This window comes from Chenopodium album, chromosome 8 (assembly GCF_948465745.1).
Source record: "Chenopodium album chromosome 8, dcCheAlbu1.1, whole genome shotgun sequence".
Taxonomy (NCBI): Eukaryota; Viridiplantae; Streptophyta; class Magnoliopsida; order Caryophyllales; family Amaranthaceae; genus Chenopodium; species Chenopodium album.
Window position 1 is genome coordinate 8,270,855 of NC_137841.1, and position 142,843 is coordinate 8,413,697.

Genomic DNA, 142,843 nt, shown 5'->3' on the forward strand with positions numbered 1-142,843 from the left:
GGTGGTATCAGCTCAGCGTCCCAACAAACAAAGTATATATCACCATCCAAATCACTTCCAGAGCATTCATTTGGATGAGGCCTGAAATTTACATTAATGTGTAAGGAAAGCATAATTGAGAACAAATTTCAAAGTCGCAGGCCAAGCCATGTGGCATCCATTCTTTGCAATAACTTGTGTTGATCAAAATAGTGTTTACTTTGATTGCACTATATACTTATTAACAAATCATGCATGGAATTGTGAAGATAATATAAATGAGATAAATACGCTAAGTATAGCTGCAAAGTCACATGAGAAACTGTTCTTGAGCAAGAAAAAAGGACGATTAGTTCATAGATAAGGAAATCATGACAGCTGATAAATAATTACACTATTGAGCAGCAGTAAGATCCCCAGCATTGTAGCACACTAACAACATACATGCTTCAATTCAGAATCAGTTAAAGACAACCACAAATCTGCTAGAACTGAACTGATGTGTTGACAACAAAGTTTGAGATAGTTGAGAAATGAGAATCAAGTAATTCATATACCTCTTTCCTTTCTGTGGAAACACGACACAGTCAACCATGTGACGCAAAGCAGGTACATCTACTGCCATCAGAACACGGACATCACCAGGATGTAAACAAGGGTTCTTTGCAACCACTACTTTTCCCTTCACAACGTAGTTACTGGGTTCATATTCATAGTCAGTGCAAGTAAGGAGTTCATTACCAACATTCCTAAATCTTGCACCTGAAACTTGCACAAACACCTGACCATATTCCAAGGTTTTAGTTTCATCCAGACATCCCATCATCGCTCTACCACGTGGGACAAATATCCTTGATTTATTCCTCAATTCCTGCAACTTTGCAGCCCGAAAAGTTTGCAACATCATTGAAAGGAATGGTTCAGCATCAGGCTTGTAGCCACATGTGAGCATTTCTTTGAGAATGCTTGTAATCTCCCCAGGACACATAAGCTCCAACGCTTCTTGTGCCTTCAGCGGATCTTTTAGGATCGCATCTAGTTGATTTAATGCTTCTCTTTGCTTCTTCTCAAATACACGATCGTGCACACCAAGAGTGGACAAGAGAGTAATCAATTGACGATTCATATAACACGGTTGATATTTACTATGTGCCAGGACATCCAGTTTATCGTTATCTGATTTATACTTAAGCATGCTTCTCCGCAATGATAACTTATTAGATGACAGGGGATCAACAGCAACAACACCCTTAAATCCACCATATCTAATCTGGAAGGCAGATGGGGTGGAGCTGAAACCACATTTTTTTGCCACTTTACAAGCAAAATCATCAGATATTTTCCCGATACCATCTGAAAAGATGTACGTATTTCTCCCAGAAATTACTTTCACATCAGGTATCATCTCAACTTCTGCTTTAGGAACAGTTAAAGTCTCCGTGGATGAGCCGAAAGATTGACCAAGTCTGGCAGCATATTTTGCAACATTTCTTATTTCTCTAAAATCACCCATCCAATTTCTGATGTCTGCAGCAGACAATCCAGACCTAGAAGCAAACATCCATGCAGAGTTTTCCCTCAATTGGCTAGATGAAAAGGCCAGGAACTCAAACTTCTTATCACCAATATGTACACCATTTCTAAGAACGGAACGAATCCTTCTATCAATCTCAGTTCGCTTTTCAGGACCAGATAAGACACGTGGAGATAAATCTGTCGAGTATAATTTTTCCAGATTTTCATCAAGAAAAGAAATGCGAATGAAGTTGTCAATGTCATCAGGATAATTTCGCAGTACCCGATTGGAAACATTCACCTCTGGGCCACAAAAGTACACTCTACATGGGGTTACTTGAATTCTGCGTACATAAACTAACCCTGCATCCAACGAAAGGGTTGGCTTCTCAGGGCTTCTCTTAGATGTAAGGTATTTGGTGTACTGTTGACCTAGCCACCCAACTGGATTGTAGCAGCACTCCTTCAGAAAATACAGTTTTTCAAGTGCATATTCAATACAAGCCATATCGATTCTCCTCGGATCAACCATCTGATAGAAACTGCGGTCAAGGTTAGGGCCAGGAAGACATCCAGATTGAACCAAATTATTTACCTTAAACAAGATGTTAAAAGGTAAATCAACTCCTCTTGGAAGAGCCACTATCGGAACAAGTCCCATGTTGTGGGAGAAGGTAGTTCCACTTTCTACAGTAAATTGGCCATCATCCTCCTTATAATATGCAAAGTTAGCTCTGAAGTCTGGTAGTTGGCAGTTATATGGAAGCTCCAAACATAAAACTGATGACTGCCCTATAAAGCTTAAGGAGGTGAAATCTGTCGTCCTGTTCCATTGATCATCTTGTTGATCCTTGAAATATTCCAAGATCAGTCCAAGAGAGCATGTATCCTTCTCAAAAATCCGAGGAGCCCAAAACAGCTGAAAAGTTCAAAGTTTCAGATTTCAGAGTATCAGAAATTTCCTTAATCCAAGATAACCTGCTGGCTACAAGTAATCAAGGAAAAACAGATGCAACCAAAACCTAAGTAAAGATGTAGGTCATATTCTCCATTAAATAAGCAATCAAAATAGCCTAAAGATTCTTGAAGTCAACTGTTTGTTAGAATGATGTCGTGATCAATTCTTGGGATATGAATCAAGACAAGAACCCAAAAGGAGCAAATTTTTTAGGACAAAGAGAGCTCTCACTTGGCCCCATCAAGGAGCAGAGAGCCATTTGTATCTCAATTATGCCAAGAAACTGGGGGGGGGGGGGTGGGGGGGGAATCCACTGTCATTATTTACTATTTAGCTAATTTGCCATCAAAAGAAATTGCTTTGTATAATATTACAGAAATATATGACTAACTAATGGGAGCACATGCTAATAATGCACCTCAGAGAGAGCCTCAGATCTATTATATTTTTTTTTTTTTTTTTTTTATTGAACCATATATGCCGAACATGTACCAAAATAATGTCAAAAGAACACTTTCTTCAGCTATCAAAGTTATAATAATTTGTTAAAAGATAACCAGGATTAAAACAAAACCTGAATTAGAAGATACTTCAAATGATAACCATGTGGATGTCGTAGCTCAATCTGCCAAATACTCTCATAAGAAAGTTCAAGTTTATATTCCTTAGAATTATAATTTAAGGAGAAGTATAACTTCCTCAATCCTGAGCCAAACGATAGAGAAACATCCTGAGCTCTCCAAAATGCTCTGAACTTGTCATTTGAAGTCTGACATCCAACATGAAGCGTTATGTCGTCCATTTTATGTTGATAAATTCTTGGCTTGGGCACAATATCATTATCTAACTCTCGTACCTTCAAGTAATTGGAGCCATACCAAAGTTTATTTGGAGGCTGAGAGAGACTGAGGATAAGATTTGCCATCCTAACAGAAGTGAATTGCACAATAGCATAACACCTTGACCCACCGGATTTAAACTGCCTTAATTTCAGAGCATAAACAGTTTCTTTACCAGTTTTATCCTCCAGATATGCAGAGACATTTTCAACTGTAACAGTGGAAGGAAAACCAGACACCTGAAGTGTCTTACCCATGACGATGAGCTAAATTTATCAATGTTACTGCAAATCTGCAATATGCCAAGTCAGAGATTACAATTATACTCAGCACCAATTTTCACGCATGCAACAACAAAGAAATGGAATACAAATTTTTCCAAAACAACAAAGATCTCAGTATATTATATATCATCTACTACATCAACATTTGGAGTCAAAGTTATTGACTCAATTGAAATAAATGCAAGTACTTTGCATTAGTACAGGGCAGTCAGCTAGATTAATTAACATGATTACCAGCAAAGTGGCAAATTGAACTCCAAAGACAAGATAACTGAGGAAAAAGGGTAGTCAATTATGCAGCTAAGAGTTCAAAAAGGCAGTTTAATGTCTAACACAATCTCACTCTTAAGAGCATGGATTGAGAAACATACATCTAAAAATGAACATACCACTTAAGCTTATAGATCTTCCGTTATGATGATAAAGCTTCCATCACTGAACAAGATAGTTACATACAACTTTTTACTGAATAACTCAAAATTTTCTTAAAGATTGAGAAGGGGAACAAAATAACTCACGAAAAATCTAAAGAATGTTATATCCTAGTCCTAGTGTACACGATATGAGAGTGGATCCATCTTCCAATTATACCAGCATCAAGGTACCCAAAACACTTCCAATCACTGCTTTAAAAAGTAACCCATTTACTGGACATCTTTTAATGCAACGAAAACTCTGCCTATTTGAGTTATTTGCTTGCATAAGCAACATAATTAAGGAAAAAAAGACTTCTAATTTTCTTACAGAAAGGAAGACATTTTTCTTTGTAGGAAAGAAACAATTCCACAGGCAGAACACAAATGAATCCCCTGTTCAGAAACATCTGAATTACATAGTTCAACCAATGATTCAAGTGAAATTAAAGAGCTATCTCAAACTATAAATCATCTAAACTACTTAGAACATGTGAATTTATTTTGATAATAATCACCACTGCTAACAATAAACATATAGAGATCATCACATTGATATACAATGATTTTTAGTGACATATTGCTATTCAAACATTGAAACGGCCCCAACATATAATATATTTTATTGTAAACAGGAAATTGAAGCATGTAAGGGTTAACCCTTGATCCTTATATATCAATTTTTTCTTCTAATACACTCTGATTAAATCAGATATCTTATTGTTCAGAAAAAAATATTTTTCGAAAAGGTAAGGAAAAAGCGCCATTAGGAGACCCTCCTTGGTCCTCACGAGGGAAACGCCTAACGCATCTACGAGTCTTGCAAATCTTGTTCTATTTTTCCATATTCTAAGTTACTTTATCCGGGTAATTCCGGATTTCAAGTAACTAATGGTACTCCCTCCGTCTCATATTAATTAGTACTCCTATATTTTGACTAGGCACACTTATACCTCACAACCCTCAAAAGAAAAAAAAAAAAGTGCAAAGTATAATTGCAACAAAACCAACTTAAGATCATAGGTTTTCGAATATGCTAAATACTATAAAAAGGTAAAATAAATATACAACAATCATGATTCATGAATCAATGAATTTCAACCTTACTAAATCAAGTTAATTCATCTTATATTCCTTACCCAAAACTAAGTTACAGGGTTTATAACTTTATACCAGTAATTCAGTCAACATCAATAAGAATCAAAACCTAAAAACATATTCCATTAAAATTGCTGTAAATAGTAAAAAAAAAAAAAAAAAAAAAAAAAAAAAAAAAAAACGTAAAATTGAAAAATAAAACCCCAATAATCTTGCATTAAACCCCATTAAAACGAGAAAACCCAGAATTAAAAAGATGAAAATGAAAGAATAATTACCTTAATCAAGAATCAGAAAAACTGCAACGATCATTTGGAGGAGAGAGAAAGATGGAATTATGGGAGCGAAGCGGGAAGAAGAGAGTGAGGAGTGTTATGATCTTTGGTCTCCAATATAGTTGTCATTCGTCAACGTCAAGGTCAATTTTATTTTTTAAAATTTTTAAAGATTGAAGAATAATTCTTTTCTTCTTTCTTTTACTTTAGTGATGTGTAAAAATGAACCTAATTATTTGATTTAGTACGTACATTGTTTTCCTCGTCTTTTCGTTTCATTGGTGGTGTTTTTTGGTTGTTTGGTACCGATATTTTTAAACCTTGGTGACTTTGGGTATTACCGGGTAAATTTTAAACTATAGTCGACATTAATTAATTAAGGCCTTCCGTCCCGAAAGAACGATCCATTTGAGTTGATTTCGCGGGTATTAAGAAAGTTAAATATTTCCTCTGTTACATATTATTTGCAACGATTTGACATAAAGAAGAGAGGAAAAATGTCTAATCGTTGCAAATAATATATAACGGAGGTAATAAAAAAAAGTAAAAGTATATTGGAAAGATAAATTTACATGGGGTTTGTGAAAAAGTAGAGAGATAAAGTAATAAAAGTACATAGAAAAACAAAATTTTATATAGGAAAGCTAATTTTGTACAAATATTAATGCAAATTGGTGGGGATTTTAATGCAAATAGGTCATTCTTTTTGGGACTAAAATTAGGTCAAATGGATCGTTCTTTCGGGGACGGAGGTAGTAATTAATTTTAAATTTTTAGAAGTTCTTTAAGTTTTTGGGACTTTACAAATGGCATGAGAGGATTTGTAGTATTGTTATTACCATTAAGCATAAAGCATAATGCATGTATCACTAAGACGCTAAATTTAATGTGGCAAAGCATAAGGTTCACAAATTGTACGAGCTTTGATTCTGGATCAGATATCTAATTTCTTATTTCAAATCAAATTAAAAAAAAAATATTCAGATTAAGGGCCTGTTTTCTTCCGTTGAAATTCAATTCAGTTCAGTTCAGTTCAACTCAGTTCAGTTCAGTTCAGTTCAGTTCAGTTCTTAATTTACGTCTAATGATATTGCTAATGATATAAAGCCAAATTTCATTCTTTTAAGCTCTTATTACAACGACGACGACGACGACAACAACAACAACAACAACAACAACAACAACAACAACAACAATAATAATAATAATCAATAAATAATAATAATAATCATCAATAAATAATAATAATAATCATCAATAAATAATAATAACAATAACAATAATAATAATAATAATAATAATAATAATAATGATAATAATACTAAAAATAATCAATAAATAATAATAATCAAAATTAATAATAATAATAATAATATTATTATTATTATTATTATTATTATTATTATTAATATGTACATTTGTATATACACATATGTATAGTAATAAATAATCAATAAATAATCAAAGATCACTAATCCGTAGTTAGAAATCACTAATTAATAAGTTCAGTTCAGTTCAGTTCAGTTCAGCTGAGTTCAGTCAATCGGAACAGGCCCTAAACTTCATCAAATAATAACTGCCACAACACCATTGAAACAGGCGCGAGATATACACAAAATTATTGAAAGAAAACATAAAGGTGACACAACACGACACGAAACTAATTTGAACAAACCCGTTAATCAAATTAGTCAAGTATTTCAATTACTAGCATGTCATATTTAATACTCCGTATAATTTATTTAGATTTTGTGAACACTACAAAATAAACACGAGTTGAAACACGAACACCACATGACTCAACTTTTTGACAGCTTTACTTTATCGTTTTAATATGTATGTACAATTTTTTATCACTAAATATCTTTAATTTTGTAATTAAAAAAATTACAAAAATTGCATTTTGTAAACATACATTCATACAAATCTAATAATACCTCAATTGATGTATATTTTCTTTAAGGGTTAGCATACATTAAAAAAAATCAACTTTAGTCAAATTAGGAAATTAGATTATATCACCAAAAAAAAAAAAATAGTTCAATAAATTTTAATCACATCTAATCAAATCAGCAAAAATAGTTCCTAAAACAAAAGCAATAATCAGGTAAATTAAGGGTCTGTTCATATTTACTGAACTGAACTGATTGGAGCTGAACTGAACTGAACTGAACTGATTGGAACTGAACTGAACTGAACTAAGCTGAAATGAATATTTTATGAGAGAGGGAAATTAAGAGCTGAACTGATTGGAACTGAACTGAACTGAACTGATTGGAGTTGAACTGAACTGAACTGAACTGAAAATAAGTAAATATGAACAGACCCTTAAACAATAACATAGACATTCTTTCTCAAAAAAAAAATAAATAAATAAATAAAATAAAATAATAGCACAGACACATAGTTTTATTCTCTTTGGGTTTTTTCTACAGTGAACTAAGGAAATTTGTCTAGATTTTGTTTTTAAAAGGACATTTTTATGAGAAACTACCCGAATTTTTTATTAATTTTGTAAACAAGTACCTGTCATATACAAAAACTTCCCTTTAACAAATTTCGTCTGCATTTATAGTTTGTGGGCCCACATTTTTGTTTCCTTACCAATTTACTTCACTTCACCTACTTGACTCTTTCTTCTGTTCCTTATTTTATTTGTCTCTATTTTCTTTCACCTTTTTGTTTAGGGTGAAAATATTCTAGACACTAGTTTTTTCCCCGTGCAATGTACAAATTTATATTAATAAGATTTGTAAATACTATATAGTTATTTAAAATAAAGTTAATTTAACTTAAATTACTTTTAGAATTTTTTATAATTTGAATTTAATTTAGGTCTTCCCTTAAAAACTCGTGTTACTATAAATTTATTCATTAACTATTTTATCAATTTATTTTTTAAGGAAATAAAAGAAAAAAAACAAACAAATTTGGTAGGAAAATTTTTGTGTGACGCGTGTACTTTAAAGATAACTCTGGTGATTACTATAGTATATAGTATAGATAGATATATGTGAACCAGTACGTAATTCAATGACACGTGTTCCCTAGGCCAGCGCTCAAAGAGCAAACCAGAGCATGACATGTGACACCAGTCAGCATTAGAGTAAATTAGCCTTCAAGTAAATTAGCCTTCAAGCTCAATTTCTGAGAAGTCGTACTGCGATGTAGCCAACTATTTAGGTTAAAATGACCTAAATGGCACACATTCCCAAACATTATAAATACTGGTCATAAATGAACCATGGGGAGCATATATTTTCAAAACACAATTATCACATTCACACAAAAACAAAGGAAATTACTCTGATATCGTTCCTTTCAATTATTACAACTTTCATTCTGGTACTAACTTTACCATCGGAGGCAAAACTCCAATTCACCGGAGCTTTCGTTGTTTTGTAGGTGTAGTGCATTGGGTGGGATATATTCAATGTTGTAACTCTCTAGTAGAACATCCAAAAAAAACCCCAGAACGCCTTTAACCAACTTCCTCTAACCAAAGCAAAACTTACTGCTCAAATTTTTTTTTCTTTTTTAGTATTTTAACAACTCAATCATCCTTTTTACCCCTCAGTTGAATCCCTAATTATGATAATTGAATATAAACCCCTAATTCAATAACCTTTGAATTAAAACACTAAATTAAAACACAAAATCTCTAATTTTATTGAAATCCTAAACTCTATGAAACCCTAATTATGACAGTTTAAGATGATTAAAAATCCTAAATCCACTACATTGCTTTGAACTACATGAATCACTTGATGAGTTATTGTCTTCCATAGCTTCAAATTCCAGGTTATTGAGCAAAGAAGTGAGGTAATTAAGGAAAAATGAAAATATGGGCCCATGACATATGGCAAGTGGACATAATCCTATAAAGGTAGGTAGTAGTAGACAAATTTTTGCATTTTTAAGGTAGTTGTTTAAAATTAAAAAAATAAAAAATAAAAATTGAAAAAAAAATGGCTAGTTGTTCATATAATAACCTTTTATACAGTAATTTTGAAAAAAAAAAAAACAGTGAACTATACATATTCTTTTTGATAATTTTATAGAGGTTGGTTGAAATATGACTATTATAATGTTTTAATGATTATGAATTTCTTAATTGATTTCACATAAATTAAGAAAAAATTGAGATAGCAATGTTTATTTATATTTCCTCCATCCCATAATATAGTTCTTATTGTTGTTTTTTCACGGTATTTAAGAAATAAGAGAAGAAAGTGAATAAAGTATTTTAATAAAAGTGAAAAGTACAATCATAAACAAAAGTTAGAGAGAGAAAGTAGAAAAAAGTGCATTGACATGTGCAAAATTCAAGGGTAAATTATGAAGTACAATGAATAAAGTTTAAAAAAGTGAGGGTATAATAGTCTTTACATACTATTCAAAAATAGAAACAAGAACATTATTGTATTTTGATTTTCCAAAATAGAAAAACAGAAACTATATTATGGGATGGAGGGAGTACGTATTATACGGAAAATGTATTAATAATTTATGTATATTAAATCGTATGTTCCTTTAGGTCCTTTACGCTCAAGTAGAGGGGTTATTTGTTTGTTCTTTCAAGTATTAATAAGTATAGAGTACTTATTTGTCGTGTTTATTAAGTGGTGCAACTAGTACGCATTCATAACAATAGTTTGCGTAAAGAGAGTAAGAATTTCCAAAGCACTTTACTTCCTTAATCTCCAAGCTACAGAGTAGGATCTTGAGAGCAATGAACTTTAATTATCTATCATTACCCTTTTTCTTTTTCTACAGGGAAAAAAGGTTTCATTCATGGATTCTGTACGGATCCAATAAGTATAAAGATATGATAGAAAAGATGCAAGCTCTTTATATTATACTCCCTCCATTTTTAAATACTTGCTCTATTTCTTCATGCACGGAGTTTTAAGAGAAATTGAAGAAAGTAATAAAATATGGAGGTAGTGCCGTAGTGGGGTTGGTGGAACAATAAAAAAATTGTAAAAAGAAAAAGTAGTAGAGAGAATTGGAGGAGAGAAAACATGAAATCAATTCTGCTCTGCTTTGTTCTGCTTTGCTGAGCCCTACTCTGCTCAAATCAAATCTGCTCTGCTCTATTTTCAAATAATAATTAATAATAACAATAATAATAATTAAATATTTGTTATGAAATATTATTGTATGGATATCCATTATCCTCCTTTATCATTTCGGAATATTCTAGAACTAGGGTTTATTGTTATCTAAGCAAACCCTAGTTATATATGATATATATATATATATATATATATATATATATATATATATATATATATATATATATATATATATATATATATATATATATATATATATATATATATATATATATATATATATATATAATGGAATAAATGTGACTGATCTATTCTCTATCAATCTCTCTTATATTTCTCCCTATTTTATAACACGTTATCAGCACCAAAGCTCTAATTTAATCACGATTTAAATTAAAATTCAATCATACAATCAAAGCTTAATGATAATCAAATATTAGTGTTAAAATAAAGCCAACATAACCCGATTAAAATCCCCGAATTTCCCCTGCTCCATTGCCCAACACCGCGGCACTGCCGCCTTCCCAGCCTTTACGACCACTCTGCAACCCCCCTCTTCTCCGCCTCAGTGCCTTTTATTTCGCCACACTTTACAAGCGGCGCTATTTGAAAATTTATAGGTGGTATCAAAAGCTCGTGCGATATTGATCCTATGATCCATGCAGTTATCGTGAACCCGTTAGCAGGAAAGTTTCCTCACAATTTCATTTATTTCATTATATAAAGCTTTAAGTTTACATAATATAATTATTTTATGCCCCTTTTATACGTGTATGATGTAGGAAATGTGTCCTCGACTCTCGTGCAATTACTAATATAATATGGATCGTATTATGGAGATAATAAATTCGTTTAGTTGGGTCGTCTTTACGTCTTGCTAGAGACCAATATTGATCATTGGGCTAAACCAATGCCAACTAAATGGATCCTATGAGGTCACACGTTACAGTGTTAGGTCGAACATGAATACCGAGTCCAAAAGTTGGGCTTAGTGAATGACTGACCATAAGGAGTAAGATAGGAATAAGTCTTGCCCTAATTAGATAATATGATTATATATAATAAAGGGATTTGGGAAAAATAGAACAGACGTTCATCTCTCAAAAAGAAACAACGTAATATTTTTCCCTTCCTCTCTCTCTACAACTGGTTAGAAGTTCTCCATAGAAGAGGAGATTAATTCTCTCCCGTCCAACTAGCATTGGTGGAGGTTCGATCTACGCTTGTGGACCAATATTAGAGGAGCAACAACTGGGGCTCTAATCTCCGCAAGAAGGTAGAAGAAAGCTTGAGAATTCACGCATCAAAGGTTAATTCTAAACTATTATGTGATCCTTTATTTGTATATGCATGAGATCCTGTTTAGGTGCGTATGAATGAGATTCATGAAATTTCGCTAAGAGTTCCTAAAACCCTACAGTGGTATCAGTTAGCCCCTTGCATATAATTTATTGGTCACAATAATATGATTATTTTGATGTATTTTATGATTAATTTTAATTTGATTAAGGGGAGGAATTGAATTATGGATCGAATAACCCAATTAAAATATGATTTTGATTGATTGGAATTGATTAAATGTAGATTTAATTGCTCAATTTTTTATTAACCCTAGCCGAATTTTTTAGCCCTAAATGCATTAATTAATTTTCTGATTTTTGTTGTGTTATGAACCCTAATTTCGAAAATTAATGTGTTAATTTCATATTATTTGATTTAATTTCTCATACTTAAAAGGTTTTTAGTGTGATAAATTAATTCATGTAAAAGAGTTTTATATGAATTAGAAATCAAATTTTATCAAAAGCCCTATATTATTTAAAATGGAGATTTTAGATTAATTTTCTGAAATTATGCATAAAGGAGTTTATGTTTAATTTAATTAGATCACCAAATTAATTTTGCAAGAGTTGTGGAATTAATTTAACTCAAAAAAAAAAAAATTGGAAATTGAGAAGCTGAGTGGGAGCAGCCACGGCTGGGTGGCAGAACCGCCCGTCGGTGGTCCACCGTGGCTGCTCCGGTGGTCGTCAGGGGCGCAGGGGAGGGCAGCGGCGTTTTGGAAATTGAGAAGCTGAGTGGGAGCAGCCACGACTGGGTGGCAGAACTGCCCGTCGGTGGTCCACCGTGGCTGCTCCGGTGGTCGTCAGGGGCGCAGGGGAGGGCCGCGGCGTTTTCAGGGGAGGGCGGTGGTGCTTTCAGGGGAAAGCACCTGCTGGTTGGTGTGCTGGGCTGCTGCCTGGTGCGCCAGTCAGCGCTGCTGCGGCTGGGCAACTGCCTGGCTCCGGCCTGGCTGCTGCGGCGGCGGTGCCGTGGCTGGGCAGCCTGCACAGTCACGGCAGTCCCCTGTTTCCATTTTTTTTTTTTTTAAAAATTTGATAAAAATAAAGTATTTTAATTAATTTTAAATTATGGATTTAAATTTAATTATGGATAAATGTTTGAAAATCTGTTTTGAAGGAGATAAATGAGCGATTCCAATTATGGTTATTTGACTTGGTTTATGTGATTATCCATAATTTGATTTTTTAATCAAGTTAAAATTAGATGGTTAACTAATGATTAGGATGGAATTTTAAATTGGTTAAGATAATCCTAGAATATAAATGTGATTTATTTTCTTAGATTATATATTTATTTGATTTCATCTCATTTCTAATTTAAATATATGATATTTTATTACGGGAATGAATAATATGAAGATATTATCTAATCGTGTCCTAAAATATGTGATATTTTGAAATATACGTTGCCTTAATTAAGAATATCTGATATTTTAATTTAGGCAAAGTATGTTATGTGATTTATTTTGTGGCAATTGTATGTTATATATGATATATTATTATTGCTATAAATGACTAGTATGGCCCAAATTTAAATTAGAAAATACGATCTGCGTATCGTTGTGTATTTTTGTAATTTAAATACGATCTGCGTATCGTTAAGTATTTTTGTAATTTATTTTAATTATGAATTAGTTTAATTATTTAAATACTTAATTAATCCAAAGAAGAGCCCAAGATGAGAAAGGCCCATGATGAAGATGGATGGAGATCCATGAAGAGTTCAAGGAGGTGCCTAATCAAGCTTAGTTCTTAGGATTAAGGGTCATACTAGCTCATATTTAATTTTATTCATTTTATTATTATTTTTAAAATGTTTATAAGGTTATTGAATGTTGTTATAAAATGCGCTAGAGTTCACTAATTTATAACAACATAATAAACTTAAGTCCCACAAATATTGAGGCTCGATTTTCCAAATATAAAGTACTTATTAAACCCTTGATTAATAGTAATGGGTCATGCCTCCGCAGGGCATTATTATTAATCTTGGGAGGTAAGGTGAAATTGCGAATTTTGCACACTTAATTTGGTCACCCTCAACAAAATCATCAAAAGCGTTTTGGATTTTGAAGCAAGGGGATAGTTGAACATGTGATGTTATCTATCCAACCAAGAATTACAAGAAGTTGTAATTAGTAAAGGAGTTTACTTACCTTGAAAATGTAACCTTAAGGAAGGGCCTCCGTCCGCTTAATGCTACATAGGGATAGGATCTTGGAATCACGTTATTCATGAAGGGACACAAAATGAATGTAGTGTAAAGTAGCTAAAATGATTTCAAAGGATGTTTGAATCATAAACTACTTCGATAAACATAGTTGAACTTTGTAATTATTTGCAAAAATTATGTCTTTATTGATTAATTTTCGTGTTATGAATATCTCCTCGATTGAAAAAAATATTGAGAAACGTTCTCAAAACTAAAAGAGTATCTGTAAACCATTATCCATGCTTTGCTAAAAGGGTTTTAAAGGCTAAAAGGAGTGTTAAAAACCTATTTAATAATGTCACATGTCTAATGATAGCTTCCAGGAACTCAAAAGGTTTGAATAATTGAATGGCTCCACCATTGACTCATTTTGAAAACGTTTCAAGTGATTGGACTCGATGGAGAGGTACAAGACCTCTAAAGACAACATGAGTGCGACTCACATGAAGAACCCAATATTTTTCCTTGATCAATATGATTGAACATGGTGAATGACTTGGATTTTCATACTGTCAAATGTTGACTAATATAAGTGACATCATTCATCACTTATTTCATGCGGTGTTAAATACAAGATTAAACTCCAACATGAATTGTGTTGAATGGTTTTGGCAAAATTATGTAAGATGCTTAAAGTAGTTGATCATAGTATCATTTTGAGCTTGAAAGAAATGTTCTAAATGGTTCAAATGAGAAAGGGTTAAGAAGGATGGGGACTACAAGAAAAGCTAAAGGATAAAGAAAAGACAAATAAGTTGTCAATTCTTAATCACAAAGCTACTAAATTGTCAAGTGTTATTATGAATAGCAAATGTTTAAATTGAGGACTGGCTCTAAGAGATTGAAAACTACCCCATAAAGTACATTTGGAAAGTAAAGAATGGAAATGTTCCACATCAAGTAGTTATAGAAATTGATTTAGCAAAAATCTACTTATTTGACATGTGATGTCAAGATTAACTCTCTTGTTGAAGAATGAGGTTGAGTTAAAGAGTTGAAACTTGGATAAGGGAAAAGTAAAACTACAATGTGAGAAACAAATGTTGTTTTACATGTATGACTTTACATTTCACTTAACTATATATAGTTTAGCATTGACATAAATAATCGTTATTATATTCTTGCTATAATCAAAACATCATTCCATTGCAGTTATCACTGAATGTCAAAGATTCAACACATCGAACAAATGTTATTTTGTGCTTAGTTGAATCAAGGGATGTTTTGCAATGCTAAATAGGTTAAAGAGTTCTATATGTTAGATATAGATGAAACATTTCTATGTATGAATCACTTCTAGTAATGTCAATTTGATCAAAATACGAATAGAATTGCATACGGAAGCTCCGAAGGGATGGACTTCTAACATCATATGATTATGAATCCATTGATGCATGCAAATCTTATTGTAGTTTGATGATTGAAAAGTTTATCTTTTGGAGAAAAGGTGACGTGAACACATTGCTGAATACATAACGATGTAATTAAGAAACCTAAGGTTCACAGACTAGAGATGAACATGGACACTTCATTTGAATATGATCACACATGCTTACATGAAGCATGAATCTGAAAATTTTGAAGGAGTTCAATAAGGTTCAAAAGAAGAATAAAAGTGACTTGGCAAACATTGCGATATGATCGTAACAATTTACTTTTGAGTCAAATTGTTGACTTGGAAAGAATTCAAAAGCATTTATGATGTGATCGTAGTGATGAGCATTTGAGCCAAGAACTTGATGATCATCCCAAGGATTGTAAAATTAGTTTACAACCTACTCCACTAAAAGAAAATGTTTTTCAAATGGAGGAATTAAACTATATAAGATATAGCATAATTCATGATGAACTGTACCTATCTTCCAAACAATAGTTCTAAGGATACACTTTTAAAATGAGCTTTTTACACTAATTAGGACTGCGTCAAATCACAATGTAGATAAGACATCATATAAGATATGGATAAGAGAAGTTCTTATTTTGTTTTTCTACAAATTTAAGAATAAGAAACTTTTATTAAATTGTTTAATGCAATGTTGAATTCTAAAGCTTAGTATAAGGGTACTACAACCACGAAATGTTTTAAGGACAAATTGTTTGTTGCTCTAAATTGGTGCCTTTTTTGAAAAAAAAAAGTGTCATTTCTAAAAGTCAAGTGGGAGTAATTCTCGAAAAGGTCGAGAAGAGCAACATACCCTATGCTAATTGGCCCTTTTTCATAAGGCAAGTGGGAGTATAAGTCTCGAAGGTGTTCGAGATAAGGCAAGTGGGAGTATAAGTCTCGAAGGTGTTCGAGAGAACTAAAAAATGAGCAACACGTGGTCTCATTAATGTAATGGGATACGTAACCATGTGTCAAGGGCCACATTCCATGTATACCCTTCTTATGTTGTTCTTCATTGAAAATAAGTTTTCACTTGTTGCGCATAAACCCACAAAGTCTAGTAAATCTAAGCCAGAGAAATAAGTTCGATGGTTAAGAAATTCTAAAATATTGATTTTTGAATGTAAGATTTGACGAGTCACAAAATAGCTTAGTACAATGAAAATCTGAAATGGTTTCCATGTTTGAAAAATTGAGTGTGAGACACTTGGTTGATTTGCATGAATTGGGAGAGAACCATTGAATGCAAAGAGTAGACAAGGAAGGAAAAATGTTTTCCAAGCATTGATTAGTCACTAAAGGATTTAACGAATTCATAGTATTGACTATGGTGAAATCTTTCGTTGCTAATATTGCTTATATCTATTCAGACTCTTCTAGTGATTTTAACTCTATGTGATATAGTTGATGGAGTTCAAAACACTTTCCTGAAATTGTTTATGAAAGGGAATGTGTATGTGATACACACATTAGCGTTTTGAAGAACCAGGAAGTCCTAGAAATGCATGTAAGTTTCATAAGTCCATTAGTGGATTGAAATAAGCATCATGGAGCAAAATCTTCGATTTACTAAGTTAATCAAATTGGTTGATAGTCTTATAAATGAAGAAGCCTGTACATACAAGAAGTTTAGTAGGAGCTATGTAGTCTTCTTGGTTTTGTTTGTAGATGACATACTTCTTACAAGATACGATGTTTCCATACTTGAATAGGTCAAGTAATGGCTAATGAATTGTTATTGTATGAAAGACCTTGAAGGTTTAAATGAGTACATCTTGGGAATCAAGATTTATTGAGATTGGTCTTGGAAGAGGATTGAACTTGATTAAGAAACTTATATAGATGAGGTTCTCTCTACGTTCAAGAATGAAAACTCCAAAGGAGGTTTCACTCCCATATGGCATAGCACATTGCTTATCAAGACTCAGTGCAAAGCAAAGACAGATGATATTTAGCGAATGAGTGACATTCCTTGTGCAATTGCAAAGGATTCGTCATAAAGGCTACGCATTATACTCATTAGATGCATGTATGCAATTTTCAAATCGAATTCTGATATGTGATATTGGAAATTATAGAATTAAGAGTTTCCTGAAGTACTTGGAGAAGAACAAAAGGCAACGTCTAAGTATATGAAGATAAACTATCATAAAAGAAAAGGTCGCAAAGTTCATATGGATGAGAATGTCTCAAAATATGTTAACTAAACTATTTCAGAAGCCTAAATATGAAAGTCATATTAGGTTCAATAGAAATTGAACATATTAGATAGTTTTGATTGTGTATTGGACACGGTTGCAAAACTATCAATTGTGTTCTCCCTATGTTTATCAATGTGAAACAAAGTTTCATACTTATTTAATCATGGTTTAGTATTAAATAAAATTTCCAATATATTTTATGAATTTCAATGGGTTTGTCAAATGCGTGATTTGATGAATGAAACCCCATAAGTGAACTGAATTCATGGAATATTTAAGTTCCTAATCCAAGTTGTTAAACTGGACATAAACGACTTATTAAAAAGGATTAGCATATAAGATTGATTGATAGCGCAGTTTCATGGGCTATGGGAACATAGATATGTTCAGTCAATTATATGGATTTGTATGGTTGATACAGATCAAACTGACCTACTTAGAAGTTTTGAAAAACTTCGCAATTATGTTAGTGGATTCCTAAGACATGAGTGGAGCACTACTTAGCTCAATGATTAGTGTAACTTTGATGTTATCAAACGCCATGCCGTAAAAGGGGGCTATAAAGGCAACATTCGGGTTATACTAAAAGTTGAGTGGGAGTTTTGGTTGCCATAAGATTGAATAGGTCCTCCTATGTTAGATAGGATGGGTGTCTTGGCCTCTTGAAGAGTATGGATTGGAAATGCATGGCCGTGCTCAAATGGATTACTAGATAATCATTTGTTTAGCAATTTGAACTCGGATTTCAAGAAATAATTTGAACGCTAGTATGGATGACATAGAGATGTAATCATACTATCAAATTAGACACTAAGAGACTTAAGGAATTTGAAGATTGCACGCTTGTCTCAGACAAGTGGGAGATTGTAGGAAATGTGTCCTCGACTCTCGTGCAATTACTAATATAATATGGATCGTATTATGGAGATAATAAATTCGTTTAGTTGGGTCGTCTTTACGTCTTGCTAGAGACCAATATTGATCATTGGGCTAAACCAATGCCAACTAAATGGATCCTATGAGGTCACACGTTACAGTGTTAGGTCGAACATGAATACCGAGTCCAAAAGTTGGGCTTAGTGAATGACTGACCATAAGGAGTAAGATAGGAATAAGTCTTGCCCTAATTAGATAATATGATTATATATAATAAAGGGCTTTGGGAAAAATAGAACAGACGTTCATCTCTCAAAAAGAAACAACGTAATATTTTTCCCTTCCTCTCTCTCTACAACTGGTTAGAAGTTCTCCATAGAAGAGGAGATTAATTCTCTCCCGTCCAACTAGCATTGGTGGAGGTTCGATCTACGCTTGTGGACCAATATTAGAGGAGCAACAACTGGGGCTCTAATCTCCGCAAGAAGGTAGAAGAAAGCTTGAGAATTCACGCATCAAAGGTTAATTCTAAACTATTATGTGATCCTTTATTTGTATATGCATGAGATCCTGTTTAGGTGCGTATGAATGAGATTCATGAAATTTCGCTAAGAGTACCTAAAACCCTACATATGATGCATTGTTTTGTTAAGTGGGGTTGAATTAGTGTTTAATTATAATTAAAGGACTACAGGTTAGTGTACTTCATTGACGGGGAATACTTATGTGATAGTTTTTATCTTTGTCTATGGCTAGTATGTATGTAGTTGAATTGTTGATTTGCAATTTCTTTGCTGCACTCTCTAATTTGTTCTAATTGATACAGATTCTATTTGGTTTATTTCTTAATAGTCTTTTCTTGGATAATATTATTAAGCATGGAGCGTAATTTGTGATGGTTACTGTTAAATTAGTTTGACGTTAAAAGGAAAATTAGAATTGTTATTAGTATTAAATCTTGTGAACTTTATCTTTATTGAATTTAAAGACTGTAAACTGCTGGAGGTGCATGTAGCATTAATTTCTTATTGAAATTTAAAAGTCTAGTTGAAATCTATTTTTCTTAGTAAGCAAAGGAAAAAGGTAAGATAATGCATGGGATATTTTGTATGTAATCCTATATAGTTCGAATCTCTAATCCTAGAATATTTAGAATGTTTTGTGGGTGAACATATGAAATGTGGAGTAGCAATCTATTTTGTTTATATATATGTATGTTATATTATTCATCTAAGAAGTTAATTGTCATTCCTTGTTATATAAAAAAGAAGTTATGTTTATCCCTTTGTGATATATGTAATTTGATGTGGGGTTGTTCAAATATAAATAGTTAATTTCTCTTAATTAGTGTTTCCTATAAGATATAGGAGTTATGAATATGGTGAAATAATTAATTAATGTAATTAGGGATATAGTGAATATTCATGAAATCTCCGGTTTTGTATAATTTCCTAAATTGTTAGAATATATATTTAACATATGCGGAGTATATTTTATATGTGTTATATTTACCGTATATATCTTGGTATACTTATAATAGTGTAGCAATTAGTTAGGCTTTAACTTAGTCAATAGTTATCCCACGTAATAAGGGATTTAGTTAGGAGATTCTCTGTTAACTCTTAGCTTGTATATATTATGTATTTATGTTTGATGATAATGCAAACCTCACGAAATCAATTTCCTTCATAAATCCTACTTTATTATCATTTCCTTTTTATAATTACTAGATGGCCTTGCATTAGCATTATGGCTTTGTCAAAGGTATAATATGCAAAATATCATATTTCAAATCTTATCCTATACAATAGGTGTTTATCATATATTCATATTGGTAGCATACTTTGATGAATCAAAGTACAATGTACTGCATATATACTCCGTATTTATTATGTGTACTATATTGATGGTTAAACTGTTAAAATACTATACTCTTTATAGTTAGTTTTATGGCTATATAAATTATTGAACTTACAGAAAACTTGATCATGGCAATGTTGCATGTGCATATATTAATATAGATGCTTCCATTTATATGTTATATATTGTAGCCTTGTGTAATCTACTAGACTTTAATACCACTATACAATATTATGAGATGGTTGATCAAGTCTAATTATTAGTTTATCTATTGAAAAGAGGGCGAAGTTGCATGCTAATTATATACTCACCGTATGAATAGTTTTATAGTTCATTTCCATCCTCCTACAGAACTCATAATTTTTAATTATAAAATTTGCTTCTATATACAATGGTGATTTTGCTTTGTTTTGTTCTATTAGAACTTCATCTTTTATCATATGTGGAATGAATTTGAAGAATGGAATATGATATCTTTTTCATAAATATGTAAAATAATGAAGTATGGTTTTCAAAAATATATATTTGTAACTAAGTTGTACTCATTCCCCGAACTGAATGAGATATTGATGTATGATGAAAAATAATAACAAGAATGTTTGTTTACTTTATTGATCATGATTTATGAAAAAGTTCATAAGAAATGTAAACATGAGTACACAATATTCAATTAGTAAATGTTTGATACATGCATTGCTAAAATAGTTTATGGCTTAGAAAGAGAATGAATTTAAAAATTGTTGCACTATTTTTATACCCCCATATGCAAGGGTTAGGGGGGAGATAGTGTTTATTACATTGTTTTTATGTAATCCTTGGACATGAATAATTAAATATGTTGATGGTCAGTTTGATACATACACTAGTTTATATATCAATGATTTATTTAATAGAGGTGGCCACATGATAATCAAATATTTAGATTGATATCATCTTGAAGATGGATATGAATAAATGTCATTACCTATATACTAGCTATAAATGTACATATTAAGTTGATATCCTAGAAGGACAAGTAGTTGCTATTAAAACTAGTATACCTGAAGTGTGGTAGTCCAAAAGGTTACAATGATAAGAATCATTGAAAGATTAAATGAGCAATATTGACAATGACAAATTTGAGAAAGTGACACATTTTGATGCATCTTCTGAAGAGATCATTTCTAGTACATTAAAATGTGTTATGGTTATATAAAGTACTCCAGAAGAGTATAAAATGTTGTGCAACAAGATTAGCATGCATCAAGATTACAATCAATGCTTTAGTGGAGTATGAGTATTAGTTAATTGTCTTGCCAATTGTAGAAAGAAACACATTGGTGTACTTATATCACATCATATTCATGGCCATGCATAAAGTACTCTAATAAGGTGATCACCAATATTGTAAAACTGACCATAATTTAAATACTAAAGGAAAAGTGATTGGATGTGATAATTAATAATTAGGCCATCCGGGATTTAATAAATTCCCGTCATGAAAACCTGAAGTTTCATTTGATATGAAAGAAATAATGTGCTGACGGTCTCTCAGGTTAAATATATGAAATAAATTGAATGGAAAGACATAACATTAAGATTGAGCTATATTTAGATTGTGATTTTTAATAGTTTGTGTTAAAAAGAAAAGTTCAAGAGATAATATATTGGTTTTTCTGAATAATTGGTGACCAGAAGTTTACTAGAATAATATATATGTTGACAAATATTAGGTGACCAGAAGCTCACCACGTACAAGTTATATGTGAAAATTTTAAGTAACTAATATTACTATCAATATTTCTAGTGATCCCGAAGATCACCACCTAGTGAAATTACAAGAAAGTTTATATTTGTATAACAATTCTCTTGATTGGGGCTATTGTATGTCAGCACATAAGGAATAGAATAAGAATTTAGCAACTGCACAATTCATTACCCCCTATTAATATTGATCGCTAGAAGAGAACAAAATTTCATTATTCTCCAGAAGAGATAGATCTTTGTTGAATATATATTATTATCCTACGAGATGAAATTTGATGCACATGAAATTATATTCTAAGTTGGTGAAGAATTGCCCCAACATTTGAGATATTTTACCAACTTAGAGGGAAGAATTGAAGTAAGTTGGCAAAATTATAATACTATAAATAGTTGATCCCTCTAATGATACTTTGTAAAGTTACATGCCAACTTTTGTATTAATATATGTTGCACATCTATGATTTAATTTGTATACCGTTATGACCCATCTAGAGGAATAGAGAGATATATTTTGATTATGGTAATAATGATATTATGTGCATACATTAAGATAGATCTTGCCAATTTACTTTAAATCACTGCACCTGAAATGCAGTTTGTATAATCGGTTCCAATAGAAATATGCGATATACGGCAAGATAGTGCAGTTGATACTTTTAAAGTATAATAATAGTATATTAATATAATAGTGTGAGAAACACCCTTGATATGTGGTATAGATATCTGAATTATTATAATAGATGACCTATTATGTAACAAAAGTTATGATGGTACCAATGAGAAATGCATTCAGATATCATAGTAGAATAACATGCGAAATATACGTTATAAGAATTTTATGATACCGGTACATAATGGAACCGATGAATAATATGCATATGCATGATAGAATGGACTAGTGAATAAGGGATATGAAATATATGTCCATTTTATTGTCGACATAATGATAATAATCAAAAGTTTATTATGGACCAGAAGTCCAATGAAATATGGATTTTTAAATCCACACTGTACAGTGTCTTGCATCATTTTGAGTTTTATATTCATGTGCATGTGTGAGTCATAAGTTAATGAATATTTATTGCATATATATGAAGTTGTTAGATGCATTACTCATCGTGTATATTTGTTAATATGTTATCATATTTTCTATATCTCATATTGCATGCATTAATTTCTTACAATAACTGTGGTGTATGTAAATGTTCATTCAAAGTATAGTAAGATATGTTTACAACTTTGATGAAAAAAATTAAAAAGAGATTAAATGGGCTTATAATTGTGATGAAATTATTGATGAAACCGATTTAATTGCACATTATGAATTAAGAAAAGTTCCTTAAGAACTTATATACGACCTATTGTAATATCCAGCCTACAAAGTTTATATCTTGAATTGGCAATTATTATCAAACTCTTGAAAATCTATGTACGTAACAACATTATTGACATCTCAACTTGAAGTTTGAGCATATGAGAGTTAATGAGATTTACTATTTGTATTTGCAAGAGAGCTATCGTTGTCAATTATGAAACATCTAAAGAATATCAATGGATCACTTATGCGTGACAATGTTTTCTTATGGTCTAGAAGAACCATGATTAGCGTATATAATTACGTGTGTTATATTATAATTCATATGAGAAGAATGATATTAATAAAGTTTTGTCATCACATTATTACTCGTATTGATGAATGTTTGATCAAATAATGATCATCAATATTTATTATCAACGACTTCCAGAAGAAGTCATAACCGTATAAGTTTATCCTTTGAATCAACTATAAAACAGATATTTGAAATAATGATATTAGAGATAAACACATGTATGGTGAAATGAAGACACCTCACATGTTTATGTGAAGACTTGAAGATGCAATTTCAGTTTAGGAGTATCGAAGATCAACGAGTGATATTATACTACATATGAGAAGATATCTAACATATTGGATTCACTGCTGTGACACTAGAAGATCTCAAGCTATGTATTCATCAGGGGGAGGAAATACGTGCTGCACTCTTTTTCCCTTGACCATGATTTTGTCCCAAATTGGGTTTTCCTGGTAAGGTTTTTAATGAGGCAGCATCTCGAGCGTATTACGAAGAATGTTGTACTCTTTTTCCTTCATTAGGTTTTTATCCCATAGGATTTTTCCTAATAAGGTTTTAACGAGGCACACTTTTCGATAATGGACATCCAAGGGGGAGTGTTATGAAATATTATTGTATGGATATCCATTATCCTCCTTTATCATTTCGGAATGTTCTAGAACTAGGGTTTATTGTTATCTAAGCAAACCCTAGTTATATGTATGTATGTATGTATGTATGTATGTATGTATGTATGTATATATATATATATATATATATATATATATATATATATATATATATATATATATATATATATATATATATATATATATATATATATACACATATATATATATATATATAATATTATTAATTAATAATTTCTACTAATTATAACAATTCTTGCAAAAAAAAAATAATAATAATAACAAATAATTTTATAAACATGTGATATTAGAATCACAATGTGTTGAAACATTTTATGTGGGTATTGATTGTTAGTTCATTGAGTTGAATTATTTTTCAAATCTTCTATACAATTTAAGAATTGAAAAAGAGAGGTTGTTTTCAAGTAGCATTTTGTATATCATTATTATTTTGAGGGTTAAAAATATATGATTAATACATATTTATAAGAAAAATCTTTATTACTCATTAAATCATTTTATTTTATAAGTTTTGTGAAATAAATATAAGTAAACCGTTGTCTTTTATCTTTCTACTATTAACATATGTAAAATATGGTACACATTTATTTATGTTTTCACTCACCTAAATCAATGGTATATGCACTTAATAGTACTACTACTACTACTACTACTACTACTACTACTACTACTAATAATAATAATAATAATAATAATAATAATAATAATAATAATAATTGTAGGGAATAATTTCAAGCATTAACCCCTAGCTTGAACCCCACTGTGATCATACACTAAAGTACGGTGGCGTCCAAAAGGGAAAAGATAGAGCAAAAGAGTCGCCAACAAGTTTTAGGAACTTGTAAACCGTTCACAGGGTGAAGATTACACCCCTTAACGATCCAAGAGATCGTCAACTCCATAAGGTCTAGAAACCAAATAAGGGTTCGGGGATGAAGGTACAAATCCAACCTAAAAGAGATTGAACCTGCCCTAATAATAGGCCTCTACTTTATTCTGATCGTATTCATGTGCGCTTTTTAATTAACATGCAATCAATAGGTTTAACCCTAAACCTGTTTATCTATGTTGGTTGAATATTAATGCACAAACAAACTATTATTGGCGATCACTTGAAATTATAATGACATTAACCCTAAATAAGATTATTAATCATCTTATTAAGCGTGATTACAAGTACAAATTCCCTTTAAGCATGTATAAAAGGTGTGATCAAGCAATAACAATAAATCAAGCAACATAATAATAAATAAATAATTATAATCATGACAATAAAATTATAATCATCAAAATAATAATAATAATAATAATAATCATCATAAATTATAACAATTATAATCATAAAATCATAAATCATAAATCATAATTAAAATAATCATATCGACATTAAAGCATAATAATAGCAAGATCCTAGGCATGATACTAACAAGATTAATAACAAACCCTAGCATGTCACTAAGCAATAAAAATCAAATCTTTAGCCCTAACATGATACTAACAATCATAAATATTAGGAAGAAAATAGGAAGCATCGTAACAATCATATTTAATACTACATCCGTTACAGGTTATGTGCAACGATTAGACATTTTCCCTCTCTGCTTTATGTCAAATCGTTGCACATAACCTGTAACGGAGGTAGTATTAAAGTTACCCTAGACATGATACTAGGAATATCATAATAACAATATAAACATGATTTCTACATCATAATATCAATAAAAACATAAAAGTACTTACTTTAATGCCTCGTACCTCTTTCTAATAACAAAATACACACGTTAGTAACTTCAAGGAAAATAATAATTAAAACAAACAATTAATTTAAATAATTGAAAGAGAGATTTGGAACCAAACCCTCAGAAATTAAACCTTTCACGTCTAGGGCGAAGGCAACTTCGAATATGGCTAGGTGTTTCTAGATCTTGTGAATGCGAAATTTTGTATGTAAAAATCAAGGTTTAGAAAAGAGAGAGAAAGATGAATTAATGAATGAATTGATTAGGGAAATCTTAAGGAGAATTAGCGAATGATTAAAGAGAATGAAAGAGAATTGAAAACTGATTGTTGATGAGAATTGGTGAATGAAAACGGAGTTTTTAATACGTTATTTATAGAGGAAATCAACCAAAAAGATAAATTAACAGAACAGAGTCCTGGCGCACGCAAAACAGAACTGGCACCAACCCTGGCTAACTGGCGCCAGTCACCAACACTAGCGCCAGGCGCCAATGGCTGGCGCCAGGCGCCAAGCCTGGTTCCAGGCGCCAATACCTAGAGTCAGGCGCCAGGCCTGTTTTTGACGTGTTTTCGAAAATCAGATAAATTTGCTGCACTGAAGGATAAAATCGTATATTTTCCTCAAAAATGCTTTTTGATTTTAATTAAAACTCTAAAAAGTCAACGAAAGTCAATTTATCAATGCTAATTGAATTAGGAATGAAAAGAACCTTCTAGAAGAATCTAGAAGACTAAAACCATTCCTAATTGCATTAGGAATGATAAATCATATTAGGCCCTCCCCTAGATCATTGGGCCGTATATAAGGTTCAAACCGGACCCAGTTTGGTAAATTGGCCATAACTTCCTCAATATTCATCGGAATTGGGCTTGTAATATATCGTTGGAAAGGTCTTTGCAAGCCCCATCCAACTACACTACTATTGGACCCATATCATGGACCAACCAAACTGGATTGTCTGTTTTCTTAAAATAATTTTTCAAAAACAGAGAGAAGAGAAAAGAAATTTAAAACTATCCGCAACACTAAACTTTCCACACTTTCGCTTAATTCGATTATGATTCGACGTGAAAGGTACTCATCATTGGGTTTGGTTTTGGGGAGACGCAAATGGGTGTCTACAATAATAATAATAATAATAATAATAATAATAATAATAATAATAATAATAATAATAATAATAATAATAATAATAATAATAATAATAATAATAATAATAATAATAATAATAAATGTTGTTCGGGATATCCTAGTTGATGTTTGCTATCGTTCTGGGATTTCAGCAAGGAAAGAGGTTGACATTGGGTTTTCCGGAGGGAACGACGAGGCCCTCAGACCTGCTGATGTGTTACTTTATTCTTGGGATCGTGATCGCGATGTCTGTGTAGATTTGACAGGACCTTCTCCTTTGACACAGTCAGGGCTATCTGACTTTATTCCTGGACAGGTTGTGGATGATGCAGCTCATCGAAGCGGGTTAAGTATGAGGCTCGTTGTCAGGCGATTGGATATGGGTTCATTCCCTTTTCCTTTTCTACATTTGGTGAATTAGAGAGCAAATTCAGAGGTTCTCGACGACGCAAGACATTGGAGCACGTGCTGCAACTCATATTTTTACTAGGTTAGGCTTTGATAATAATAACAACAACAACAACATCAACAACAACAACAACAACAACAACAACAACAACAACAACATTAATAATAATAACATTAATAATAGTAGTATTAATAATAAAGTTGAAATCTGCTCTCCTGGGCTCGGCTCGGCTTGGCTCTACTCTGCTCTGCTATCTTGAAATATGATCTCCTCTGCTAAAATTTAACCTGCTCTGCTATGCCCTGGTAGAAGCTCAAAAGAACAGGGTCTAAGATACGTGTCATACACGAGTAAGTCTAATTTTTTTAAAAGAAAATTAATTATATCCAACAAATAAAATATGATAAAGCATACAAATCAAATGTATAGACATAATAATGTCATAATCCATATTAATAGGCAAAGCAACAAATTCTCTAAAAATTGAATTTTTTAGTCTACCCAAACTCAAGAATTTTCAGACGGGTTGATCAGGTCCCGTGGCCATATTAGTGAATACTTGTTTATAAATGCATTTTTAATAAACATCAAAAATCAATCAAACAACAAACTAAAATTCCAAAAAAAAAACTTACAAACTTTTAAAAAAATCGGGTGTACAATAATTATTGTACATCCACTATAAAGATAGACTAGATTGATCAAAAGTTACCCCTAAAATAAATAAAAGTTGCCCTAATATGCATAAAAGTAATCCAATACAAATAAAAATTATTAGTAAAGAATCACATTTTAAATGACTAAAAATCAATTATTTGTGATTAAATGTAATTAAATTACCATTATAAAACTTTTCTTATTGTCTATTTATATAAAAATTGTATTATGTTAAAAGTTACCCAAAAAAAGGCAAAAAGTTACCCTAAAATTAGGTAAAAGTTACCCTTATACTGCTCGATGTACAGTAAAATTAGTGTAAACTGGGTGTATACAAAAGTTTTTGAAAAAAATTTAGCAAAAGTGCAAACATACACAAGATTACAAATAATATGTCACCTTTATATCTAAAAAATCATTTGTTAAACACAACATTTATTTTATAGCCATACTATACTCTGTAAATCAATTTGTGATAATATGTACGTATAGTAGTTGTAGGGAATATTTCAAGCATTACCCCTAGCTCGAACCCCACTGTGATCATACACTAAAGTACGGTGGCGTCCAAAGGGAAAGAAGATAGAGCAAAAGAGTCGCCAACAAGTTTTTTTAGGAAATTGTAAACCGTTCACGAGGTGAAGGTTACACCCCTTAACGATCCAAGAGATCGTCAACTCCATAAGGTCTTGAACCAAATAGGGTTTGGGGATGAAGGTACAAATCCAACCTAAAAGATATTTAACCTGCCCTAATAATAGGCCTCTACTTTATTCAGATCGTATTCATGTGCGCTTTCTGACTAACATGCAATCAATAGGATTAACCCTAAACCTATTTATCCATGTTGGTTGAATATTAATGCACAAATAAATCTATTATTGGCGATCACTTGAATTATAATCATATTAACCCTAAACAAGATTATTAATTATCTTATTAAGCGTGATTACAAGTACAAATTTCCTTTAAACATGCATAAAAGGTGTGATCAAGCAATAATAATAAATATCAAGCAACATAATAAATAATAAATTAACAATTATAAAAATAATTATAATATTCATGTTAAAGCATAATAATAGGAAGATCCTAGGCATGATACTAACAAGATTAATAACAAACCCTAGCATGTCACTAAACAATAAAAATCAAAGCTTTAACCCTAACATGATACTAACAATCATAAATATTAGGAAAAACATAGGAGGCATCATAACAATCATACTTAATATTAAAGTTACCCTAGACATGATACTAGGAATTTATTGTTGTCACCCTAAACATCAAATTAAGAAAAACATCCTAACATGATACTAAGAATCAAAATAACAACTTAAGCATGATTTCTACATCATAATAACAATAAAACAATTAAAGTACTTACTTGGATGCCTCGTACCTCTTTCTAATAACAAAATACACGCATTAGTAACTTCAAGGAAAATAATAAACAACAATTAAATTAAATAATTGAAAGAGAGATTTGGGACCAAACCCTCAGAAATTAAACCTTTCACGTCTAGGGCGAAGGCAACTTCGAATATGGCTAGGTGTATCTAAGTCTAATGTATGAGGAATTGTGTATTTGAGAAAAGGCTAGTTTAGAAAAGGAGAGAGAAAGAATAATTAAGAAAATCTTGATGAGAATTGGTGATTACTGATGAGAATTGGTGATTACTGATGAGAATTGGTGATTACTGATGAGAATTGATGAGAATAATTAAGAAAAGTCAAAGTAATGATAGGGACGGAGAATGATTCAGAACGTTCTGCGATCCTAAATCACTCTTGTAACGCTGATAACTGCAAAACTAGCGTTAGTTAAAACAGGTAAAAGAGTTAAGGAGACGCGTATCTTGCACCGTCGAGCACACGTCTCTAGAGGTAACCGATTTGTTGCATTTGTTGTATCCTGTTTTGATGACCTTCTGCCAAGAGAATGCCATCCCGCTTGAAAACCGCTACGCTTGTAACTGTCTCCAATATAGAAAATTGTTTCGCGTGAAATGATCCTCTTCCGCTTTGTGACCATCTTCCACGTCTAAGGGAACATGATCGAAGACAACTTTGCTTGAAATTACCTTCAGTTGTTTGTGACAACTCTCCACAATCTATGGAACGCCATCTTGCTGTTTCGATGTTCACTCGTCTCTGAACAAAGAGCTTCTTTTTTTTGGATATGTTCATGCGCCTCTGAACAAAGAGCTTCTTTTTTTTTAATATGAATTTCTGAATGATGTGTCCACGCGTCTCTGAACAAAGAGCTTGATAATAGGATGCCCACGCGTCTCTGAGAAAAAGAGCTTGAAAGAATTGTCCACGCGTCTCTGAACAAAAGAGCTTTGATGATATGCCCACGCGTCTCTAGAGAAAAAGAGCTTGATGATATGTCCACGCGTCTCTGAACAATAGAGCTTTTGAATGATATGTCCACGCGTCTCTGAACAAAAGAGCTTTTGAATGATATGTCCACGCGTCTCTGAACAAAAGAGCTTTTGAATTATATGTCCACGCGTCTCTGAACAAAAGAGCTTTGATGCTTGAATGTTTGTTGCGATAATATTCTGAAGAAAAATTTCCAAAGACCAACACTTGTCGATCTCTAAAGCTTCGCTTGAACTTTGCTTCCATTATGCCAGTACGTCGGCGGTTTTGATGCTCGTGAACCATTATGTCGGTGTCTCCGTGATGAGCCAACGCTTAGGCGCTTTAAGCTAAGTGAGACGATCTTTCGTCAGGTCGATCACTTATTGCGACTGTAATCAAACCGACTACTTAATCATGTCAAATTGCTTATAGGGGCTAACTGGCGTACCAAGGAACCCGAAATTGCTGTATGAGGTTGAAATCACCTTTCTGAGAGGCTTCGAGCTCTGTCGCTGCTGAAATATCTCTGGCGCCAAGAATTGACTCTGTCACCAGACGCTGTGATCTAGCGCCAAGCGCTAAAAACTATTGCCAGACGCTAGATGTTTTCGTCTGGCGCTGGAGTAGGGTCTTCCCTATTCTGCTGCACCTGTATTTATTTTTTACTATAGAACTTTGCTAATTTCTTTAATTATCTTAGGGTTGACCTAAGGTTTAATGTCGCTTGACTCATTGACTTGACACGACTCAAGGTATAAACTTGACTCGCTATGATTGACTCAAGGTTGACTCGACTGAAAGTGAAATGACACGTGTGACTCATGACCCGTGTGTGCATAGTGTTGATTCAATGTGACTCAAAAATGCAAAAAAACAAAAATTTTCCGTCCTTTTTGTGGAGGGTACCGACTTTCTCCCGAAAAAGAAAAGCGCGAAAAAGAATAGAAGTTTTGAAGGTGCATGTTGAATGAGCTTAGTCAAATGTTGTTTCTCACAATACAAGGATTGTAACATCTTAAACTATCCTAGTTGACTCGATAATGAAAGTATTTAGGCGACTTAGGCACGGAGGCTAAGCACTTCATACTTCGATGCAATGATGATTATGATTGATGAGTGATTTTGACATAACAAGGCATGCTTCGGCGTCGTGTTAAGATCTCATGACAAAGGGTTCCTAAGGGAAAGTATATTTGGTCATGTATCTGTGCGGTGTGTGAAAGTGACACTAAAGTTAGGCCGCAAGGGCTAAGTGTGTGGGAAAATATATTGAAAAAGAGTCAAATGGTGGTGACTCTTAGGCTAGGTAAGCTAATGATGTAGGGATCAAGCCCCCAAGTCTAGCTCTAAGTAAATAGGGATGAGCATAGGAGATCCCTTGATATAATCATGGTGTGAGTGTGTGAATGTGAATATGAATGCATTTTTATTACGGCCGCACCTCGATGTGAGGTTGCCTACGTATCCGTTAGGAATCAGGCTGAACGTAGCTCTAGACGAACCTCGCACAAGTGTGTGTATACCTCAAAAAGGTCTTTTTAAGGGTTGTAACGTGGTTAGGCTAAAGGTTGTAGAAGAAAGGGATAAAGGCTTAAGACCCTCGATAAGCCCCCAAGGTGTGCAACCTTGCTTTTGAATATTTATATTTTTATGCTTGAGGCTTGCTACTCTTTTTTAGCTCTTTTTTCTCTTTCTTTTATTTTTTTTTTTTTTTTTTTTTTTGCTTTAGCATTTATTTTATTTTTATAAGTGTGGGAAATCCCGATCATGCGGTCTATCACTCACTTGGCATTCATGTTTCTCAGGCACAGTACCTAGCACTCGATAAGAGACGCAATCTGAGACGTGTTCATATCAAAGACATGTTCATGTCAAAGACATTGGAACACTTGCCCTTTGTTACACTTTTATTTATTTTTATTTATTTTGATTTTTTGAAATCACTCAAGCTTTTTATGAAATTGAAAATTGCATAAGTCGCACAACATCCCATCCCAAGGTTAGGAAGATATGGGTTGAAAAATGAAAGGTCTATCGTTAGACGAGGCTCAAAGTGGTTTATGAAAAAATGATTGCATATTTGAAGGATGAAAGGAGATATGATGTGGCTACAAGGGGTGCCTCAAATCATTGGTATACCTTGTGCTTAGTTTGACATGGATTTTTTTTTTAATGCAATATAATGAAATGATCATATGCAAGAAAATAAATGCTCATTTTATTGAAAGGGGAAAAGAAAGAATCTACCAAATTAATCTAAGAGAAAAGAAAGGTGCCTATGCTAGACTTATTGGGGAAAGGGTAAATAAAGAAAAAGAAAAAAAAATGTCATGAAATCTCGTCGTTGAAGCTCGCCTCTTGTCTTGTGTTGTTTGCTTTATCATCACTCGCTCTTCTTGTTAAATGGAGGTATGAGAAGCTTGTTATTATCAATCAAATGTTGGATAGCCTCTTTTAGCTTCCAACAGCTCTCAGTAGCATGACCCCTACCTTGACGGTACTTGCAGCGCACATTTGGATTCCAACTAGGCAATCTCTTCTCAAGCGGGGGATCTTGAAGAGGTCCAATAGGAGTAATGAGTCCCTTGGCATGGATTCGATCGAAAGCATTATCGTAGCTAATTCCAATAGGGGTAAAATCCTTTTTTTGTTGCTTTCTAAATCCTTCATTATCCACGGCTAAGATCTCATTAAGGTAGAAAGTACCAATATTGTTACTAGAGTAGGTGTTTTCGGAAGAAGAAGAAGGATAGTCGTTCTTCTTCCCTTTACAGCCACTGTTACTATCGTTACTAATCTTGGCCTTCTTGTCACGCGGAGGAACATGAAGGAGATTTGAATCAATGAAGTCTTGAACACGATCCTTGAGGGCGAGACACTTTTCGGTAGTGTGACCACGACCTCTATGGTATCGACAATACGAATTTGGATCCCGATTGGGAAAATGTTTTTCAGGTGGAGAGTCTTGACTGGGACCAATGGAGTGAATAAGACCTTGATCGTGAAGACAGTCAAAAGCTTCATTGTAAGTCATTCCTATTGGTGTGTATTTTTCAATGGTCCGTTTTGCCCGTGGCTTAGGAGCATTGAGTTCTTCATTAAACCCTTGGCGAGAATTTTGTTCGATGGCCATCACCCAATTTGCTAATCCTTCTACCACATTCAAGAGCATGGCAACGACATCTTGCAGTTTTCGAATGTCCTCTTTTAGACTTGACGAGTCTTCCCTGGTATTATCTAAGAAGAGACCTTCATCCTCCTCAATTATGGCCACTTCATTGAGAGAGGTTATATAAGTTGTCTCGGTCATGGGCTCACCTACAGGTGTGATAAGAAGTGATGGGTCGAAGGATGTTTGATCTTCTTCAATGGCTAGAACCTCAGAAGTTTTATTGTCATCGATCAGATCTTGAATAGCCTCTTTGAGTTTCCAACACTCCTCAGTGTCGTGACCCTTTCCTTGGTGATATTTGTAGTGCTTATTAGGATTCCACTTAGGTGGCCTGGCTTCTGGAACTGGATCTTTGATAGGCCCTATGGGCATGACTAGTCCTTTGTGATGTAGCTTCTTGAAAGCTATTTCATAACTCATATCAAGTGGAGTAAACACCCTCTTTGACCTTTGGATTCGTGATTTAGAGGCGTTCGTGGCATGTACCTCATTAATGGGAGAGGAAGAAGAAGGATGGTCGTTCTTCTTTCCTCTCGCACTATTATCTTTCAGAAGGTCATCTTCAATGTCAATGCCTATATTATACACAGCTTTGAAAGTATTCAAGTTGTGTTGGTATTTTAAGTGCTTTGAATACTTTCCTTGGAGATTCTTGATAAACATCCTCACAGATTCCTTTTCAGTGGGAGTTTTGACCATATTAGCTGAAGTTTCCCTCCATTTGTTGAAGAAAAAAGTGAACCCTTTGTTTTCTTTTTGTTTTAACATCTCAAGTTGTCTATGGTCTGTTTCGTCTTGGATGTTGCACTTATATCTATCTATGAAAGCGTTTGATATGGACTCCTAGGTGGAGGTTTTTTCTTTCTCGAGGGAAAAGAACCATTGCTGGCAAACGGTCTCGAGAGATAGTGAGAACAGAGAGGGGAAAACCTTCTTATCGATACCCTTAATGCTCATTATAGTTTCAAAAGCTCTTAGATGAAAATAAGGGTTGTCTGTTGCCTTGAATTTTGAGATGTCAGTGGCATTGAACTTATGCGGAAGAAGTTCCTTGTCCAGCGAGACCTATTGTGAACTAATGCCCTGAAATTTATAGTCACTAGATAGCTTGCTCAGACTTTCTTGCATAAGGTTCATTTGTTGTTGCTTCGCAGGGTCATCAATTTTGAGGGTTAAAGCCTTTAACACCTCGGTCACGTCATTCAATTGATTCCTAAGTTCATTGACCTCTTCTTGACTTGCCATTATCTTTTTAGCCTTCCTCTTTTGAAGAATTGGTTTATCAAAAAGTGACACTTGAATAAAGAGGTTGTCCTTGATTAATCGCCCTTCTCTCCTCGACCAAGTACCGTGGAAAAGGAATTTGGGGATATTCATTGTTAATTATTTGACTCAAACTTTATTCAACATGAAATGGATGGAGGAAGTGAAGAAAGATTGGAATAGAATCTGAAGAAAATGATGTAGATGGAGGGATATGGAAAATTAGGAATATAATGTACCCCCAACTCCAATGACGGAAAAAAAACCGACTCATGCATGAACCTAAGACATGGTCATGGTGATGTGTACTCAAAGTGCGTGCTAAGACTAGTGAGTGTAGGTGACATGTTAAGACTCGTGTCATGACCATGTGGCTAGACTATGTGACTAGACTCAATTAATGACTTAACAAGTTATTATTGACAATAATATTTAACCGAATTAATTAGTAAACTGGTTAATTAGACATAAGGTGATGACTCGATCAATAATCTATCGTCAAAACGACAGAACTGGCGCCTCTCTTTGTAGTGTAGCGCCAAACGACAGAGCTGTCGCCAGGCGCCACACTCCACAGAGTGGCGCTACAGTTCAGACTTTGGCGCCAATGTTGGAGCTTCAATCTGAGACTGTTTTCGGTGTTATTAATCAACAGGGGTATGCCTAAAGTCGTACTAGGTCAATTCTGATTAAAACACTAGACTTTATTTACTCAAATTAATTAAATAATTAATCAGGCAAAGTTATTTTAGTTATTAATTTATTTAATCTTAACACAAGTCAAACAAACTGTTAAGAAAACATAGTATATGCACAACAAATAATGCACAATTAGTCAAGTAGGCACAATATGATGCAATGAGTTTGCAACCTAACCATGGCTCTAGTTCTCTAAAGTTCGGGATATTGTTTAGTCAATAGAGGGTCCATGGTTAATTGTCCGATGCACCGCGCGGAAGCCTAACCGTGAAGGGTTGGCGCAAGTGGATGGGACACCGCGAGTTTTAGAAAAAGCTCGCTTCCATGGTTTGGTGAATTCAACGATCTCGGATGTACCCTTTGTTGCTCAGAGCGTTTAATCAGGTAGATGGAGCATGAATTCCCAGAGAGCTATGTCCATATTTAGAACACATATGGGTTTCAGAAAAGTGAGAAAAACTCAATCAGGAAGTAGGATCGAGCAAACAATACGAAAAACTGGTCGAAATTAGAACGCATATTTCTGGCTCGGTTGGAAGAATTTAGCGCCAGCAAACAGAGATTGGCGCTAGGTTTTAGCTGTAGCGCCTGGCGACAGAATTGTCGTCTGGCGCTACAGTTAAAAGTCTGTCGCTAATATTCTGTTCGCTGACGCTAATTCCTACGTGCCTCAGCAGCTTTCTGTGCTCGATAAAATTTTCCAGTTTCGCGCATTGTTATTTCGGTCCTAGTTGTGAAAGATATTTCTCAAATTTCCTACGTGTAAAATCCTATGTTTTAACTCATTACAGATGGTCTTTCCAATGAGATCTTTTTTATGCATATGACAATAATGTTAATCAAAATTACGCACATGAAATACTTAGAACGTTTCGAGTCTCATCTACTTATTCTAAATCATTGCCGAAACAAATTCAGGAATTAAAATAGAAATCCTCCCCAGTGGAGTCGCCAAAAACTGTAGGGAATATTTCAAGCATTACCCCTAGCTCGAACCCCACTGTGATCATACACTAAAGTACGGTGGAGTCCAAAGGGAAAGAAGATAGAGCAAAAGAGTCGCCAACAAGTTTTTTTAAGAAGTTTTAAACCGTTCACGAGGTGAAGGTTACACCCCTTAACGATCAAAGAGATCGTCAACTCCATAAGGTCTTGAACCAAATAGGGTTCGGGGATGAAGGTACAAATCCAACCTAAAAGAGATTGAACCTGCCCTAATAATAGGCCTCTACTTTATTCAGATCGTATTCATGTGCGCTTTCTGACTAACATGCAATCAATAGGATTAACCCTAAACCTATTTATCCATGTTGGTTGAATATTAATGCACAAATAAATCTATTATTGGCGATCACTTGAATTATAATCATATTAACCCTAAACAAGATTATTAATTATCTTATTAAGCGTGATTACAAGTACAAATTTCCTTTAAACATGCATAAAAGGTGTGATCAAGCAATAACAATAAATATCAAGCAACATAATAAATAATAAATTAACAATTATAAAAATAATTATAATATTCATGTTAAAGCATAATAATAGCAAGATCTTAGGCATGATACTAACAAGATTAATAACAAACCCTAGCATGTCACTAAACAATAAAAATCAAAGCTTTAACCCTAACATGATACTAACAATCATAAATATTAGGAAGAACATAGGAGGCATCATAACAATCATACTTAATATTAAAGTTACCCTAGACATGATACTAGGAATTTATTGTTGTCACCCTAAACATCAAATTAAGAAAAACATCCTAACATGATACTAAGAATCAAAATAACAACTTAAGCATGATTTCTACATCATAATAACAATAAAACAATTAAAGTACTTACTTGGATGCCTCGTACCTCTTTCTAATAACAAAATACACGCGTTAGTAAATTCAAGGAAAATAATAAACAACAATTAAATTAAATAATTGAAAGAGAGATTTGGGACCAAACCCTCAGAAATTAAACCTTTCACGTCGAGGGAGAAGACAACTTCGAATATGGCTAGGTGTATCTAAGTCTAATGTATGAGGAATTGTGTATTTGAGAAAAGGCTAGTTTAGAAAAGGAGAGAAAAAGAATAATCAAGAAAATCTTGATGAGAATTGGTGATTATTGATGAGAATTGATGATTTAAAACGGAGTTTTTAGAAGGCTATTTATAGAGAAAATCTGTCAAAAAGATAAAAAATCGAAATAGAGTTCTGACGCAAATAAAACTTGATTAGCGCCGACGCCGGCAATTGGCGCCAGACGCTAACATTAGCGTCAGGCGCCAAGCTTAGCGCCAGGCGCTAATGTTGGCGTTAGGCGCTAATCCTGTTTTTAACGCGTTTTCTAAAATCAAATATAATTTAACCGTACAGGAGGATAAAATCATATTTTCCTCAAAAAACGTTCTTTGATTCTGATTAAAACTCTAAAAGTCAATTTATCAATGCTAATTGAACTAGGAATGAAAAGAACTTTCTAGAAGAATCTAGAAGACTAAAACCATTCCTAATTGCATTAGGAATGATAAATCCATATTAGGCCCTTTTCTATATCATTGGGCCGCATATAAGGCTCAAACCAGGTCCAGTTCAGTAAATTGGCCATAACTTCCTCAATATTCATCGGAATTGGACTTATAATATATCGTTGGAAAGCTCTTTTCAAGCCCTATCCAACTACACTACTATTGGACCCATACCATGGACCAACCAAATTGGATTGACTATTTTCTTAAAATAGGTTTTCAAAAACAGAGAAAAGAGAAAAGAAATTAAAACTTTCCGCAACACTAAACTTTCCACACTTTCACTTTATTCGATTATGATTCGACGTGAAAGGGACTCATCACTGGGTTTGGTTTTCGGGAGACACAAATGGGTGTCTACAGTAGTAAAATTCCGTAAACAAAATTGTAATTAATTAACTTGAATATATAGTTATTCTAGATGAAACCCATGCGACGGTTTGTTTGAATTTTTTAAATAATTGTTTTAATATATATATTTATGTGCTAAAATTTGTTATATATTTAGATAAAATTCCTGATATCAAAAGATAATATTTTATATTTTTAATTATTCAAACTGGGAAATCTCATTCGCCAATTTTGCTTACGTGTCATTTAAATTATTTAATTCTAAAAGAAATTAATAATCTCGCAATTAATTGGCTATCACTAAAATTTATTATCCTATATGGCACGCTGAAAAAATTAAATCCTACTTGGCTTTCTAAAATCTTGGGAAAAAACTCCCCTTTATGTATATGTGTGTGTGTGTGTATATATATATATATGTATGAATGTATACATACATATATATATATATACATACATATATATATATATACATATATATATATATATATATATATATATATATTAGCTAGAGGTATTTGAAAAAAAATAAAATTAAGTAATATTTTAAAGTAATTTCTTTAACTTCTATTATATGAATCAATTTATTATAACTTTTTTTTTTTGGCAAAATCTAATAATACTCCATTTAAAAGATAGTTAAAAAGGAGTTGAAATGATTTTTTTTAAAGAAGTTGAAAGAGTTATTTAGGTAAATGTATATAGAATAATTATGGACACCAAATGAGAAGGAATATATATTTGTCATAAAGATAATATAAAAGACTTGGAATGATATTATCATAGAATCAAATATTAACAAAAAAAAAGGTCAAAAAGGGAAGGGGAGTTTTGGAGAAAAAACAACACCAAGATGTGACACGTATCACTCCCGATGTCTGTTTTAGTATTAAGGTTATGATTATAAATCTAGCAAAGTCTTTTTATTTTACTAGGGTGACTCACATCGCACGCACATAGCTAGCCATGTTCGGGATTCTCTTTGAATTTGGTTTTACTCCGTATGTCACAATATTAGTATTTGGTAATATTAATAAGGGAAAATATGTAAATAAAGTTTTTTAGGGATAGTATAAATGTTTGCACGATTCTTTAGAGTTCAATAAATTAAAGTGTCAACTAAGAGCAAATAACTAAACAAACAATTAAAAGGGTATAATTGTCTAATAAAAAAATTTATAAGAGTTATCCCAAACTTTTCAAAGGTAGGGAAGGTAAAAAAAAAAACTAAGCTACATGTGGTAAAAAAAAAAAAAAAACAAACAAACAAACACATGATTCACATACTTAAATTGGGGTATATATGTAAATAGACATTTTTAGGGATATATATTTGACATAACACTATTCATAACCACTAATATAATAAAACAGTATAATTGAGGAACAATAAAATATAATTTGTTAATCCATTCCACAATAATTGACATATTTGAACTTTCTTTACTATTTACATATTAACTTTGTCAAATGCGTTTATCACAAACTAAAAACATCTATATCATAAAATATGTTATTAAATACAGTTAGTAATAATATTAATTTTAATAATATGATTTTTTTTTTACTCCGTATATTTTTTTTTACTAATATTTAATTGTAAAAAAACACTTTAACAATCCCAACTATTGCCGATTTACCTACAATAATCCAAAATAAGGTTTATTTTTTAACAATCCTAACTATGCCCCCAGTTTTCCTCCAACAGTCCCAAAAACTGGTTACCTGCTAAAAGGGTAAATTTTTTTTTTTGTTTTTTAAATGCCACATGTCATCACATGATTGGCTTAATTTAAAAAAAAATTAAAAAAACAAAAGAAAAAAAAAGAGAAATCGAATCAACCAACCAAGCCAACCGCCGCCGTTCCCAGCCACCCACAGCCAATCGGAACCCGCCGACTAACGCCGTAACCTTCCGAAAATGGTCGTCGGCCCTCCATACCCTCGAAACACACACCCCTCGATCGACCCTAACCCCCTAAAACCACTCTCCTGTCTCCTCCCTTCCTACCCCTTTGCCGGAAAATCGATTCAAACAAAAAAAATTCAATCATTGCCGCTCCTCCTCCCTTCCTACACCCTCGAAACCGTCCATGGGGGAGAATTCGAAGGTTGGGGAAGGAAGGAAGGAGGGTCGTTTTTTATTCGAGGGTTTTAGTGGTTTGGGAGTGGAAGTTTTTAAAGGTCGAGTTCGGTGGTTTGGGAGTGGGAATGGGCTGGCGAAGGTGGATTTTATGGTTGGGAAGGGCCGGCCGGCCATTTTCGAGGTTAAGGGGTGACAGCCGGCCATTTTTCGAGGGGCTAGAGGTTGGCCCTGGTGTTTTGCGGTGGCACAAGGGAAGGGGTGGTGGCTGTGAGGTTTTTTTGTTTTTTTTTTTTATTTTTCTTTAATTTTTTAATTTAGACCAATGACGTGATGACACGTGTATTGGTTACCTGTTACAACAAGTCATTGACTTAGTGTTGACCGGATGGGTATGTTGGAGGAAAACTGGGTGCATAGTTAGGATTGTTAAAAAAAAAACCTTAGTTGGGATTGTTGTAGGTAAATCGGCAATAGTTGCGATTATTAAAGTGTATTTTTCCTATTTAATTATGTGCTCCCTCCGTTTTGTAATAATAGTAATAGTAAGGAGGACACAAAGTTTTAGGAAGATTTTAGGGTGGGTACCAAAGAATGAATTTTATAGCAGTATTAGTAGTATAATGTATAGTTAAATTTCTGCAGATATATTTAATTGTATGTAAGAGAAGAAATACTAATAATACTACATCTGATTATTTTTATCTACAACATTGGAGTATTATTTGTGAGATATAAAATATTCCAATGTTGCAGATAAAAATAATATGAGGGAGTTTTTTTTTTTTTTTTTTTTTTTTTTTTTTTTTTTTTTTTTTTTTTAAAAAAAAAAAAAAAAAAGTAGAGTAAGTGGGGTAGGTAGGAGAGAGAAATAATAAAACACAAATATTTTAAAAAAACCCGGTGTACAGTATTTTACTGAATGGCGGCGGAAAGAAAAGGAAGGTTTTACTCACCCACCCAAGTTAAACATATTTCTCGCTCCTTCATTCTCATTTCCCACTTTCATATACTAGAACTTCTCTCCTCTTCATCTACTCAGACTTTCTCTTCTATTCTTTTTGGGTGATTCAAGTTTTTTCTGCCTTCCATTTATTATATCCCTTCGATTTTCAAGTTTATTGTCTTAATTACTTTATGGTTTTTTTTTCTCGGCTTCTAATTATAATGGTAAGTTTTTTTTTTTTTTTTTTTTTTTTTTTTTTTTTTTTTTTTGGAGAAGATAATTGCTCTTTGTACTTTTCAAACAAAGGAATCGATGTTATACGAAGTACCAGTATAATTTCTGAAGTTGTGATGTAACTTTATTTTATTTTATCTTTTTAATTTTATTTAATTTTATCTTTTTTTGTTTGTTTTGTTGATTTTTCAATTTTTTGTCAACTTTTGGTAGATTATGGGTAACTTCTGTAAATATAAGAGTAATGTTTTATGAGTGAAGATATAATGGGTAACTTTTTTTATTTTAAAAGGGTAACTTTTATTAGAATAAAGGGTAACTTTAGTGGATCATATACCCTTTATGTGTTCATTTTGTGCAAGTCATGGCAGTTTTGATGTACAACTGTTTTTGGGTAATACACGTAGTTGATTTCATTAAATATTCGGTATTTCACATGAAATTGATAATTAAATAGTTTACTATTTGCAAATTTGTGAAATCATTTGAAATGTGGCAAAGTAATGTGATTATATTCATTTTGATGGAGCTAGTTTTGTACTGCAATTACTGTGTTGCTAATGTAAATGCAATGACAAGGATGCAACCCGCCAACAATGGATATGGCGGGGACGTTGGCAGATATTAGTGCGTTTTTGTAAAATATGGTTCACTTTTGTGGAAAAAAAAGGGTCACTTTTGTGAAAAAAAAAGGTCACTTTTGTGAGAAAAAGGGTCACTTTGTGAAATATGGGTCATTTTTGTAAAAAAAAAAGGGTCACTTTTATAAGAAAAAAGAGTCACTTTTCGCAAAATATTTGTTGTACAATAAAATTATTGTAAACCGGGGCATGCAAAAGTTTTTGATAATAAAATTGTTGTGGCTTATTATCAAATAAAGAAGCGGCAAATACAAGTTCATGCCCCAGATTTGCGAAATTCGTTTATCTGATGGCATGAATTGTAAATAACATGCAAATGCGTGCCCCTTAGTTCAAGTTTTTTGACAGCTCACCACAACTTGCATTAGCTCTATTAGATTGAACTTTGGACGCCAAATTTACGCCAAGTAGAACAGCCGTTTGTTGCCCTACAACGATTGTTAACAATGGTTAGTTACTGTATACTACACTGTAGCAAATTCCAAAATGACATGCATTATTGCCTTGTATTGGTGAGCTAAGCCCATCAATAAGAGAATGGAAATGGTATTGCCCTCTGTAGCGATTATTAAGAAGTGATGCAAAAATTACAAAACAAATGAAAAAGGAAAGTTTGTAATTATTATAAAACAGATGAATAACGAAAATATTGCGATTATTAAGAAACGGAGGGAATGTAATTAAGATTAGATTATAACATACATTGGCATGTTTACTAATTAAGTTTGATTGTGTGTTAATTATTCCCCCCGTCCCCGAAAATAAAAATGATGCATTAAAAAAATAAAACGAACGGATAAACAATGAAAATTATGACCCCAATGATTAAATTCAATGTGTACGTAGATTTCTCTCATGAATAGGACCCTAACCTCTTCTTCCAAATTGGAAAATATGCCCCTGATTATAACATTCCCTTGGCCTACTGTTTTTTGCTTCTATTGGAGACCATCTAGAAAAGGAGAAACTCCAAGAGTCCACGGTTTTTTCACACATGAACACCCCTGTGGCCCGGTGGCATATGTCCTCAAGTCAATCAAATGGCTTTGTGCTGAATTATTATTCTTTTTTTTTTTTTGGCAGCCAATAAACAAAAGAGTTAAAGGTTATTAGCAAGGGTAGCAAGGGTGTGGGCATCTTTGTTGAAGAATAAACCTCTCAAGTGTCACCACATGTAAGTGTCCCACATTGGTTGAAGAAGAGAGAGTTAAACACTTTATAAGGCTAAGGGGTTACTCCTCCTATTGCCATATGGTTTTGGGATGGAACCTCCTTGGACTTGTGAAGTTGACTCTCTCTCTTAGTTTGCGGGTGCGGCCCAGACCCGCGTTTGACATGGTATCAGAGCCAGTCCCACGATATGGGACCTTAAATGGCTAAAGTTCACTGGGCCAAGAGTAGGTCCGTGTGAGGGGGAGTGAAGAAGCACTCTAGCCCGAAAAATCCCACATTGGTTGAAGAAGTACAAAACTGGAACTTAGAAGCAAGTGAAGATATTTCCGTAATTATTGGTTTGACCATTGCTGGGGCTAATTAGGGATGTTGTAGCAGTCGAATCACCTTTTGATTGTTATAATTTCCACCCTTACATTAATATTCATCATGCAAAACACTAGCAACTAGCACTCTTTATGCCCCAAAGTGTTGGACAGGTCCCTTAAGTTGGATGTGCCATCCAACTACTGCACTAAATCCTCTATCCTTTCTTGCGTTCTTCCACGATGCGTCCCCTTGGAGTAGCAGTAGAGTAGGGGAGGCAAGGCTGCCCCATCTCCAAATCCAGCACCTGTACTTTATATCTCTCATGTTTTTACATTCTCTGTTCTCCTTCATATTAGCTATATATGCTCCACCTAATTTGTACTAGCAAGCTAGCTTGCTTTAGGATTCCTAGTGGGTTAACCGCAACACCCTTCATTCGAATTTGATTTCTATGTAACCAAATAGACCACAATGTAGCAAAATAATCCACCACACCAGCTCACTAAGTCCTATCTTGTTGAAGCAGAGCTGTAGGTAGTGCCATTATCCACTCTTTAATTGGTTTCCCTTCGAACAGTCTAGTATTTAGGCTCAAGGGTGACGCCGCCCAAATTCTAACTAAGATGGCACAATCTCTAAAAAGATGATGTTGTGATTCCTGAGCAACTCCGATCCACATAGTGTACATTGCTGAGGCACCTCTATACCTCGCTTTCTTAAATTGTCAGTGGCTGCAATCGCGTTATGCATTAGTTTCCATATAAACACTTTCCATTTTGTGCTGAATTCTTTAATGCTCAACATTTGCCCTTTCCAATTGACTCATATGCAAAACTCATTTCCTCTTATAAACTACGGTATCTTATATTATATAATGGATGCTTCCTTCAATCCCAATAACCTGGAGGTGGGCATTAGAGGTATTTACTACACTTCTTGTATGGAGTGGAAAGAGGGTTTCCTGTTGAAGTGCACTGTCAAAGATGCCGGTTGAAGTGCACTGTCAAAGATGCAAGCTTTGCTAAATTTTTTCTATTCTCTTGGCTGCATCGTGGACAAGATCAAAACAATGAAGTGATGTGACTATTTTTTCTAATTCAATATCACTAGAATCCAGAAAACTAGAGACATGTTTTAACATGTCATTCGTTTGCACGGATTTCATTCCAATGATTGAGATGAAGAACATTTCGTGTCTCCCAAGAGAGTTGGTGGAGCATGCTCATCTCCTGACACAAAGAGCCGGACATGTGTATGGAGGAAGTGAAATTAAATGTTGTGGAATTTGGCAGCCAACCCCTATCCTAGTAAGTAGTAACAGTATCTCTAGCATGGGCAATCTAATTATTAACTTGTCATTCAAATCTCTTTTGTTTATGTGTAACTTCTAAAGGGCTACTTAGGTCCGGTTTACTTCACCTGAAAAAAAAATTATATTCAGTAAAAATAGTTTCACTTTAGCAAAATATAACTTCAGTTCTATAAAAATAAGTTCAGTTCAGTTGTAAAAAAAATTTCAATTAAGTAAAAATAAGTAACTTTAAAGAGGAAATATAACATAAAATCAGTAAAAATAATTTTTGTTCAGCAAAAATAAGGTGAAGTGAACGGAACCTTACTTCTCCAAGTTCTTATTGTACTGGTACAGTGATACTGTTTTATTTTAGCCTCCTCTATGAGGCCTAATTAATCTATCTTACTTTTTCAACCATAAACAAAAGTACCTTAGTTTTCTAGAATGTAAGCCTCTAAGGAAATAAGTCTTAATGAAGGGTTAAAAAAGTGGATTGCTAAACACCGCCAACAAAAATAATCACCACTGCCAACATTTGGTATGAATGGACAATCGTACCCTTACTAAATCACCGTCCCTTCATCCTCCAACAACCCACAACCCCTTCCAATCGGCGACTCACAACCCTTTACCGACGACCCACCACACCCCCCTCTATGACAACCCACCACCTTCCCTGGCCGATAGAAAGGTGGTGTTTTTTTTTTTTTTTTTTTAATTTTTTTCAATTTTTTATTTCAAGCAACCGTGGATTGTAACCAGTTTTGGGCTCCGATTACCACGCACGACAACCTATTTTGGGCTCCGATTACCGTGCACCTTAACCGATTATATGGTAATCGGAGCCCAAAACCGGTTACCATGCACGGTAATCGGTTTAGGGCTCCGGTTACACAGTAACCGATTTTGGGCTCCGGTTACTACACCACGGTAATTGATTTTTGGACTCTGGTTACTGCGATTGTCTGAAATATAGAAAATAAAAAAAAGAGGGAAGGTGGTGGGTCGTCGGTCAGGGTGGCGGCGGCGGTGATCGCCGCCGATCAGTGTGGTGGTGGTGTTAGTAATCAATTAGGATGGTGGTATCAAGGTGTTGTGATTGGTGGCAAGAGGAAAGATAAAAGTGAAGTATTAAGGGCATAGTTGTCCATTTACACTAAATATTGATAATTTTGATATTTTGGATGGCGGTATTTAACACCCCATTAAGAAAATGTAGTCGGGGGAAAAGATCCTTAGTTCAATAGTTCTAGCTTAATTCAAGCTTTTAAAAAGGATATAAGTAGGCATTCAAAACGATAAAAGAAGCGCCAAACACAAAAGTGGAAGCAAAGAAGCAAGCTCGCAACAATGGCGGCAACTGATTCTCAGAAACAACTGCTTACTTTGATTCGCGATTTTGCTGCTGAAAAATCTCATGGAGGTTTATCTCTCTCTTTTTTCTTTGATTGTTCGTGATTTGACCAATTTTCCTTCCAAAAACTCGATTCAATTCGTTTCGCAGAGAGAAGAGTCTTCAGCTTGAAGAAGCGGATCAAGGAGCTTGAATCAGAGCTGAATTCAGAAAATGCAGAGCTTGAAAATGGTAAGAGATTCAAGGAAGCAACCGATCAAGAGCTCAAAGGTTTTGAGGTCGAATTTTCGATGAACGAAGCTTCAAAGCAAACCCTAGAGGTATATTCAATTTCTCGATTATCAGTATTTTTGAAATTATTACTATTTCTCAGAGATTTTCATTTGATTTTGAGACTTTGAATCTCGTTATGTGTTTATTTGATATTTTAGGCAAGAATTGCTTCGATTCAGGATGAAATTTCGAAAGTAGGATCTGATGTTGATGTTCTTAAGGTAATTTATTGACGATTTTTTGGATTAAATTTGAAATTTCCGCCAATTTTCTGATTTTGATGGTGTTGATTGTATGTGAACTTCGGTTTGGATATCGTTGCGAAGAATGAAGAAGCAGCTCTTAGGTATTATTAACCTTTATCAATTTTTTTGTTCAAATTCTTTCGTAAATGAATGATAAATTCGCTATATTTTGGAATTAGGTTTTCTTCTGATAATTAATTATTTTTATGAATTTGCTATTGTTTGTATAGAGATGAATTTATCGGCCAAATGCTCAACTTCAAGACTGAGATAAGGTTTGTCCTGAATATACAAGTCTTATATTAGTGCAAATCACTAAATATTCATACTAAAAATAAGTAAGCAGAAGAGATTGATAATTAACTAACCGCAATTTTGTTATATGACGAGTGTTCTTATTCGAGGTTGTCGGATTTGTAATATGCATGTGACGATGTGATATACCTACTGCAGAAAATTTCAGGAGTTTTCCCGTCCCAATCAGCAGCCAACTAGTTGCCTGAGAACTTCATCAGGTAATCGTAAATTTCATTTTTCGATGTCCTATGACCTATACTGATGATGAAGCTCATGGATCAGACTTCAAATCCTATGTACATGACAGTATATTGGCTCTAGCATATCAAAATTACTCTCCGAGTCTGGTGCTTGCAATTGGTATTGATTGTTCTCTAGTGACTAAAATGTTGCTTTGATTTTGTTGGACTAGTTAGTTGCTTGAGCTTCTTGTCAGGTAGTTGGTCTATCCTGTCCTGGTTAGGAGCATATATAGAGGCATTAGGTTGATGTTCTATGGCTTCCATACAAGAAAATCGTGTCATGAGTTTTGATCATGCGCTCTACGAGCAGATTTTAATTATGGCATGTAGAATGGACATAGGAGCTATTAACTCAAATGTATTTTTTAGTTTTTCCGCAAAATGAGGAGATGCCAAACGTGAAATGTGATCAAGTAATCAAAACTCATATAATTGGTTGCTAAATCTTATTGGAAAAAGGATCCAGAAGCTATTTACATTCTGAAGACCTTTTCCCAGCCTAACCACTTGTTGCATGATATTACCGTGATAAATATTACTTGGAGCAACATTTAAACTTCTATCTCATCAAGATTCAGGGTCATGTGCCTCAAGGCTGGTATGTCAGCTTTGGCAAAATGACTCATTTTTGGGTCCTTTGTGGGCAACTGATTTATGTAGTCTTCCCTATGTCAAAAAATTAGTTGTGCCCGGCCTTGCCAACATTGGGCCAAATGCCTTGCAAGCTTATAGCATTGAGTACCATGAAATTGCACGCACTTAGTCTTCTCAAATCTTATGACCAAAGTTGGCTTGCAATATGTATTTGGGATAAGAAGTAACACCAGGTCAACATCACCACCACCCTAAATGGACTTCATGAAAATTGGGCTATGAAGTCAAATTGGCTCCTTTTTTTTTTTTTTTTTGGGCTTGGCCTTTCATTGAAATGGTCCCGAGATTAATAACCTTTGTTTTTCATTTAATTCATTAAATTGATTGACTACTTCTACTTATGTTTTATGTTTTTTCTTAAAAATTCCTCGTTAAGGATTTGCTGCTATATCTTCATCAGTTAGATTTTGATTAGGCCTAAATACATGAATAAGAAAAAATATACTATGCTGTCATGGGATCATGTCACAGCATTATGCTTGAATGATTTGTTTGTGAATCAACTGACTAGAATTCTTGATAGAGACTCCTTGTGTGACTTTTCAAATTAAATGATGCATCTGAGAAGTATACCTTGAATCAGTCCTCAATAAAGTCCATTTCCTGTATGCCTACACGGCTATATTAACTGAAATGTGCTCTTGTATTTCCATTCATGTTGGTTAGCTAAAACGACAAGGGAACAAAATGTACTTGAATTTACTTGTATGCATTGCGGTTTATTTGACTCGACCCTGCCCAGCGAGGTAAAATACTTTGCATTTACTGAATGTGATCATGCAGACAGTGGAGATGCAGAATTGATTGATCTTGAGAAGAAGGTCTCTTTCACAGTTGCTCAGACTGCAACAGAAAAAGAAGAACGTGAAAGGGAACAGAATCTACATAAGCAGGTACATCTCATATATTGGAGATGTCTGCTAGAAGTTAAATCTCATTGCAAACTTGTCATTTACTATTATTAGGATTTCTTAAAATGGAACTTCTCCAAGCTAAACCACAATGTTTGTCAGTTGTAGATTATATATTATTGGGAAGTTTCTGTGACTGATTGATAGTGTGCTTCTGGAACTCTGCAGCTGCAGCAAGATGTTGTTGACTTAAGAAAGAGACTGGAGCTGATTGGGACAATTATGAAGGACATCAAGGAGTTACAGAACTTAACAAAATATCCTTATTGACTGTTTATATACGTGTTTTTATTACAGCAGTCATATGAAAAACAACAAAAAGGACATTGTCATTTGTTAAGTTTAAAAGGATCTGCTAATTTTCTTCCCATAACATCTGCACTGGAATTCATTGCTAGCTATTGGTACATAAATTTTAGGATGCATTGCCAACTTTTCTATATTTCAGAATGGCATACATCATTAGAAATGCATACAACCTTTGCATGCATTGGTTTTAGTAGTTATCCTATATCTTATTGGCTATTGCTATGCGGAATAAACCACTTGTTGACATAGACTATAAAAAAAAAAAAATCACTTACACTAAGATACTTGTTGAGAGGTTAATTTCTTGATAATCTTATAAATTTCTCTATTTTTTTTAGCAAAGGTCCAAAAAGGATAAATTCCTGTTATTACTAGTGTATCTGTATAAATTCTTGCTTAAAATAACTATACATGTCATGTTGTCTTTGACTGGATACAAGCAGACTTCTAATGTGGAGGAGAAATGTGCTCTCTTCAGTGAGGAGTTGCAAAGGAAGTGTATTTGTCCTACTTGTCATCTTGATAATTCAGAAGCCTTGGCAGAACTACTTCAGGCAATGGAGCTAAGTTGATTTCCTGTAAGCATTGCATATGGTTTTGCCCTTTATTCATGTTGATAATTGATTAACGTATCTCATTCCATAATAGTCTAAGTCACAGATTTTGAGATACATTGAATGTGAAAACCATTTAATTACCCATCAGTTGGATATACAAGTAAGATACGATGTTGTAAAGAAGTGAGAAAAGTTGCATATGTACACTGTAGAGCAGCCTGTTTGTTACTTCAATTTGTATCCTTCTATTTTTTGCAAGCACTTTTGTGTAAATGATCAATGTATACACAAAACTCTGGTGCCTTTTCCCCTCAGTTTTGCATGAATGGCTTTTGTCACATTGTTTTGTGTACTTTGTGTTTTTATCTTCTGCTAAAAGAAAAGAGGGGAAAAGCGGAGAAAAATTACAACTGATGTCCAAGCATCCCCTCTCCACTTCTATCACCTATTTGGTGCTTAAGAAGAGAAGATGAAAGAATAAAAATTGTATGGGGCTATAAACATGAATATTGATATGGAAGAGAGATGTGTGGTAGTTATTTTCACCTATAGAACCCTGGTAAGCTGTAGCAATGTGCCATGTGAAACACCAGCTTAATACTATGATCTATTTTGAGTATTATCTACTGTCTCACGTGCTGATTCTTCTGTTTCTGCCTTGATCAGTGATAATAACGTACGTTTAGGGGTGGTGGATTGGCCCTGTAATAATAGAATAAATTTAGCATTAGTGAGGTTATAATTTATTATTTATAATTTATAAACTGATTGAATCTGGTCAAACATCAGTAAAGATGATTAGTGATTTCATAGATTGACCCTTAGACAAAAAAACCTTCAAGAGTAACTCCCCTGCACAGCCTTTTAATTGCTACATCAGGTAATGAAAATATATTTCACTTTAGGAAACTTACTTGAGGTGTATCAAATCTAGAGAGATTCATTGAAGTAAGAAACTTGCTTAGTGCAACCGTCTTTGAATTAGCAGGTCCCAGGACATCTACTTCTGTGGTAAAAAGGGCAGAGACCGGCCTATGGTCAGAGAATTTACTTTCTCCACGAACATAATTAAGTTGTTGTATCCCTTTCCCGAACCACATAATCCTGTCACACCTGAAATCACATCAATTCTCCTTAGTTCCATTTTCAAATTTATTGAGGTCTTAGTGTAGATTTATCTAAAGCTTCTGAGGTCTATAGAGTCTCTATAAGATTACTCATAAGTCATAACTTGCAAGCGTTAGATAAAGTCCATTGCTACATGCAGTATTCCATGACATAATAATCATACTGTATCATTCATACTGATAAGCACTAAACATCAATTAATAAGTTTTACTGAACTATGACTATACCATGCTGGGGTTCTTCTCTTTTCTCCTGTATTTGGATTGAAGGGGGCATGCTTATCTCCTGTGTATCGATTGCCAAGCTCTACAGAGTACTTGTATGTTGGTGCAAACTCAATATCTCCTTCTTTCCATCCTTGGAATACTCCTCGTTGTTGTTCCTTCTTAAGCTGGTCAAACTTCTGCAGTTCTTTCCACTTCTTCTTTCTTATTAACTCCCTGGCCTTGTCATCGTCCATGCATAGTCGGTAGTTCAGGTCCCCAAACCAAAATATTCGGCTGTTTCACAACTTACACAGTATGATTATAGCAGAAATGACAAAAATAATACAGTATATAACTAACTCATAAGTCATGATTTTTTCCTTGAGGTACTATTCTAAAGTACAAATACTGCTCTATTAGAAATTGTCTTTTCGTTAGTCTTAAGTCTTGATGCATTCAGCTAAGGCTGTGATCATCTTGTCCTCCTTGTAGGGCCTGTATATCCTGTTCATGCCAAAATTCCATCCAGTATTCATGTTGGCATAAATATCTGTGAAATCTTCCTATTTTCTTGGTTTTTTCAGCACCGGCTGCTAGGTTAGTCAGAATAACTCGAGATACTGAATTCAGGCAGGTGCTATTACTCCAGAACTTTAATTACCATCAAACTAAATTAAGCATGCATACAATTATATGAAATTGGTGTTGTTCTATAGTGTTGTGACTACTGTCTCTGAGAAACCATATTGAAAGACCTTAGCCATGTTATCAATATCATGGGGCCTGTGATCGATTCTTGTTGGTGATTTATCAAGTTTTCTTGTATGGCAGGTTTTCTACCAATTCAAACACAAACTTCATGAAATTGTGCTTCTGTCACCAAGAAATAATGATGGGATACTTGTTGGGGTGTGTGCGTGGGGGGTGGGGGTGGGGGGGGGGGGGGGGGGTGGGGGATGGCTGGTGGTGAGGACCATGAGGTATAAAATGCTTACTCGTGTCCGGATATGGTGGGAGGAAGAGGATCATCAAACTCTTGAGGAAGTCGAGGGAAGGCTGTTCGCTTAAAGATCTCCCCTACCTGTTGATTTCTTCGCAATTCATCCCCTTTCTTCTGGCCAGAAGCCAAATGAGCAGTAATGAAGCAAAAACTAGTTCCATCTATTGACATGCTGACTGAGACAGCACCTTTGTTTCCCAGGCAACCCATTATACCACAAGCAACTGGAAACGCCTTCACATTTGAAACTCGGTACTTCCTTATAATATCCCTTTTCATCCATACACTTATGAAGATTCCCACCATCTTCTTGCTGGCCATCAGTTTATATGCAGGATTTCCTCCCTGCTCCCCACCATGTAGAGTTTTCATTCTTTCTCTCTGCGGAGTTGTGCTCCTTCTAAATCTTGATTGTCCTCTAGAATTCGAAGGTTTGGCATACTCGTAGTCATCACTAATTATTGGAGAATTCATCGTAGGTGTCAACCAAACACACCCAACTTTGTTGTTGAGAGTTTTTCCTATCAACAGGTTCCATTTTCTCGCGTCTGTATAATCTTCCAGTCCAATTACTGTCATTGTTTTAAGAGGGACAACCTCTTGAAACCTGTAGAAACAAGTTCAGTTCATTCAAGGCTTCTATTTGGATCATGATATGCAATATGCTTCAAAATGTTACCTACCCAAGAACGTAGATGTCCACTGAGTTCTTTAAATTTAGCCATTCATCCAAATCTGCAGCTAGGCTTCCTACTGGTGATTTTCCGCCGACATTCCATGTCCCCACGAAAACTCTGGTCCAAACATGTCAACCACACATCACCATTACAATGATAAAATCTAAAAATAACATTTATGGACTGTTTGGTAGGCGGTAATGAATGTTACAGAACATCTTATTTTAGATGATAGGTTCTTTCCCAATGTTCATTATGATGCAATTTCTTTACAAAACAAGAACTTGTCTTAACAGAGTGTTATAGATGGTCAATGAAACGAAATGGCCTGAATGAATTACCTTAGCTCATGGGTTAATCCTGACGATTTGATATCTCTAGATGTGACAAAACTATGGCTCTGGTATTCCTCAGGTTCACTATCTGCAAGAAACTCAGCATTATCAATAACAGATTATGCAGAAGCAGACAGTCTGAAGATGATTACAATCAAAGTAACAACATGAAAACAGCATTGAACAAATGCAGAAGATAAACTTCTTTTCAATGGAGAAAGGGGGGGGGGGGGGGGTAAGAGAGGGAAAGTTGCAGTTTCACACCTGAAACTTCAGCAGGGCTAGACGGCTCGGATTTCTTGGCTTTCTTCCTGAGCCATTTCTGAGACCTGCCAGATGACGACCTTAACAATTCACTTCCCATTGCTTGACGAGAAGGCGCTGTCGTCCATGCAACAATTTGAACGCCTTACAGTAAGCCTTCTGACTTTTAAATTTCAGGTTTATTTTTTTTCTTTCAGAGATTCAGGTGAATGTGGTAAGCTTCCTTGTTCTGTATTTTTTACCAAATTTTGGGCAAAATTTTTGTAAAAATGGAAGAAATTGTATTTTCTTGCAAGCAAGAAAATTTCAATAATCAGATTGTGAATGATTAAACAAATCACGTACTGAGCTGGCTTATGATAGACGTGATAAGCTTAATAGATCATATGCTAATTATAGGTTAAGCATTAAAAAGGTCAAAGTAGGTTTTTTATTGGTTGAATATATATATAAAGGTTGATATTACATATAATATTAGTCCACTTTTCCATGTTATTGTCAATGTAATTCTATGATTTTTCAAGCTATTTAATCTATGAAACAGGTATATTAGTTAAGGCCTTATAAATCATAAATCATAAGAATTAGTTGTGACCCTTTCAAGTCCCCAGCTTTGTTTATTACTGTGCAGCCTCATGGTGGTTGTCACGTATTGTCTGCCTTGCTGTTCCTATTTCATCCTCTTTCATTTTCGGGTTAACATCAGTTGTCATTTTTGTTTTGAGTGAATTTCTCTTGGAGAGCCGGAGAGCTCCCTTGTGAAAACTCGGAACATTTCTATTATGCACCCAAGTCTACCTAGAAATGTATACATCGTCCAAGACCCAAGTTACTTCATATTGCGTTGAATATTATTTTGTACATTTCCAATAGTGGTATCCATCTTTATACATCAATTGTCAATTTTTTTTTGGAGTGAGCCTTCTAAGACAGGTCCTTTTTGAATACCAAACAAATTTTTCATTCACTAAAGTTTACTCAGAATTGTGTGAATCTAAAGCCCAACTTGTAATTAATTGATGGGTATCCACTATTATCCTATACATAATACATCACTAAGAGTGACTTGTATCCACCTACAATTATCTACGGTATACATGTTACAATGTTTGTAAAAGTTGTCTTAATCTCATTATTACATTGAACTCACTCCATTAGAATTAATAATTACATTTCTCATACATCTTGTAATTAAAGACTAGACACAATTTTACTATCCCCTCGAAAAAAAAGACACAATTTTAATACTCCCTACGTCCCTTAATACAATGCCTCTTTTGAGCATTTACTCCTCACATAATAAAGAGAAATAGGCATTGTATTAATAGACGGAGGGAGTATATTTCCTTTATGATTATTTAGGATAAGTTGAGAAAGTCATTTTATAAACTCTTACTAAATTAGAAAAATAAACGCGTAAACTTTTATTAAAGATGACAATGTAAAAAAAGAACATTAGAAAATCCTCATTGGATGGAAAATTTTACTAAATTTGAAAAAGTGGCAAAATTTCCGGACATTTTTTTGTTAGTATAAGCAATATTTATGCAAGACTTGCACTAATACCTTTTTCCAGCAAGATTGTCCTATTAGATTTAGAATACATTAATTAGTGGCAGAGACTATAATTTTTTTTTTGACAAGCAGAGACTATAAATTACAAGTATATTTAAGAGAGAAAATGACTTTATTATAGTTTTTTGTTTCTAATGAGGTTATGAGGGGTTGGCCAACACCCCATGCATCTTAGTCGCTTCTTATTAAAATTGTCACTAATCGATATTGGGTTGTCTCTAGTACTTTACTCGGGCAAATTATTCTTTGTTGTTGGGTATAGGTCTCAATAATAATAATGTGTTATGGGTTGTGATTGTGTGAATGAATTCTATTCCCATATGTGTTGTATAGTCATTGAAAATCATTGTCTAAAGTTTAAGTAAATGCACAAATAGTCTGAAACTAGTAAGACCCAAATGTATATACTCCGTATAATAAAAAGGACAGCAGTACCCTAATTATCGTTGGCATTGATTACTAGAAAGGGAGTGTAGGTCATATAAAAGGTCCCACAGCATAAATTTCTAATCAGATAAGCAACATTGTGGATGTGATTTTGGGCATAATAATTAAGAGGAAGATAAAACTAAACTTCCCCTGTATATGTTTATGTGAGTCAGTGGCTAGAGTTTCTTAAGGATTGATTCATCATCTCACTGTCTAGTGGGCACTTGGAATGTGTTATATATGCAGTGACAAAAACATGTCACAATTGATATGGATGTGCATATGTAAATGTTGTAAATGTTATAGCCGAGTGCCCACGAGCCAAGTCGAGTTGAGTTTTATCTTATTCGTCTTAAGTTTGATAGGAATTATTAGGGTTCATTCCATCTAAGACTTCGAGCTTTTAAAAATTTTGTTTGAAAAGGCTTGGTTGAGACTAACTCACATATATTCTTGTATTCATTCCTAAGTTCTAGCTCACAACTATATTAACAGGCTAAACATATTTTTAAAATGAGGGTAATATGGGAAAATAAAGAGGATATATAAGGGATTAAAATTGAAAATGGATAGATCATTCAGAAATGGATAGGAGGAATCATGTTTTAATTAGTTAAAATTAGTAAAATAAGATTCAATTATAATCAGTAATAATAATAATTTGTTCAACACTTAAATCCTTGTGAACTAGGGACCTGTTCACATTTATTGAACTGAGCTGATTGGACAAATGAGTTTTGGTAGAAATTTGATTATCAACTCATTTGCACCTCTATGAATATAGTTTCTCGATGACATTGGCACTTCTCATCTCCCAGGGGTTTGCTCTTTGATTAAATTCTCATATAGAAAGGGAGTGATTAGTCAATGTGGGAAAAATCATGGTGAGCGAGTATGAATTAGGAGGAATTTTAAAGGGAGGAATGTTAGGCATTTAGAAATGCATAACAAAGGGTATTCATGTAATTATGCATATGTACAAACGAATAAATATTCTGATATCATTGGATGATCAAATGGTACCATTGAATATACAGTGATACTATATGTGTACATAATGGTATTATATATGCATTCAGTTGTACTAAATTTATGCGTAAATAGTACCACTGATGATTCAATGGTACTATATAAACTTTCAGTTGAACAATCAGCATGTGGTCCCCCATCACGTGATACAATTCGACCAAAAAATAGGTGTGGTCCACCTACTTGCCTTTCTCTTCCTATCTCTCTCCTCTTTTCTCTCTCTACCATGTGTTTTTATAATATTTTAATCAATGTTATGCGTTAGTAAATGCATAACTTTCCTCCATTTCTAGTTCCTCTATGAATTAGTATATTCGATTTTAGCCATAGGTCAAAAGAAATTATGTCAATGGGTGTAAGTTTGTCGATGTTCTTAGGTTATAAGTCTTATAACACTATAAATATAGTAACTAATTAGTACTTGTATGTTAGTTTGAATTATGGAGACTATTTTTTTTAATGACAAAGTTCTCTAATGTGTTAAATAATGTTCTTTACTTTTGCAATCAATGTATATATGTTATCGTGTACATGTATCCTTACTATTTAAATTGCACATATGTGGTTGAGGACGAAAAAAGAGAGAAAAGGAAGAAAAGGGAACCCAAGCCCAAATCAATCTCTTCCCCAACCTTTCCCTATCTACATGCATAAACTGAGACTTCGACCTCATACTTCGTAATTCTTACCTAGAAGTTAGAGGGAAAGTCACTGGTCCAATACTTCTGTGTACTGTCACTACTACTAATTGAATATGGGCACTATATTTTTCATTTAGTCTCTTTGTGAATTGTGATATTTATCTAAAGATAAATTTACCAAAAATTTAAAACTAGTTCTTATGAATGGAATAATTTTAAAGCATGCAATATTTGTAAGAATGTTGAAAATAATTACTATCTTGAAATGATTGCTCATACACCATAAAATAATGGAATAAAAAAATAAAAGATGATATTATAAATAATTGGAAAAATACACTTTAATAATTTTAATTTTTGGCGATTTACTTCTAATAATCCCAACTAAGATTTATTATCTAATAATCTCAACTATGAATCTATGATACGACTTTGCCTCCAGTGGTCTTAATGACCAGTAACCTACTTTGTGTGTGTGAGAGAGTGAGAGATAGCTCAAGTGGTTAGAGCTTCTCTCCCGATTCCAGGAGATCCTGGGATCGATTCTCACCCCCGCCCTTGTGGCTCTCTAAACACCAAAAAAAACCTACTTTGTGCATGTTTTTTTACTTATTTTTTTATTTAAAAGCCATGTGTTGGCGTGTGATTGCTCAAAAATTAAAATAAAAAAAATGAAAATCACCCAAAACCCATTCCAAGTCGCCCTCTCCCCTTCCCCCCACTGTGAAACCCTAGGCTAGACCCCCCCCCAACCCAATAGAATCCAGTCGGCTGTTAGAACAAAATTTGGAGGAATGAACAAGAGGGATCGGATATTTCTTCTAGGCACGTATCATAGTCGCTTTCCTAATAGTTTATTATCAACCCTCTATGAAACAACAGGGTTAACATGATATAACTATTGGGATACAAAGAAGAGACAATTGATTTTGGTTGTTTAACAAAATCAATCTACAAGAAGCTTGTGAACAAGTGTTTGTAAATCCAATTAAGAGAAAATACTATAGATAAATTCTCTCAAAAGAAGCAAGTTATTTGATAATCTCTTTTCTCATCCTATATATTCATATATGTCATACAAACTCCTATTATAGAGTTTATATGAAGAGTAGTTAATATCCAACGGATATGTCCGTTCACAAAGCAATACGTTCAAAACTGTCAAAACTATTAGTTTTGACAGACCGGGCAAGGGCGCCCTACCGAGTGCGAGCAACATCTCAATGAAATTGAGACAATTGAACATGTTACTCTTGCTCGCCCTGGCAACTAGGGCGAAGCACAAAGTAGTCAATTTTTCCTTGTATTGTCACTTTAATACATCTTGCTTTGCCATACCTCTAAGTATAATCATTATACTAATCCTCCTCAACACCTAGCATAATATAAACCTCATATATGAACTCATAAGCACATTTATCTATAAATGTTCCAACAACGGCACCTCCCATAAGCCCCCCCCGAAAACAGCTTACCGATTTTCGTTTATTATTAACGATTATTTTCCTTCCTTGGATCAACGACAATCTCCTCGAAATTAGTTGCTAAATCAAAAATTTTCCCCAATCCTTCGGCGTTATGTTTATCACGCTCCACCATATTCTCAACTCCGACTTTATCTTCACCTCTAAAGACCGAATCCACACTTGCGACGACGTCGTTTTCGAGGTTCACCTCGCCGAAAATACGACAACGACGATATCAAAATGGAATGCAAGTTTTTCGGGGGTGGAAATACGAGAAGCAGAGAGAATTCGACATGAGAAAAGCGGAGTTTCGGTAGGGATGGCAAACTAGTCCGGATCCGACCCTACTCCGCCCCGATCCGAGGTAAAATATCCGCTGCGAGTCCGAGAAAAAAGTAATCCGAGTTCGACTCCGTTAAAATAATCCGACTCCGAGTCGGATCCTACAAAAAATCCGAGAAAAAAATCCGACTTCGACAAATGTCCGACTCTGACGGTGTAATCCCCCGTATTTTTAAATATTTTATAAATGAAAATTTATTTTATTTATAATATTTATTTGTTATTTTTCATAATTTAATTTCAAAAGTTTCAAATTATTAATGTGGGTCGAAATTTATTTGAACAAATTATTTTATGCACCTTTATTCTACAATTTATGTCCAATCACACAAGCCTAACCCATTTGTTTACTTAATCGACTCATTATTTTTATGAGGCCCAATCTTCTTATTTACCCTACAATTCTCTCCTATAAATACCCCATGAATCCCCAAAAAAATTCCCCACACAAAAGGTCAGTCTTATTTTCTTTCTCCTTTGTTTTATTAATTTGTGTAATTATAATTATTGATTATGGGTTTTGATTTTATTGTTTGAAATTAATTTAATTAGTATCAAATTGTATTTTGATGATTAAACTTTATAATTTCAGATTTTATAAGTGTCATAATTTTCATATTTTGAAAATTTTATAACCTAGGGTTTTTAATTATTGAAAAACATGATTTTAGGGTTTTTATGAACAATTGATTTAGGGCTTTTATAGTAATGATGTTTTGAAATTTTGGTGATTATAAGTACTAATTAGTTTAACTTAATTCCAGATCGTTTTGAACACTTAAATTCGTTTTTTAATTTTAAGATTTCCGTTCATTAATATTAATCCCGTTTAAATCCCGATCAGGTTCTGAACTCATCCGATTTTGACAAAAAAGTAGTGTTTTCCATGTGGAAACAACGTTTTAAGAAAGACTCACTACCGTTGGTAGTGAGTACTACCCTCTCGTGGCCAAATTCAGCCTCTATATATGATTTTCGGGCAGTTTTTGATTTTAACGAAGTTTTTTTATACTTAAAATATTATCCTTGAGTTTGATTAATAAAATTAATTGTGTTTAAAGTTAATTAAGCATAAATATATTTTTTTATTGAAGTTTTAAGTGCTGGAAATAGTTCCTAAGTACTACTTTTGATGTTTTATAAAGAGGGTTTAATCACCCATTAAAAAGGGAGATTATTAATTAGAGGTTTTTAAATAATTTTAAGATTTTTATTAAACTTTAAACTTGTTGTAATTTCATGTATAAGAGTGTATTTTAAGGTTTTTATGAAGAAAATTTAAAGAACTATATATAAGCCTCTAATTTTAACTAAAGGGAGGGTTTTAAAGTGTTGTTTGATTTGGATTTTGAAGGTTTTAAAGTAAGTTAGTGTTGCTGTAAATTTGATTGATTGGGTATTGATTGAGATGTTATTGTTTGGTTTAGGAGAGGAGTTTATTGAAGGTGATTTCTAGTTTTTAAGTGGCCAACCGAATTGTTTATACGAGGTACGTACATGTCTACTTCGTTATAAGTAGTATCATGTTTAGGTACCAAAAGGAAAGAACTTAGTTTCATGATTAGGGAACACTTGGATGGAAATTGTTTGGTTACACATTGATTTAATTCATGTGCTTATGTTTATGAGATATGTTTTGGTGAATTGATTATGTTTGTATGGTATTATGGATGCAAACATGTTGAATTATATTGGATTAATTGTTTGTATGGAATGTTGATACAAACATATCTTATTGGATTGGTTTGTTAACCACATTTGGATTATTAAAGGATTGGAATTGAATGGTTTAAGTGGAATGAATTTATTAATTATTCCACAAGGTTATTATTTATTTATTTATTACTCAATCATGACTTGTTAGTATGTTGAGTAAAGGTGGATTAAGCCGAAATGGCTAGGTGGGTTGACTATGTTCAACAATTTTGAATAATTTGGAAGTTTAATGGAATTAAAGGTCAACTTGTGATGTGATCACCATTGTCCTAAATAAGATTAAAAGTGAATTGATGTATGATTGTTATGTATGTTCTTCTTGATTGAGTCGGCTATTAATTAAAATTGTAATCACGTAAAATGAAACATGGATGAGCAATAATTAAAACTCTGGAAAGCGTGCACTTCTAGAGTATTGACAATTATGGGTTGGGGTACACGGTGGTAGCCCGTGGCTTTTCGAGGCTTGTTTGATCAACATGTCCTCTTCTCTTTTGGTATTTACATTTTTATTTTATAATGAAAGTTAGATGGGATCCTAGACTAACTTTGTGAGAATGGAGTCGCGCCCATTCTTGCATCGCGCTAAACTTTTATTTTAAATGGTCATTTGGGACCAAAATGATTTGGTGGATTGGACAACCTCGTCTATTGCTTACTCCAAACTAAATTAATTAAATTAAATATAAAGAGTCAAGTGTTTGGAATTGATTAGAAAGTATGTTGAGTCAATTGAATTGTTTAAGTGTGGAGTCTTGATTAATGAATTCAAGTTGTATGTTTATTTACTTTAATTAGTTTAGCATGTCAGGTTTTGTGCGTTGTAGCTTGTATGTACTCAGCTTTGCTGATTGCGTGCTTTTGTGTGTTTTCTTTTGGTCATGGCCTTCGCCTTTCAATGATCCTGTGATGATCCAATTATTACACTTGTATTATTGGGGAGCAGTATTGCACAGGTTAGCTTGATGATGTGAAGTTCGGGGATTTGACATACGCGTTGTCAAGGTGGATTTTTGTGTTGGTCATGGTGGCATTGGGTGTGGGTTGTAAAGGCCCAAATAGCCCAACATCTCAAAGTATATTGAATAATAAAAAAAATCGGAGTCGGGTCGGATCGGAGTCGGAGGTCGGATATTGAAGTCGGAGTCGGAGTCGGAGTCGGATGTCGGAGTCGGAGTTGGATGTCGGATTTAACATCCGACTTCCTGTCGGATCGGAGTCGGATTTAGCATAATCCGCTCCAAGTCCGACCCGTTGCCATCCCTAGGTTTCGGGGGTTAGGAGAGGCCGAGCGTTTTCGGGGGTTGGGGGTGGCAGCCTGCCATTTTGCAGTAGGCTAGTGGTTGGGCTTTGGGTGTCACTAAGGTGGGGTAAGGGGAAGGGGCGGTGGTTGTTAGGGCTTTGGGTTTTTTTTTTTCCTTTATACTTTTTTTTTTTTAATTTTAGACCAATCATGTGTTGACACGTGGTTGACCGGTAGGGACCACTACAAGCAAACTCATAGAATAGTTGGGATTATTAAATAATACATCTTTGCTGGGATTATTACAAGTAAATCGTCTATAGTTGGGATTATTAAAGTGTATATAGGTGAGAACATGTTTTATTAGAGTTTGACACATATACATCAATGAAGCTAAGAAAGTATGGCCTATTTTAATAAAAGTTAATAGATTATAGTTGGAAAAATACATCTAGTGTTTCTAAAATTCTCATCTAAATCAGTGAATTGGGTTAAGTGATCAAAGTGTATATATGTATGAATGTTTTTTGGTTCACTTTCCCTCAATTTAATATAATATCTGTGTATTTGCAAATACAAAAAAATCTCCACTCTCCTCTCTTCTCCTTCCTCTCTCCAAAACCCTAGCCTCCATTGTTGAATTTTGAAGGGACTTCCATGAGTTTTAACTGGTGGAAAGCCCCAATTCTTGTTTCTTTAAAGTTGTTTTAGGTTTATAATAATGTTTTCTCCTTTTAGGAGGAACTTTTCTCCCTCGAAAGAAAGGGTTTCCGATCTCCATTGAAAGACAAGGGTTTTTCGACCTCTTTCGAAAGACAAGGTTTATCTCCTCTTTTCGAGGGAGAAATTTCTTAGTTTTGAATCCATGATATTAGATCTAATGAATTGTCATGAAATTATTTCGTTGGTAAAAAAGTTATCAAGTTTTCGAATACAGACATATGAATCAGAAGGAAAACATCCTGACGACTACAAAGGATCATTAGATTGTCTCTCCAACGAGACTGTATTTCCAGCGATATAAGTGAGAGATGCTCCACAGTGCAAGATCTACTCGACGATCGTAGTTTTTTTGAAGGAAAATTTTATTTGATTCAATATTTTATGTATTTATTAACGTCAAATATGTATTGTAGGTGTCGTATGACTTTTAATTAATGAAATATTTTTGCTATTAAAAAATAATAATAATAATAATATAATATATTCTACAATTACATTCAATTTTCAATTCACCCCCTCTATTCCTTTTTAAACTATTTATTTTTCAATAAAAACATATTGTAAACTAAAAATTACTTCCTCTGTTCTTTTTTACTTGACCTGTTTCTTTTATCACGGTTGTCAATGCAAAACTTTAACGATCAATAACTTTAATTCTCCATAACTAAAAATATAAAAGTTATATATTATGAAAGTACTTATTGATACAAATTCAAAATGATCCAACATAAATATGTTTTTCCTTACATATTATTCACAAAATACGATCACATGAGGGGTGATAAATAGTGTAAAAGTCAAAGCGGGTCAAGTAAAAAAGAACGGAGAAAGTAGTATTGTATACCTATAAATAACCTGTGCAATTGCACAGAAAGAAGGCTAGGCTAGTTATACATTTCATTCATTATATCGTAGTATAGTGTCCCTCTTTTTTAAGACAAGATATCGTAGTATAGTATCGTACTCTTAGTACGTAGCTATTATTGGACATTGAATGAGCCATGTAAACTATTTCGTCCAGCTTGCAATTCTCAAACCTTTTTTTTTTTTTTTTTTTTTTTTTTTTTTTGATGTTCTAGAATCCTTGATATGAAATATTCAAATTAATAGCTAATTTATGTTCGGTTTTCTTTTTTCTTTTTTTTTTTTTGTTTTGTTTTTTTTTTTTTTTTTGACAAAAATTTATGTTCGGAATTATGATCACGTTACATGCACAAAACCTTATCACATTGAAAACATCTTATAGTAAGGCACCTAATTTATCAATTTATCTTATCAATATAATTCCATTTTAGCACGTACTCGTATTGCCAAACATAATCAACATCAAAATTAAGGACAGTTTGTATCCTTTGAGAAAAAAAAAAAAAAAAAAAGGATAATGAGGTCTACAATGTGCAACTAACTACTTTCATTTTCATGTTTTTTAGGTGGTGCAAAATTTGGTCATTTTGTTTCGGTTTAACATAGCGGGACATTATGGAATGTTTTCTTTGTTTACAATGGCTTCAATGCTATCACTAGTAGATAACATTTCTCTTACTAACTCTCACAGCCTGATTGAAATGCTGCAAGTAAAAGTCAAGACGCATCTCTAACATGTTCAATTTGTAGTTAGTAGGGCTTGTACTCGTGACTTCAAAATTACAAGGTGAGTTTCCCACCAACTCCATCTTTGCTTGCTAACTTTATACAAATATATAATTGAAAATTAGCCGGAAAAAAGATAGAGGTACAATTAAGACAAAAACCAATTATATATAATCCCTCTAACTATATTATACAAATGACTAATTTGTCAGTTTAGTTGACTTTTAAGTAGTATGCTAAATGAGCAATCAAATTAAAAATAAATTAGTTTTTTTTTGGTCCTAATTAAAAAAAAATTAGTAGATAGCTTTCATACATAAGATCTATAAAATTTGTATGATTGGTCAAAGAGCATTATATATCCAAATTGATTTAAATTACAAAATTATTAACAAATGAAAGGATTATGTCCTAAGTAACATGTGCATTTAAAACTATAGCAATTAAGTAAGATTATGTTGTCTTTGTTTCAAGCCGTCCTAAGTCAATAGACAAGTAGGCAACAACTATGGACAGCAAATCATCTGACCAAAGACAAAGATCCTTCACTTATTTTCATGCAATTCCCTGTAAAATTGTTCATCACTAATCCGTTTGGTAAGTAATTTTGGAAAAGGTATGTAAGGCATTACAATCAAGGGGTGTTTGTTTAGAGGGATAAAAGAGGGGGAATAGGATAAAAGATGAGGGATTAAACAAGTCTTTTGTTTGTTTAGATGGATAGAGATTATGAAGGGGGATAGGATATGGATAAAAAAGGGAGTTATCCCTCCAAATTAATAACTAGGGGGTGGTATAACCGTATAAGGGATGGGGACTAAATTTAATGGGTAAAAGACATTATTACCCTTAATGAAAGAGGAAAAAAAAGGGTGAAGAAAGGATAGTAAGGGTATTTTTGTATTTTTATTAGTTATTCCAATCTAATCTCAGCTCATACCAAACAATTGAATACACTATTTTTATCCTTATCCAATCTATTAATTCCATATTTTTATCCCACCTTCTTATCCCACTTAATCCCATCCCTCTTACCAAACACCCCGTCAAGTAATAAAACCCCAAACAAAACAATCTCATTAACAACCAACCAAAACCTTAGAATTAGAAGGGAATGGTAATAAATCATTCCAAAGAAACGTGCACTTGTCTATATTAAACTCACTACTCAGCAATTCACTTAGATCTCTCTGTAAAACAATGACGAAAAAGCCTATTTTTATGTCAATTGGATAGGCCCGTTCCTAAGTTTTTGGTGGCCTATATGCTTAACATATGCCATATGGGCCCAATCTAACAAATGAAAGGTTTTTTTTTTTTTTTTTTTTTTTTTTTTTTTTGAAGAATAACAAATGAATTTAAATTAAATTTGGATAAACTGATTTCTTCAAAACAATAATTTATTTTGTCATAATAAACTTTCAAATAATAGGATGTACAATAAATATTTTACACTGAAGATAATTACCATTATATAAACTAAAATTAAATTTTTAATTGTGTAGATTTATTTACTCCATGTAAAAGAAATTAGCATCGTAACAATCTTTCATATTGAATAAATTTAAGGAAATTTTGATTTTTTACACCATCACCAAAATTTTGATTTTTTGTAAAATTTTGGTGATGTAAAAACCAATTTCGTGCTTTTTTATGGTGTAAAAAATCAAAATTTCCTTAAATTTATTCAATATGATTGATTGTTACGATGCTAATTTCTTTAACATCACCATTTATATAGGACGTTGGGCTTTTACACTATTTATATATTAGTTTAACATCACCAAAAAAAAAAAACAAAAAAAACTTTAACATCACCAAAATTTTACAAAAATTTGGTTTTTACCCCTACTTACTCTCTCCGTCCTAGAATATCTAGGACGTTGGGCTTTTACACTATTTATATATTAGTTTTCAGTCTCTGACCATAATGAAAACATATGTTTTTTATCATAAAATATGTTATTAAATAGATTTTTTTTGAAGCAAAAAATAGATATTAATATAAAGTTTCAGTTATTTCACCAAATTAAATACCCCTAAGTAATTCGCTTATTCACAATATACTCATGAAACTTTCTAAATGCACCATATACCTCCGAGTTTAACCAAAATGCCTCAAATACCCAAATGACTAACGGACGTCAACTCCGTTATTTAGAGCTAATTGTGCCACATGGCAGCTGCTGGTTGGTTGTTTTTTTAATCTATTTAATTAATTAGTAAAAAAAAAAGCCCAAATCGTAGCCACCTTCCTCGCGCCACCATCACTAGCCCCGCCCAACCTATGGCGTCGGCCACCAACCACTGGTGATCGCCCTACGGTTTGGCTAACCCGAAAAATCTAAACTTTACTAAAGCCCCATATTAAAATTAAACCCTAAATTTCGATTTTGGGTTTTAGGGTTTCGAGTTGGTGATTTGGGGGGAAAGGGATGAAGATGGTATGGGAGGGGAAAATTGGGTTCGCCGGTACGGGCGAGGGGGTTTGGGGGCGCCGACAGGTGGGGAGGGAGGTTTTTTGAGGGAGATGGAGGTGTTTTTAGCTAGGTTGCGGGGATGGTGGTTTGGGGGAAGGGGACAGGGTCGGGTCGGCGCCAGCGTAGGGGTTTAGGAGGTCAGGGTCGGGCCGGCGCAGACGTAAGTAATAAGGGAGGCGGCGGTGGTGGTGGCTGGGGTTTATGGGTTGGGTTTTTATTTTATTTTTAAAATTTTTGATTTTCTAATTTTTTTTCTACTAATTAATTAAAGGAAATTTTGAATTTTAACACCTCAAAAAAATGGATAAATGGTTTTTAACACTACCAAAACAAAAAACATTTCTTTCAAAAAAAAAAAAAAACAAAAACAAAAAACATTTATTTATTTTTTTCTAATTTTTCCTTTTTTTAAAAAAAATTGGCTATTACCACCACTTAACAGTTGGCGTCCAAATTTTCATTAAGTGAGGTCTATTGTGCCACATTATGTCGCTATATTATTAGTTTAGAAAAAACTAAAAAAAAATCCCGAAAACTAACCCAGCCACCCCAGAAGACCCACTACCGGCGGCGCACCACCACCACGACACCACATCCTTACCCTAACCCTCCCGTTTCCAATCCCAGCTACCGGAACGACCACAAAGACCACAACCGCTAAAATCAACTGGTTTAAAGTCAAAATTGACCATTTTGGCCCTGAACCGGCCGATTTCGACCACTAGCGGTTGTTTTTTGTGGCTGTTTTTAAGGGTTATGAAAAATGGCGGCAATGGCGGCTGTTTTTGGTGATCGTTGGAGAGGGCTGTCTGTTTTAGGGACGGGGAAAGGGAAGGAGCGGATTTTCCGGAGGCTTGAGCTGAGAACGGGGCTGTCAAGGTGAGAGGATGGTGAAGGTGTGCTGCCGGAGAAGGGGCTAATTCAACGGTGGGGGGTGGGGTGGCTGGGGTAGTTTTAGGGTTTTTATTTTTTTTAATGTTTTGAACCAATTATATGTTGACACGTGGCATTGTAGGCCCAATAACGGATTTCATCCATAAATCAGTTAAGTGGTGCTAAAAGCCATTTTCTGTTTTTTTTTTTTTTTTTTTTTTTTTTGTGGTGTTAAAATAAAAGTTTTTTAAATTTTTTTTTTTAGTGTTAAAAACCATGTTTTGGTTATTTTGTGCTGTTAACAATTCGAAATTTCCTCAATTAAATAAATTAAAAAAAAATAATTAGCAGATGCCACATGGCACAATTAACCCTTAATGAGTTACGAAGTTGACGTCCGTTAGTCATTTGAGTATTTAGAACATTTTTATTAAACTCGAGGGTATGATATATTTGAACAGTTTAATGGGTATATTGTAAATAAATTTTTTTAAAAAAATCAGGGGTATTTTTTTTTTGAAATAAAATTGATTCATAAATAAAGTCATACGACATCTACAAAAAGATTTAGATCTAATGAATACATAATAATTGAATCAAATAAAAAACATTCCATAAGCAAAGCTACGATCGTTGTTACAAATCGTACATTCTTCATACCCTCTTTCATATTGCTGTGATTTACGCCTTCATTGGCGAGGGGGCCTATCGATCTATTGTACCCTGCAGAAAATTTCCGTCTGATTCGCTAGATTGTAATCGACATATTAACCTCTTTTTCGATCTCGCACAAAATTTTACCCATGAAACAACTCTATAACAATCCATAAAATAAAAAAGCAAATCCTCCCTCAAAAGATAGAAGAAAAACTCGGTCTTTTGAAGGAGCCAAATCTTCCTAAAGAAGAAGAAAAACCCTGTCTTTCGAGGGAGAAATATTCCTCATAGAAGAGGAAGAATTATTATTATAAACCTAAAACAATAGAAAAAGCACACAATAACAAACAATTGGGCTTTCCACCGATAAAAATCGTTGGAAACCCCTCCAAAATTCAACAATGGAGGCTAGGGTTTTAGAGAGAGAAGAATTTGTACATTATCATTCAAAACATGATAATTAACTTTTTTTTTAAAAAAATCAGGGGTATTTAGTGAAATAAACATTTATTTATCACTTCGCAACCTTTTAAATATTTCATAACAGACTTCTTCAAATGTCACTAACATTTTTATCCATTTTTTCTCACTCACTCAACTTTTTACTCACTGTCTCTCATTTCTCTTAATTCTTATGCAAATAGTATATCGTAACTTTCTAATTGATTGTCTTATACTACCTCACATAATTTTTCCAAAAGAAATACGTTTTGGCATACCCGCCAAACAAAAAAACGTTAAACAAAAAAATATATTCGTAGTATGAGGTAGTATAAGAAATCAATTAGAAAATTAGAATTAATCAATACAGAAATTAGAGCCTTAATTAATCAAGAAATTGAGGAAGCACTCCACCATCATACAAGTCAATTGTAGGAAGTTGATTCCGTGAGTTTACATTATCATGAAAATAGAATATATATACAAGCTAGAATTAGGCAGAGAAAAACCTAACTAATTCCCTTAATATTTGGGATAACTATTTACTAAGCTACGCCTAACTAATAGGCTAATAGCTAGCCTATCAACAATATACAAAGATAAATACGGAATATAAGATACATATAGAATATATTTGATAAATATAATCTAACGTCAATTAAGTTACCAGAAAATTCAAGTTTATCAATATGATAAACAAAATTTGTTTATCAAATGGCAAAATTGTAAATAAATCAACAACTTTTTATTAAATATGGGTCCCACTGTTGTTGATATATTTACGAAAATGTCATGATGACAAGGTCTTTATGTTGTTTAATTTACCATTTTGCCATTTGATAAACAAATTTTGTTTATCAAATTGATTAACTGGGAATTCCTCGTAAGTTACAACAGTTCATAGAATTTTTTTTTATTTAAAAAATAAAACAACAAACTTGATGAGAAAGAGAGATTCCTTCACGTACTATACATTATTTTTCTCATGTTTTTTGCGAATGTAATGAGCCAAACTAAGCTAAAATAACTAAGATTTCACTAAAAAAAATGGCAGGCAAAAAAAAAAAAAAAAAAAATAAAATAAAAGGGGAAAAATTGATTATTTAAAAAAATAAAATTGTTTGCTCATCAAGTCCAGGAGATGTGAAAAGGCCTAAAATTACAATCGGGTGTATCATGAAATTTGTATCCGCTAATTAAAAAGTTGCTTCGTATATCCTCGAGATTTACTAGCAGAAACATCTCTTGTTCTTCTCTTAGAATCAGAGATCAACTGCTGTTTAAACGTAGCAATAAATGCTTCAACTCTTCTATTAAGCTCTTCTTCTGACAACTCCACATCTTTTTCCACCTTACTATTAACAACAACATTGCTTGTTGTCTTCTCACGGGTCAATTCACAACTTTGACCATTACAAGTAGTACTGACACTACTTTTAGTTACTACTACATCGGATTTATGTTTATTAGCCGCGATTTTCTCATCTACATTGCTGCTGCCGCAGTGATCCTTAGCGCTTGACCCGGTGCTGAAGTGAAGAGATGTGAATAAGACGGCTAGCAACACTAGGTTCAAGAGAAGAAATATACGACCACGCCATTGCTCTACCAAGGACACCACCACAGCGCGTCGAAAACAAAGCATTAACAAGGCAATTACCATTGTGAATATGGCAGTGTGTAGATGTTTTTCCTCTACTAAAACTTTCCTATCCATTTGTTTTTGTAATTCAAAGATACAGAAAAAAATGATAAAAGAACAAACACTTTTTTTTCTTTTTTTTTTTTTTAAGTTAGGCTAATAAGCTTAAAAGGTGGTGTATAAATGTTTGAAGGTTCCTTTTATAAGGCAGGGAAAGAGTGAAATGATACATGGAATCTACCTGACCTAGGATGAAGTAGAGAGTATATAACTAGTGAGCAATGAGCATGCTTACCAAAATTATTTTTTTATTTGCACATGCTCACAATAATAAGGCACCATTTTTTATGGTTACTTAAATTATATTGAAATTCGAAATGTCATTCTAATTATTAGTTTGAATTCATTAGAAACTATATTAAAATTAGGTAATCAATACAAGTAATTATCATTTTTCAATTTTTATTATTAAAGTTTAAATTTTCAATCATTAAAAATTGCTAAATTATGCTTCTATAAGTGGAAATTCTAGGTATCATATGGATCATAATTGATACTAGAAAATATAACTATCAGCTTTATTTAAAAAAAAAAAAGTTATTTCCCGAACATTTTTACATAAACCACTAATGTAATCATTAATTAGCTAAATTAACTTAAACAAACAACTATTAGTTGAAAGCTAACAGCTAACCTCACATTGTCAAACAGGGCTTAAAATTTAGGTTGTCAGAAGTTAAATTCATGCTATGGTAATGCATACTCATTATGAATCAACATGATTTGATTAATCTATTCATCTTTATTTATTATTGGCTAATGTATTAGTGAATTGTCTTAGCATATGCATCCAAGCATCTTTTAAATACAAGTATAAATGAAGACAAGCATGTTGATGAAGTTGCAACAAAATGTTGAAGGCACTAAGGTTGGTTGGACGTGACAAACTTCACAACTTTAACAGTTTAACATGCTAATATATGAAAGTGGGATGAGCATGACATTGAAATATCAAATACCAAGTAGTAATAGTAAATAGTTCTTGTCTTCTTGAGGAAATGTACAAGTTGAATTGAACAAAGTGTAAGAGAAAGTAAGAAAAGAATGTTGGAAGATGGCAGTGAGCCGTAATGATCAAGGGAAGTCAGAGAGTGAGATGGCGATGTGTGCAGCTTATTTTGGGGGACACAAAAACATACTCCTCCACTCATTTACTTTGTTTTTTTAAAAATAAATATGCTCTTCTTATGTTATCATTGCGCTTCCTTAGTTTTTTTTTTAACTGTCTCCTGGTGTTGGTTTTCCCACCTTTTTGGATTTTCTGTTTTTTTTTTCTTCTATCGGAATACAGCTCCTATATGTTTACAAAATATATATGAGGGTAAAAATATAAATTTGATAAGCTTTTGGAAAAAGTTCACTCTACAGTGGTATATTATAATATACCATTATGTTATGTATTATTATACATGTATAATGTACTATTAAAATATAAATTGTCTAAATAATAAAAATTTTAGTATAGTCGTCGACTACAGACGACTACGCTAAGAGATTAAATCTGAATCGTTGATATTTATTTATCTAATCCTAGCCATCCAATTCAACACATATGCTACACAGTCATCAAGAGCTTGTTTGGTTAATAGATAATTCTTTTTACACACATGTTTTTATTTTTTTTAATAATATAAAAATAGCAGATTTTAATTTAAATATATGATGTTCAACCTTAAATCATCATTCACATTAAAATTGAACTTGATCTTCAACCTATGTCATCTTCATCCATAAACATTCCATCTTAAACTGAAAATTTATTTCAATGAATTTGTCAACCTAACTACAGTATATAATCATTTATATTGTTCAATTCATCAATTGTAGAATTAATTAATATATTTATCAATTATAGTAATGTGATTCGAGTATTAGTTAGATTAAAATAAACTTCAAAGTTCTAGATTTTGAGAAATAATTATTCAATCGAGTTGCAATAATTTATCTGGAGATCCGAATATAACATTTATTTCAGTATTAATTAAAATAATTTTGTGATTAATTTTGATATAATTTAATGATTAATCTTGTTGAATGTTGAAGATACATATAATGTCATTGTTGAATGTTGAAAATGCATAAGGTTGAAGATGACTAATATTTTTATAAATTTTTATTTACAAAATCCGTTGATTAGGTTCTTTTTTTTTTTTTTTTTTTTTTTTTTGGAAACAAATTATTATAATCTGTTGATTATAGGGCCTTTTTTTATGGAAATATATTATAAGATATTTTCTTAAATCAAACTGTTACATTTATGTTAATAAATAAATCCCAAATTCGAAAATATGTTCTTATCCTTAAATATTGCAATATATATATATATATATATATATATATATATATATATATATATATATATATATATATATATATATATATATAGCCATATAGGGGAGGGATCCGGTAAGAACCCATCCTTATATAAGAACCTTAGTTATATAAGAATCAATCTCATCCGTAGGATTAGATTAATTCGGACGGTTCACATTAAAACACGTATCCTCCCTCTAACCCCTTACCCACCACCCAAAATTTTCTCTCTCTTCCTCACGTTTCTTTCCTCCTCTCTCTCTTCAAACCCCAAAAATCTCCCTAATATTGCAATTTGAAGGATTTTAATTTAAGGTATGTTTTTCTTTTCGATTTTGTTTAAATTTCTATGAAATTAGCATGATGTTGAAGTGGATTTTGTTTTTCTTTTCGATTTTTTTGAGTTTGATTTTCGAAAATATTGGGCTCGAATTTTCGAACTGTTGATTTTTTTTTCTTTTCAATTTTTGTTGAAAAATTTTATATAGTTTGATTTTTGTTTTTCTTTTCGAATTTTCGAACTGTTTTTCTTTTTTTTTTTTTTCGATTTTCTATTTTTTTTTGTACGATTTTTTTTGGTTCGATTTTCTTTTTTTTTTGTTCGATTTTATTTATTTTTTTTGTTCGATTTTCTTTATTTTTTGTTCGATTTTCTTTTTTTTTTGTTCGATTTTCTTTTTTTTTGTTCGATTTTCTATTTTTTTTGTTCGACTTTTTTTTTTGTTCTATTTTCTTTTTTTTTGTTCTATTTTTGATTTTCGAATTATATAGTTCGATTTTTTTTCGATTTTAGCTAATATTTTGATTTTTGTTCAATTTTAGTTCGATTTTTGCTAATATTTTGATTTTTGTTCAATTTTAGTTCGATTTTGTTCGATTTTGTTTGATTTTGTTCAATTCAATTTTTGTTCAATTGTTGTGGGGTAGAGGATTGTCGTGAAAATGGAGCTATAATTGATGCCAATAATCTACTTGAAATGAAGGTGGTTAATTGGTTGTTGCGGGATAGGAGTGACGGGTGAATAGGTGGCTGATTACGACATTGAAGGAGGTGCACAGGTGGTTATTGCGGCTGTTGCTGGAGATGTGGTGTGAAATGGTGGTGTTTATGCGGAGGAAGGTAGTGTGCTGTTGGAGTTGGTGGTTTGGCTGCAATTGGTGGCAGAATAATTGTTGTTGGTGTTGCTGGTGGTGCAGGGCAGCAACTAATTACGGCTGGTGGTGTTGAAGGGGTTTTGCGAGTGGGCTGCTCGGGTGGTGTTGAAGGGGTGTTGCGAGTGGGCTGCTTGATGTGAGTTGGTGGAGTGAAGAGGGCAACAAGCTGGTGGAGTAGGGGAATGAATTGGGGAAATGAATTATTTTCTCTATTTTGCATGAATTATTTTATCTATTATTTTATGATTTATCATTTTCATTGTTGATTTTGTTCGATTTTATATAGTTCAATTATGTTCTAAAGTTCAATTTTATATAGTTCGATTATGTTCTAAAGTTCAATTTATATAGTTCGATTATGTTCTAAAGTTTTCCATTATATTCTAAAGTTTTCCCTTATGTTCTAAAGTATTTCTATTATGTTCTAAAGTATTTCTATTATGCTATAAAGTTTTCTATTATGTTCAAAAGTTTTCTATTATGTTCTATTATATTTTTCCCTTATGTTCTAAAGTTTTCCCTTATGTTCTAAAGTATTTCTATTATGTTCTAAGATTTTCTATTATGTTATAAAGTATTCTACTATGTTCTAAAGTTTTCCCTTATGTTCTAAAGTTTTCCCTTATATTCTAAAGTATTTCTATTATGTTCTAAGATTTTCTATTATGTTGTAAGGTATTTCTATTATGCTATAAAGTTTTCTTATTATGTTCTTAAGTTTTCTATTATGTTCTAAAGTATTATGCTATAAAGTTTTCTATTATTTTCTAAAGTTTCTATTATGTTTTAATGTTTTCCCTTATGTTCTAAAGTTTTCTATTATGTTCTATTATATTTTTCCCTTATGTTCTAAAGTTTTCTATTATGTTCTAATGTTTTTATTATGTTCTAAAAATTTCTATTATGTTCTATTATATTTATCCCTTATGTTCAAAAGTTTTCCCATATGTTCTAAAGTATTTCTATTATGTTCTAAAGTTTTCCCATATGTTCTAAAGTTTTCTATTATGTTTTATTATATTTTTTCCTTATATTCTAAAGTTTTCCCTTATGTTCTAAAGTATTTCTATTATGTTCTAACATTTTCTATCCATATGTTCTAAAGTATTCTATTATGTTCTAACATTTTCTATCCATATGTTCTAAAGTATTTCTATTATGTTCTAAAGTTTTCTATTATGTTCTATTATATTTTTCCCTTATGTTCTAAAGTTTTCTATTATGTTCTAATGTTTCTATTATGTTCTAAAGTTTTCTGTTATAGTAAAAAAACAATTTGAAATTAAAATCCAATAATAGAAAAACTCAAGCAAGAAAAAAAAAATCTGGAAAAAAAAATTGAAAATGAAAAGCTAGAAACTAAAAAAAAAAAGCGAAAAAAATTAGGGAAAAAACAGAAAAAAAAATCGAAAAATAAAAAATTGAAATCGAAAAAAAAAATTGGAAAAAAAACGAAAAATAAAAATAAACAAATAAAAAACTTGACAATAAAAAATCGAAAAAAAAACTGGAAAATCGAAAAAAAAATTGAAAATAAGAAATCGAAAAAAATGGAAAATCGACAAAAAAAAAAAAAAAAAAAAAACTGGAAAATAAAAAAAAACTTGAAAAAAAAATTAAAAAAAAAAACTGGAAAATTGACAAAAAAAAAAAAACTGGAAAATAGAAAAAAAAATGGAAAATCGAAAAAAAAAATCGTAAAAAAAATTGAAAATAAGAAATCGAAAAAAAAAATGGAAAATCGACAAAAAAAAACTGGAAAATAGAAAAAAAAATGGAAAATCGAAAAAAAAAATCGTAAAAAAAATTGAAAATAAGAAAACGAAAAAAAAATGGAAAATCGACAAAAAAAAACTGGAAAATAAAAAAAAAAACTGGAAAATAAAAAAAAATTGAAAATAAAAAATCGAAAAAAAAAAAACTGGAAAATCGAAAAACAACTTGAAAATAAAAAATCGAAAAAAAAAATGGAAATTCGAAAAATATATTCTTAAATATCGAAAAAAACCCAAAAAAATCAAATTTAAAATCGCAAAAAAAAATCAAAAAAATCGAACCAAAAATCAAAGCAATCGAACTTAAAATCGCAAAAAAAAAGCAAAAAAAAAAAAAATTAAAACAGATTTTTTTAGCAATTTTATAAACTTACCAAGTTCCTTGAGGTAGAGGAGAGAGAAGAGAGAAAAGGTTGAGGAGAGAGAAAGGGCTTAGGAGAGAGAAAATGCTGAGGAGAGAGAAAGTGTTGAGGTGAGAGATTTAGGGTATTTTTGTTTAAAGTGTGAAAAAAAAGTTATAAAGAATTACAAAAATGCCATTACTAAAGGGGTATTTTAGATGGTTAGATCAAAATCATTGAACGGTTGAGATGGGTTCTTATATAAGATTGGATTCTTATATAGAGGAGGGTTCTTATATGAGCCTTCCTATATATATATATATATATATATATATATATATATATATATATATATATATATATATATATATATATATATATATATATATATATATATATATATATATATATTAGCTAATAAACAATAATAAAACTTAAGTATTAATAAAATGATACGTTACCAAGAAGGCTAGAAAATTTTATGGAGTATTACACTGTTACTCCAACCTTTTATGGAGTATCATTTATGATATATTCTATGTATATTTCTTCCATACATACATAAAAAGGCCCATCAAATGATAGACAATTTCTCTTTCTTTTTTTTTTTTTTTTTTTTTTTTTTTTTTGACTAGGCAAATTTTTTTACTATTATCATATATAATTTGATTTGTATATGTTGATCCTCCTTTGCATAAATTTAAATGTTATTAAATACAAAAAATTGGCAAAAAATAATCTTTTAATTTTAAATGTTATATAAGATATTGTAACAAATCTATTCAAAAAAAAAAAAAAATATCTAATATATAATTTAAGAGTCGTTTTTACAACTTCTCACCACAACACTCTAATTCTTGAATGGAGCAATTCTATGCATTCTATTTATTTTTTAATTTTTTTAATAACTTCCTCTCCAACTTTAACCATATCACTAATCACTTCCACTTTTTTTTTTTTTTTTTTTTTTTTTTTTTTTTTTTTTTTTTTAAAAAAAAAAAAAAAACTATACCATTATGACTTCCAAATAATTCATTTTCTTTTACATATACATATGAAATACGTATATTCCGTGCGTTAGCACGAGTATACAGTTCCTTTATCAACAATTCACTATAGCACTCAAAATCCCCAACATTTCACTTTTTTTTTTTAAAACACTACGTGCTAACATTTCACTTTGTTTTACGTGTATTATTTTTTGGTGCGTAGTATAATGTATGTCATGCATTAGTACGAGTATACACTTCCTTTATCAGCAATTCACTATAGTACTCTAAATCCCCAAGCCTTCAACTATATGCATTTTTTAGGGATTACCCTCCAAACAATTTTCACTTCTCTAATCATCAAAAATAAAAATAAAAAAAAATGTACAACACGTTTTTGCGCAACTGGTCTCACCGAATAACTACTTGCAACTGAACAAAGTATGTAACTCATAGAGCAAGACACTAACCCATATGACACTAACTGAGTAACCCCTATAACACTGAACTAGTAACCTCTATAACTTTGACAAAGTAAACCCCATAATAGCTTGCTACATTGCGTGACCACCGACATAAAAGAGTAAGACCATGTTTTTTTAGCATCTATGCAAAGCAAAGAATATCATATTTTAGCAGAGCAATGTCAGCAGGGTAAAACAAGTGTCAACAGATTATTAATACTCAGTAGAGTAGAGCTAAGTATTATAGAGTCTCAATAAAGAATATTTCGATGTTATGATAAACAAATTTGAATTAAGTATTATATATAGAGTCCCAAAAAAAAAATATTTGAACGTTATTATATTTAATTTAGGCAGTCCCAATTAAGTATTATACAGTCCCAATAAAGAATATTTGGAAGTATTATAATCAAATTAGGTAGTCCCAATACAGTATTATAGAATCCCAATAAAGAATATTTCGAGGTTATTATAATCAAATTAGGCCGTCCCAATTAATTTGAATGTTATTATATTTAATTTAGGCGGTCCCAATTAAGTATTATATAGTCCCAAAGAATATTTGGAAGTATTAGAATCAAATTAGGCAATTCCAATCGAGGCTATTATAATCAAATTAGGCTGTCCCAATTAAGAATTATAGAGTCCCAAAAAAGAATATTTGGAGGTATTATAATCAAATTAGGTAGTCCTAATTAATTATTATAGAATCCCAATGAAGAATATTTCAGGGTTATTATAATCAAATTAGGCAATCCCAATTAAGTATTATAGAGTCCCAATAAAGAATTTTTGGAGGTATATATATATATCTAATATATAATTTAAGAGACGTTTTTCACAAGAAGCCTCCAAATCCTCAATCCTAAGCTCTCATTCACTCCCTCTCAAACTTAAAATCCCTCCAATAATTTTATCTAATTTTAAAATTTAAATTTCAAAAAAAAAAAAAAAAAAAAATCTGGCTAATAAAAATGTTGTGTAACTGTTTAGCAGTTATGATTGCTAAAATAATTATCATAGGCCGAAAACACATGAATTTACAATTTCATGCCTCATACTCCTATCCTTTCTCATTCTTCCCCATACTCTCAATAATAATGGGTAACTGCACAACAGCACAAGTGCATGCAATGACAATTTTAATTCTCAAGAATCTTAAACGGTGGGTCGTGGGTGTTTTAGATTAGGATGAGAGCAATGAACTGTGGCAATGTGGGTGTTTTATTTGGTAATTGCATGTAACCAAAATCATAAAACTAATATAAAGTAATATAGTCATATGTGATTCTTTAAATGATACAGTTGATAATTTTGAAAATAGCTTGTTAAGTGGGTAATACTACTAATCTCTTTATAAATGGTTGGTTTTACTCTAGCATTTGAATTTTGATTGAAATGGTTGGTTTTTAAACTTGCAGGTTTATATTCATGGGAAGATGTATTTGCAGTTTGTATTGTTCATATAGTTGAAGTTAATTCTTTGGTTAAACACTTGAACATTAGTTGGTTTTTGAAGGAAAAGGCAGACGAAAATGATCAAGAGATCACTTGCAGTCTTGCACTCACCTAGCTATTTGGCTATTTGTATTTATTGGATTTACATTTTGTATTCTTCTGGATACTGTACAACAAGGTAATCTTTAATTCATTTCATTTATAGCTTTGATTTGTTTCATTATCACCGTATTATACAACGTTATATACTGCTTCGTGTGTCCATAGAAATTACAATCCTAACAGGAAAGGAATATGCTAACTATGAGATGGTCGAACCCACTTTTTGTATGTATGAAGTATATTTTTTTCATTGATACTGTCTGGTTTATTTTAGTTGTTTAACCATGTATAATTTATTTTTGGTACGGTTAAGTCTTTTCTATATAAGCTTTAAGAGTTTTTATTCATTTTTTTTAATTGTATAATAATTAGATGGGTAATGCTATATGCAGCTCTTAGGGCTGCATATAAGTATTTAATATACTTCCCTTTTTATATTAAGTTGGAAATTTATCAACAATTCACGAGTAAATTGGTGTAATTAATGTTAATTTTATGTTTATTCTTTCCACTTTTAACTTCTTATATGCAACCCTAAGGGTTGCATATATCTTTTCCCTAATTAGATATCTAAAAGTAATTGTTTAGTTATTATGTAAGTCTAAAGAAACTAATTTAAAATCAGTGATTGATAGTATATCGTTTATCATTATTGTATAGTTTTTGGTTCCACTAATATTGTGATAGTTGAGTGTTTATTCATGTATAAATTATTTTGATACTATGTAATGGCCATTGTACGGTATATAATCTTGCTTTGAGTGTTCATCCACTTCTTTCATGTAATTCTATAACTAATTATCTGAAAGTAAATTTATCAAGGTTATTTGAAGGGAATCAATGGTTAGCATATCAAAGGTTGATTATTACATATTTAAGAAAAGATTTTAAAGTTAATAATTGATGTATTACCTATAAGTAAATTTAATACTCCGTAAAACATAATGATATATGTAGCCCGACCTTAATAGACTTTCTAAAATGCAATAATGTTTGGGTTTTTTTTTTTTTTTTTTTTTTTTTTTTTTTTTTTTTTTAAAAGGGAAATTGTTTAATATTTGTTGTCGGGTGTTAAATATGTAAATATTTTCCTTGACTAATTTCACTAACCCAAGTCAGATTATATACAATGTACAAGCCTAATCCATAGACGTAACTAGAGGCATATATTTAGGAACTAAATATATCCTTTAACTAGAGAATATAATATACAAAATATTTACATATTTATTGCGTTTGATTTGTTTATTCCCTCATCATCATGCTTATTAAATTTGTTTTTGAAATTTGGCTTTATGAAGATGATATTTGTTGGTTAATTAAATTAGCGATTTAACAACTCGAGTCGGGTCAATCCGGATTAAGGTCGTAATTTATGTGGGTCGGATCCAGGTTGGGTCATGCTTGAGTCGGATCACGTCAAGTCATACATCTTATCAGTTTTGGGTCAGGTATAGGTCAAGTCAATAATAGGTTGGGTTACATTCGGGTCGGGTGAATAATATAGGTCGGGCTTAATTCGGGTTTTCACGGGTTAAAATGAGTTAGGGTCATTCTAGGGTATGAGTCGGGTTCGGTTGAAGTCAATAATTTGCAGGTTGTTCTTAGGTTGATCTGTTCGAGTTGGGTTCGATTGAAGTAAAAATTTTGCGGATTATAATTAAGTCGGGTCATTTCCAAGTCGAGTCATTCTCGGGTTTAAATCGAATTATGTTAAAGTCAATAATTTGCATATTATAATCAGGTCGATCGAGCCATACTTGGGTTCGAGTTGAGTTCGATTCAAGTAAAAAATTTGCAGAATCTAATCAGGTCGGGTCATTTCTAAGTCGGGTCGTGTCTCAAATATTGGGTTAATCTTGGTTTTGGGTCAATTTCAGGTCAAGTCATATCGAGTTCGGGTACATTTTTCAGGTCAATTTGTTAACAATTCATGTAATGCCGTTTACGTTTAACCATTATCAATTTCTTCATTTATTGTAAGAGAAATAATTTGAGATAAGTTTACATACATTCGAGCTAATTAGTTCAAATAAGTTTTGATAAGATATACGTAATAAGTTCATAAAAAAAAAATAACAGAATCAACGTAACTATATAAATATACCTTGATCAATATTAATAACATGGTCTACATTGAATTTAAGGCGATTTGAAATTAGATCAGGTCAAAAACATGTTAGGTTTAGTTCGAAATGGGTTAAGAACAATACGGGTTGAATTTGGTTCTATCGGGTCAATAACAAGTCGTGTTGATTTAGGATCGGGTTAGTAACAGATCGGGTTGGGATAGTAATAGGCCGTGTAAAATTCGAGTCGGGTTAATAACAAGTCGGTTTAAATTCGGGTCGATTTTGTAACAAGTCGGATTAAATTCGAGGTGGGTTAGTAATGGGTTGGGTTACATTCGGGTTTGACGGGTTAAACGGGTTTGGGTCAATTTCGATTCAGGTCGGTTTTGGTTCAGGTCAATATTTCATGGGTTATAATCAGGTCGTGTCATCTCCAAGTCAGTTGATGTTCGGTTCGGGTCTCAAATTCTCGGATTTACTAGGGTCTAGAGTTGGTTTCGGGTCGGGTCATATCAGGTTCGGGTCACCATTTTTTTGGGTTCAAACGGATCGCTTCATGACTGGATTCGGGTCAATTTTTCGGGTCGAGTCAACTTTGATAGGTCTAGATATATCGAGAATTTTATTAACATGTATATTTATGGAATTTTGTTCTCTTCTTAGATTATCCATGGCAATCACTCTTTAGCACTCCTTCCGTCCCTAAATTACATTCTTTTTTTCCTCTATTATGTGAGGAATAAATACTAGAAATAGGAATGTAATTTAGGGAGGGAGGGAGTAACTAATAACTTGGTAATCACTTCTACAAAAATATTAGAGTACTACTAACCAATATTTTTTTATTTTTTTTGTTGCTATTTTATGCTTTATTAAAGACTATCTGCATCTACTATTTTAAATTTTTAAGTATATACTCTGTATTTTTTAATCCTATCTTTAATTATAACACGTGCACATTCTAGTCTATAATATAATTGTAGAGTCGTTTTAACGAGAGCCCTCCAAAACCCCAATGCTCAACTCTCATGCATTTAAGTGTTTTTATTTTATTTTTTATTTTTTTTAATTTTTTTTATTTAAGAAAAAAAGGAAAAAAATAACTAGCAAACCCACTACTTTATTTTTACTTTTTTTATTAAAAAAAAAATAATAACTACCCATTCACTACTATTTCTTTTTTGTTTTTGTTTTTGTTTTTTTTTTTATGGAACTACTACTAACATTTCACTTTATGTGTGTGGAATAATATAATTGTAGAGTCGTTTTAACAAGAGCCCTTCAAAACCCCAATGCTCAACTCTCATGCATTTAAGTTTTTATTTTTTTATTTTTTTTATTTTTTATTAAAAAGAAAAAATAACTACCAAACCCACTACTTTATTTTTATTTTTATTTTTTCTATTAAAAAAAAAATAATAACCCATTCACTACTATTTCTTTTTCTTTTTTTTTTTATTTTTATTTTATGGAACTACTACTAACATTTCACTTTTTTTTTTTATTTTATTTATTTTTTATTTTTTTTTTTACTTAGTATAACATATGACATGCATTAGCACGAGTATACGGTTCCTTTATCAACAATTCACTATATCACTCAAAATCCCCAACAACATTTCACTTTTTTTTTAACACTACGTACTAATATTGCAATTTGTTTTACGAGTACTTTTTTTTGGTATATAGTATAATATATGTCATGCATTAGCACGATTATACAGTTCCTTTATTCAACATTTCACTATAGTATTCTAAATCCCCAACCCTTCAATTTATGCATTTTTTTAGGGACTACCCTCCAAACATTTTCCACTTCTTTAATCATCAAAAACAAAAAAAAAATGTACAACACGTTTTTGTGCAACTAGCCTCACCAAATAACTACTTGCAACAGAACAAAGTATGTAACTCCTAGAGCAAGACATTAACCCATATGACACTAAGTGAGTAACACCTATAACACTGAACAGGTAAACTCTATAACTTTGAAAAAGTAAACCCCATAATAGCATTGCGTGGTCACCGACATAAAAGAGTAAGACCCTGTTTTTTGAGCTTCTAAGCAAAGCATAGAATATCATATTAATTGAATTGAATTGAATTATAATTTATGAAATAAAAGTATGTTTAAATAATTGATTTTAATAATGAAATTTGAGTATTGATTTTATAACCTAATTTGAATAATTAAAAACTATTATTCATGTTTAAAAGGTTTGATTTTGAAAGCATGTGGAGTTTAATAAAAAGGAGTTTGAGTTATTATTTAAAAGTTGAATATATTGGATTTAAAGAGGATTTATTGAATTATTATTACGGAAATTTCATGAAATGCCCCTGAGTAATTTTTTTATTCACCAAATACCCATGAAAATTTTCAAATTCACCAAATACCCATCAGTTACCGTACATTAGCATTAAATGCCCTTTTACCTAACTGACATTAACTCCCCGTTAGTAGTTTTTTGTATTTCACCATATAACCATACTATAAGAATGTTTTTCACCATATACCCAAACTTAAAGAACCTTTTTTCACCATTTAGCCCGAAAATTTTGCTGGAAATTTTTGAAAAAAAACTAGTCGTTGGCCTTTAAAACAAAAAAAAAAAAACAGCTAGTTCCTTTGGCTTATATATTGAATCCTCTCATACTTGATATTTCATATCCAATTCAAGCATGATTTCACAAACCTCTTCTTCATCTTATGAATCTTCATATATTAGAGTTCCTAATAAAACATGTTCTTGTGGAAAGAAATATGCAATTCGAAGTTCGGAAACAACAAAAAATCCCCAAAGGTTATACTACAAGTGTGATGCATGTGACAACTGAAGCAAACTGAAGCAAGAGATGAAGGTGCTCAAGAAAAAGATGCAGCAGCAGCAAAGATTAGTTAATGTAGCAATCAAAATAGGGGTTGTAATGTTTGCAATCATTGTATTTGTCACATTTAGGTGACTTAATAAAATGTTTACAGCAATGTGCAAAATAAAAAGTGCTTTAATTACATATGATTATGTTTTTGTCCAAAAAAAAAACCACATTCTACCACCTACTGACATCAAATATAGGAACTTGGTTTCAATTTTTTTACAAAAAAATATGGCACTGGTGGACTGACAAAACGTTATGGAAGATGTGAACTAAGCATCTTGAGTGCTTCTTGTTTTCCTCTGCTTTGATGGAGGTTGGTGAGAGGTGCTTCCACCATCAGTTTGTGCCTTCCTTTTTCCCCCCTTTCCTTTTCCTTGTCCAGAAGCACCACTTCCAGCTGTGTTCTTGTTCTTGCAAGTTAAAGCATTGTGCCCCAACTCCTTACAGATCCCACATTTGTTGTTCTTGTGCCTTTTTCCTTTCCTTGCTTCATGTGGGGCCCTTTTTCTCTGTTTGCTGGTCTGCCAGCACTTCTCTTGACTGGTGGGGGCAGGATTGCAGGAACATCAAAATTTGGCCACTGTGTGGGGTCAGCCATAGGGTGGATGTGCTGGGCATAAGTAGCTTTGTAAGCAGCCCCTTTGAAGTATGGTGAAACAAATGTGGTGGGTTCCAATCTTTGGTGTATATCACCCTTAAGCCATGCTTATAGGGAATGCCAGAACCTTGCCATTTGCCACACCCACAAGTCATCAAATCCAGTTTGACAGGGAATTTCACATGCCTATCTCTGACCTCAAACTCCCTCCCCCCATAAGTAGTAACATGACAAAATCTAGAGTCATCACTTCTACTTTGGAGTATGTTTTGTGCATGCTCTATCAGTTGATGAGGTTCCATGTCTATAGCCTTGTCAAATCTTGCTCCCACTCTCTTCATCACCTAATTTCTTACAGCTTCATCATACAACACATAATTAGTGTCATATAACAACAATAATGCATAACAACAAACAAGGCTATATTAGATGTACCTTCAAGTAGTATCATCACAGGCATGTCTCTGAAATCCTTTGTCTTGGAATTGAAAGATTCAACAAAGTTTATTGTGTTGTGATCACAACAGACTTTGGTGTCAAACATATTCCTTGACCATTGCTCTGGTACTTCCCTTAAGTACACCTCAGCTGCAGCAACATGCTCCTTGATTTTTGTCATTGCTTTCTCAAACACATACTCATTGTATGCATCTGCAGCTATCCAAATAAGCTTGTGAAAAGATGAACCACTCCATCCTGCTATTTTTCAGTTGGAGTATAGATGTTGGCAACAAATCCTCCTTGTTTCCTTTGGGTACACATCATGTATTGCATCATCAACTCCCTAATTAAGCAACAAAGACAAAGATACACAAATTTAAGAACTCAGAGCAACTGTATGATGAAAATGTATGATCAAAATGAACAGAAACAAATATTATGTAAGCTTACCCTTATTCTGTTAGAAATAAAGGTCCAGTCATCTTTATGATAACCTTCAGTTGCAAACAGGCATATCATATTTCTGAAGAAATATGTCCAGCTCTCAGTGCTTTTAGTGTCAACTATCCCATATGTAATCACAAATATTTCATTGTTGGCATCAATACTAACTGCAGTCAACATAATCCCTTTGTAGTAACCACTCAAATGTGCTCCATTTATCCCAATTATGGGCCTACACCCACCAAGAAATCCTTTGACAGATGCAGCAAAGGAAAAAAAAGCAAGCTTTGAACTGAGGTGCTTGGTTGCCAGTGTTTGCTTTCCATGTTATGAGTGCATAAGAGCTTAGGTTTGTGGCCTTAATCATCTCAGCATATCTAGGCAGTAAGGCATAGCTCTTAGCAAACCCACCATGAATTTGAACCCTAGCAACTGCCTTGACCTTGTAGAACAACCTTTTCTTCACATTCAACCTAAATCTTTCCATGCAAATCTTTTGTAGTGACTCTACAGGGATCTCAGGATTTGCCTCTAGATATTGCAATAGATGCCTACATAACCAAGCTGTTGAAACCATGGGATTATCTTCCAATCTGCCACATCTACTGTGCTCCCCAGTTAGAGTTTTAATGGCTCAACTAACATTGTCAACCAAAACAGTAGCATGTATCCTCCAGTTGCAAGTCTCAACCATACACCTTGCTGTGTATCTCCAGCTGTCAGCTCTGTCCACAGTCACTGCAAACCCTTCTTGAATGCAGAAATCTCTAAATACTTCCAGAAATTGAGCCTTGTTCTCAAAAATCAACCATGGCTCTAAAACTATAGAACCAAACTCTACTCCTGCCCAAATTTTCCCATTTTTATACAACTTATTTGTAGACACCCATTTGTGTCTCCCCAAAACCAAAACCGATGATGAGTACCTTTCACGTCGAATTATAATAAAATGAAGTGAAAGTGTGGAAGGTCTAGTGTTGCAGATAGTTTTAATTTCTTTTCTCTTCTCTCTGTTTTTGAAAATCTATTTTAAGAAAACAGCCAATCCAGTTTGGTTGGTCCATGATATGGGTCCATTTATAGTGTAGTTGGATGGGGCTTGAAAAGATCTTTCCAACGATACATTATAAGCCCAATTCCGATGAATATTGAGGAAGTTATGGCCAAATTACTAAGCTAGGCCCGGTTTGAACATTATATGCGGCCCAATGATCTAGGGGGGCCCAATTAGGAATGGTTTTAGTCTTCTAGATTCTTCTAGAAGGTTCTTTTCATTCCTAATTCAATTAGCATTGATAAATTGACTTTTGTTGACTTTTTAGAGTTTTAATTAGAATAAAAGAGTGTTTTTGAGGAAAATACTGTATTATCCTCCTGTACGGTTAATTTATATTTGATTTTAGAAAACGCGTCAAAATTCTAATTAGCGCCTAACGCCAGCATTAGTGCCTGGCGCTAGCATTAGCGCCTGACGCTAATGTCAGCGTCTGGCGCTAACTCTGTTTTTTCACGTCAGAACTCTGGTTTGATTTTCTATCTTTTTGGCTGATTTTCTCTATAAATAGTCTCCTAAAAACTCCGTTTTGGAATCAACTAGGATCTACAATCGTCAATTCTTTCTCTCTTTGAGCTAAAGCTTCTCTCTCTCTCTCTCTTTTGTAAACCTACTCCCTTTTTTACAAACAAAATTCCGCACTCACAAGACTTAAATACACCTAGCATTATTCGAAGTTGCCTTCCCTCTAGACGTGAAAGGTTTTAATTTCTGAGGGTTTAATCCCAAATCTCTATTTCAATTATTTAATTGAGTTGTTTGTTTTATTGTTTTCCTTGAAGTTACTAACGTGTGTATTTTGTTATTAGAAAGAGGTACAAGGCATCCAAGTAAGTAGTTTAGTGGTTTTTATTGATATTGTGATGTAGAAATCATGTCTAGGTTGTTATTATGATTCCTAGTGTTATGTTAGGGCGTTTTGATCTTCCTAGTATCATGTCTAGCGTAACTTTAATATCAAGTATGATTAAAAGTATGATGCCTTTTATTTTCTTCCTAATATTTATGATCGTTAGTATCATGTTAGGGCTAAATATTTGATTTTAATTGTTTAGTGACATGCTAGGGGTTGTTATTAATCTTGTTAGTATCATGCCTAGGATCTTGCTATTATTATTATGCTTTAACATGATTATTTTAATTATAATTATTATTATTATTATGATTATTTTTGTTATTATTATTATGTTGCTTGATATATATTTTTGTTATTGCTTGATCGCACCTTTTATGCATGTTTAAAGGTTAGCGACACTATTGAAAACTGTTTTAAATTTAAGGATTTAATTCAGAAAATGATTGATGATAAGAAGCTAGTCCAAGTTCCACAAGAAGAAGATGCAAATATTAATGGAGTTTGGGACAGCGACGAAGAAGACGTTTATTTGAAAGACATGGTAGGACCTCCACCTTCGGTGTCATATGCCATGGATGACTTTTAGGTTGAAGAAGATTCATCAATAGACGTCCTCACAAGATCCGGGAGAATGCAACCTCCTGTTTCGACACAACCCATGCCAACCACACAACAAGTTCCCATACCTATCATAGAAGATAATGACATTGTCAAACAGTTCAAGAAAACCAAGGTCGAAATGAACGTATGGAAGCTTCTGGCAACATCTCGAGAACATAGATTGGCCGTAATGAATGCCTTGGACAAAATAGGGATATATTCTGACACCACTCCTGAGGGGTTGGCTAATTTCCTCACAAATGATCTCCCTAGTCCCATCAACTTGATCACCTTTTCCCACAAGGATTTGCCCCCAGAAGGTGACAAGCATTATAAGGCATTAAACCTCACAGTGGTTTGCAATAGAATGAACGTCCCTATGACTCTTGTAGACAATGGATCAGCCATTAATGTCTGTCCACTTAGACCTGCGAGAATGTTAGGCATAAGGGATAAAGACTTAACCCCGTCAACGCAAGGAATAAGAGCCTATGACAACACTCGTCGTCAAGCTCTTGGTAAGATTACTATGAATGTAACGGCGGGAGCGATAGAACACGCTACTACTTTCCAAGTAGTATATATTAAAGCTTCATTCAATCTATTGTTGGGACGCCCTTGGCTTCATGACCTAAAGGTCGTCCCCTCATCTCTCCACCAACAAGTAAAAGCTATAGTTGGAGGAATTCCCATTACGATCGATGCTTCGCCTATGAAAATTAAGGCTATAGAGAATCCAATAATTAATGTGGAGCATGATGAAGACGATGAAGACTTGTGGGGCTTTAATGAAGAGGTCTCCTTAATCGAGGAGGATGAAAGGACCCCTCTCTGCCACGACCCCCACTCCAATATGATCGTGAACGCCATTCTGAAGAAGCAAGGACATTTTCCTGGGATGACCCTAGGAAAGAAGAAAGGAATAGCAAAACCGTTGGAATCACCTGGCCTCCCTAAATTAGACATTTTCGGACTTGGCTTCGAAACGACTCGGAAAGATCTCAAGCGAGCCCAGGAAAAGTCAAAGGCACATAGGGACGCTCGCATCCAAAAGAAAGCAATCCCAATGGATCAGTATCCTCTTACACTTAATGGACAATTTATAAGAGAAGGAGAGGACTATCCATGTTACGAATTTCCCGAACCATTTGTCGTAAATGGCATAAGGCAATCGGGATTCGAAATTTTCTTAGATTGCTACTTCATAGACGAAATCCCAACTCTTGTCAATAAGGAGAAAGTACCCCCATGCTTTGACTTTAATGTCATGGGATTACTATTTGGGCGAGAAAAGGATGAGCCAACATACAAAGGGGATAACTCCTCGCTCATTCAGACAGTCCTACAAAACGAAAGCTTCGATCCCTCGAAGCTAATCACTCCAGCGGAAGGATCACTACAAGAGTGCCGCAAAACCGTCAAGGTGACTACTCCAAGTGGAAGGAAGATCTCCATCACAACGGGGCAAGGACCGATGTTCGAAGAGTCGTCTGAGTCAGAGTCTGAGTCTCTCCCTATAGAGTCATCTAAGTCCTTAGTCATAGCACCTCCTCCTTCTATCCCTTCCCCCAAAATAGTTAGTGATCAAGTCTCTGAGGACATATCCCTCTTTGATGTAATGATCTCAGAGTTTAATAATATGGCTTCTTCTCCTTACTCCTTCTGTTCTTCTTTAACCCAAGATGACGAGCATTGCTTAACTAACAATGAAAAAGACAAAGAACTTATTAAAGCAATGGAAACACTTGAAAAGAAAACACCGATAATTGAAGAAACTGAGACGGTTGATATCTCAAATGATTCGACCAATAAAAGAGAAGTTAAAATCGGACTAACACTTAATGAACAAGAAAGAACCGATTTAATTAACTTGCTTAAAGAATTCATCGATGTATTCGCTTGGTCATATGAAGATATGCCAGGCATTAATAGAGAAATAACTCAACACACCATACCACTAATTCCAGGAATGAAACCTGTAAAACAAAAGTTACGTCGAATGAAACCCGACGTAGCTCTTAAAATAAAAGAGGAAGTTAAAAAAGAAATAATTGCAGGTTTCATCAAGGTATCCAAGTACCCCGAATGGGTTGTCAACGTCGTCTCAGTTCCAAAAAAGGATGGAAGAGTAAGAATGTGTGTCGACTATCGAGATCTAAATAAGGCAAGTCCAAAGGACGACTTCCCTTTACCACACATCGATATTCTGGTGGATAACACAGCAAATCATGCACTTCTCTCGTTCATGGATGGATACGCGGGCTATAATCAGATTCTCATGGCAGAAGAAGACATGGAGAAAACAACATTTCATAACACCATGGGGTACTTACTGCTACACGGTAATGCCATTCGGGTTGAAAAACGCGGGTGCTACTTACCAACGAGCAGCGACTGCCTTGCTCCATGACATGATGCATCAAGAAGTTGAAGTATACGGGGACGATATGATTGTAAAGTCAAAAGATCGCCCAGGCCATCAAGTAGCCTTAAGAAAGTTCTTCAAAAGGCTAAGAAAATACAATATGAGGTTGAACCCATCTAAATGTGCTTTTGAAGTCACCTCAAGAAAGCTTTTAGGTTATGTCATAAGCTCTAGAGGAATAGAGATAGACCCAACCAAGATCAAGGCAATCATGTCAATGCCACCGCCCAAAACCGAGAAGCAAATTCGAGGATTTATTGGCCGGTTGCAATACATAAGCAGGTTCATATCAAAATTGACAACAATATGTGAACCAATCTTTAAAAAGCTTAAAATGAATGTACCAGTGATATGGGATGACGAGTGTCAAAAAGCCTTTGAAAAGATCAAAGCTTATCTCGTAAATCCTCTCGTTTTAGCGCCAGCACTTCCGGGAATACCTCTTAGGCTGTACTTAACAGTTACCAAAGAGACAATAGGAGCTATGCTAGCGCAAGAAGTAGAAGGCAAAGAAAATGTGATCTACTATCTAAGCAAGAAGATGCTCGAATATGAAGAAAGCTATACACCACTTGAGAAATTGTGCCTCGCATTGGTGTGGGCCACAACCAAGTTAAGACATTACATGCTCGTGCATACAGTCTTCATAGTTTCCCGATTAGATCCACTCAAGTATTTATTCGAAAAATCTACACTCAACGGGTGTATATCAAGATGGATAGTCAACTTAGCTCAGTTTGATGTAAGGTTCATGCCACAAAAAGCTATCAAAGGATCTGTGGTATCGGATTTCCTAGCAGACTTTCCAATAGAAGACTCGACGCCAATACACGACAATGAATTTCCAGACGAAGACTTGATGGTCACTGAAGATGATACTTGGACCTTGTACTTCGATGGAGCCTCAAACTACAAGGGATGTGGCGTTGGAGTATTACTAGTATCACCCAAAGAAGAACATGTTCCAATCTCCATAAAGCTTGATTTCGACGTTACCAACAACGCTTCTGAATACAAAGCATGCGTGGTAGGCCTTGAAACAACTTTGGCATTGGGAGTGAAAAAGTTACGGATATTCGGAGACTCTTCATTGATCATCAACCAAATCTCCAAGAGGTGGAAAGTAAGGAGTGAAAGTCTAGCCCCTTACCAAACCTATCTGGAAACCCTTACTAATCAATTAGAAAAGGTAGAATACACATATCTACCTAGAGAATAAAATCAATTTGCTGATGCTTTGGCAAGACTAGCCTCAATGGTTAGGATTCCTACAGAAATCGAGAAAATGCCTCTAACTATAGGAAAAAGGCACAAATTAGCCTATATTCAAGCTATAGAAGATGATGAAGTAATCCAGGATGAAGAAGAAGAAGAACCGTGGTGTACGGATATACTCAATTATGTCACCAAAGGAGAATACCATCCCCATGCTGACAAAAGAGCAAAACGAGCATTAAGACTCTTGGCTTCCCAATACGTACTCATAGACAACGAACTACACAAAAGGCTACCTAAGGTTCGAGCTCTCTTTTGTGTAGGAAAAAAGGATGCCCAAAGAGCAATGAGGATAGTCCACGAAGGAATTTGTGGAACTCACGTAAATGGCAAAATGTTAGTCCAAAAGATAATGCGAGAAGGATACTATTGGACTACAATGAATAGGGAATGCCATCAATACGTAAAAAGATGCCCTAAGTGCCAAATCTACACTAATTTACAACACGTTCCTCCATCTTTGCTCTACACCTGCACGTCGCTGACAGGGTAAAGTCGTATCCCCTAATCAAAAATAATTACCTAAATCTCTAACTAAAGTAGATAGGGAAGTAGGGTCGAACTCCACAGGGAAACAGGTCTTTTTAATTCTAATTAATTATTATAATCTAAATTATCTAAGTAACCAATAATTTTAGGTATGAATTCTATACTACGAAGAATAAGTTTAGGGAGAAAAGAAACAATAATAAGGGAGCCTAGGGTCACAGGTTCACCAATAATTAATATTCCGGGATAGAACGAAGTAATTAATAATTAACAATGCACAGATAACAAGATTAACAGGCTCTCGCAATTTATTAATCAACATAGATCTAACAGGCTCTCGCAATTTACTAGACCTAAGTTCCTATTAAAATTAGCCTTTAATATTAAATCAACATCTACTCGATTCATCAATTCAATATTGCTAAACATTCACAATCAAATTACATCTGCTCGATTCATAATCTAATTGCAAAGAATTAAAACAATTCAATAGGAAATTATCATGCAATATCAATAATCAATAATAACAAACTATCCCTTCATATTAATTATGGATCCCCATAAACCCTAGAATGAAACTACTCACTAATCATCATAACTAAGCCAATCAAGTAAATAATTAAAAGCATAATCAAGAAAGCAATTAAAATAGCTGAAATTAAAAGGGAAGAAATTGTACCAAAAATTAAATCTGGAATTAAAGGAAGTATTAAGAACAAAAGTTTAGAGAGAATTTAAGAGAGGGAAAAGTACTAAGTAGAGAGAGAAAGTCTAAGAAAGAAGGTCCGCTAAAAATTCCGTACATAATCGTATTTAAACATTTCCTAAAACAAGAATTAAAACTAAACTAATCAGCTACTAAGAAAAACACGCGCCCGATCGGGCGAAGGGCCGCCCGATCGGGCCCGCCTTTTCACTCTGCCCTTGCTTGGTATGCTGCGCCCGATCGAGCCTACGCTCACCCGATCGGGCACGCTTCTTCCTTGAGGATTTCTTCTGTGTGCACTCGCCCGATCGGGCGTATGCTTGCCCGATCGGGCCCGGCTTCTTCTCTGAGGCTTGGATTTCGATTGGGCTCGATTCCTCGGCCCAATCTGGATTTCCTCATCGGGTCTTGACTAATTGATCCAATAGCCCCGGTATCACATACCGAGCCCTTAATCACCGGCTCTTACCGATCCTGGGCTTCAAGAGTGGTCGTATCCTTCTAGCTTCCGTAGTCAATCCATAAAGCCCGGGAAAATGCTCCAAGAGTGCAATTTCTTGTAAAATACAACTAAAACTACGAAAACACTAGAACATACAAATTAGTAATAAAAGTGGCCCGAAAGAGCCAAAAACACTACTAATAACGACCAAGGGACGGGGGTAAAACACTATATAAAATGGACAAATCAGTCGCCATGGCCATTCTCTACATGGGTGTTGTAGGCGTCGCTCGAAGTGCGCCTACGTTAAAAAGCATGTGGTGAATATGCTTGGCACTCATAGGAAGTAGGAATTGACATAATACGATTAGGGACAAGGAAAGTAGGGAGCCGCCAACAAGTTTTTAAGGAACTTGTAAACCGTTCACGGATCATAAAAAGGCAACCACGATAAGGGACAACGATAGGCAACAACGATTGACCCGTGAAGGTTACACCCCATTCATAATCCATGAGATTACTAACTCCATATGGTTCGGAACCACGAAAGGAGGATTGGGGATGATGGTACGAAGTGAGTCATGGAGTCACATTCGCCCGTATTGGCCTCTACTCGATTCTTATATTGAAAAGCATTCCTGTGATCTCAAAGGCATACAAACAATAATTCAATTCGCTCCAAACTATTATTTAACTAAATTGGTTTAATATTAATGCACACATAATTCTAAAATATTGTGATCACTTCAATTAATAATAAGATTAAAAGGATCCTAAACCGGTTGTCCAAATTATCTTATTAGGCGTGATTTTCAATTACATATTCCCTTTAACATGCAATACGGTGATCAATAATAGAATAAATTAATATTAAAACCAAATTAATCACAATTCCAACAACATAAAATCGTTAGAAAAATAATAGAAATAAAAGGAGCATGATCCTTACTTCGATTCTGTTTGTTTGCAACTACAAAATAATAAACGAGTTAGTAACTTCAAGGAAATAAGAAAACGATGATTAAATTAAAATAAATAAAAATAAAGTTGATTTGGGGCCAAACCCTCAAACAGTTCTACCTTTCACGCCTTGGTTTAAGGATAGAACCTCGAGTAAAATATGGACTCCTTTGAGTACTTGAAGAAGGAATTTTGAAGTAGAGAAGGGTAGGCTAGTGTTTAGGCTACAGCATAGAAGAGAGAAAATAAAATTAGAGAATTACTCGGTGCCCCGTTCATCAGAAATGAGGGGGTATTTATAGGGAAAACGTGCTAAGGGAGCACACGGAACCCTAAAATGATAAAAACCCTAAAAAAGTTATCCCTTGACACGGTCAAACTGTACAGTGACACGGGAAGCCCCACCGTCAGACGGTACACATTCCCGTGACACGGTACACTTTTGGCGTGACGCGGGAAATTTTCAGAAAACGGGATAGAAAACGCGTCAAGGGTTTACGCGGAAAGTCCCGTGTCACGGCAAACCTCCCGTGTCACGGGAAATCCCACCGTCAGACGGGAAGGATTCCCGTAACACGGTGGCAGTCTGCCGTGGCGCGGGAATTTCCAGTCCATTTTCCGTCTAAATACATTTTTAACCCTAATTTCCTTCGGCTTTTTAAGTGCCGATTGATAATTTCGGGCCTTTTCTAACTTTTATTATTCGGGCTAAAATAAAAAAATAATTAAATAAAAATAAATAAAGGGTTTGGGCCAAAAATAAATAATAAAACAATAAAATAAAAAGGCTTGGGCTAAAAATTAATTAATAAGTTTGGGCTGAAATTAAAACTATGCTTTTACCAAACATCAAGACTAATCCATGGATTGTTCAAAAATATGAATTTAATAAAATACGATTTTTTAAGCACTCTCGGGATTAAATACTAAACCCGACCAATAGTGGCGGTGAAAGGTTGTTCATCATCGGGTTTGGTTTTGGGGAGACATTTTTAGGTGTCTACAGGTGTAGACACCCATTTGTGTCTCCCCAAAACTGAACCCAGTGATGAGTACCTTTCACGTCGAATCATAATCGAATGAAGTGAAAGTGTGGAAAGTCTAGTGTTGCGGAAAGTTTTAATTTCTTTTCTCTTCTCTCTGTTTTTGAAAACTTATTTTAAGAAAAAAGCCAATCCAGTTTGGTTGGTCCATGATAAGGGTCCAATAGTAGTTTAATTAGATGGGGCTTGACAAGAGCTTTCCAACGATATATTATAAGCCCAATTCCGATGAGTATTGAGGAAGTTATGGCCAATTTAATAAACTGAGCCCGGTTTGAGCCTTTTATGCGGCCCAATGATCTAGGAGAGGGCCTAATATGATTTATCATTCCTAATGCAATTAGGAATGGTTTTAGTCTTCTAGATTCTTCTAGAAGGTTCTTTTCATTCCTAATTCAATTAGCATTGATAAATTGACTTTTGTTGACTTTTCAGAGTTTTAATTAAAATCAAAGAGCATTTTTGAGGGAAATACGATTTTATCCTCCTGTACGGCAATTTTTATCTGATTTTAAGAAAACGCGTGATTTTCTGAATCAGCGCCAAACGCCAGCTGTAGCGCCTGGCGCTACGCGTGGCGCCTGGCGCCAACAGCCAGCGTTGGCGCTGGTTCAATTTTACGTGCGCCAGACTCTGTTTTGATATTTTATCTTTTTGGCTGATTTTCTCTATAAATAACGTATTAAAAACTCCGTTATCGATAACCATTCTTCATCTAAAAAAAACCAGTTTTAACCAGTATTCATCTAAAAATCGGTTTTTCATCTACAATCACCAATTCTCTCTATCTACCAACTCTCATCAAGATTCTCTTGATTACTCTCTCTTTCTTTTTCTAAACTAGCTTTTACATACATAATTCCGCATTCATTAGATTTAGAAACACCTAGCCATATTCGAAGTTGCCTTCGCCCTAGACGTGAAAGGTTTAATTTCTGAGGGTTTGGTCCCAAATCTCTCTTTCCATTATTTAATTTAATTGTTTTGATTTTATATTTTCCTTGAAGTTACTAACGTGTTTATTTTGTTATTAGAAAGAGATAGGAGGCAGCAAAGTAAGTACTTTAATGGTTTAATTGATGTTATGATATAGAGTTCATGCTTAGGTTGTTACTTTGATTCCTAGTATCATGTCTAGGGTAATTTTAATATCAAGTATGATTGTTATGATGCCTTTTATTTTCTTCCTAATATTTATGATTGCTAGTATCATGTTAGGATTAAATATTTGATTTTTATTGCTTAGTGACATGCTAGGGTTTGTTATTAATCTTGTTAGTATCTTGCCTAGGATCTTGCTATTATTATGCTTTAACATGATTATTTTAATTATAATTTATTATTATGATTTTAATGATTATTATTATTATGATTTATGATTATAATTGTTATAATTATTATTTTGATTATTATTATGTTTCTTGATACTTTATTGTTATTGCTTGATCACGCCTTTTATGCATGTTTAAAGGGAATTTGGTACTTGTATTCACGCTTAATAAGATAATTAATAATCTTGTTAGGGTTAATATGATTATAATTCAAGTGATCGCCAATAATAGTTTTATTTGTGCATTAATATTCAACCAACATAGATAAACAGGTTTAGGGTTAATCCTATTGATTGCATGTTAGTCAGAAAGCGCACATGAATACAATCAGAATAAAGTAGAGGCCTATTATTAGGGCAGGTTTAATCTCTTTTAGGTTGGATTTGTACCTTCATCCCCGAACCCTTATTTGGTTCAAGATCTTATGGAGTTGACGATCTCTTGGATCGTTAAGGGGTGTAACCTTCATCCTGTGAACGGTTTACAAGTTCCTAAAACTTGTTGGCGACTCTTTTGCTCTATCTTCTTCCCTTTTGGACGCCACCGTACTTTAGTGTAACAGTGGGGTTCAAGCTAGGGGATTAACGCTTGAAATTATTCCCCGCAATGGGGAATTGACATCATCGGCAAAATCACTCCCCCAGGAACAGGAGGTCACGAATATATCCTAGTGGCAATTGATTACTTCACAAAGTGGGTCGAAGCACAATCGTACGCTAAACTCACCGCAAAACATGTAGCTCTCTTTATCGAAAGAAATATTATTTGTCGATATGGAGTCCCACATGAAATGATAAGTGACAATGGAACTCACTTTCAAGCCGAATGTGAAGAATTGCTACAGAAATATGGTATTCAACATCATCATTCCTCTCCTTATAGACCTCAGGCAAATGGAGCAGTCGAAGCAGCTAATAAAAATCTAAAGCCTATCATCGATAAAATGACGGAGAATTACAAGGATTGGCCTGACAAACTTCACTTCGCATTGTGGGGTTATCGCACGTCAATTCGCACATCAACAGGAAATACGCCATTTTCCTTGGTTTATGGAATGGATGCCGTACAACCTGTCGAGCTAGAGATTCCATCTCTACGCATCGCATTGGAGAGCAAACTCGATGAAGTTGAATGGACTAGGGCAAGATATGAGGAGCTAATTCTACTTGATGAAAAATGACTAGAAGCTCTACATCACACTCAATGTTACCAAACTCGTATGGCTAGGCATTTTAATAAGAAGGTTAAGACAAGAAACATCAGAGTAGGAGACTTGGTGTTAAAAGCATTAAGGAAAAATGTTTTAGATCCAAGGAGAAAATTCAGACCTAATTGTTCTGGACCCTACATTGTCAAAACAATCCTGTCAGGAGATGCAGCAAAATTAACTGACATGGATGGCAATGAGTTCTCGAACATGACAAATCTTGACCAACTTAAAAAATACTACCCATAATCACTTGAGTAGGACACTCAAGAGAGCTACGTTTGGCCTGATTCCTTAAGAAATGATACGTAGGCAACCCTTTACGGGTGCAGCCACTTTATTTTTTTCAAATCTCGCATCCCAGACTTAATAAAATATTCAACAGAAGATCGACGAAACATCAACTTGTGACTCCCATCTAAATAATCTTCAAACTTTTTCTCTCTCAACTCTTCAACATCATCTAAAACATTATCATCCTCATCTTCAATGAAGTCTAGGTCACTCACATTCTCATCATCTTCATCAACATCAGAAAGTACATAATCATCATCCTCACTATCATCACTGTCTGAATCACTCACCTGCACATCTTTGCTTTCATTCTCCCTTCTCACTCTCTCAACTCCCTTACCTCTCCCTTGTACAGAGGACTTGCTCTTTGGCACTCTCCTGTTGGAAGGCCTAACTCTGTGCTTTTTCTTTGGTTGAGAAGATGAGATTGCATGTGTATTGGTTGGTGGAGTTGGAGGTGGTGGTGGTGTTGGTTCATGTCTTGGTGGAGATGGTGGTGTTTCCTGTCTTGGTGGAGATGGTGGTGGAGGTGGTGGAGAGGATGGTGGTGTTTCCTGTCTTGGTGGAGATGGTGGTGGAGGTGGTTGTGGTGGTGGTGGAGAGGGTGGTGGTGTTTCCTGTCTTGGTGGAGAGGGTTCTTCTGTTTGCTGATGTTCTGTTCTAGGGTCAACTGCTGGTTGTTTGGTGCTCTTTTTTGGTGTTGTTTTCTTTTTCCTGGGTGTCATTTTTTTGTCTTTTAGTTGGTTGTTTGGTAGTAGGTGATGCAGTGTGGGTGGGTCCTGTTGATTCAGGTTCAGGTTGTGAGGGTTGAGGTTGAGAGCTTCCTGGGAAACACTCATCAGCTTCTGCAGTATTAAACACTCTCACATACTCCACCCCCAAGTCCTCTACACTAACCACTGGCACCTCAACAGCAACAGTAAATTGATGCTGCTCCCACAACTCCCTCTCAGCTTGCACTCTTTCAGCCTCCCTCTGATTCTTTTCAATTTCCCTCTGCACTTTTTCAGCCTCTTCCTTTAATCTTCTCTGCCACCCCTTTTCAGCAGCCTGAATACAATCCATGGCTCTTTAGTTTCCTCAACCCATATCTCAATAGTATCCTTACCCTGGTTCCATTCCCATATTTTCAACATATCAACATCATCCTTAAGCTCAAACTTCCTATTTGTCCTAGGCTTATTGACAAACAAAGAAAAGAATTTTGGTAGAAACACATTCTGTTTCACTGAGCACTCAAACATGTCTTCATATAACCCCATTAGGTGACACTTATCAGTATCTTCAACCCTAACATCAAAATCCTGAGACTTATCATCCTTCTTACCATGGACTAACAACCATACTCCACTCATCCTATATACAATAACATATTAAATCACCAATTACATTCCACAAAAATAAAAATAAATGAAACATAACAAAACTAAATAGCAATAGAAAATCAATAACATAGTTCAAATACCCTAACCCTAGATCATCAAAATCACTTAAATCTACCAAAATCAATTACGATACTCCAACATCAATTAAAAAAGTAATCATATCAATAAAAGCAACAACATTTCATATAAACACAACCCATTCCCAAATACATTCAAACCCTAAATTGCGTGCAAAATTTTGACAAAAGATCGTAACTTTAAACTTCGAAATACAAAACGATAGAAGAGAACTTACCTTACTTGAAGTTACACAAGCCCACCCTTTGAATTTTTTGAAATTTGCTTTCACCAACCTAACGCGTTTATCACACCTTCAAGAATCCACCTTTTTTGCCCGATCAAAACAGCAAATTTAGCCTGGGCTCCCACTTTTCCCAAAACCAGACCATGCAACTCTTTCTACGCGAGAATTCAGTGCAGAATTTCAATGGAGAACGAATGAAGAACAGGGGAGAGATAGTGAGAGAGAGATGATGTGAAGGGGGAAATATGAAGACTTTTGGTCTTCATCAGTAAGTCAAGAAGAAAATGGCGCACACATTAATTAAGGACATAATGGTAAAAACGCACTAACGGGGAGTTAACGTCAGTTAGGTAAAAGGGCATTTAATTCTAATGTACAATAACTGATGGGTATTTGGTGAATTTGAAAATTTTCATGGGTATTTGGTGAATAAAAAAATTCCTCAGGGGCATTTCATGAAATTTCCGTTATTATTATTAAAGCTTTATAAGCATTTTAGTGTAGACACCTAAAAATGTCTCCCCAAAACCAAACCCGTTGATGAACACCTTTCACCGCCATTATTGGTCGAGTTGAGTATTTAATCTTTGGAGTGCTTAAATCCATGTTCTATCCAATATATTTCATGAACCAATCCAATTTCTAGCTCATTTCCCTAAACCATAACCTATTTTTCACTTTTCGTGTCCACATTGCAAAACCGAGAGAAACTGATTTTATGGCTATATAATTTTGATCTAATTATTATTTTGTTGGATAGGCCTTTAAATAAGCTTTCCAACCATATATGAAAAAGATATGAGCAAACACTAAACTCGGCCTAAAACCGACACCCTTCCACTAAAACGGCCATATCTTAAAATATACAAATCATTTTGACCTGATTTTAATTGGATTAAAAAGTAGACTTGATAAGCTTTCCAATGATATATTATATTCCTTATTCCGAGTTACAGATCAAAAGTTATGACTATTTTAAAAACGGGTAAAAAACTGAAATTACCGCGCAGCAGCTAAAATGCCGCGACGCGGCAAATGCTAACGTGTCACGGGGCTTATTCCCGTGACACGATGCACATTTTTGTAATTCTGCACAATTTTATCCCGTGTCACGGTGCAATTTCCCGTGTCACGGTGACCATTCCGTGACACGGGGATATTCCGTGTAATTTCCGCGTACTTTTTACACCGTGACACGGCATACTGCATTGTGCCACGGTGAACAATGCTGTGTCACAACATTTATTCCCATGTCACGCTGCACATCCCGTGACACGGGATTGATCCGTGTTTTCTCCGCGTAATCCCTAAACGTGTTTTCACTTCCCGTAACCTAATTATTTCCCGCGTCACTCGGTTTTTCCCCGTGTCACGGGATCTTCCCCTGTCTGACGGTGCCTGTCACCGTGTCGCGGTGCTCTTTGCCGTGACACGGTATTATTTTTTAGGGTTCCGCGTGTTCCCTCTGCTCATTTTCCCTATAAATAGGACCCCCCCTTTCTGCAGTTCAGGGCACCAATAATCATTCTCTCTCACCTTACACCAAAAATCATTCTCTTCTCCCTCTTTAACCTAATTTCTAGCCTCCTTATTCTTCCATAATAATTCCTCTAAGCACTCCAAGGAGTCCATACTTAACCCGAGGTTCCGTTCTTAAACCAAGGCGTGAAAGGTACACATAACTGAGGGTTTGGACCAAATCAACTCTACTTTCTATTTAATTTAATTTAATTTCTATTTAATTTCTATTTTTTATTGAAGTTACTAACAATTTATTCATAATGTAGCAATTTAAAGGAACGCGCGGAATGTGAGTAATTAATTAATTTAATTACTTATTTTATTTTTATATTGCTAGTATCATGATTAGGGTTATTTTATATTTGATTTGACTAACACTATTATTGTTAAATTGCTTCCAATATTAATGTTTATTCTATTGTTATTATTGATCACTATATTGCATGTTTAAAGGGAATATGTAATTGAAAATCACGCCTAATAAGATAATTTGGACAACCGATTTAGGATCCTTTTTAATCTTGTTATTAATTCAAGTGATCGCAATATTTTAGAATAATATGTTGCATTAATATTAAACCAATTTAGCTTAATAATAGTTTGGAATGAATTGAGTATTTTGTTTGTATGCCTTTGAGATCGTAGGAATCACTTTTCACTATAAGAATTGAGTAGAGGCCAATACGGGCGAATGTGACTCCATGACTCACTTTGTACCATCATCCCTGATCCTCCTTTCGTGGTTCCGAACCATATGGAGTTAGTAATCTCATGGATTATGAATGGGGTGTAACCTTCACGGGTCAATCGTTGTTGCCTATCATTGTCCCTTTATCGTGGTTGCTTTTTATGATCCGTGAACGGTTTACAAGTTCCTTAAAAACTTGTTGGCGGCTCCCTACTTTCCTTGTCCCTAATCGTATTATGTCAATTCCCACAGCATATTCACACATGCTTTAATGTAGGCGCACTTCGAGCGACGCCTACAGTTAGTAATCCTACTATGCGGATTTGGTTTATTTGATAAGACTATGGACTTTGTATGACCGAGTCTTTCCTCAAGAATAGCCTTGTAACATAATGAAACTAGCTTGGGGAGTGTGCACACTTGGGTGAGGAATTGGTTTTAAAGGAATTGGATTTTAAAGAGGAATTGGTTTATTGAATTGATTTTGATACTGATTATTGAAATTGGTTTTGGAATTTGAGTTGGAATTATTGGCTTAATTATTGGAAAGGATGAAATTGATTTCAAAATCATGTTTGCTAATAAATTGAGTTTAATTATCTTGCACACTTATCGTATTTAGCATACTTTGCTAATTCGTATTTCTTATTTTGTTTTGGTTTGCCCTGCTCACCTTAATGGTAAGCAGTGTTGACTAATTTCAGGTGGAGTCAATAACTGAGCATATGGAGTCCCGGGAAAGCTTTCACCTAGATTAGGAAATGTTGGTCTTAATGTTTATTTTTTAGTATTCATGACAATGGTTTCTATTTTTAGTCTATTATTAATAAAATAAGAGTATTGAAGTTTTCCGCTGCAAAGTATTGGTTTTGTTTAGTGAGTTTGAGTAGCCTTGCGTAATCACGCGGCGGTAATACACCTAAGTCTATCTCTACGGTATAATTATACGTATTATACTAGTATTTCTGTAGAGGGAGATTTGGGGATTTTACAAAGTGGTATTAGTTTTAACGGTCCTAAAAAGATTAAAATTGGAGTAATATATAAAATAAAAAAAAAGGTGGGTAGACTTAAGAAGGGAAAATAGGATAGATAGAGTTTCGCATTTGTGTGAGAGTCAAAAGCTTTATTTTTTATATAAAACTATTTTCCTGTTTGTGGAAAGATGAATGAGAAAAGCATGCTCGAGATCTCTACGGAGGCCTATAATTAATGGGTAATACTCTCTGTCTAGGAAAGGCTCGCCTTAATGTCGTAGGTAACTTTCCTGGGAGACGCGGGCTCGACCGTTCTATAATCATGATTCAAGTACATATTTATTATTTTCGAAAATAAAAAGAATTCAAATTATTTGAAATTTGAGTATGCGATTATGTGTGCATTAAAGTTGGTGTTAAAACACCTTAAGGCATGGTCAAGAGGTCCGAAATTTTGGAGTTATTACCCATGATTGGGTGATCTTAAGTTATGCTTGGTTCTATGAAAATTCCTAAGCCCCCAAAGAATTGTTTGAATGTGTTTGACTTTCATTTGATTCAATTAGCTTCGTTGAATGCATTTTAATTTCATTCGATTCAAAAAACTTTGTTTGAATGTGTTTGACTTCCATTTGATTAAAAAAGATTTTTTTTGAATGCGTTGGACTTTCATTTGATTCAAAAAGCAACGAATCTCCAAAATTTCCTAGCCCAAAAGTCCATTTCCATGTTGCAAAAAGGCCTAGAACTCGTTCTCAAACTGCAAAACCCAAAACCCCAATGCTTCTTCAAGCCAACCTCGTGGTGATGTAAGCCCAATAACAAGCCCAAGTTATACTTTTGGCCCGGACAGAAATATAATTAAATTTGGGTCAAGCTCATCAGGCCTTATTCCAAGCTATAGTGGTTACAATCCAACTCTCATGGCCGAACCAAGTAATAGAAGTGATAATCCATATTATGATCCGATTGAAGATGGTTATGCTCGTAGTATTGCTTGATTGAATGATTTTGAACTATGGTTTTGTTTAATGTTTCAATAATTGTCCTAAATGACAAAGTTGTATTTTCATTACTTATTAATGAAATAAAATGAATTATTTGAAATTTTTCTATGTTATTAAGTGAATTAAATGCTTATATGAAAGAACTTGTTTTAATTTTCAAAGTATGATAATTAAACCCAGAAGTATGTCTGCAAGGATGAGAGACCAAGTGAGAAGTAAGCGCAATGGTTCCAAAGTTGGGAAGGTCCTTAGAAAGCTAACCCATATTACTGAGAACATCACAAAAGTGGTGAACAAAGGAAACCGAAGCTTTGACCTTGACTCTTATAGTGAGGTTTTCAAGAGAGTTGCTGCAGCCACTAGTGAAAAAAATCTCATTCGTAACAGGCTATTTGTAACGGGTAAAGCTTTTCCCGTTACCATTAAGATATTCGTAACGGGAAGAATAGTGTCCGTTACGAATATTTATTTATTCGTGACGGGCAAATAATAAATAAGTATTCGGAATGGACACTATTTTGTCCGTTACGAATACTATATTGCACGTAACAGTCCTATTGTGCCCGATACAAATGCCCAAACTTGGCCCAACTGATTAGAGGAGCCCAGTACTTGGTTTTTTAGGGTTTTACCTAATAGCTGTCATTCACTTACTTCTCTCTCATCAGTCCCTCACTCCCTCTCTCTCTCTCCTCTCATCTCCTCTCCTCCCCGTCATTCACCTCTTTCTCTCATTTCAAACTCAGGCCCTCTCTCCTCTCCTCCATCAATCTTCCCCTTAATAACAAGTTAAGATCTCTAAACCTAACTACTGAAGAACAATTCTTAGATAATTTGGATATCTTTGCCGAAAACTTCAACCATTTTAGATCGTGAGGTAAGAATTCCTTCAATTGTTTTTTCCTCTTATTGAATTGATTTTTGGGCATCTAATTGTTTAAATTCTTGAATTTGTTCTTGTGAATTCTAATTTGCTTTATTTTTTTCTACATGAAATTTGTGTTTGATTCTGTAGGGAATATTTCAAGCATTACCCCAAACTTGAACCCCACTGTGATCATACACTTAAGCATGGTGGCGTCCAAAGGGAAAGAAACTAGAGTAAAAGAGTCGCCAACAAGTTTCAGGAACTTGTAAACCGTTCACAGGGTGAAGGTTACACCCCTTAACGATCCAAGAGATCGTTAACTCCAATAGGTCTGGAACCAAGATTGGAAGTTCGGGGATGAAGGTATAAATCCAATCTAAATGAGAAAAAACCTGCCCTAATAATAGGCCTCTATTTTATTCTACTCGTATTCATGTGCGCTTTCTGACTAACATGAAATCAATAGGTTAACTCTAAACCTGTTTATCTATGTTGGTTGAATATTAATGCACAAATAAAACTATTATTGGAGATCACTTGAATTATAATCATATTAACCCTAAACAAGATTATTAATTATCTTATTAATTTAAGCGTGATTACAAGTACAAATTTCCTTTAAACATGCATAAAAGGCGTGATCAAGCAATAACAATAAATATATCAAGCAACATAATAATAACAATAATCATCATAAGTTATAACAATTATAATCATAATTAAAATAATTATATCAATGTTAAAGCATAATAATAGCAAGATCCTAGGCATGATACTGTCAAGATTAATAACAAACCCTAGCATGTCATTAAGCAACAAAAATCAAAGCTTTAACCCTAACATGAATATTAGGAAAGAAAATAGGAAGCATTCTTTTAATCATACTTGATATTAGGAATTTTGAGTTGTTACCCTAAACATGATACTAGGAAGATCAAAACACCCTAACATGATACTAGGAATCAAAATAACAATCTAAACATGATTTCTATATCATAATATCAATAAAGCAATTAAAGCACTTACTTGGATGCCTCATACCTTTTTCTAATAACAAAATACACACTTTAGTAACTTCAAGGATAATAATAAATCAAAACAATTAAATTAAATAATTGAAATAGAGATTTGGGACCAAACCCTCAGAAATCAAACCTTTCATGTCTAGGGCGAAGGCAACTTCGAATTATGCTAGGTGTGTCTAGATCTTGTGAATGCGGAATTTTGTTTGTGAAAAGTTGGTTTAGAAAGAGAGAGAGAGAGTGTGTGTCAATATTTTCTTGATGAGAGTTGGTGATAAGGACGCTATTTATAATGAAAACGGTCCGAATATGATAAAAAAGAATTGGAGTTTGCAAAGGAATAAAACACGGCGCTGTCGCCACAACAGCCCCTGTCGCTAGGCGACAGCCTGACATTCGGCACTGTAGGAGATTTTCCCACACGTTTTCTATTTTTAATAAAATTAAGTTGTAAAAAAGTTCGTACGAGGGGTAAAATTGTAATTTCATTTAAAACACTTCTTTTATTCCAAATAAAACTCATAAAACTTAATTATCAATCCTAATCCCATTAGGATTCAAAAGAACCTTTTAGAAGATTCTAGAAGACTATAATCAATCCTAATTGCATTAGGAATGATAATTCATAATAGGCCCTCCTCTAGATCATTGGGCCGCATATAAAGATCAAAGCGGGCCCAGTTTAGTAATTTGGCCATAACTTCCTCATTATTCATCGGAATTGGGCTTATAACATATCGTTGGAAAGCTCTTTTTGAGCCCTATCCAACTACACTATTATTGGACCCTTGTTATGGACCAAACTAAAATGGATTGGCTATTTTCATAAAGTAAAATAGGTTTTCGAAAACAGAAAGAGAGAATTTTAATAAAAACTACCGCAACACTAGACTTTCCACACTTTCACTTCATTCGATTATGATTCGACGTGAAAGGTATTCATCACCGGGTTTGGTTTTAGGGAGACACAAATGGGTGTCTATAGAAGCCCCCACTTTGATTGAGTTTGGAGAAACGCAAGTTTTGAAAACAAAAGTCAAAGTAGCGATAGGGACGGAGACTGATTCAGAACGTTCTGCGATCCTAAATCACTCTTGTAACACCGATATCTGCAAACTAGCGTTAGTTAACCAGATAAGAGGGTTAAGAAACGCGTATCTTGCACCGTCAAGCACACGTCTCTGAAGGTAACCGGTTTGTTGTATTGCTGCTGTGACAACCTTCCACAAGTTAGGGAACGCCATCTTGCTGTTTTGATGTTCACTCGTCTCTGAACAATGGAGCTTTTTTGATATGTCCACGCGTCTCTGAAAAAAGAGCTTTGACGATCTTCCTCAAGCTAGGGGATACCGCTTGAAGACTGTTACGCCTATAATTGCCTCCAATTTTTGCTGTGATAGTCTTCTGCAAGCCGGAGAACACTATCGAAGATTGCTTCGCCTGAAACGATCTTCTACCGCCTTGTGACCATCTTCCGCTAGCCAAGGAACATGATCGAAGATTGCTCCGCCTGAAGCTATCCTCAGTTGTTGCGATAATATTCTGAAGAAAATTACCGAAGATCAACGCCTGTCGATCCTTAATGCTCGCTTGAACTTTTCTGTTGCGATACTTTGGGTAATGACAATCCTCTTTTCTTTAAGAATAGTTGCCAACACAACTCTTGTATGATGTTTGACAATCCGATTTAGGGAAAGTTGTCAATGCTTCGTAACAATCCATCCTTGGCAATGTTGCCACGATGAAGCGACAATCCGTATCTCGGAAAATTTGCCAAAATCCAATTTTGGGAAAAGTTGCCAATGCTTCATAGCAATCTGTCATAAGAACTTTGCTACGATCGACAATCCACATCTTGGAATATAACTCTTGAAAGCAATCCACCTCGGAAATTTGCCAATGCTATGCGACAATCCTTTTAGGAAAATATTGCCACAATTGACAATCCGCGTCTTGGAACATTTGCAAAAAAGAGTCGATCGACGATCCACTTCGGGAAAATTTTCCACTTACTGAAATGAATGACAATCTACGTTGAGGAACCTTTGCCGAAATTTATGATGAGTAGAGACCTACGACAATCCTTTGGGAAATTTTGCCATAGGGAACTATATGTATGACAATCCAATTTCGGAAAACTTGCAGAGATGACAATCCGAACTTGGAAAAAATTGCCAAATAGAGAAGGAACACGACAATCCACGTTTGGAAACTTTGCCTGATATAACAATCCAATCTTTAAAAAATTGTTGTTGAAGAAGTTGCGCGACAATCCACTTTTGGAAATATTGTCAGTTGGGAATGACAATCCAAAAAAAAATTGTCGTATAAGTGCTTGCTTTTGAACCAATGCCTTGGTGCTTGTAATGAGCCAATGCTTAGGCACTGAAGCTAAGTGAGACGATCGTCGTCAGGTCAATCACTTATTGTGATTGTAATCGAGCTGACTACTAATCTTGTCAAATTTCTTATAGGGGCTAACGGGCGTACCAAGGAACCCAAACTACTGCACGAGGTCCAAATAATCATTTTGAGAGGCGTCACGTTCCGTCACCACTCCAGCGGCTGCCAAAAATTGTCGTTGCCGTAATTTCTTCTTGTATCCCGGCGACAGCCTTTGTCGCACGACGTTGCACTCGGGTGGTTTTCCGAATAAAACCCCTTTCTTCCTCATTTTCGCTTTTGCTGCTGCTCTTGTTCGCAATTCGCCACGAAACTTCAAATCGTCCGTTTTTGCACGTTTATCAACCAAATTCGCTCAAACTTGTTGCAAATCGAAGCTTAGTTCATCTAGTTTGCTGATCTATGTAAGTTTTCTTCAAACTCACTCGAATTTTGCTGAATTTTGACATGTTAACTCACGAATTTTCCAAAAATTCGAAATTTATATTGCTTAATTTGCTTTGTTTGTCGAATTTTATGCCATGAAATTGCTTGATTATGTTTGTATATTGCCTTGGGAGAATTTTGAGACTTGTTTGACTTAATTTGGTGAAGGAATGAACAATTCACCATTGTTGAACCTCTTGAGGTCGTGAGAACAATATGGGTTGTTTTTCGTGTTTTCGTTAACTGTTTTTGTCCAATTTGTCACAATAATTATAATAATATTTCAAGAAATTGTTTGATATCTTGAAAAATCATTGTATGCTTGAATTGAGATCGTGCTTTGTTTTAGTACTATGTACTCTTTTTTTTACGAACATAGTATCATGCGGCTAGGCGAACCTTAGATACTATAGAGCCTTAATTTTGTCAATTTTGCACAATGTAGTATGGCTAGACAGCGAGGTTCTGGTTCTTGGTCTCGAGACACGCGACGGGAGCACGAGCCCGTGCAAGAGGACGAGGATCCGTCCACTTCTCTCGGTCCCTTCCCTGAGTGGGATGAGAGGACGCTGTTTTTCGCTCCCCAGCACCACATTTCTGAAAGGGTGTGTCGTGGGATTATTAGCGGGAGGATGCGTAGCCACGGTTCGGGCAACGAGTCCATCGGCAAGCTGTACGACAAGTATTTTCGTGGCGATGAGGTGTTGCGACGGCTTTAGGAGTCCTGTGGGCTGACTGCCCTGTTTCGAGCTACTCAGGCCACGTACTCGTTTGACGCGAGACACCACATGGTTCGTGGTTTAGTAGAGTTCTTCTGTGACACCACCAACACCTGTCACTTTCCTTGGGTGAGATGACTGTCACCCCAGCCAACTTCAGTCTCATCTCAGGACTGGAGTTTCGCTCAACTGCTTTGCCATTCGACAGTACTATTACTGCTTTTTCTCCGATAGTCGAGGAGTTGTTGGGTCCAATCGTTGTTCGGGCCCGTGTCGAGGTGGAGCCAGCAAGACTTAGCTCTCGGTGCATTCGCCGGTCGACTCTAGCGATGGCTTTTGAGGATTATGCGACCACCAGAGAGCAGCGGATGCACATCTTTGTTCTTATCTTGCTGTCAAGGACCTTTTCCCCTGACAAGGGTAGTCGGGTGCTGCTCTACTACCTTCCTGCTCTTCGCGATCTTCAGGTGATCAGGACTTATGATTTGGCCAACTTGGCCTATGCTGACTTCTTGTGGGGCTTGCGAGATTCCTGTCGCCACATAGCTTTCACAGAAAACATCGTATTCACTAGGTTCTGGAGCGTCGTAGAGGTATACTTTATCTCTTTTCAAAATTTAGCTCTAGATTCTCATTAGCTTTCGCTGATATTCTTCTGCCTTTGTAGATCTGGTTCTATGAGCACTTTTCGTCGCTTGCGCCGGCGAGACCATCTCCTCGCGCGCTCCCTGTTGGCGCCAGCTGGGGAGGTCGCATCAGTGATCGGGCGGCCACTACCTATGTCTGAGAGCTGATCCTCTCGGTATGTAATTTGTGAACAGTTATCGTATTTGTATTACCTTTTGATAGAGTTTTATCTTACGGACGTATTTTGCAGGAGCCTGACGTGGTATATCGGCCATGGGCTGGCCTGGTTATTTCTGCGCTAGCTGCGTAGTACACCGCTGAGCGTCGCTACTTTTTTGGGACGTATGAGGCGGCAGTGTACCTTGGTGAAAGAGTTGCTATTCAGCACTCTTCGGAGATCTTTGTCGTACCTGCTCCTCCGCCTCGCCACATGTTCCATGACGCGATGCTAATCGACTTGGCGGAGAGGTCGCATGCTGGTACCCCTTGGCGATCTCATGCTAGCTCGGGGTGATGCTACGAGGAGGACTTGTTTCCGTTGTTAGCTCCGGCCCTTGTTTTGTCTGAGAAGGCGGCGATATACCTTTTATCTTTAGTTCTTTAATAGGTAGCCCCTAAGTGGTGTCTAATCACTTAGGTTTGCTTTTTCCAGGCCGAGCCTGCTGAGTTCGTTCCTCCCCGGATGTCCATCAGCTATCAGGGGATGTACGACCCTGTTGAGGAGATGATCCCCCCGGCTCCTGAGGACTAGCGTTTCATAGAGCGATCCATCCCTTGTCACCAGACTCGGGTGAGTTATTTGCTTGCTATTCGTTTATACTTGTCTTGTATTGTTACTAATTTTTTTTTACAGTTCTCGCGCGAGGTGGTGACGGCGATGGCGAGGTGCATAGACGCCTTCCGGAGTCAGCTGGTGAGGATGAGGAACGTGGCTTCCTGGTCATCGTGACGACGCTGCTCCGGAGGTAGGTTTTTTCCTCTTATTTTGCATTATTTATTTTTCTATTTTCTTTGTATCTGACTTGATTGAACATTGCAAGGACATCTCATTCCTTCACGTACTCGGACGAGATTTGAGGCTAGGAGGAAGCCGTCTAGGTCTGGCTCGAGGAGTCGCCGCACTACTTCTGGTAGCCGAAGCGGCCGATCTGATGTTGCTCGGATCGAGGCAGTGGAGGGCTCGGGTTCTTCCTCTAAGGGTGCACGAACTGGGCCGATGGGCTAAGGAGGCGCGACATCGGCTGCTCCGGTAAGTGGTGGGACGTACGAGGTCGACTCGTCGTCGTAGCAGCCTCCGCAGCCTCAGCCTTTGTTGATTCATCACCAGGGTAAGCCTGGGTGGACTGGTCCTGAGTTGAGGTTTCCGACTCCTTGCGAGTCTGGAGCTGGTGAGGAGCATACTCCTTGGTTTGCGATGTTCTTCGACGTGATGAACATCCCTCATCATCTGCGCCCTCCGGCACCAAAGTTGTTCCTGTGTTTATTTTATTTTGACTTTTGTAGGACTTTGCTGACTGACTCATTTATTAGACATATTTGTATATGCAAACTTTTATCTATTATGACTGCTTTAAATTTTTATTTATTTTTCATTTTTATGTGCATATGTGTGTGCCAAAAAAATTTGTGGTTAATTTTGCGCAAAAATTTTCGTCATTTTTATTACTAATGGAGGGTATCCGACTTTCTCCCCCGAAAAGAAAAAAGGAAAAATAAATCGGACTTAAAACAAACCTAAATTCAATTAAGCTTGAATAAATCCAAAAAAGGAAGGAAATATATATATATATATATATATATATATATATATATATATATATATATATATGGGGTAATTGTATAAAGAGCAAAATCGTAAAGTCATTGTACAAATTCGAATCATAGCCAAAAAAAGGCGGTTTGCATAGCACGCTGAGGTGGCATCGCAGTGCCACTTGTCGCCACGCGCTTTGCATTGTCGCCGAGTGCTACTTCTGTCGCCAGGCGACAGACTCTGTCGCAAGGCGACATGCTTATCGTCTGGCGCTGCATTGCGCTGCCTCCGAATCCATTCCGGAGTCAAACTGCATCAATTTTGCACATAAATAGCCCCCTAATCTGCCGATTTTCTGTATAATTCGAAAAGATTAATTATAACCTTAGGTTCTCAACAAATAATCATTTCTTTAGTTACTAAGAGTTTTAGCGATTTTACTCGTGAATGGTGTCGGTCTTTAACTGCTAAAGAAAGAAAGGAAGAACTCGACTTTTTTCACATGGGAGGTATTTATGGTATTAAGGGGGTAGATCTGGACAAAGATTTTATTCATACCGCCTTATTAGAATATTGGGATACAAATACACATTGCTTTAGACTAGGTTGTGATGAAATTAGCCCTTTACCGGAAGAATTTGGTGTCATCCTAGGCTTCCCTTCATTAGATCTTGCGGTAATCCCTAGAGTGAATGAGTATTATTATAAAGATTTTGAGTGCTTCTTTAATTTAAAAGACAGAGATCTAACAAATGTTGTAGATGGTATCGTAGTCAATCTAAAAGAATTTGCACGCCACTACTTTGATAGACCTTATTCTGAGTCTTTTCATGTTTATAGAAGAAGGGATTTTCTCTTTTGTATGCTTAACCAATATCTTCTCACTAGTGGTAGAACTAATGAGGGTCAAGCAATCATATTAACTATCTTGGAGCAAATTGAATCTGGAAGGAATCCAATGCCATTAATTGTTGGAGAGACCATGCTTAGTCTAGATGAATTAAAGAAAAATCCAAAAGCACCTTTCCGGAGCTCTCCATTTTATTACAGGTAGAAAAATAATATTTTTAATTACAGAAATCAAAAACATATTTTTGTATAGTAATATTAATTATTTGCATTGAATTTTTTTGCAGATGTGGCTAATAGAGAGACTAGAATTAATTAGTCCTCCTGACATTATTGAAAAATACACTCCAAATTGCTTTGTGAGGCGAAAGAAACGTTTCTCTAAGATGGATCGCCATGAGTGGAATAAATTTTTTACCTCTTGCAACTTTGCTTTCAGTAATTTTACACGTTCAACAAAATATACCCACTATTCTACTAAGATATTCATATATAGAATGAAATCCATGCATAAAAGGAATGATTATTTTCTACAAAATTAGTTATTAGTTGCTCTAGTCTGTTCCTCTTTTGTGAAACTTTGATTCATCATTCATGTCACGCATGCCGGCATGTGACATGTGCTCGATATATTTTATCTCCCAAAATTGTTTACCTTCAACTTGTTGACTGTTATATAACTCACATCCCGTACTTCCATGTTTCCAAACTCCATATGACCATATTCAATGTGTTAAAGATGTTGTTAAATGAGCACTTTACCTCAATATATACTTCCTCCATTTCTCTTTAGCTGACACGTTTCTTTAGTCACATTTACCAATGCACTAATTCAACCATTAATATCTTTAATTACCCAGAAACAAAAATTATAAAAAGTTAGATATTTTGAAAATACGTATCGTGAGGAATCTAACAAAATCCCACATGACTATATTTTTCATTACACATAGCACACAAAATACGGTCTAAGGGGAGTGGGTGAATAGTGCTAAAATCAAAACATGTCAACTAAAAAAAATGGAGGTCAGGTAATATATTTATATGAACATCAAAATACTACTTTGTAGTGTAAGATTACATGACCCCATGACGTTGACGACGACGGCTATTGAGCTCCGCCCATCAATGGAGGAGTTCTGGAGGTGACTGCTCGTGATATGGCGGAGGATGTGGCTTGTAGTGTTGCCACCATTTTAGGATGATTTTGAAGGTTTGGAGATAGAAGATGGTGATGGATTTGGAGGAAGACGATGATAAAAAAATTGTGAACATTGAGGTGACTGCTCGTGATATGGCGAAGGATGTGGCACATAGTGTTGCCGCCATTTTAGGATGAATTTGAAGGTTTGGAGAGAGAAAATGGTGGTAGATTTGGAGGAACTAGGAGTTAGTATTAAGTACTAATGGAGTACCATGCTCATGATACTTCAACATATTAAGTGAAATAACATATGTTTAAAACAAGATAACATAAAAAGTTATGAGAGTATATAAATGAAAATAATGTGAAAAATAATCAAAATTTCAATTTCATTTCTCTCTCCACTTTCTCTCTCCCCACCTTTTCTCCCTAATTTCCCAACCCACCATTTTAACATCATCAAATCCTTTATTCTTCTCAACAAAAACCAAAAAAAACTTTCGATTATTATTTTAACCACTTAAACACGTAAGCACAAAATTGCTCCATCAAAGTTGAAAATCAATTTCACTAAATAAAAAATTATTGATATTCATGAATAACATAAAGATAGGACAATCGGGTACAAGTATGAGCAAAACAAAGTAAGTAGATTGAATTTGTTTTTGTTTTTAATTTAATTAATTGAAAATGCACTACTAATTTGAATTAAATATGTTAATTTGATTTGATTCAATCGAATCTATGTTTTTTTTGAATTTGCTAAAAGGTTGTGTTATTTTATGAAAAATTTATGTTATTTTACTAATTAAATGCTATATAAATCTGCTAAAACATTATGTTATTTTACACAAGCCTTAGCTATGTGTTGTTTTGCTAAATTTACATTATGTTATTTTGCTAAAATATTGTGTTACTTTACGTAAACCATGTGTTATTTTGATAAATTCTAGCGTTATTTCGTGTAAACCTCAACCCGCTTTATTTTACTATAAACTTGTGTTATTTCATGCAAACCTTGTGTTATTTTTCTAAAATCATTTGTTATTTTGATAAAAAATTATTTTGTTATCTTACTTGAACTTTGTGTCATTTTGTTTCAACCTTTTGTTATTTTGCTTCAACCTTTTGTTATTTTTTTAACGTATGTTATTTTTACACAACAATATGTTAATTTATTTTCTAGTAAATTAATTTCTACGTCAAATTTCGTTTGCAAATTCTCATTAATTTGTTCGATTCTTTTTCTCTTCTTTAAATTAAATCATCTTTCACTCGAATAGTTGTTCAAATTTTATCAGATCCTCACAAATATAAAACATTCAATTTGATTTTTAGGGTTTTTTATTTTTTTTAATTTTGGTAATTTAAACAATGAGCTCTTCAATTCAACAAAATTTCGTAATAATAGACTGGTGGAAGAAGATATATCTTGAATGTTGCAGACGAATTAAGAGATTATTTGAAATTTTTTGAAAAAGAAAGTAAGACAGTGGGAAGAGAAGAAAAACAAAAATAGGGGAATAATTTTTTTTTAATTAAAACACTAGCATATGACCCCCTGGAGTACCATGCTCATTTACTCCAGGAGTACTATAGAAATTGCCGTAAAAAAATAAATATCCTATAGAAAAAAATTGTTCACTTTTATTATATTAAATGTTCATTTTCAAAATGAGGACCAACCAAAAGTGACTGGACTGGAGACCAGCTAAAAATTTGCGATTGGAAAGCACTTTTAATGTTTTTAGTTATTTTTTTAGGCCCGACTGAATATGGCTTGAAAAGTCCAATTGGCCCAGCCTGAATTTATGGGTTTGGGCAAGGATTTTTGGCCAACTTAGGGCCTGTTCTCATTGACTGAACTGAATATTTTATAAGAGAAGAAAATTAGAAGCTGAACTGAACTGAACTGAATTTCAACGTATGAGAACAGACCCTTACTGAATGCTTTTTAGCCTCCGACCACCCAAAAAAAAAAAAGCTTAAGTATGAACTATGGAGTAATTTAGTTTGAAATCCCCAAACCTCCTGCACCTAGTGTAGGTGCAACAGCATGAAACGCAGGAATTTATGCATGAAACGCAACCCAAACTCAAATCATACAACCTAGTTCTAACGTTTTTCCCGCGTTAGTTTGCTTCTGTTTTAAAATTTTTAGTTTCATTCTTCCCAATTCTATCTTTTCTCTTTTCTTTCCTAATTCTCATCAAAATTTTGGATCATAAATTTCATTATAATTTTCTTTAACTCTGTTTTTCTCCTTCCTTTTTTAATTTCAATTGATTCATCAAATCCAACCATGAATGTTGTTGAAGATTGTTCTTGATCAAAAATTTGCAATAATGATGATATAATTACAATGATCTTCATCCCTTCGTCATTTAGTGAAATGATTTTGAGTTTAAGAAAACTAATGGAGAAGAAGGTGGGTTTTATTTTATTTTCTCTCTCCTCCTTATATATATATATATTGTTTTTATTCTTAATCAATCATAGATCAATAATTATTTTATCTATGATGAGTCAAGATTAGATTTAAGATATATAATCAATTTTTTGAGTTGGAATAATTATAATCGAATATTTGTATAACTTCTGTAACAAAAATGAACATGTAATAATTTAAAAATGAACATTTATTACAAAATGAACATTAGTACATTAAACATGAACATTTACTACAAAAAAAAAATGAACATCTTTATTATATACAATGAATTTGAACTATTTGAATATGAAAATCATGTTCATTTTTAATATACTAAATGTTTATAACTTTGTTTAACATGTTCATTTTTGTACGTGTTCATTTTAGTTTTTTTTTTTTAAAAGGTTATATTCAGTTGCAATTGTATTTTGTTAAATTTCTATCAATTTGATCTATGTATGAATTTTGATTTATTATGTGGTGATTTTGTAATGAATTTTGATAAATTTGATTAGGTTTGTGAATATGTAATTCATATGAATTGAATTTATGACCTTTAATTATGAACATAAGAAAATTGAAGAAATAAAAAATAAAATGATTATGAAAGCTACACATTATAAGTATTAAAAAAAATGAACATGCATTAAAAATATGAATATACACATTTTAGAAAATGAATATACGCATTCAAAATATGAACATATGCATTATTGGTTCATTTTTTGAATGCGCATGAACACAAGCATTTCATAAGGTGAACATATGCATAAAAAATATGAATATATGGATTTCAGAATGTTTACATAAGAATTCAAATATATGAGTATAAGCATTTAAGAAATTGAACATATTGTAGGGAATGTTTCAAGCGTTAATCCCCTAGCTTGAACCCCACTGTGATCATACACTAAAGTACGGTGGCGTCCAAAGGGAAAGAAGATAGAGCAAAAGAGTCGCCAACAAGTTTTTTTAGGAACTTGTAAACCGTTCACAGGGTGAAGGTTACACCCCTTAACGATCCAGGAGATCGTCAACACCATAAGGTCTTGAACCAAAATAGGGTTCGGGGATGAAGGTACAAATCCAACCTAAAAGAGATTGAACCTGCCCTAATAATAGGCCTTTACTTTATCCTGATCGTATTCATGTGCGCTTTCTGACTAACATGCAAGCAATAGGATTAACCCTAAACCTGTTTATCTATGTTGGTTGAATATTAATGCACAAATAAATCTATTATTGGCGATCACTTGAATTATAATCATATTAACCCTAAACAAGATTATTAATTATCTTATATAAGCGTGATTACAAGTACCAATTCCCTTTAAACACGCATAAAAGGCGTAATCAAGCAATAACAATAAATATCAAGCAACATAATAATAATAATTATTAAGTATAATAATAATAATAATTAGAATAATCATAATCATGAAAATCATGTTAAAGCATAATAATAATAAGATCCTACGCATGATACTAACAAGATTAATGACAAACCTTAGCATGTCACTAAACAATAAAAATCAAAGCTTTAACCCTAACATGATACTAACAATCATAAATATTAGGCAGAACATAAAAGGCATCATAACAATCATACTTGATATTAAAGTTATCCTAGACATGATACAAGGAATATCATAATAACAACCTAAGCATGATTTCTACATCATAACATCAATAAAAACCATCAAAATACTTACTTTGATGCCTCGTACCTCTTTCTAATAACAAAATACACACGTTAGTAACTTCAAGGAAAATATAAAATAAACAATTAAATTAAATAATGGAAAGAGAGATTTGGGACCAAACCCTCAGAAATTAAAACCTTTCACGTCTAGGGCGAAGGCAACTTCGAATATGGCTAGGTGTATCTAGATCTAATGAATGCAGAATTTCGTATTTGAGAAAAGCTAGTTTAGAAAAAAGAGAGAGAAAGAGAAATGGTAGATTGTAGATGATTGTGGAAAAATTAGAAAGAATAAGAATTTATGATTGTTGATTATTGTAGGTGAATGAAAACGGAGTTTTTACGACGTTATTTATAAAGAAAATCAGCCAAAAAGATAAAATATCAAAACAGAGTTCTGACGCAAATAAAACGATGTTGGCGCCAACGCTGGCTATTGGCGCCAGACGCCAACATTAGCGCCAGGCGCCAATGCTAGCGCCAAGCGTAGCGCCAGGCGCTACAGCTGGCGTTTGACGCTGATTCAGAAATTCACGCATTTTCTTAAAATCAGATAAAAATTGCCGTACAGGAGGATAAAATCGTATTTCCCTCAAAAATGTTCTTTGATTCTAATTAAAACTCTGAAAAGTCAACAAAAGTCAATTTATCAATGCTAATTGAATTAGGAATGAAAAGAAGAATCTAGAAGACTAAAACCATTACTAATTGCATTAGGAATGATAAATCTATATTAGGCCCTCCCCTAGATCATTGGGTCGCATATAAGGCTCAAACCGGGCCCAATTCAGTAATTTGGCCATAACTTCCTCAATATTCATCGGAATTGGGCTTATAATATATCGTTGGAAAGGTCTTTTCAAGCCCCATCCAACTACACCACTATCGGACCCATATCATGTACCAACCAAACTGGATTGGTTGTTTTTCTTAAAATAAGTTTTCAAAAACAGAGATAAGAGAAAAGAAAAGAAATTAAAACTATCCGCAACACTAAAATTTCCACACTTTCGCTTCATTCGATTATGATTCGACGTGAAAGGTAATCATCACCGGGTTTGGTTTTGGGGAGACACAAATGGGTGTCTACAGAAGCCCCCACTTTGACTGAGTTTGGAGAAACGCAAGTTTCGAAAACAAAAGTCAAAGTATCGATAGGGACGGAGAATGATTCAGAACGTTCTGCGATCCTAAATCACTCTTGTAACGTCGATACCTGCAAACTAGTATTAGTCAAACAGATGAAAGAGTTAAGAAACGCGTATCTTGCACCATCGAGCACACGCCTCTAAAAGTAACCGATTTGCTGCCGCTTTACTGTTGTTTTCATGACCTCCTGCCAAAAGAATGCCATCCCGCTTGAAAACTGCTACGCTTGTAACTGCTTCCAATATTGAAGACTGCTTCGCTTGAAACGATCCTCTTCCGCTTTGATAATATTCCACGTCCAAGGGAATACTATCGAAGTTTGCTTCGCTTGAAACAGTCCTCTTCCGCTATGATAATACTCCACGTCCAAGGGAATACTGTCGAAGATTGCTTCGCTTGGAACAATCCTCTTCTGCTATGATAATACTCCACGTCCAAGGGAATACTATCGAAGATAACTTCGCTTGAAATCATCCCCTTCCGCTTTATGACCATCTTCCACGTTTAAGGGAACACGATCGAAGACAACTTCGCCTGAAATCACCTTCAGTTGCTTTTTGGCAACTTTCCACAATCTATGGAACGCCATCCTACTGTTTTGATGTTCACTCGTCTCTGAACAAAGAGCTCCCTTTTGGATACGTTCACGCGCCTCTGAACAAAGAGCTTCTTTTCTAATATGTCCACGCGTCTCTGAACAAAAGAGCTTATGATTGATATGCCCACGCGTATCTGGAGCAAAAGAGCTTTGAAAATATGTCCACGCGTCTCTGAACAAAAGAGCTTGAAAGAAATGTCCACGCGTCTCTGAACAATAGAGCTTGAAAGAAATGTCCACGCGTCTCTGAACAATAGAGCTTGAAAGAAATGTCCACGCGTCTCTGAACAAAAGAGCTTCGACGCTTGAATGTTTGTTGCGATAATATTCAGAAGAAAAAATTTCCAAAGACCAACGCTTGCCGATCTCTAAAGCTCGCTTGAACTTTGCTTCCGCTATGCCAATACGTCGGTGGTTTGCTGCTTGTGAACCATTATGTTCGTGATAAGCCAACGCTTAGGCGCTTTAAGCTAAGTGAGACGATATTTCATCAGGTCGATCACTTATTGTGACTGTAATCAAACCGACTACTTAATCATGTCAGATTGCTTATAGGGGCTAACTGGCGTACCAAGGAACCCGAAATTGTTGTATGAGGTCGAAATCACCTTTCTGAGAGGCTTCGAGCTCTGTCGCTGCTGAAATATCTCTGGCGCCAAGAATTGACTCTGTCGCCAGACACTGGGATCTAGCGCCAGGCGCTAAAAGCTATTTCCAGACGCTAGATGTTTTCGCCTGGCGTTGGCGTAGGGTCTTCCCTATTCTGCTGCACCTGTATTTATTTTTTACTATAGAAATTTGCTAATCTCTTTAATTATCTTAGGGTTGACCTAAGGTTCAACATCTCTCGACTCATTGACTTGACACGACTCGAGATATAAACTTGACTCGATGTGATTGACTCGAGGTTGACTCGACTCGAAGTGAAATGACACGTGTGTGCATAGTAATGTGATCATGCGACTTGAAAATGCAAAAAAGCAAAAATTTTCCGTCATTTTTGTGGAGGGTACCAACTTTCTCCCAAAAAAGAAAGACGCGAAAAAAGATCAAAGTTTTCGAATGCATGTTGAATGAGCTTAGTCAAATGTTGTTTCTCACAGTACAAGGATTGTAACATCTTAGACTATCCTAGTTGACTCGATAATAAAAGTATTTAGGTAACTTAGGCACGGAGGCTAAGCACTTCATACTTCGTGATGCAATGATGAGTGATGAGTGATGTTGATATGACAAGGCATGCTTCAAATTTGTGTTAAGATTCCATGACAAAGGGGTTCCTAATGGAAGTATATTTGGTCATGTATCTGTGATGTGTGTGATAGTGACACTAAAGTTAGGCCGCAAGGGCTAAGTGTGTGGAAAGATATTATTTTTTAAAAGAGTAAAATGGTGGTGAATCTTAGGCTAGGCAAGCTAATGATGTAAGGATCAAGCCCCCAAGTGTAGCTCTAAATGAATAGGGATGAGCATAGGGAATCCCTTTATATGACCATGGTGGTGTGAGTGTGTGAATGTGAATATGAATGCATTTTTATTACGGCCGCACCTCGATGTGAGGTTGCCTATGTATCCGTTAGGAATCAGGCCGAACGTAGCTCTAGCCGAACCTCGCACAAGTATGTGTATACCTCAAAAAGGTATTTTAAGGGTTGTAACGTGGTTAGGATAAAGGTTGAAGAAGAAGGGGATAAAAAGGCTCAAGACCCTAGATAAGCCCCCAAGGTGTGCAACCTTGCTTTTGAGTCTTTATATTTTTATGCTTGAGGCTTGCTTCTCTTTTTTAGCTCTTTTTTCTCTTTTGCTTTAGCATTTTTTTTATAAGTGTGGGCAATCTCGATCATGCGGTCTATCACTCACTTGGTATTCATGTTTCTCAGGCCAGTACCGAGCACTCAATAAGAGACGCAATCTGAGACGTGTTCATATCGAAGACATTTTCATGTCAAAGACATTGGAACAGTTGCCCTTTTGTACACTTTTATTTATTTATTTTTCTTATTTTTTGCTATTTTAATCTTTTGAAATCACTCAAGCTTTTTTGAAAATTGCATAAGTTTCACACTATCCATCCCAAGGTTAGGTAGATATGGGTTGAAAAAATGAAGGGTCTATCATTAGACGAGGCTCAAAGTGGTTTATGAAGAAAGGATTGTAAATTAGAAAGGTGAAAGGTAATATGATGTGGCTACAAGGGGTGCCTCAAATCATTGGTATACCTTGTGTTTAGTTCGACATGGATTTTTTTTCTTTTTTTCTTTTTTTTTTTGTGTGTGTGCAATATAATGAAATGATCATATGTAAGAGAATAAATGCTCATTTATTAAAAAGGGAAAAAGAAAGAATCTACAAAATTAATCTTAGGGAGAAGAAAGGTGCCTATGCTAGACTTATTGAGGAAAGGATAAATAAAGAAAGAGAAAAAAGATGTCATGAAATCTCGTCGTTTGAAGCTCGCCTTATGTCTTGTATTGTTTGCTTTATCATCACTCGCTCTTCTTGTTAACTGGAGGTGTGGGAAGCTTGTTTTTATCAATCAAATGTTGGATAGCCTCCTTTAGCTTCCAACAGCTCTCAGTAGCATGACCCCTACCTTGATGGTACTTGCAGCGCACATTTGGATTCCAACTAGGCACTCTCTTCTCAAGTGGGGGATCTTGAAGAGGTCCAATATAAGTAATGATTCCCTTGGCATGGAGTCGATCGAAAGCATCATCTTAGCTAATTCCAATAGGGGTAAAATCCCTTTTTTTTTTCTTTCTAAATCCTCGATTATCCATGGCTAAGATCTCATTAAGGTCGAAAGTACCAATACTGTTACTAGAGTAGGTGTTTTCGGAAGAAGAAGGATAGTCGTTCTTCTTCCCTTTACAGCCACTGTTACTATCGTTACTAATCTTGGCCTTCTTGCCGCGCGGAGGAACATGAAGGAGATTTGAATTAATGAAGTCTTGAACACGATCCTTGAGGGAGATACATTTTTCGGTAGTGTGACCGTGACCTCTATGGTATCGACAATAGGAATTTGGATCCCAATTGGGAAAACGTTTGTCAGGTGGAGAGTCTTGACTGGGACCAATAGAGTGAATAAGACCTTGATCGTGAAGACAGTCAAAAGCTTCATTGTAAGTCATTCCTATTGGTGTGTATTCTTCAATGGTCCGTTTTGTCCGTGGCTTAGGATCATTGAGTTCTTCATTAAACCCTTGACGAGAATTTTGTTCGATGACCATCACCCGATTTGCTAATCCTTCTACCACATTCAAGAGCATGGGAACGACATCTTGCAGTTTTCGAACGTCCTCTTTTAGACTTGACGAGTCTTCCCTGGTATTATCTAAGAAAAGACTTTCATCCTCCTCAATCACGACCACTTCATCGAGAGAGGTTATATAAGCTGTCTCGATCATGGGCTCTCCTACAGGTTTGATAAGAAGTGATGGATCGAAGGATGTTTGATCTTCTTCAATGGCTAGAATTTCAGAAGTTTCATTGTTATCGATCAGATCTTGAATAGCTTCTTTGAGTTTCCAACACTCCTCAGTGTCGTGACCCTTTCCTTGGTGATATTTGCAGTGCTTATTAGGGTCCCACTTGGGTGGCCTGACTTCTGGATTTGGATCTTTGATAGGCCCTATGGGCATGACTAGTCCTTTGTGGTGTAGTTTCTCGAAAGTTGTTTCATAGCTCATACCAAGTGGAGTGAACACTCTTTTTGACCTTTGGATTCGTGATTTAGAGGCGTTCGTGGCATGTACCTCATTAATGGGAAAGGGAGAAGAAGGATGGTCTTTCTTCTTTCCTCTCGCACTATTGTCTTTTAGAAGGTCATCTTCAATGCCAATGCCTATGTTGTACACAGCCTTGAAAGTATTCAAGTTGTGTTGGTATTTTAAGTGCCTGGAATACTTCCCTTGGAGATTCTTGATAAACATCCTCACAGATTCCTTTTCGATAGGAGCCTTGACCATATTAGCGGAAGTTTCCCTCCATTTTTTGAAGAAAGAAGTGAACCCTTCGTTTTCTTTTTGTTTTAACATTTTGAGTTGTCTATGGTCTGTTTCGTCTTGGATGTTACATTTATATCTATCCATGAAAGCGTTTTCTATGGACTCCCAGGTGGAGGTTTTTTCTTTCTCGAGAGAAAAGAACCATTGGTGGCAAACGGTTTCGAGAGATAGTGGGAACAGAGAGGGGAAAACCTTCTTATCGATACCCTTAATGCTCATTATAGTTTCAAAAGCTCTTAGATGGAAGTAAGGGTTATCTATTGCCTTGAATTTTGGGATATCAGTGGCATTGAACTTATGCGGAAGAAGTCCTTGTCCAGCGAGACCCCTTGTGAACTAAAGCCCTGAAATTTATAGTCACTAGATAGCTTGCTCAAACTTTCTTGCATGAGGGTCATTTGTTGTTGCTTCACAGGGTCATCAATTTTGAGGGTTAAAGCCTTTAACACCTCAGTCATGTGATTCAATTGATTCCTAAGTTCATTGACCTCTTCTTGACTTGCCATTATCTTTTTAGCCTTCCTCTTTTGACGAACGGTTTATCAAAAAGCGAGACCTGAACAAAGGTGTTGTCCTTGATTAATCGCCCTTCTCTCCTCGACCAAGTACTGTGGAAAAGGAATTTGGGGATATTCATTGTTAATTATTTGACTCAAACTTTATTCAACATGCAATGGATGGAGGAAGTGAAGAAAGATTGGAATAGAATGTGAAAGAATATTTAGATGGAGGGATATGAAGAATTAGGAATAGAGTGTACCCCCCAACTCAAATGACGGAAAAGACCGACTCATGCATGAACCTAAGACATGGTCATGGTGACATATACTCAAAGTGTGTGCTAAGACTAGTGAGTGTAGGTGATATGTTAAGACTCGTGTCATGACCTTGTGGCTAGACTATGTGACTAGACTCACTTAATGACTTAAAAAAGTGTTATTGACAGCGAAATTTAACCGAATTAATTAGCAAACTGGTTAATTAGACACACAGTGATGACTCGATCAATAATCCGAACTGTCGTCAAAACGACAGGACTGGCACCTCTCTTTGCAATGTAGACGACAGAGCTGTCGCCTGGCGTCACACTCCACTGAGTGGCGCTACAGTTCAGATTTTGGCGCCAATGTTGGAGCTTCAATCTGAGACTGTTTTCGGTGTTATTAATCAACAGGGGCATGCCTAAAGTCGTACTAGGTCAATTCTGATTAAAATATTAGACTTTATTTACTCAAATTAATTAATTAGGCAAAGTTCTTTAAGTCATTCATTTATTTAATCTCAACACAAGTCAAACAAACGGTTAAGAAAACATATATATGCACAACAAATAATGCACAATTAGTCAAGTAGGCACAATATGATGCAATGAGTTTGCAACCTAACCATGGCTCAAGTTCTCTAAAGTTCGGGATATGGTTTAGTCAATAGAGGGTCCATGGTTAATTGTCCGGATGCACCGCGCGGAAGCCTAACCGTGAAGGGTTGGTTCGAGTGGATGGGACATCGCGAGTTTTAGAAAAACTCGCTTCCATGGTTTGGTGAATTCAACATTCTCGGATGTACCCTTTTTTGCTCAGAGCGTTCAATCAGGTAGATGGAGCATGAATTCCCAGAGGGTTATGTCCATATGTAGAACACATATGGGTTTCAGAAATGTGAGAAAAACTAAATCAGGAAGTAGGATCGAGCAAACAATGCGAAAAACTGGTTGATATTAGAACGCATATTTCTGGCTCGGTATTGGAAGAATTTGGCGCCAGCAATCAGAGATTGGCGCCAGGTTTTAGCTATAGAGCCTGGCGACAAGCCTATCGTCTGGCGCTGCAGTTAATTGTCTGGCGCCAATGCTTTGGTCGCTGACGCTAATTCCTACACGCCTCAGCAGCTTTCTGTGCTCGATAAAATTTTCCAGTTTCGCACAGTGTTATTTCGGTCCTAGTTGTGAAAGATATTCCTCAAATTTCTTACGTGTAAAATCCTATGTTTTAACTCATTACGGATGGTCTTTCCAATGAGATCTTTTTATGTATATGACAATAATGTTAATCAAAATTACGCACATGAAATACTTAGAACGTTTCGAGTCTCATCCACTCATTCTAAATTATTGCCGAAACAAATTCAGGAATTAAAATAGAAATCCTCCCCAGTGGAGTCGCCAAAAACCGTAGGGAATGTTTCAAGCGTTAATCCCCTAGATTGAACCCCACTGTGATCATACACTAAAGTACGGTGGCGTCCAAAGGGAAAGAAGATATAGCAAAAGAGTCGCCAACAAGTTTTTTTAGGAACTTGTAAACCGTTCACAGGGTGAAGGTTACACCCCTTAACGATCCAGGAGATCGCCAACTCCATAAGGTCTTGAACCAAAATAAGGTTCGGGGATGAAGGTACAAATCCAACCTAAAAGAGATTGAACCTGCCCTAAAAATAGGCCTCTACTTTATCCTGATCGTATCCATGTGCGCTTTCTGACTAACATGCAAGCAATAGGATTAACCCAAAACCTGTTTATCTATGTTGGTTGAATATTAATGCACAAATAAATCTATTATTGGAGATCACTTGAATTATAATCATATTAACCCTAAACAAGATTATTAATTATCTTATATAAGCGTGATTACAAGTACCCATTCCCTTTAAACATGCATAAAAGGCGTGATCAAGCAATAACAATAAATTGTCGCTCGAAGTGCGCCTACGTTAAAAGCATGTGTGAATATGCTTGGCACTCATAGGAAGTGGGAATTGACATTACGATTAGGGACAACGATTAGGGACAAATAAAGTAGGGAGCCGCCAACAAGTTTTTAAGGAACTTGTAAACCGTTCACGGATCATAAAAGGCAACCACGAATAAGGGACAACGGTAGGCAACAACGATTGACCCGTGAAGGTTACACCCCATTCATAATCCATGAGATTACTAACTCCATATGGTTCGGAACCACGAAAGGAGGATCGGGGATGATGGTACGAAGTGAGTCATGGAGTCACATTCGCCCGTATTGGCCTCTACTCGATTCTTATAGTGAAAAGTGATTCCTGCGATCTCAAAGGAATACAAACAAAATATTCAATTTGCTCCAAACTATTATTAAGATAAATTGGTTTAATATTAATGCAACATATAATTCTAAAATATTAGTGATCACTTGATTAAACAACAAGATTAAAAAGGATCCTAAACCGGTTGTCCAAATTATCTTATTAGGCGTGATTTTCAATTACATATTCCCTTTAAACATGCAATATGGTGATCATAATAATAATAGAATAAACATTAATATTGGAAGCAATTCAACAATAATAGCGTTGGTCAAATCAAATATAAAATAACCTAATCATGATGCTAGCAATATGAAAATAAAATAAGAGTAATTAAATTAATTAATTACTCACATTCTGCGCGTTCCTTTAAATTGCTACATCATGAATAAACTGTTAGTAACTTCAATAAAAAAATAAATCAAATGAAAATTAAATTAAATAAAGATTAGATTTGATTTGGTCCAAACCCTCAGTTAATTATACCTTTCACACCTTGGTTTAAGTATAGAACTTTGGGTATTGTATGAACTCCTTGGAGTGCTTAATTAGGGGAAGTCTTTTAAGATAATAGGGTGTCTAGTATTTAGGCTAAAAAGGGAGAAGAGAATTATTTTATGATCAAAATTGTTGATGTTTTAAAAAAGGGGAGATATGATCTCTATTTATAGAGAAAAAAGAAGGGTCGAAAAATTAAGATAAGATCCGAATTAAATCGGAATAAAACTCGATAGACAGCAGTTTTTGCGGTTTTTGTTTTTATCATATATTTTGTTCCAGAAATTGAAATAAGATAAATAAGATATTGTTGGAAAGTTCTTGAAGTATAATTTCTAACCCAATTGGAATCAGATTAAAATATTTTGTAGAATAAAAGATATGGCCGAAATAGTGAGACGGTGTCAGTTTTGGATAGAGTTTGACATTTTATTCATATCTTTTCCGTTATAGCTCGGAATTGATATTATAATATATCATTGGAAAGATAATTTCAAGGTCTATCCAACCATATAAAATTTGGATAAAAAATATGAGGCACGAAAATAATATCTGTCTATCTTTGAATGTCTTTCAATTCGGATAGAAATAGGACTTTAAAAAAAAGGAGTTTTATTCAATTTCAAACTCTTTAATCTTATCTTTTCAAAAATGAATAATTAAGATCTTTTAGAAACTTATAGAAGCTACTAATTAATCCTAATTGGTTTAGGAATGGGATAAAATAATTTGGACCCTCCACATGATCATTGGGTCGTAGGTAAGGTGGGCTTAGGTTCGGTTTGGGCTCGGTTTAATATTTTGGCCATAACTTATTCGTTATAACTCGGATTTGGGCTTATAATATATCGTTGGAAGGATCTTTTCAACCCCATCCAATTATTGAATCATTGGACCCAGATTATGGACCAAAATAAACTGGGATAAACGTTTTTTTGAAATGAATGATTTTAAAGGACACGAAATGAATTATTTTGGGTTTAAAGGCACGAAAAGAGGAAAACAAATTATGGTTTGGGGAAATGGGATAGGATTTGGGTTGGTTTATGAAATGGAAATATGGATTTAAGCACTCCAAGATTAAATACTCAACCTGACCAATAATGGCGGTGAAAGGTTGTTCATCATCGGGTTTGGTTTTGGGGAGACATTTTTAGGTGTCTACAGAAGCCCCCACTTTGACTGAGTTTGTAGAACTGTCAGTTTCAAAAATGATAGTCAAAGTAGTCGATAGGGACGGAGAATGGTTTAAGACGTTCTGCGATCCTAAATCACTCTATATACGCCGATACCTGCAAAAAATGTTAATTCCACATATAAAAGGGTAAAGGGATAGAATGCGTATCTGACACCAGTGTATCGGTGACAAATGAGTTTGGTAGCTTCTTATGCTTGAAGGAATCCACCGTATGACGTATGTTAAAATGCTTTCCATGCTTGAGGAAAGCCGACAGATGAGTTTGGTAGCTTTCTAAGCCTGAAGAAACCTACCGGATGACACTTTCCATGCTTGAGAAAAGTTGACATATGATTTTGGTGTTTTTCTATGCTTGAAGAAATCCACCGATAATGCTTTCCATGCTTGAGGAAAGCCGACAAAGGAATTTCGCGGTTTTCTATGCTTGAAGAAATCCATCGGATAATACTTTCCATGCTTGAGGAAAGTCGACAGATGATGAGATTGCAAGTCTCTGTGTATCGAGAACCTTGCGTCATGAAATGATGGTGGTTCGATTGTCCCCGAACGTGGGCTGTAGATGGTCCGCTTGTCCCCGGACGTGGGCTGTAGTTGGTTCGCTTGTCCCCGAACGTGGGTTGTAAATGGTCCGCTTGTCCCCGGACGTGGGCTATAGATGGTCCGCTTGTCCCCGGACGTGGGCTGTAGATGGTCCACTTGTCCCCGGACGTGGGTTGTAGATGGTTCGCTTGTCCCCGAACGTGGGTTGTAGATGGTCCGCTTGTCCCCGGACGTGGGCTGTAGATGGTCCGCTTGTCCCCGGACGTGGGCTGTAGATGGTCCGCTTGTCCCCGGACGTGGGCTGTAGATGGTCCGCTTGTCCCCGGACGCGGGCTGTAGATGGTTCTTTTGTCCCCAAACATGGGTTGTAAATGGTCCGCTTGTCCCCGAACGTGGGCTGTAGATGAGACCTGCAAAAATAAATTTGCCAATGGACTTGTATATATTGTGATTAACTTGACCACTGAATTGTCCAAGTTTGAATTGATGTGACATGACATGTGTATGACTTGTGAGTGTGTGTGTGTATATGTGTGTGTGCAGACACAAGCAAACGAAGATGCAAAAGCAAAAAAAATTCGTCAATTTTTGTCATGAGTGGAGGGTACCGACTTTCTCCCGAAAAAGAAAGATGTGAAAATTGAACTTTTATTTTCAAACTTCCCTCGATGAGAAAATTTTGAATTTTTTTTTTAAACTTCCCCAAAAGAAAATACGTGAAAAAAGGAAAGAAGTTTTGAACTTCCCCATTGAGCAAGACAAAATGAATCGCATGGATTGAATTGCTTTTCTTGAAAGTAATGTATGCATGATGCATGTTCTTAGGCCAGGAGGCTAAGGACAATTACATCATGTGACACGGTAGATGAATAAACTTAGGTCATGGAGCTAAGCATCAAATATGGTGTAAAGAAGCGATCTTGAACGTCACTTAGGTCAGGAAGCTAAGCACGTCTATAGATGAAGTGATTATGAACGTTGCTTAGGTCAAGGAGCTAAGAACGATATGCTTTGTATTATTACAAATCATTGTTATAGAAATGTTACTCAGCACATTATGCGATGCATGAAACAATGAACATTGCTCAGGTCAAGAAGCTAAGCAAGTATACAACGTTTCTTCTGATGAATGTTGTCTTGAAAGATGATGAAGCATGCGCGGTAGGGAAACAATATTTCATGATAAAGGGTTCCTAAGGGAAAGACGATATGGATATGTATGTGTGAAAGAAGTCTGTGAAAGTGATACTAAGGTGAGGCAGCAAAGGTTATGGTGATGGAAATATATGTGTGAAGAGTCAAAGATGATGACTCTTTAGGCTGGGTAAGCTAATGTGATGTGGGTTCAAGCCCCCAAGTCTAGCTCTAAATGGGTAGGGATATAGAGATAAGCATTGGATATTCTTTGACTCGATCATGCATAGATATGTGGCCGCACCTTAATGTGAGGTTGCCTACGTATCCGTTAGGAATCAAGCCGAACGTAGCTCTAACCGAACTTTGCACAAGTGTATGTACACCTCAAAGAGGTCTTTCAAGGGTTGTAATGTGGTTAAGCTAATGGTTTAAGGAAGAAAGGGGTAAAAGGCTCAAGACCCGAGAAAAGCCCCCAAGATGTGTAATTGTGTATTTGAAAATTTGGACTTTGCAAGTTTATTTTCTTTTTTTCTTTCTTTTTTTTTCTTTTTTTTTGGCTTTTTGTTTTTTTTTTCATTCTTTTGAATCAATGTGGGCAATCTCAGATCATGCGGTCCATCACTCACTTAGCATTCATGTTTCTCAGGCACGGTACCAAGCACTCGATGAGAGACGCAATTTGAGACGTGTTCATATCAAAGACATTGGAACACTTGCCCTTAGACATTGTTTTTATTGTTGCTTTGCTGCTTTTTTTTTTACTTGCTTTTTGAATGTTATACAATTACACACCTTCCCATCCTAGGGTTAAGTGAATGTGGGTTGAATAAAAAAGGTCAATCATTAGACGAGGCTCAAAGTGGTTGATGAAGAAATGGATCTGTGATTGAATGGTTAATGGGGAATGACGGGGTTGCAAAGGTGCCTTAAGTCATTGGTGTACCTTGGGTTTAGTTCGGTAGTTGATTTTTTTTTTTTTTTTTTTTTTGAAAATGAATGAAAAATTCTATGATCGAGATGTAAAGGAAATTTGCTCATTTTATTAATGGAAAAGGTGAACGAAACACATGAAACGTATAAAAATTCAAAATGAAAAACCTATGCTAAACATGAATGGGGGAATGGAGATGAATGATAAAGAAAGAAATCATGAAATCTTACACGAAGGATCTGCTGTGCGCCTTGTGTTCATTACTTCTTGCCGCCTGGAGGGACAGGAATTTTGTTTGCATCCACCAAGTCTTGAATGACGTCCTTTAAATTCCAACATTGCTCCGTAGTGTGGCCCCTTCCTTGATGGTACTTTCAATGGGCATTGAGATTCCATTTGGCGCTCCTTTCTTCAGGTTTTGGCTCTGGAAATGTCCCAATAGGTGTGATCAAGCCTTGACTGTAAAGGCAATCAAAGGCCGCATCATAAGTCATTCCTAAAGGAGTGTAAGTTCTTTTCTTCTTGGGCAATGGAGTATCAAGAGCTAACACTTCATTGAGATCAACTTGGCTTATATTGTTGGTAGTATTTTCGTGCTTAGAAGACGAAGAAGAAGGATGGTCGTTCTTCTTGTTTTTCCAAGTGTTATTATTGTTACTACCAGCAGTCTTTATTAGCTCATCCTCGATATTGATGCCCATGTCGTATACAGCTTCGAAAGTGTTCAGTGGAAGAAATTTGAGAGGTTCCCTATACTTATGAGTCAGATTTTGAATAAAGAGGTGAACCATCTCTCTTTCTTTGGGAGGATCTACCAAGAGTGAAGTTGTTTCCCTCCACCTGTTCAGGTAAGCGGTGAAGCCTTCATTCTCTTTCTGTTTGAGAATGGAGAGTTCACGTTCAGAAGTTTTGGTTTGAATGTTATACTTATAACGATTCATGAAACTGTCGATGACATCTTGCCAAGTCGCAGTAAGCTTGGCATCTAGGGAATAAAACCATTGTTGTCAAGCATGTTCTAAGGAGAGAGGGAACACTGTAGGGAAGAGTGTTACGTCCAATCCCTTAAGAGCCATGGTTGCAGAGAACGCCTTCAAATGGAATATTGGATTGTCAGTAGGCTTGAACTTTGGAATATCAACAGTGGAGAACTTTTCAAGGAGTTTGTCCTTCACATCCAAAGGAGTGGGAGGCCGTTCCACATAAGTGAAATCCTCATAAATCTTACTCATTTGTTCCTTCAATTTGTCAAGGGTGGAAACAGTGACCTTGTTTTGTTCCATGGTAGTGACCCTAGTGGTAAGGGTTTGCATCATGGCAGACAGTGCCTCGATGGATTTGTTGATGTTCTCAGTATCTTCTTTAGTGGCCATTGAAAGGTGATAATTAATGTGGAGATGGCAAATTTCTCTTTGAACGCCTATTAGATCTGAGAGATTGTTGCGGTAATGACTCGAACCATATTAATCTATCCCTGCTCCTTGACCAAGTGTTGTGAAATAAAATAATTCACTTAATTGTTCGACTCATTTCTCAAGATAGGAAAGGAAGGGAAAAAATAGACATTTGAAAACAAGTGAGAAAAATCTCCACTCATTTTTACTACGACAGAAAACGATGCATGCATGGTCCTAGTATACGATCATAAACAATATAGTGCATGACTCAGAGACTAAGTGTGTGCAATCACTCAACATGTATGATTAGGTGAGTTTATTAAGACTCGTGGTATGATCGCATGACTAGACATGAGGATGTTGTGAAAAACAAAGGACCCAATGACCAAATAGCACGGAAGACTAAAAGACAAACTAACTTGATTAATTTTGTCCAATTTTAATGTTTATGCTATTTACTAGGTGAAAACGGTCCATTGGCAATCACTAGTCATAAATAAGATCAACCACAATCAAATACAAAGAACACATGTTAAGGTTAGCACAAAAAATCACAAGAAACTAGGAAGAGGACTAGAGTTCTAGAAGAGTTAGGAATCATGGGTATAAAAAAAATAAAAATAAAAAAAATAATAAAAAAATCTAAATCTATAATCATATGTTATATGAGTTGACACAGATTAAAGGACTTGGCTAAGACTAGCTTGACACGAATTTTTTTTTTTTAAATAAAATAAAATAAAAATATAAAAGGTAACGCTGAAAAGACGCCTAAACTGGACAGGTTGTAGTATATTGGTTATAAATTTTTATCTATGACTCTGATTGAGACGAAACTAATGCCAAATGAAAGATAAAACCTGGGGCTACAGATCCATAGGTGGAACGACACGTAACTCTTTCTAGAACTCCGGATATGACCAAAACAAGTTGACTCTTGTGCAGTATACGAGAATTAAAATCCGGGTGACTCAAAAATTAAAAAAAAAAAATCTATGGCTCGACTCTAATAATAAAAAAAAGGGGTTTGATAAGAGAAAAAAAAATAATTAAAAAAAGGTTAATAAAAAAAATGCACACATAAGCATATAGTCACGCATGATGCAATGAAGTTCGCAACCTAAAGTCAAGTTCTATGTTCGACTATGGTCAAGCTTTTGGGTGTCAAAGGTTACCATAGTTAAGAGTTTGGACGCGTTAGCAAGGCAGCCTCCCTTGAGGGTGTATGCCAACGGGCGGCTCCGCGAGTTCGTGATGAAATCGAAATCGACTCCATGGTTTGGGTGGATTTAAAAACTCGGATGAACCCTTATTGCCATGAGCGTTTTCGGGTTGATAGAGCATAAATCCCCCGGGATAGCCACATACGTAGAACACGTACTATTGTGACAAAATAGGTAACCTAAAAGGCATATGCATATGTGACAATGCCAATTAAATCGCAGGAATACAATTCAAGAATCTTTCAAGTCTCATCCACTCATCTCAATTAAATACTGATCACTCAAATCGATAAATAACCAGGAATCCTCCCCAGTGGAGTCACCAAATTGTAGGCGTCGCTCGAAGTGCGCCTACGTTAAAAGCATGTGTGAATATGCTTGGCACTCAAAGGAAGTGGGAATTGACATTACGATTAGGGACAACGATTAGGGACAAATAAAGTAGGGAGCCGCCAACAAGTTTTTAAGGAACTTGTAAACCATTCACGGATCATAAAAGGCAACCACGAATAAGGGACAACGATAGGCAACAACGATTGACCCGTGAAGGTTACACCCCATTCATAATCCATGAGATTACTAACTCCATATGGTTCGGAACCACGAAAGGAGGATCGGGGATGATGGTACGAAGTGAGTCATGGAGTCACATTCGCCCGTATTGGCCTCTACTCGATTCTTATAGTGAAAAGTGATTCCTGTGATCTCAAAGGCATACAAACAAAATATTCAATTTGCTCCAAACTATTATTAAGCTAAATTGGTTTAATATTAATGCAACATATAATTCTAAAATATTAGTGATCACTTGATTAAACAACAAGATTAAAAAGGATCCTAAACCGGTTGTCCAGATTATCTTATTAGGCGTGATTTTCAATTACATATTCCCTTTAAACATGCAATATGGTGATCATAATAATAATATAATAAACATTAATATTGGAAGCAATTCAACAATAATAGCGTTGGTCAAATCAAATATAAAATAACCTAATCATGATGCTAGCAATATGAAAATAAAATAAGAGTAATTAAATTAATTAATTACTCACATTCTGCGCGTTCCTTTAAATTGCTACATCATGAATAAACTGTTAGTAACTTCAATAAAAAAATAAATCAAATGAAAATTAAATTAAATAAAGATTAGATTTGATTTGGTCCAAACCCTCAGTTAATTATACTTTTCACGCCTTGGTTTAAATATAGAACTTTGGGTATTGTATGAACTCCTTGGAGTGCTTAATTAGGGGAAGTCTGTTAAGATAATAGGGTGTCTAGTATTTAGGCTAAAAAGGGAGAAGAGAATTATTTTATGATCAAAATTGTTGATGTTTTAAAAAAGGGGAGATATGATCTCTATTTATAGAGAAAAAAGAAGGGTCGAAAAATTAAGATAAGATCCGAATTAAATCGGAATAAAACTCGATAGACAGCAGTTTTTGCGGTTTTTGTTTTTATCATATATTTTGTTCCAGAAATTGAAATAAGATAAATAAGATATCGTTGGAAAGTTCTTGAAGTATAATTTCTAACCCAATTAGAATCAGATTAAAATATTTTGTAGAATAAAATATATGGCCGAAATAGTGAGACGGTGTCAGTTTTGGATAGAGTTTGACATTTTATTCATATCTTTTCCGTTATAGCTCGGAATTGATATTATAATATATCATTGGAAAGATAATTTCAAGGTCTATCCAACCATATAAAATTTGGATAAAAAATATGAGGCACGAAAATAATATCTGTCTATCTTTGAATGTCTTTCAATTCGGATAGAAATAGGACTTTAAAAAAAAGGAGTTTTATTCAATTTCAAACTCTTTAATCTTATCTTTTCAAAAATGAATAATTAAGATCTTTTAGAAACTTATAGAAGCTACTAATTAATCCTAATTGGTTTAGGAATGGGATAAAATAATTTGGACCCTCCACATGATCATTGGGTCGTAGGTAAGGTGGGCTTAGGTTCGGTTTGGGCTCGGTTTAATATTTTGGCCATAACTTATTCGTTATAACTCGGATTTGGGCTTATAATATATCGTTGGAAGGATCTTTTCAACCCCATCCAATTATTGAATCATTGGACCCAGATTATGGACCAAAATAAACTGGGATAAACGTTTTTTTGAAATGAATGATTTTAAAGGACACGAAATGAATTATTTTGGGTTTAAAGGCACGAAAAGAGGAAAACAAATTATGGTTTGGGGAAATGGGCTAGGATTTGGGTTGGTTTATGAAATGGAAATATGGATTTAAGCACTCCAAGATTAAATACTCAACCTGACCAATAATGGCGGTGAAAGGTTGTTCATCATCGGGTTTGGTTTTGGGGAGACATTTTTAGGTGTCTACAATAATAATAATAACTATTAAGTATAATAATAATAATAATTAGAATAATCATAATCATGAAAATCATGTTACAGCATAATAATAATAAGATCCTAGGCATGATACTAACAAGATTAATAACAAACTCTAGCATGTCACTAAACAATAAAAATCAAAGCTTTAACCCTAACATGATACTAACAGTCATAAATATTAGGAAGAACATAAAAGGCATCATAACAATCATACTTGATATTAAAGTTACCCTAGACATGATACAAGGAATATCATAATAACAACCTAAGCATGATTTCTACATCATAACATCAATAAAAACCATCAAAATACTTACTTTGATGCCTCGTACCTCTTTCTAATAACAAAATACACACGTTAGTAACTTTAAGGAAAATATAAAATAAACAATTAAATTAAATAATGGAAAGAGAGATTTGGGACCAAACCCTCAGAAATTAAAACCTTTCACGTCTAGGGCGAAGACAACTTCGAATATGGCTAGGTGTATCTAGATCTAATGAATGCGGAATTTTGTATTTGAGAAAATCTAGTTTAGAAAAGAGAGAAAGAAAGAGAAATGGTAGATTGTAGATGATTGTGGAAAAATTAGAAAGAATAAGAATTGATGATTGTTGGTTATTGTAGGTGAATGAAAACGGAGTTTTTACGACGTTATTTATAAAGAAAATCAGCCAAAAAGATAAAATATCAAAACAGAGTTCTGACGCAAATAAAACGATGTTGGCGCCAACGCTGGCTATTGGCGCCAGACGCCAACATTAGCGCCAGGCGCCAATGCTAGCGCCAGGCGCCAATGCTAGTGCCAAGCGCTACAGCTGGCGTTTGGCGCTGATTTAGAAATTCACGCGTTTTCTTAAAATTAGATAAAAATTTCCGTACAGGAGGATAAAATCGTATTTCTCTCAAAAAATGTTCTTTATTTGATTCTAATTAAAACTCTGAAAAGTCAACAAAAGTCAATTTATCAATGCTAATTGAATTAGAATTGAAAAGAACCTTCTAGAAGAATCTAAAAGACTAAAACCATTCCTAATTGCATTAGGAGTGATAAATCTATATTAGGCCCTCCCCTAGATCATTGGGCCGCATATAAGGCTCAAACCGGGCACAGTTCAGTAAATTGGCTATAACTTCCTCAATATTCATCGGAATTGGGCTTATAATATATCATTGGAAAGGTCTTTTCAAACCCCATCCAACTACACTACTATCGGACCCATATCATGGACCAACCAAACTGGATTGACTGTTTTTCTTAAAATAAGTTTTCAAAAACAGAGAGAAGAGAAAAGAAATTAAAACTATCCGCAACACTAAACTTTCTAAACTTTCACTTCATTCGATTATGATTCGACGTGAAAGGTACTCATCACCGGGTTTGGTTTTGGGGAGACACAAATGGGTGTCTACACATATGCATAAAAAATATGAGCATATGCATTTTAGAAAGTGAACCTACATAAGCATAATCCAACAAAATGAGAACATTTTATGAGCATTAAGAATATTTATCATATGAACAACAAATACTAACATTTCAAAACATTTAAAATATAAACATATAATATATTTATGAATATAATACATTATGAATATTTAAAATTATATATGAACATATAAAATATTATTATGAATATAATACATTTAATTATGAACATTAAAATTTGAAGAAATAAAAAATAATATGATTATGAAACATATGCATTATAAGTATTAAATGTTCATTTTTTTTACGTGTTTATTTTTTATTATTAAATGTTCATTTTTTTACTAAATGTTCATTTTGTAGAGCATAGTGTTGATTTTGGCGGATCGCAGATATGTTGTTTGGGTTATTAATTTGGGTCGCGCATTTTGGGCTTTCCCTTGTTGCACCTATCTTAGGTGCATAAGGATGCATCTAAGACCAATTGCCCTTTTTGGCCCTATTTCTAATTTCTATACCCTTACAAATAAAGCTAATCCTAATCATGGGTAAGGTTGGGCCTAGACCAATTCAAGGCATAAAAAAAAAAAAAAAAAAGAAAAAGAAAAAGAAAAAAAAAGGAAATAAAAGTCGTTCAAGCCGACCATTTGAGGTTGTTCACAAATTATAATCGTTTTCTATTAAAAAAAAAAAAAAGGGTTTTTCTCATTGGTAGCAATAAAAGTTTGTAAATTCTCTATGGTAGCAAAATTTTTGTCAAATTCTCTTAAATAGCATTAGTTTTACAATTATTCCCTTGTATAGCTTTATTTTATTAAATGTGATATATTAGCCTAAAATACACTAACCATGGTTATGTAATAATAATTTACAAAATTATCCTCACTTAATTTATTGAATGATACAAGTATACTACCTTTTGTAAGTCCAATACGATCAGGGAGCTTTATCAAATACATATAATTAGGCTGCAACTTGCAAGCAATAGCCAAAAGGTTGGCACAATTAAATATCAAATTTCCATTGATCATGGGCAACCTTATTAATACAAATTACATGGACAAGTAGTCGGATTGCAGCTACATTGTCAGATGACTTCAGAGCAAATTAGAAGAAAATATATAATGCGATATTCAGTACATAATTCATACGGTATTGTATATGTTTACAAGGTAAAGACACATATGCACTGAACAATTATGCCTCACGAATTTCAGAGTGATGTGGTTTTTTAACTGAGATGTTTTCAGGTCTGAAGTATCTCCTTACTTTGATTTTAATGGACTCGGGATCAGATTTTTGAGAAGCCATAGGACTGTCAATGACAGATCACATAAACAGATTAATTAAAGCAACAACATTAAAAAAGCTCCAACAACAAAATAATAACTAAATCAAAAGAATCCATCAGCCTGCAACAAAATTACAGTAAAATAACAGCAAACTACTTAATTACAGTAAATTAACAACAAAATAACAGCATTCAAATTTCATTCAACAAAATTTTATTCAAGCCAAATGCAAAATTTCTTAAAAATGGTCTGCCACTTAACTAATTGGTTCATAATAGTGTATGTTCTACCAAACAAAACACAAATTATTCATAAGACACTGGTTTATAATTGTCTTGGTTGAGATGCAAACATAAAGAGAGATCCCAATCTAGTTACTCCAATAGGTTGAGGTTGAGATGTAGCCAGCCTTGAAGTGTGTCCTCTAGTTGTTTTAGGTTGGGAACTTACTGCTACATTAGGAACATCAATGCCTTGAGAAGATGCATCTGATTTTGGCATGTTCTTTTTACTCGAACCCCACTTTTGCTTTGCAGTAGCTCCTCCTTTACAAGTCTTTGCATTATGCCCAAAATCTTGACACTTGCTACACCTAACAGTTTTGGCTCTCTTCCCCTTCCTATCTTCTGTTTCATCTCTCAACCTGTTCCTGCTTGGTCTTCCTATTCCTCTTTTTAGCTCAGGTGGCAATATTTTTGGTAAATTAAACTCAGGCCATTGCTCATGATCTGGTATTGATTTAATGCCATTCGAATATGCTGCCTTGTATCTTTTAACAGAGTACCACTCATCAACAAAAGCATGAGGGTCAAGCTTAGAATCTAATATGGCCCTCATTCCATGTCTACATGGAATCCCAGATAATTGCCATTGTCCACAAACACAAGTTTGATTATTCAAGCTTACGGGTAGGTATGACTTACCCTCAAACACCTCAAATTCACCAAAGGAAGACAAATATGAATGGCAGGTCCTTGAGTCATGACATAACTTTTGAACTCTTTGCACAATGTTTGGACAAATGTCAGTTCTAGTCCACTCCTCACACTTCTGTCTTCTAGAAGCCAACCTTACCATAGTGTTTCTTCGAATACCTACAACAAATAATGACGCAATGTAGCATTGTTAACACAAGCCATGAAATCTTGCATAATGCATTTCAAGATGACATATATACGACAATTTACCTTCTAAAAGTGTAAGTACAGGTCTACATCTATCAATACCAAGAGTCGCATTAAAACTCTCAACAAAGTTGGACTTATTTGCATCACACTTTGTTGCAACGTTAAACTTATGCTTTGTCCACCGAGCTTGATTGCCTAGTTTTGCAAGCCATAACCTTCCTCCTTTTCCAACCTTATCCATTTGTTCCATAGCTTTTTTAAAGGTGAACTCAGAACACGCACCACACGCTTTCCAAAATAAAGAGAGCATTAATGGACCAGGAAATGCTTTCTTCCAATTGGAAGCTAAATGTTTGGTACAGTATCTCCTATCCACTTCTGGCCACAACTTGTCAAGTGCAATTTCAATTCCCTATTTATTTAACATTATGATTTAGTTAAATTAAAATGAAATACAAATTAAAAGTGAAAACTTAATGAGACTAACCTTTTGCCGATCTGAAATGATACACCATTTATCTCCTCTTCCAATTGACCTAATTAAATCCCTCAAATGATGCACAAAGAAGCACCAAGTGTCTGAATCTTCATTAGAAACAATCCCCCAAGCAAATGGGAACAACTCATTGTTCCCATCTAGTGCTACTGCAGAAAGAAGAACACCCCCATAATTTCCTTTCAAGTGTGTCCCATCAACTCCAACAAACCCTCTAATTCCATTCTTCAACCCATCCAAACATGGCTTAAATGAAATGAATATTGTGACAAAAGCCAAAGGCCTATCAACATGAGTGTTTGGATTCCACACACAACTAGCATTAGAACCAGTGTTAGTTTTCTTGATCATTTCACAATAACTAGGCAAAAAAGAATATGACTCATCATAGCCACCATGTATCTCAATTAAGGCCCGAGCTCTGACTCTATACAATGTACTAGTGGCCATTTGAACATTAAACCTGTTCCATAGTAATGCATTCAATGCCTTACCAGAAATATCATTGTTGGCTCTAATGTCTTCTAATAGCACTCTACTAGCCCATTTTGAAGTCACCATTGGATTTCTAGTTTCCAAACCCAAGCATGTGTGCTCTCCATTTTTTATTGACTTTATAGCCCAAGTGAAACCATCCGCTAATCTAGAAGCATGTAGCCTCCACTCACATCCCTCTGTAGAACAATACACAGTGTAAATTGAATTGTTTGCCCTATCAACAATCACTGAAAAGCCACATTGTATACAATAGTCCCTGACTACATCTCTCAAATGTTGCTTGTCGTAGAAAAGTTGCCATGGTCTTAATCTTATCTTACCATCTTCCTGTTTATCAAACATTTCCCCATTTTTATATAGCTTTGCAAAGTAATTTCCATCCCCATCATCTTCTACACCATCATCTTCCCAAACATCATCAGCATATGGGTCATAGTTATCCACAACAACAATCCCATCAGCTTCATTATTCGTTTGCCCATCATCTTCATCACCATCTACAATTTCATCACCATCAGTTGAAGATTCATTGTCTGTGCCAGAGAAGGAGAATTCTGGATCATATTCATCATCAAGATCTTGATTTTCAAGTGAAAGCATGTAAGATGTTCCAGCAACCGAAGGTGAAACTGAAGTTGAAGTTATCAAACCCTTCCTCCTAGCTGTTGTCTTTGGCATTTTCTTCTTCATAACTAGGGCTTTAGATGAAAGGGATGACACAACTGACAGTTGTTGTTGTTTAGGTTGTTGTTCAGGTCGATCAGGTTCAACAATAGCTTGTCTATGCTCAGTTTGAGATGTTACATTACCAATTGTAGCTCCTGCCTCATTTTCAAGCCCCAACCAATACTCAAAACCTCTTGATTGTCCTCTTCCTCTTCCTCTAGAACCTCCCCTTCTCCCTCCTCTCCCTTCACCTCTTCCGCCTCTTCTCCCCCCTCTAGCCCTTACAGGACTTATTGTTTGACTCAAATCATCCAACGCATCCAAATTAACCTGATTTGATTCAATACCTTCATTATTTTGGCCAATGGTAGGGTTTGGAATTGGATTGATGGTACCCTCAGACACTAACATTTTTCCTCTCTTGGGTGTTAATTTTAAAGGCTTACCTATTTTAGATATTTTTGGAACTATAACGACATCATTATGCCTCCCAATCCCACTATGACTAGCATTTGAAAACCCGACAAGTTCTGCATCTTTTTTCTCCTTAATCTCTTGTTCTTTCCTTGTCGTCCTTACACTCTTAGCATCTTTAAAAACCTGAGTTGGACTATCTTCATCATAGACCCATATGTAAATCTCACTTTTTCCAGCAAACTCACTGAACATCCTCATTAAATCCTTATCAGTGTTCAGATAGTGGTATTTCATCTCATGCACATATCTAAAGCTAGGAAATTTAGGCATCACTATACCCTGTTTAACAGCATTGTCCCAGTATTCAATAACCACATCAATAAGGTTTATTGTATCAATGTCATCAACGACAACAGTAACATCACCACTATTATACTGAAATTTCAACACAATTTCGTCACCCATTCTGCAATTTTCAAACAAATAAAAATGACTTTCAATTGCAACTTGCATAGTTCAAGAGAAAAAAAAAATCGAATACCCTAATTGTATTACATTCAATGAAAAATAGAGCAAAGAAAA

The 142,843-nt window shown here is 34.5% G+C and overlaps 5 protein-coding genes and 1 long non-coding RNA gene across 7 annotated transcripts in view; 2 read left to right on the forward strand and 4 right to left on the reverse strand.

Moving 5' to 3' along the window:
- The window catches only part of LOC145555792 (RNA-dependent RNA polymerase 1-like), a 7,411-nt gene extending 1,796 nt beyond the window's left edge, over positions 1–5,615 (reverse strand). Inside the window, exons 1-4 of the mRNA XM_081617514.1 lie at positions 5,365–5,615; positions 3,027–3,583; positions 537–2,413; positions 1–81 (exon numbers count right to left, since the gene is read on the reverse strand). The exon at positions 1–81 is cut by the window's left edge and continues 70 nt beyond it. Coding sequence (XP_081473640.1) covers positions 1–81; positions 537–2,413; positions 3,027–3,548 — 2,480 coding nt within the window. The 5' untranslated portion in view covers positions 3,549–3,583; positions 5,365–5,615. The remainder of the gene's footprint in view (positions 82–536; positions 2,414–3,026; positions 3,584–5,364) is intronic.
- Positions 5,616–46,606: 40,991 nt separating this feature from the next.
- Positions 46,607–51,272, forward strand: LOC145555794 (uncharacterized). The gene is made up of 10 exons (XM_081617516.1): positions 46,607–46,746; positions 46,828–46,997; positions 47,109–47,171; positions 47,277–47,296; positions 47,426–47,470; positions 47,649–47,710; positions 49,172–49,281; positions 49,468–49,554; positions 50,046–50,186; positions 51,154–51,272. The coding sequence occupies exons 1-9, from the start codon at positions 46,674–46,676 to the stop codon at positions 50,178–50,180; spliced, it is 765 nt and encodes a 254-aa protein (XP_081473642.1). The 5' UTR covers positions 46,607–46,673; the 3' UTR covers positions 50,181–50,186; positions 51,154–51,272.
- LOC145555793 (type I inositol polyphosphate 5-phosphatase 8-like) lies at positions 50,425–54,267 on the reverse strand. Of its 2 annotated transcripts, XR_014091559.1 has the most exons (8): positions 53,776–54,267; positions 53,518–53,599; positions 53,183–53,293; positions 52,495–53,106; positions 51,521–51,793; positions 51,080–51,278; positions 50,712–50,867; positions 50,425–50,534 (listed from the first exon to the last, which is right to left on the reverse strand). XR_014091559.1 is itself a non-coding variant. In XM_081617515.1 (7 exons), exons 1-7 carry the CDS (start codon positions 53,873–53,875, stop codon positions 50,766–50,768), a joined length of 1,479 nt encoding a protein of 492 aa, XP_081473641.1. In that variant the 5' UTR covers positions 53,876–54,267; the 3' UTR covers positions 50,425–50,765. The 2 variants fall into 2 exon arrangements, 1 of the variants encoding a protein (XP_081473641.1); XM_081617515.1 differs by having other exon boundaries at positions 50,425–50,867.
- Positions 54,268–70,172: 15,905 nt separating this feature from the next.
- LOC145642709 (uncharacterized) lies at positions 70,173–70,643 on the reverse strand. Its single transcript, XM_081693882.1, has one exon. The coding sequence runs from the start codon at positions 70,641–70,643 to the stop codon at positions 70,173–70,175; it is 471 nt and encodes a 156-aa protein (XP_081550008.1).
- Positions 70,644–73,166: 2,523 nt separating this feature from the next.
- On the forward strand, positions 73,167–74,492 carry LOC145555795 (uncharacterized). The gene is made up of 2 exons (XR_014091560.1): positions 73,167–73,310; positions 73,979–74,492. It is a non-coding gene; the product is annotated as an uncharacterized LOC145555795 (long non-coding RNA).
- A 10,008-nt stretch (positions 74,493–84,500) lies between these two features.
- On the reverse strand, positions 84,501–86,291 carry LOC145642710 (uncharacterized). The gene is made up of 5 exons (XM_081693883.1): positions 86,024–86,291; positions 85,721–85,965; positions 85,562–85,613; positions 85,246–85,480; positions 84,501–84,771 (listed from the first exon to the last, which is right to left on the reverse strand). Exons 1-5 carry the CDS (start codon positions 86,289–86,291, stop codon positions 84,501–84,503), a joined length of 1,071 nt encoding a protein of 356 aa, XP_081550009.1.
- Positions 86,292–142,843: the final 56,552 nt, after the last annotated feature.

What these genes read in the sequence shown, in the direction of transcription:
- LOC145555794 (XM_081617516.1), top strand. Translation starts at nt 46,674, where the DNA reads ATGGCGGCAACTGATTCTCAGAAACAACTGCTTACTTTGATTCGCGAT. An exon ending in TGCTGAAAAATCTCATGGAG is followed by an intron (nt 46,747 to 46,827) that starts GTTTATCTCTCT and finishes TTCGTTTCGCAG; the next exon opens with AGAGAAGAGTCTTCAGCTTG. An exon ending in AACTTCAAGACTGAGATAAG is followed by an intron (nt 47,471 to 47,648) that starts GTTTGTCCTGAA and finishes TACCTACTGCAG; the next exon opens with AAAATTTCAGGAGTTTTCCC.
- LOC145555793 (XM_081617515.1), bottom strand. Translation starts at nt 53,875, where the DNA reads ATGGGAAGTGAATTGTTAAGGTCGTCATCTGGCAGGTCTCAGAAATGG. An exon ending in GGATTAACCCATGAGCTAAG is followed by an intron (nt 53,294 to 53,517) that starts GTAATTCATTCA and finishes TGTTTGGACCAG; the next exon opens with AGTTTTCGTGGGGACATGGA. An exon ending in CTAGATTTGATACACCTCAA is followed by an intron (nt 50,868 to 51,079) that starts GTAAGTTTCCTA and finishes CTATTATTACAG; the next exon opens with GGCCAATCCACCACCCCTAA.
- LOC145642709 (XM_081693882.1), bottom strand. Translation starts at nt 70,643, where the DNA reads ATGGTAATTGCCTTGTTAATGCTTTGTTTTCGACGCGCTGTGGTGGTG.
- LOC145642710 (XM_081693883.1), bottom strand. Translation starts at nt 86,291, where the DNA reads ATGGTTTCAACAGCTTGGTTATGTAGGCATCTATTGCAATATCTAGAG. An exon ending in TTATTTCTAACAGAATAAGG is followed by an intron (nt 85,614 to 85,720) that starts GTAAGCTTACAT and finishes TTGCTTAATTAG; the next exon opens with GGAGTTGATGATGCAATACA. An exon ending in AAAGGAAACAAGGAGGATTT is followed by an intron (nt 85,481 to 85,561) that starts GTTGCCAACATC and finishes GGATAGCTGCAG; the next exon opens with ATGCATACAATGAGTATGTG.